At 44.0% G+C, this 144,179-nt stretch overlaps 6 protein-coding genes and 1 long non-coding RNA gene across 23 annotated transcripts in view; all 7 read right to left on the reverse strand.

Moving 5' to 3' along the window:
* Nucleotides 1-622: 622 nt before the first annotated feature.
* LOC106566786 (E3 ubiquitin-protein ligase ARIH2) lies at nucleotides 623-13,030 on the reverse strand. Of its 3 annotated transcripts, XM_045693091.2 has the most exons (17): nucleotides 12,903-13,007; nucleotides 12,408-12,450; nucleotides 8,792-9,289; nucleotides 8,340-8,407; nucleotides 8,144-8,216; nucleotides 7,775-7,916; nucleotides 6,935-7,056; nucleotides 6,489-6,598; nucleotides 5,634-5,751; nucleotides 4,454-4,504; nucleotides 3,998-4,019; nucleotides 3,687-3,838; nucleotides 2,925-3,068; nucleotides 2,626-2,694; nucleotides 2,318-2,362; nucleotides 1,294-1,410; nucleotides 623-1,089 (listed from the first exon to the last, which is right to left on the reverse strand). In XM_045693091.2, exons 3-17 carry the CDS (start codon nucleotides 9,056-9,058, stop codon nucleotides 1,018-1,020), a joined length of 1,572 nt encoding a protein of 523 aa, XP_045549047.1. In that variant the 5' UTR covers nucleotides 9,059-9,289; nucleotides 12,408-12,450; nucleotides 12,903-13,007; the 3' UTR covers nucleotides 623-1,017. The 3 variants fall into 3 exon arrangements, with proteins under 3 accessions (XP_045549047.1, XP_013990650.1, XP_045549048.1); XM_014135175.3 differs by lacking the exon at nucleotides 12,408-12,450 and having other exon boundaries at nucleotides 12,903-13,030; XM_045693092.2 differs by lacking the exons at nucleotides 2,318-2,362; nucleotides 12,408-12,450 and having other exon boundaries at nucleotides 12,903-13,030.
* A 697-nt stretch (nucleotides 13,031-13,727) lies between these two features.
* Nucleotides 13,728-24,291, reverse strand: LOC106566789 (uncharacterized). 12 transcript variants are annotated; one of them, XR_014380021.1, is made up of 9 exons: nucleotides 22,425-24,291; nucleotides 21,513-21,749; nucleotides 17,620-21,372; nucleotides 17,393-17,547; nucleotides 17,052-17,104; nucleotides 16,789-16,887; nucleotides 16,540-16,671; nucleotides 16,292-16,425; nucleotides 13,728-14,556 (listed from the first exon to the last, which is right to left on the reverse strand). It is a non-coding gene; the product is annotated as an uncharacterized LOC106566789 (long non-coding RNA). The 12 variants fall into 12 exon arrangements; XR_014380020.1 differs by having other exon boundaries at nucleotides 16,789-17,547; nucleotides 17,620-20,822; nucleotides 21,015-21,099; XR_014380017.1 differs by having other exon boundaries at nucleotides 16,789-17,104.
* A 31,657-nt stretch (nucleotides 24,292-55,948) lies between these two features.
* On the reverse strand, nucleotides 55,949-63,534 carry LOC106566790 (uncharacterized). Its single transcript, XM_014135179.2, has 6 exons — nucleotides 63,431-63,534; nucleotides 59,249-59,895; nucleotides 58,681-59,035; nucleotides 58,060-58,229; nucleotides 57,342-57,425; nucleotides 55,949-57,192 (listed from the first exon to the last, which is right to left on the reverse strand). Exons 2-6 carry the CDS (start codon nucleotides 59,885-59,887, stop codon nucleotides 57,067-57,069), a joined length of 1,374 nt encoding a protein of 457 aa, XP_013990654.1. The 5' UTR covers nucleotides 59,888-59,895; nucleotides 63,431-63,534; the 3' UTR covers nucleotides 55,949-57,066.
* Nucleotides 63,535-68,342: 4,808 nt separating this feature from the next.
* LOC106566791 (semaphorin-3ab) lies at nucleotides 68,343-99,682 on the reverse strand. Of its 2 annotated transcripts, none has more exons than XM_014135181.3 (17): nucleotides 98,964-99,682; nucleotides 91,127-91,281; nucleotides 89,821-89,883; nucleotides 89,499-89,618; nucleotides 88,457-88,550; nucleotides 88,105-88,224; nucleotides 86,968-87,113; nucleotides 86,737-86,851; nucleotides 79,580-79,652; nucleotides 78,095-78,239; nucleotides 72,312-72,531; nucleotides 72,137-72,225; nucleotides 71,975-72,016; nucleotides 71,287-71,441; nucleotides 70,912-70,973; nucleotides 70,249-70,391; nucleotides 68,343-70,073 (listed from the first exon to the last, which is right to left on the reverse strand). In XM_014135181.3, the coding sequence occupies exons 1-17, from the start codon at nucleotides 99,061-99,063 to the stop codon at nucleotides 69,630-69,632; spliced, it is 2,286 nt and encodes a 761-aa protein (XP_013990656.1). In that variant the 5' UTR covers nucleotides 99,064-99,682; the 3' UTR covers nucleotides 68,343-69,629. The 2 variants fall into 2 exon arrangements, with proteins under 2 accessions (XP_013990656.1, XP_013990655.1); XM_014135180.3 differs by having other exon boundaries at nucleotides 71,287-71,444; nucleotides 98,964-99,680.
* Nucleotides 99,683-113,561: 13,879 nt separating this feature from the next.
* On the reverse strand, nucleotides 113,562-118,152 carry LOC106566794 (rho-related GTP-binding protein RhoA-B). Its single transcript, XM_014135189.3, has 5 exons — nucleotides 118,008-118,152; nucleotides 115,924-116,081; nucleotides 114,886-115,006; nucleotides 114,519-114,649; nucleotides 113,562-114,312 (listed from the first exon to the last, which is right to left on the reverse strand). Exons 2-5 carry the CDS (start codon nucleotides 116,077-116,079, stop codon nucleotides 114,139-114,141), a joined length of 582 nt encoding a protein of 193 aa, XP_013990664.1. The 5' UTR covers nucleotides 116,080-116,081; nucleotides 118,008-118,152; the 3' UTR covers nucleotides 113,562-114,138.
* Nucleotides 118,153-122,575: 4,423 nt separating this feature from the next.
* On the reverse strand, nucleotides 122,576-127,176 carry LOC100196297 (transmembrane protein 115). Its single transcript, NM_001141326.2, has 3 exons — nucleotides 127,148-127,176; nucleotides 126,139-127,079; nucleotides 122,576-122,728 (listed from the first exon to the last, which is right to left on the reverse strand). The coding sequence occupies exons 2-3, from the start codon at nucleotides 126,335-126,337 to the stop codon at nucleotides 122,661-122,663; spliced, it is 267 nt and encodes an 88-aa protein (NP_001134798.1). The 5' UTR covers nucleotides 126,338-127,079; nucleotides 127,148-127,176; the 3' UTR covers nucleotides 122,576-122,660.
* A 372-nt stretch (nucleotides 127,177-127,548) lies between these two features.
* LOC106566793 (helicase ARIP4) overlaps nucleotides 127,549-144,179 on the reverse strand; it is a 114,705-nt gene continuing 98,074 nt past the window's right edge. For all 3 annotated transcript variants that reach the window (XM_014135186.3, XM_014135187.3, XM_045693095.2), the window contains 9 exons: nucleotides 142,941-143,153; nucleotides 142,610-142,728; nucleotides 142,275-142,390; nucleotides 141,901-142,000; nucleotides 139,657-139,862; nucleotides 138,648-138,823; nucleotides 134,726-134,922; nucleotides 134,006-134,385; nucleotides 127,549-133,867 (listed from right to left, as the gene is read on the reverse strand). In XM_014135186.3, the coding sequence (XP_013990661.2) occupies nucleotides 132,933-133,867; nucleotides 134,006-134,385; nucleotides 134,726-134,922; nucleotides 138,648-138,823; nucleotides 139,657-139,862; nucleotides 141,901-142,000; nucleotides 142,275-142,390; nucleotides 142,610-142,728; nucleotides 142,941-143,153 (2,442 nt within the window). In that variant the 3' untranslated portion in view covers nucleotides 127,549-132,932. The remainder of the gene's footprint in view (nucleotides 133,868-134,005; nucleotides 134,386-134,725; nucleotides 134,923-138,647; nucleotides 138,824-139,656; nucleotides 139,863-141,900; nucleotides 142,001-142,274; nucleotides 142,391-142,609; nucleotides 142,729-142,940; nucleotides 143,154-144,179) is intronic.

Here is a 144,179-nt window from a genome sequence, read left to right on the forward strand (position 1 = left end):
GATCCGAGTCAGTAAAAAGAGCCGAACTTCCCATCACCAGCTAGTCAGACCACCTTTTTTCCGTCACGACAAATAAGTCCCTCCAACCAGTCATGCGTCATTTCCGGAACCGGGCCCAACTCCGCCATATGCTTGAAAAATCTTGCAGTTCATCAAGTGTACTCGAGAGGGCGCGGTGAATTATGTCACCTTGTGAGCTCCCCTATTTAAGTTTTATGGACCTCCCACTATAAAGTGGCATGCACACGTAAAAGGACGGAGGGCATTAGACCAGTTATATCTGGCATATGATGCTGCCTATATTTGGACATTGCAGACTGATCAGAATAAGCAGCTCTTGTTAAGCGGCTGTGTCGAAATGAATGCATTGCGGAGGCCTACTGTTTGTGTTGGAAGGTCAGAGGGTGTCAGAACTTAACACATCTGAAGTGTTGAGTATGTGATCTGTAATCTGAGCAAAATGAGTCCTGAAGATCAGATTCTCTAAGAGTAAGGGTTATCAGCAAAAGTTTGCAGTCAACCGCACCACTGCTGGTGAACCTAGCCTGGGTGCCAGTGTGTTTCTGCTCTCTTGCAAACTCTTACAGGCATTGGTGTGATAATTAATACACAAGAAACAAAATCTGTTTTAAAAACTCAGTAACTATTTCTGTATTAATGTACAACCGTTGAAAATTACAGCATTTTTTTTTATTATTTTCTGTTCCTTAAACAATCTAACTATCAACAGCCATTTCCAGAAAAAGGTGAACAATGTGAGAAGAACAATAGGATGGTGGGACCGCGTGGGAGGCAAATTAAGAATTTGTTTTATTTTCTGAAGAGTGTTTGTGTACGCGCGCGAGCATGCGCATGCTTTCTCATTTCATGGTGTAGTGTGTATGAATGTGGTGTTGTTGACAGATCTAAATGGGGGGGGGGGGGGGGGGGGACCGTGCCATTCTGAGACCCTGTAGCAGACAAACAGAGCACTTAATGAGGGAGGGACTGTTGGTGCTTTGCAGTAGGATGGAGACTTCAGGTGTCGTGAAAATCCTTCAGCAGCGTGCGTCTCCTCTGCTCAGCAATGTGCATCTGATTTTCCAGATCCTGAGAGGAACAGAGGGTCATGAATGACTGATGAAGGAGTTCAATTCTTTACACAATGGTCTAATAAACTAATACGCTGCAACATTTTTTGGGTCCTTCCGATTTCCCAAGACCTCTCAACTCCCCTGTGCTCCCAGCCAATGCAAGTCCCAATCTGGAAACCTCTATATCCCCACAAACCTCCCAAACCCCCCTCTTTCTTACCCCTCGGTCATTGGCGCTCAGCTCCCCCTCACTCCCTCTCTCATAGCTGTCTGCTCGCTCCACCTTCCAAGACAGGTTCTCAATCTCTGCCTCAAGCTGGGCCTGCTGGTACTCAAACTGAATAGGATAGAAAAACACTTTCATTTCAGACAGCATGTTTGATATGTCATAAGTAACATCAGCAACTAGTGGCACCCTGCCAGTTCATTTATGGATCTGATCAATTCAATTTCATCTTTGTGGACTGCAACCGTCACAGAATCGTTCACTCAATAACCCCTCTGCAAAGCATAAATTCATGCTGCTAATAAGCTATTATTTTGCTCACTGCTAAATGTCATCCTGTGTGTGCAATACTGAAAATGTGGTTACAAATTTAAGTAGGTGTACAGAGCCGTGGCTGAGTGGTAACTCTCAACACATATGTGACTCCTCGCCAGAGACAAGTTGACCCTCATTTTCTCCCCTCTTTACCTCTGTATCCCCTTGTCATTTATAATCTTTCTAAATAAAAGCTTTAAAAATGTGAGTGGAATTCCCCTCCCCTCTTTTAAAGCAATTGTGTCCATGTAAATAATTAGAATACTTAATACTTTTGAATCCCCAGGTGGCACCTTGTGTGACCATAAGTCTATGCGGCCAGGCACAGTAAAATCATTTGGTTGCAAAGGTTACTGGCCTGGCCTACACAATATAAATACTATTGTGATGAATAAATGTAAATGCCTTGGTTCACTATTGTGATGCATAATGCTGCATTCACGTTCTATCGGAAACTTGGAACCTCCGAGTTTAAATGAATGCAAGTTATTTGCATAGAGTGTCCTATTGGTTGGTTCTGGTACTTAAGTGGGAAACAGTTTGTTTCTACAACGAGCTTCCAAGTCAAATTTATGAGTTTCTTAGTTCCCGACTAGCAACTGAACGCAGCATAATTGCCATGGTAATTTGGAATGGTCAGTAAATGAGTATTATGGGTAATGTAGTCATTCTACAGTTTCCAAATTGGCCTACAATTGCCTACATCATATGCATTGTGACAGCACGATCTCCCACAGCAACGAACATTCTGAAAACACAAAAACCGGGAAAATAAACAAAAATACAAAACACAGCGGAATATAAAATGGCCAGTAGCATTTAACAGGACGACGTGCTTCCCCCCCTTATAAATCAGTGCTAAATTGTAAGGGGAGATCCCCCAACGCAGTTAAGTGGCATACGGTATTATAATATAGATAATTAGCATTTGACTAGATATATTTAATATAGCTTAGTAAGCCTTTGTTAGCTTATACTACTGACACACACAGAACAAGACAGGATTCTCACCAGTTTTTTGCGAGGACCAGACTCCATGTAGTAGGCGTAGGGGTAAGTATACTGCAGTGTGTAGCGACACTGTGGGACAAACAGATAAGAGATAAGCATGACTTGCTATTGGTTTAAGTACAGTGTAGTAGGTCAAATAAGAACACAGATACTCCTTTCACACCATAATGCCAACCTGAACCAAGCTGTGCTGCCTCGATTACATACTAATTTGTAGTGTGAAAAGCCCTATACATTCCCGTGTTAATGTGTGTGTTTTTTCCTTTGTGTGTGACTGAGGCAGGCAGGGGCAGTAGTACCTTGGCCAGCAGCTTGGCAGCGTTCTGCAGGTACTGCCAGTCTATCCAGGTGCCCAGGTTGTTCATCACCCGCTCTTGGATCTTCTCCTGGATCCGCTGGTACGTCTGAGCCTCCAGCTGGAGACTCTTATTGTGGTTCTCCCACTAAAGAGACACAAACACACGGTCACAGTCTGGAGAAACAGTAAGAAAACATGACAGACAAAATGTAATAAAATAAAACACGACAGACATATCTTCAAGAAAGTCACATACTTATAGCATGTTCTGGGTGATTCTGAGATGGATCTCAGTGTTCATTTGACATGGTGTCGTTGCTTGTAACATTCACAGATTTGTTTTTAACATAAGAGGTATTTCACATGTATGGGAGATTGAGTTCCCATGATCTAAAAGTACCTAGAAGTACAAGAGAATGTGACGACTACTTCTGTGTAAGTATGTGTGACTGAGGAACATGCATGTATATACTACCCTTGAAAGTGCACAGTATGTATTAATATAATATTTTATTCGGCTCTGGTTGACATTACAGGTGCTGATGGCGGTGGCGCCAAGTACTAAACAAACCACCTGATTGACACGGTTACTCTGGCAACACACAGTTATTTGATGTAGTTAATGTCATCTATTTACATTAAAACAGCTTGATACTTCAGAAAGGTTAACTTAATTCCACATAATACTCATAGTGTGAGCAGAAGTTTGACTGTCATATGTTCCTGTCAGTGATAGTAGCATGTTTGTGTGTATGCATCTCACCCTCTCAAAGTAGAAGAGGTATTTCTTGAGGGCCTCTCTGGCCTGTGCCTGCTGGCTCTGGTTGACGATGTCTGGGTTCTCCTTGTAGCGACTGCACTCATAGTACTCACTGCCATGGGTCTTCCAGTCCCCCAGACACATCCAGCAGAAGTCTACACACACAGTGATGCTGACATTAGTGAAAAAAACAATATGATATGGATGTCAAAATGGGTTACATATGGCTGCAGTCAGTTGAACTGACAAATGATGATCGGTAGGAAAGCTAATTAGGTGTAAAGCTGTAAGTAGCCGTATAATTGGATACATACCGTGTTTGCACTTGGAGCATTGCTGAAACAGACAGAGGAAACGCAACATCAGTCATATAGCAGCTCTAACATTACAGAGAATATCGTTCAATGACTTTAGAATCAATTAGTATTTCAAAGTGCCTGGTCTGAATAAAGACAGGAGCAAAAGCATTACTGAAATCTTCAGCTTATAGCCCGGCAAGAAAGCAGTAGGCAGTCTCTCTCTTAAGGGGAATTCTAATTGGGCAAATTGTATTTGAATAATTCTGATTTCATAAGATGGAGGTTGTCCTGCAGTTGTCTAGCTAGCTGTCTGATTCATTTAAAGCCTGATTAAATAGAGACAATATAAAGAACATGTATAGTTTGAAATTCCTTTAAAAGTGCCAGAGATTTAGAGAACACTAATACAAATGTCAATGTGCCCATAGTTGGCATAACCTTGAGATAATGCTGGATTCCGTCCTCACTCACCATGTGATTGCAGCCTCCATTCTTCTCAATGCAGATATTGCACTTAGGACACTGAAAAATACATACTATTAAACATTATACATTACTACAAATCTACCATTCCAGTGTTTTACTTGCTATATTGTATTTACTTCATGGCCTATTTACTGCCTTTACCTCCCTTATCTCAGCTCATTTGCTCACATTGTATATAGACTTATTTTTCTACTGTATTATTGACTGTATGTTTGTTTTATTCCATGTGTAACTCTGTTGTTGTATGTTGTCGAACTGCTTTGCTTTATCTTGGCCAGGTCGCAGTTGTAAATGAGAACTTGTTCTCAACTTGCCTACCTGGTTAAATAAAGGTGAAATAAATAAATAATTATGTACAAAAGCAAAGGAAAATATTGGAAAAATCACAATTACCGTAATTTCCGGACTATAAGCCGCTACTTTTTTCCCCACGCTTTGAACCTCGCGGCTTAAACAATGACGCGGCTAATATATGGATTTTTCCTGCTTTGAAATAAAAACATAATAATAAAAAAATAAAACATTCTGTGACGTGCTCAGTTTTTTGGTGGCATGAAGCTTTCATTAGACCAATGAAATTGCCGAACGGGTTAAGGTCAAACAACTTTTTTGTTTACTGTTTAGATTAAATCGAGCGCGCTCAAACTTCCCATCATTCTGATTACGGTAGTCATTTTGTCACCCTCATCATGGCAAAGACACAGAGAAATGCATATGATGCAGCTTTCAAGTTGAAGGCGATTGATCTGGCTGTTGGAAAAGGAAATAGAGCTGCTGCACGGGAGCTTGGTCTGGAGCAATGACTTTCTTGGTAGGCTACTGTTTACTGCTCATTTTTATTTTTGTTACAAGCCGTGTTTCGTTAAAGCCTATTTATTTTTGTTACAAGCCGTGTTTCGTTAAAGCCTATTTATTTTTGTTACAAGCCGTGTTTCGTTAAAGCCTATTTATTTTTGTTACAAGCCGTGTTTCGTTAAAGCCTGTGTAAAGTTCATTTGTTTCAATGTACCGGTAGGCACCTGCGGCTTATAGACATGTGCAGCTTATTTATGTTCAAAATAATATACATTTTTTAAATTCAGTGGGTGCGGCTTATATTCAGGTGCGCTCAATAGTCCGGAAATTACGGTACTTTAATTGTGTGTGTGTGTGTGCGCAGTCTTACATCTTTAGTGTGTGCACTGATGTAGTTGGCAGTCTCTGAATCATCTGCACATTTGGTTAGCCACCTTCGGATGGTTGGGCAGTCTGTTGGGGCGTGGTACATGATCCGGCATTTGAAACTGAGGGCAGGTGTAGAGAGAAACATTAAAAAAGGCATCTGCAGGGATGCATCGGACATGATGCATATTATTTGACACCTTGTGCATTAATCTGTAAGTAAGAGCTGTATGTGCGGGCATCTGTAAGTAAGAGCTGTATGTGCGGGCATCTGTAAGTAAGAGCTGTATGTGCGGGCATCTGTAAGTAAGAGCTGTATGTGCGGGCATCTGTAAGTAAGAGCTGTATGTGCGGGCATCTGTAAGTAAGAGCTGTATGTGCGGGCATCTGTAAGTAAGAGCTGTATGTGCGGGCATCTGTAAGTAAGAGCTGTATGTGCGGGCATCTGTAAGTAAGAGCTGTATGTGCGGGCATCTGTAAGTAAGAGCTGTATGTGCGGGCATCTGTAAGTAAGAGCTGTATGTGCGGGCATCTGTAAGTAAGAGCTGTATGTGCGGGCATCTGTAAGTAAGAGCTGTATGTGCGGGCATCTGTAAGTAAGAGCTGTCATGTGCGGGCATCTGTAAGTAAGAGCTGTATGTGCGGGCATCTGTAAGTAAGAGCTGTATGTGCAGGCATCTGTAAGTAAGAGCTGTATGTGCAGGCATCTAAGTAAGAGCTGTATGTGCGGGCATCTGTAAGTAAGAGCTGTATGTGCAGGCATCTAAGTAAGAGCTGTATGTGCGGGCATCTGTAAGTAAGAGCTGTATGTGCAGGCATCTGTAAGTAAGAGCTGTATGTGCATCAGTGCATGTCTCACCAGAAGACCTCATTGCAGCGGATGCACTGTACTCTGCGGGCCCGTGGCTCCTGCACTTGGATGACGATGGGGCAGTCTGCCCCTGGACACAGCTGCAGCTGGAAGTGGCTCTGAAGGCGGGAGAGAGACTGGGTCTTACCGGCACTGCCTAGAGACTGACTGGGCCTTACCCACTGTTACAGACATGTTCAATAGCTAAAGAGCACTTGATAAACATGCACACACTAGCTGAATGACAGAAATGAAAAGTTTGATTGTAAAAAATAATGATTAAAGCAGTGTATGCGGACAGTGTGGTTGTTCACTGTTTGCTGTCCCAAGAACAAAAGGTGCAGTGAGAGAAAGCCAGACTGGGAGAGACTAACAGAAAGAGGGCAGACAGACAGAGTGGGAAGCACCAACAAGCAGCCAGACAGACCACCAGAGGGACACGCAAAGACTTGTACCTCCACATAGTCCCTGAAGAGGTAGCGTCTATATTTGTCCTTCAGCTCCTCACTGGGCAGCAGCGGGAGCACAAAGTCCTCTGGCATTTGGAGGGAACAATCCTGAGCCATACAGGAGATACCTGCACACACAGACAAACACACACACAGACAAACACACACGTAATTTGAACATTTGAAGATGATGCATACACACAGAGCATAAAAAAATATGATCTGGAGAAACACATGCATAACGTTTTTTTATTTATTACCAAAACATCTATAGGTAAAAATACATCTGAATCTGATTGCACATAAAGGCTATCAAATACGGGTAAATAAATATCCCACCAGGGGTCCTCTTCAAAGCCTATCACATCACTCCCTTCAAAGGAAGAACCAGCTCCTGACTTAACACTGACAGGTCGTATCATCCCTAGCAGTGCAGTTTACCCACTCCCATCCCATCTTTGACGAGTACAGTGCAGTGCAGCTTACCCACTCCCATCCCATCTTTGACGAGTACAGTGCAGTGCTGCTTACCCACTCCCATCCCATCTTTGACGAGTACAGTGCAGTGCAGCTTACCCACTCCCATCCCATCTTTGACGAGTACAGTGCAGTGCAGCTTACCCACTCCCATCCCATCTTTGACGAGTACAGTGCAGTGCTGCTTACCCACTCCCATCCCATCTTTGACGAGTACAGTGCAATGCTGCTTACCCACTCCCATCCCATCTTTGACGAGTACAGTGCAGTGCTGCTTACCCACTCCCATCCCATCTTTGACGAGTACAGTGCAATGCTGCTTACCCACTCCCATCCCATCTTTGACGAGTACAGTGCAATGCTGCTTACCCACTCCCATCCCATCTTTGACGAGTACAGTGCAATGCTGCTCCCAACATGTTTTGCAGAAGGAGTGCTGGCAGGGCAGCGCGAGCAGGGCATCCCTCCGAACCAGCTGCAGACACACCCCACACTGAAGGGACTGAGGGGTCTGGAGACCCACAAAACATTAAAACATACCAATATTACATACCAGTGATTCTCAAATAGTGGCCCAAGTGCCATATCTGGTCAGTGACCTTTTAGTTGGTGTTTAGTTCAGAACACCTATACTACTGGAACATTCAGTCGCCTTGCCTTTCCAGATACCACCTTTAACTTTACCCAAATACATTACAGACACACTCACTAAGACAAAAGAGCACTCTTAGTTCTTACAGGAACTGATCTGCAGGTGCTGCTGGGCTGGACCTGGGCCTCAGACAGCAACTGAGATGAGTTGGACTTGTATCTGAAAGGCAAAATAAAAATGAGGGCATCAGAAATAGAATTAGTACCAGTATACCAGAATATTTGCTATGCATGTGTATGAAAATATAAGTGAGTGAGTATTACAATGCATGTGTGCGTTTACCTGTCCAGTATTTGTGACACTTGCCAGTGAAAATGCACAAGGACCAATTTGGCTACAGCAGGTAAAACCTGTCCAGAGAGGAGGGAGAGAGCAGCATGAGAAGGCAGCGTATCAACACAGCTGTTCCCAGCAGGCTGCACACCCTCATCTTCAACCATTTTCATTTACATACTTCTTCAAACTGATAATTACTGAGACCGAAACGACAAGGAACTCATATACCTAGATATCATGTGACCCTGCCACTGATATGGTCAGATTTTTCAGTTCCCCCATTTAATTTGGGCTGAAGCACACCCGTTCTGATGCGAATTAATCATGCATGGCCACTAACCTAGGGTCAGATATTTTCACACCTCTAATTGTTACGGTTACGATTGAGGGAATGTTAATCTGATCCTAGATCTGTGGTTAATGGTAACAACTACCCCACAGACCAGGCCAACACCAACCTTCAGGATGGCGGCGATACTGTTGACCTCCTTACAGAGCACCTTCTGGATCTCACTGTAGGTGAGGCAGGTGAACTGGTACTCCTCTGGGTCAAACGAGTCGGCCCCCTGCTGCTCCATGTCTCCGGCCACGCCGTCGTAGTAGTCCACTATGTCCCCCTGCTCCTCATCGTCACCCCCGTCGTCATCCTCGTCCTCCTCCTCCGAGTTGATCCCGAAGTCATCCTCATTGCTGTCAGAGGCCTGGCTGTTCATGTCCACAGACATTCCCCGGCAGAGCCTCTCTCTCTCTCTCTCTCTCTCTCTCTCTCTCTCTCTCTGGGACTGACTGACAGCTCTCCGGCCGTCAGCGCCTCCGGGGGAACTACAGCTCCCAGAGAACACGGTTCCACAGACTAGCCCGACACCACTCAGCAGCAACGGAAGAAGCAGAAGAAGTTACACTCCCCGTCTTTCATGAGGAACCGCGAGGTGGATGGTCTGAGAGGACACAAAGAACTGTAGAAAAGGAGGGAGGGAGGGAGGGAGGGAGGGAGGGAGGGAGGGAGGGAGGGAGGGAGGGAGGGAGGGAGGGAGGGAGGGAGGGAGGGAGGGAGGGAGGGAGGGAGGGAGGGAGGGAGGGAGGGATGAAAGGGGAAAAAGGATAATGGGTTAGCTGTTGCAAAAAAACTGATAATGGTTGAGTGTTACTTTAAAGAGATTTATAAGGAAATCCAGTTCTATGATCTAGAAGAACTGGGTCAGGGAGGAGAGATGGCTTGCCAGGCATGGTGTTCATTCATCTAAATATTCTGTACTTAGATCAATGTAACTTGTACTCCAGTCAAGTTCTCTCTCTGCACAAGACAGAGCAGTCTGCTCTAATACCCAGCCACTTGTGTGATTCACTGAGTAGCGATCCGGTAAAGCTTCTCTCCAACCAAAGCTTCAGATTTACTCTTCAGATCTTCCATTACCCCTAGGACTTTCTTTTAGTTGTACTGTACATTAGACAAACGGTAAGTAAACACGTGTGGGATACAAAGCATGAGTAGCAGCTTAATGCAGCAGTTTAAAAGATTAGCTACATGACAATGTTTTACAGTACAGACAAGTTGGTAGGAAAGTAGACAGGAGCAGGTGTGTGACAGAGTCCAGCTAGCCATAATAACCAAAAACAAGATTATTTAGCCAACTAATTAATGACTTACAATCTCAAAAGCACCTTGATGTAGTTGGCGGTGTTGTGATTGTAGGTTTCTCTCAGATATCTGATCCTGTCCTACAGGTTGTGATGCACGTATGCGGCAATAACATGAAGCCATAAGATCACCACAGTGGGCAGCCAGGAGTTCAGCCAGGAGTTGTAATATGTGACTTGCAAAATCGACCTGGCCCCAGGTCAGTTCCAGACGCTTGTTCGCATTCCCTCCATGCTATAAATAGACACTTATGCAGGGTGACATTCGTAACTTTACATACACTTCCTAAACTTCATTTGGCTCTATACTACAGATTTTGGATTTAATATCAAATGTTTTAGATGAGGCGACAGTACAGAATGTCGCCTTTTATTTGAGGGTATTTTCAAACAGATCTTTTACCGTTTAGAAATGAATGCACTTTCATGTAAATAGTCCCCCCCAGATTTTAAGGCGTCATAGGAATTTGAACAAATTCACTACATTTAGTCAAAAGTTTAGTATTTGGTCCCATATCCCTAGCATGCAATGACTAAAAATCATGCTTGTGACTCTTCTACCAACTTGTTGAATGGATTTGCAGTTTGTTCGGTTGCGTTTTGGATTATGTTGTGCCCAATAGAAAAGAATGTTAAATAATGTAGTGTCACTTTGGAGTCCCTTATTGCACATAAAAATATAACTTGTTTCTGAACACTTCTACATTAAGGTGGATGCCTCCATGATCTACCATTCATTTCTATTGGGCACAACATAATGTTAAACAACCTAAACGCATCCAACAAGTGTGTAGTCACAAGCTTGATGTAGTCATTGCGTTCTAGGAATATGGGTCCAAATACCTAACTTTCAACTAAATGGAACTAGGGGAGTGTAGATTATATCAATTACTGATATAATTGAAACATTATTTTGAAATTATGTTAAACGATATGAAAAGGGGTTTGTTCTCTACCCACTTAATTTTTCCATGAAAAATAAATAAAAAAATGAAAGTTAAATCAGGGTCCATATCATTTGGAACAAAATAAAACATAATATCAGAGTCTTTCAAATTAACATTAATAGTAGTTTATTTTAAAATCTTCTAACTCACTCCAATATCTTTTGACATAAGAACAGTCCCAAAATAAATGGTCAAGAGTCTCTGGGTCAGAACAACAAAATACACATGTGTTATCAATAGCTATTTTAAATCTGTGTATTTACGTTTACGTCATTTAGCAGACGGTCTTATAAAGGTCTTTACAGGGTAGATTCTATGAATGAGTTTGAATGATACTTCTTTCACCTTATTAGATATACAATATTTGCCAGACAACAACGAGACTGTCCCAGTTCACTTGTCCTAGGGCTGCATTCCAGTATATTCTAGCAGAAGGAATAAGGGAAAGGGGGATACCTAGTCAGTTGTACAACTGAATGCATACCACAGAAATGTGTCTTCCGCATTTAACCCAACCCCTCTGAATCAGAGAGGTGCGGGGGGCTGCCATACAAGTAACATCTTAGAGTTTTCATACATACATATTATTACATTTATAGTTTAAAATGCCAATTCTTTCTAACTGAATTGAGGCTACAAAATCCTCAACAGTTGCACTTGGAGTACTGTTATATTCTCCTAAAAGAATATAACATTCTCATGAATTCTGGATAATCATATAGTTGTCCATCATTATTCAACAATTGTTTAACCCATATAACGCTGTTGTCAAACCAGTTCTGGAAACACTTATTTTTGTATTTTATGTCTTTATTATTCCAGAAAGTACAGTACCAATCAAAAGTTTGGACACACCTACTCAGTCAAGGGTTTCTTTACTGTTACTATTTTCTACATTGTAAAATAATAGAAGACATTCAAACTCTGAAATAACACATATGGAATCATGTAGTAACCAAAAAAGTGTTATACAAATCTAAATATATTTTATAATTGAGATTCTTCAAAGTAGCCACCCTTTGCCTTGACAGCTTTGCACACTCTTGGCATTCTCTCACCCAGCTGAATGAGATCACCCGACCTCTACCAAATTGAGATGGTTTGGACTGCAGAGTGAAGGAAAAGCAGCCAACAAGTACTCAGCATATGGGGGAACTCCTTGAAGACTGTTGGAAAAGCATTCCAGGTGAAGCTGGTTGAGAGAATGCCAAGAGTGTGCAAAGCTGTCAAGGCAAAGGGTGGCTACTTTGAAGAACCTAAAATATAATGATTTGTTTAACACTTTTTGGGTTACTACATGATTCCACATGTGTAATTTCATAGTTTGAGGTCTTCACTACTATTGTACAATGTAGAAAATAGTAAAAATAAAGAAACTCTGGAATGAGTAAAATGTGTCCAAACTTTTGACTTGTACTGTATATCTATGTGGGGAAAAGTTGGTTCCAAGTTAGAAGTACTTAGTTAGAAAGCTTAATAGGGATCTTACCCACATCACCGTTGCATTTGAGTAAGATCTCTAGACCACCAATCTGTTGGAATATTTAATTAGGGATTATATTCTAAATGCAAGCCTTATTTCTTTAATTGTTCCGTATCCAATTGATTTTAAAGATTATATTAGGTTTTTTCAACTCTCCCTCACTTTGGGTGCTACATATTAACGTTAGATAACAATATAGCAATACACTGGGGGTTAACACAAAATCAGTTTTCCAACTCAATATATTAATAATCCATCAAATACGATATGTTAGACCTAGGCGAGGTAGAAAAACAGCTGTGCCATTGTTCCACCCTGGAATTATCCACAGCTGATAGCTAGCTAGTAAGCTAGCGAGTCGCTGGAACCCCTTCGCAACCGCCTCTCACACTCTAGGCCGGAGATCGGCATATAAACAAGGCCATCTGGGGCTCGTTAACAAACTACTCCGCTTTATCGTTAGCATATACCTTCCCACCAAGTACTGCTGTCTATACTTACCTTGCGGACTGCGTTGGGTCGCCTTGCAATTGAAGCCAAACCTGGCTTTACAAAACAACCAATTCTTAATCAGCACCCCCAGTTAAGCAGAAGACAGGAAGTACACGAATATTCACAATTTACGCCACTTCCGTGTCACCAGTTATGACAACCATTGGACGTTCTGTTTTTCAAGACCGGACCCAAATATAAATAGACTGTCTGACATTAGTTTCTGGTGAATTTAAAAATTAATCTATATTTAAATAATTTCCACATCTTTTAATACCAATACATTTAGCAACAAGTAGGAGCAGTCCATTAAGACATTTTAAGAACTGTCTATGGCCAGACTGCACGAACAAAAGTAATGCAATGTAAAATAGCCTACATGTGGAACACACTATCATATGAGATCAGTCTGGTTTAAAAAACTTCTGTCAGAAATCAACAACACTCTTCCACTATTTTCTCTGGGTGGCTGGGAATATATTCCAAGCTCTGATGTCTTTGTAAAACTGAGTGTGCATTCTTGGCTGTGTGACTCAGTGGCAGTCCTTGGCTCATGATGGGAAGCCCTGACCGCCTGTGTAATCCTTGTCTCTGACTCTCAATCTATGATTGGCTCCAATTATCATTTTAACAAGGATAAAACATACTGTTGCTATAACACAGAACATGATTTCACAAAATAAATGTCTGAGCTCAGATGATAATGAAATTGATCTTGTGGGCAACTTAATAACTTGAGGCAACGCTTCCATTTGGGTCAAACTAATGTGTCCCAAAATATTTGCTTTTCATTTCCATTCTTTTAATACTCCATCAGTTGTAAAATAACAACAATACTGTGTGACATTTTTTATTTTCATAAAATAATCTTTGAAAAATATTTTTGATACAGAAACATTATTTCTACCAATATAGAGTAGAGACAAACAACTGAGCTCCCCCATTTACGTGCCCGTACAAACATACACACACCAGCAGCTTCTTTTTCTCTCTCTAGAAAGATAGAAGTGTAATGAGGGGGGGGTTGAAGGAAATCAGTTTACATTGAGGTTACACCACCTGCAGCAGTACAGGTCTGAGTTTGTGCCAGGCTGCTTTGTAGGCCTTGGTCCACAGGGATTACAATGACCTACATCTCCTGTAAGACATCAGGAACCGAGAACCGAGCATCATGGAACACTAATGTTGTTATGACACCTGTCTGTCTGACCTACTTCTGGGCCCGTATTCATAAAGTGTCTTAAAGTAGGAGTGCTGATTTAGGATCTGGTCCTCCCTGTCCATGTAATCTTATTCATTATGATCTAGAAGGAAAAACAGATTAAAGATCAGCACTGAAACACTTTGTGAATATTGGCTCTGATCCGCTCTGGAAACATGAACACATACTTTCTCAAATGGGACCCTTTTCTCCCGTTTGGGCCCCCTGTGCCACTGTCCTGGGGCCAGGTCTGTGCCAGTGTGGCAGCAGCTGTGTTCTGCCCACCCTCCTCGTCCCCCTCCTCTTCAGACGACAGACCCTGTCCCCATTCTGGCTCTTCAGTTGGTCCAGTCCTCCCCTGGCTGTTGGGCCTTTCTTCCCATAGCACCGCTGGAGTGTCTCCCTGATCAGCAGGGCCTTCACCAGCAGAGTCCAGTTAGACATGGCTCTCTTTTCCTGCTTCTGGAAAACACACACAAGATACATGTGAACAAAATATGAGCAGCACTAACATAACAAACATTGTCTGTACTACATGTTTAAAAAAGGCACCTCTGTCATGACTGTCCTGATCAGGTCAGGTTACAGGAGACCACAATCATACAGAGTATCTCTCAACCCCCAACAGAGGAGGAGAGATCTAGGGGTCTGAAGATGTGGGGGTTTTATGACCCCTTACACCCATGATAGTCTTAGGCCACAGAGAAATTCCTTTGTCCTCACTATGGAGAACTGGCCTCAGAACATTAAACATGCAATAAAGGGACTTTGGAACAATGGTTTCCGTCAGCCACAATGGTGGTCATAACGATAGATGGAATATGAAAATGTATGTAATTTTTGTTTTATTATTAAAGGTTAACAGATTACGTTATTATGAAAACATTGTACCTTTCAGAGTTTTCCCAGTATATGCCTGATGTTTATACATTGTACGTTGTGTGGGAAATATCCAAATCAAAGAGAATGTTTTGGTAAAGATGAGATGTGAAGTTAGTTGTCTAAAATTGGATTTGAGTAAAATCTAGGCCTTGTCCCTTAACTTGGTACGCCCAGAGAATTGCCCTAAAGGCGGTTACGCCCACTTCTGACCCGAGGGTATAAGACAGGAGACTGAAGAATTAACATATCAGACTAAAGTGACCCCAGGCTGCAGCCAAGGTCTGAATGGTCAACGAACCCCAAAACGCAACACAAGGTTGAAGACAAATAAATATTTTTCTACCCAAGCTACGAATGAGTAGCTGTGTCTAAGCGGGTGAATTCAAGTCGAACCACCTAGCCTCCACTCTTCATCGAATCGTGGTATCTACGCTGTTTCATTCCTACGCTGTGAGCTCTGAGCTACAGAGCTGTCTGTCCTCAGACGACACTATCAGAGAAAGGGGGAGAAATCAGACCACTAAGCCAAGAAGGACACTGACATCGTGAGGACAACCAGAGAGTTGCGCCGGAGAAGTGCGTCGTTGAGAAGCCTAAACGACCCCCGCAGAGCTTCCCCTTTGAGACCTCCCACACGTAATTACATCATTATATTCTGACCCATAAGAGCTGCAGTTCGGGGCAAGGCTAGGTTTAAATAAGCATGGCTGACAAATGAACCCAAATGTAAATTTCTCTCGTGTACTTTCTTTGTTTCTCTCTCTTTTAAATCCCCATTTTGGGTAACACGCGCCACAGTGTGTTGGCCCGTTATACTAAGTCCTAATCAATAGCTATACTGTGTATCTGTCATCATAATTTTAGCTTGCTAGTAAATAAATAATCAACTAAGATTGGTGTGGTACGAAGTCATTGGTGGGACCGGGTCCGTGCAGATTCCCGGATTATGCGACGTTGAAATGAGACTAGAGGAAATAGATTAATTAGCGACTGTTGTGAAATCGATATTCTGATATTCTTTGAATTAATTTGGGAAATAGAAACTCAATAAAACTAATTTTCCCATGGTGCCCCAGGTTAATGAGTTAATAATTGCTTGATTCATTTAATCACGCAATTATAAACCGTTAATCATTCGATGAGCAACAGTCGTCACTTTAACTAATACAACGTCACGACACCTCCATAAAGAGGATTAATTGCATAAAATATGCGTTTAATTAAATACAACTGTACAATACAAGTGGCGGTTAAAAAAGGTGAGCTTTGAGCTAATTGTGTTTTCACAAACACATTCAGACACACTATAACTCACCTCTTTCTACTATATCTCTTGGTCCTCCACCCAAGCTGCTCTCAGGATCTCCTCATGCTCCTCCACACACACACACACACACACACACACACACACACACACACACACACACACACACAATGTAGCCATCCGTTCTAGAAAATAAACACACAGAAACATACTATGTAACATCAGCATACATGTCAGAAACAAACAATTCCACAACCATACATATGCACATACAGTCACACAGACAAGGAAAAACATACACAGCATGAAAGTAGCCACCATGGTGGAAGTCAAAGCCAGCGACAGCAGAGGCACAGTCCATGTCCAGCTTCTTAGCCACTCTTGAGGTTTGGCAGTTGAAGATGGGCACAGCCTACTGGCAACGTGCAGGGCTTGAACAGGAACACATTGCCAAAGTCATTACAAGGCACCTGGAGAAAACAAACATACACCTAACTCAATGGTTAATACACTGTAATATACACACAGTTTTATTAGAGTAATCATACCCTTCCATCTACAGCTACTGGTGGCTGGTACTCCGCTGTCTGCCATTTACCAAGCAGAGGCAGGTCATCTTTGTCCTTCTGCTCTGATGTCATCCTGGCCTTCCGAGAGCGATTCGAACAACCTATCACCATCTGTGTGTGTGTGTGTGTGTGTGTGTGTGTGTGTGTGTGTGTGTGTGTGTGTGTATATATGAGTATGAGTGAGTGAGTGAGTGAGTGAGGGTTTTGCTACGGTGTGCCCTAATGAATACGACCCTGCTCACCTTGTAGGGCTTCTCTCCTAGACGGAAGGTGCGTGCCTCCTTCAGCAATGTGTCTTTGGAGTGTAGTGCGTGAATACAGTCCCGGTGGATAACCCAGATGCAAATAAGTACAACTGTATTTCTCATTACTTTTCACAATCCAAAAAAATATACATTTGTTTTGGATACCAAACACAATCTCTATGAACACCACAATAATACATTTACATTACCTCCAAAAAAAGAACAACATTTCCATTAACTCTGCTTTGAAACAACTTTATCATTTTAAACAGCCCTCTATCTAATTCTTTATATTCAAAATCAGTTATGAAAAAATCCCTGTTATGTGTGCCGCTTACCTGGAGTACAGGCTCTCCCCTGGAGTACCCCAGGATTGCTGCTGGGGGGGTTAAAGAGCTTCATATCTCAGTAGTCTCTTCAGGGCGTACAGGGGATGGTTTTTTAACTCTGCTATTGATGTGGGTAACGGCTTGTCCAGCAACTTCCCCTGGAGCTAGAGCAGAGAGAGGAGTGTATATGACAAGCTGTATAAATTAAAGTGTGTAGATGTGCGTCTCATTCTCACCTGTTTCCTCCTGGATGTCTCTCTCAGATTCGTCACTTCCCACCACTCCTCGTCCACCTGGCACTTTTTGGTGAAGGTCATTCAGGTGGGGTCGTACTTGCTGCCCAGATCCTTCATGTGACTGTTTCCGTCCACGGCTACCACGTAGGTCATGGGCTAGGTGGCCTGCTTGGAGAACAGCGGCGGCTGCCCCACCCACACACAATCTTCTCCAGGTAGACCTTCAACCACTCATCTTCACCCTTCCCCACTTTCCTCCTGGCCGGCTTCATCCCCTTCTCCCCCATCTCCCTCCCAATCCTCATCCTCTTCACTTTCTTCTTGCCTCCACTACTTCTTCTCTGTGGTGCTGAACTCTTGCCTCCTATTTCTTGGCCCTGATGGCTTTGGCTCCTCAGATGCCTCGCTGTCCTCCTCATTGGTCAGCTGTAACTCCTCCCCGTCACTGGGTCCCTCCCTTTCACTGCTCTCTTTCTAACTCACCTTCAAGGCTATGCTGCGGCACTTGGGAGTTATTGGGTTTCTGTCCCACTGACAAAGCTGTCTCAGTCTCCCCTGACTCTTTCTTTTTTGGCTTCCCCCCTAAGGTCTCTTGGTCCCTGGGGAGACCTTGGGCTCTGAGGGGATCTCTTTGGGAGGTTTATTCTGCAAGGGACTCTTTCCAGGCAGGCTACCTGAGGCTGCCTTGCTATGAGGAAGAGATTTGGATCAGATAAGGACACACACAGAGCCTGTGAACTATAACAAGGGTATACATACAACCGCAATGAACACAAGCACACTAACAAATAAAAGGGTTGTTCCACAAATTGGGTGCCCTTTGAGTAGTAACTTTTGATTCCACCTAATTTTATCATTAAGAGCACATATTCAACTTCATAAATAAATGTTTTCCCATCTCAAGAGGTTAAATTAAAAAGAATCTATAGTATGTGCCTATTAAGTATCAGTGTGGATGACGGATCACCACCTCAAGCTGAACCTCGGCAAGACGGAGCTGCTCTTCCTCCCGGGGAAGGACTGCCCGTTCCATGATCTCGCCATCACGGTTGACAACTCCCTTGTGTCCTCCTCCCAGAGTGCTAAGAACCTTGGCGTGATCCTGGACAACACCCTGTCGTTCTCCACTAACATCAAGGCGGTGACCCGATCCTGTAGGTTCATGCTCTGCAACATTCGCAGAGTACGACCCTGCCTCACACAGGAAGCGGCGCAGGTCCTAAGCCAGGCACTTGTCATCTCCCGTCTGGATCACTGCAACTCGCTGTTGGCTGGGCTCCCTGCCTGTGCCATTAAACCCCTACAACTCATCCAGAACGCCGCAGCCCGTCTGGTGTTCAACCTTCCCAAGTTCTCTCACGTCACCCCGCTCCTCCGCTCTCTCCACTGGCTTCCAGTTGAAGCTCGCATCCGCTACAAGACCATGGTGATTGCCTACGGAGCTGTGAAGGGAACGGCACCTCCATACCTTCAGGCTCTGATCAGGCCCTACACCCAAACAAGGGCACTGCGTTCATCCACCTCTGAGGAAGCACAGTTCCCGCTCAGCCCAGTCAAAACTGTTCGCTGCTCTGGCACCCCAATGGTGGAACAAGCTCCCTCACGACGCCAGGACAGCGGAGTCAATCACCACCTTCCGGAGACACCCGAAACCCCACCTCTTTAAGGAATACCTAGGATAGGATAAAGTAAGTACCAAATAAATTAACAGGTTGACTATTTAATCTTAAAACAGACATAAATCCCATTGAGACAGGGGGAATGGAAGTTTGTTGTGTGCAACAGGGAGGGGAAATTGAAAGTAAGTTTCACCCAAAAAATTGAATGGTTAAAACATTTAACGAGTAGAACACAGGGAATGGAAGTTTGTTGTGTGCTTTTACACTATGGTATGACTATTAGATGTTTAAAAAATATTTTAAAAGAAATCACTTCACCACATTAAAATGAGAGTTCAGTTCACATAACAGGGTTGACCTTAAAATGAGGGACAGATGTAAATTAATCACTAATCAGTTTAAATAAATATTAATCTTGAGAAATGACTGTCAAAGCAACAAAATAACTATGGCTTTACAATAATGGTAACAATTTAGAGAAATGTTGGGATTAAGTGGGTTAAAATCTTCCTAGATTCACGAGGGTGCACGGAGGGACACATCAAAATGCGGGATTTTGGCACTTTAGCAAGTCTTTATTCATGTAAAAAAATCTGATTTGTTGAATACTCCACGTGGTCTATATTAAAGGGCACTTCATGTAATATAAAAGGCTTTTGAAATCCAATATTGGTGCACAATTTCTACTTAAAAATATCAAAGGGATGCAAAATGCACTCATTTCGAAGAACGACCAAAAAGCCTTCAGTTAGGCTGTACTCTTGGCTGATGGGTAGGCTTCAGTGACAGGGGCGGCAGAGAGAGCAGCAGTCGACAAGAGCTGCAACCTAAGCACCTACAGAAACAGCTGGAGGAAACAGACACAAGCGCAAGGGTCAGAGGTCAAAGTTACATCATGCAGGTAAGACAAAGGAAACAGGCTTCAGTTGAGTCCCATCAAACCAAACCAAGTTGGGCCCGATTTATGTCTAGAGAGAACAAGTCATACCATAAGAGCCCAAGTTGTTAAAAATAATATGGTCCTCCCTCACAAACATACTCCATTCGCAGTGAAAAAAAGAATATGCAACAGACGAACACGCACAAACGTTTCTGCAAGGTGCCTTCAGTGTGCAGGATACATGTCACTCAAGTGTCATTTCCTGGTTCGCTTTAGCAGTGAGGCTGCCCAGCCTCCTCTCCAGCACGGCCTGTGGTCCCAGCCTCTCCTCACAGGGAAGATCTGGGTTCAGCATGAACATTTCCCCAAACCTGGAGAGAAAGATGACATCAAACAGGATAAATTACAAAGAACAACACAGACTTAACAACATAGCCAGGTATGATTAAATGAGTCTGGTTAAGGGTAAACATAGTTCAGGAATAAGCAGAGAAAAAGGTTTCCACACAGTTAAAGTCACACACACACAAATTGAAGGCCCTTCTTGCCAGTTGAGCAGGCCAGAGGGGTAGTTAGTGTCAATGCGTTCCTTGGCCACCATGGTAAAGTGGGTGGGCAGCAGAGACAGGGTGATAGCCAGCAGGTCTGGTTCAATACACAACTGATTCCGGAACATCCCATTGGCTAAAAGACACGAAGTGGACCTATGGGAAAGATGTTACTAATCGGTATCGTAAGAATATAGTGTTCAGATGAGAAAAGAATATGTTAGGGAGGAAAATGGACGACAGTCATTCTGTTATCAGGTGAACGTAGCATGACAATCTGTGAGATAACGTGATGTAAGGACCTCCACATGGCCTTGTGTGTGTGTGTGTGTGTGTGGGTGTGCTCACCTTGGGTGTGTCCTCCACCACATCTTTGTTGAAGCGGTTCATCATGTGTCGCAGGTAGGTCTCAAACTCTGCCTTCCTCTTCTCCCTGGAGTCATGTGGTTTACCACTAGAGTTGTCATGGTGATTGATTGATTCATATTTCCATCTTGGAAAAATGACCAATTATCCTAGTCTCTGATAGTATTATCTAGGGTGGAGCACTTGATTTTCCAAAGGAGTACATACAAATACACAGACTGTATCTTCCACCATCTCTCAACTTTTCTGCTTTTTGCGGATGATGTCTAGGGTCTCTATCTCCACAGGCTATGGGGGCAGGGCTCTACCGGCTCCACCGGACCTAAGGGCTCAGCCAGCTCTGAGGACAGACAACAATATCACACGCCCACACACACACACACACAGGAGCCATCATAGGCCTACATACAGAGAACACTAATCTACATATGATGTAAACAAACATTGTACAAGCAAAACTAGTGTTCATTCCTTTCTCACCTTCCACATTCTTCATCCTCCACACTGTCCTCATCATCCTCTTCTTCTTTTCCCCCAGGCTTTACTGTATACATGTATATCCTAGTTCTTATAAAAGGAGGGATGATATCACTCTCAGGAGTCATGTCAGTAGGCTCCTCTTTCACTGGAGCCTTGTGGAAGTATTTACTGGTGTTGGTTGTCCCCTACTGTAGTTTTGGGCTTGGCCCTTCTCTGAACTTTCTCCGTTTCCATTCTCTGAGGGGGTGGAGAGATGGGTCATTGTAAGATGAGAGTGAGAGAAAGACTTTCACTAGTCCACTGATTTGTTTTTGTGCCACACCATAAAGTAGACAAAACCTTAGTTTCTCAACATAATGGCTGCCTAGCCTAAAATCTCTGTTTAAACCCCTATAAAACATCTGAGGAAGGAGGACAGGTCATGAATATGGCTACTGTTATATGAAAGTTGTGTGGTAAATAACTATTGCAATTTAATTCTGCACAGAATTAACAAAAAATAAATTCAGATCAATTGTAAAACACGTTTCTATATGCAGCCATGTTTACAGACAGATTGTTTATCCACAATGGTGACCATACAAAACTATGCACCTGCATACAATCTGTGGAAACATGTATCTGACAGATGCTGGTCCATTAAAACGCATCAGTGACACATTTGAAGCAGGAGTTATTGAAGTCATGCAGTCAGACTCAGAGAGATGCAATTGCAACATTATAAGACAGCATTTTACATGTAACTGGCTGCCAAACATTTGATATGTCATGTTGTCAGTGTCACGATGTAGCCTAACTTGGCTAAATGGCAAGATACAGAGCAGATTTTTCCATGGATGTTTCCTATCAGTATTTCATCAGTGTTAACTAGCTAGCCGAGTGTTGTAACTAGTTGGCTAAATGTACCAATACCTTGGTCTTTTTGGGCTCTTGGTCCGCCAGCTATGTACTTTGCAACCTGCTTCAGCTTCTTTGTATCGGTCTTCAATGGTGTGTCTGTAGATTCTTTCCGCTTGGCAATGGCAACGGAGGCTGCTGAGGGGAGGACGGCTCATAATAATGGCTGGCTTTTACAGTATTACAGACTCACGAATGACTGCGTTTCCCATGCACATGTGGTTGTGGAATTCGTGCGAGAAACCGTGATTATTTTCACTACTTTTCCGAGCATTTCATAATACAGTGGGCTGATTCGATTATACCGAGCCGCAGCACACCGGTCTATGTCCCGTTACGTGTAACCTTAACCACACTGATAACCCTAAAGCCTAACCCTAACCTTAAACTGCGACCAAAAACCAACCTTTAAAAAAAAAAAAAATTAAATGCATTCATTCTAACAATATAGCCATTTTTACTTTTCAGCTGGCCTATCGAATGGGAAATCGCTCAGTGGTGCCTACAGGACACGAATCATGGCAATAAACGTTAACCTGCACCTGGCTCACGCCCGGGAGGCAGCCAGGTTCCAAAACGAATGCAATCAACTTTTACCCGGTCTAAATTATGTTCTGTATTATGTCATTCTATATTATGTTTTGTGTGGACCTCAGGAAGAGTAGCTGCTGCTTTTGCAACAGCTAATGGGGATCCTAATTAAATACCAAATACCCGGTGCAAAACACGCCTATACGAGTTCCCGGTCCAAATTAATCAAATCCCCTCAATGTGCGGCGAATGTTGTGGGTGGGTTTCAGAAAACGTCATATCCGCATCCACTTCCGTTGTGCCATCAGTACTCCCTAGAGAAAGAAACAGGGATGGCCTGCAGGCAGCAGTGCCCTTCACATCAAAACTCAGATTAGTGGTAAAATAGTTGTAAAATAGTCCATATATTACTTTTGGTTGTGTTCTGATCTGAGTTTCTTTTGGGGAGATACTGTGTGTCTGGGAGACCTACCGATAAGCCTACACATAGAGGCCTTAGGGTACTAGTGGTTAGTAGGCTACAAGTTCCAGACTTGTGTAGGTAGATATATTGTTTGTTAAATTCACTCAGTGCACACGATTGTAATATGTAGTGGTGATTTGACGAACTCTGTGATAAGAACAACTAAGGGTAAAATGCAGTGCACTGTGCATTACTGGGGGTGGCAGTATTGTGCTAACTGGCAGAAAGGTTTTTGCATTTATGGTCTGCACCAGGAAAATCCAAAGGCGAGATAAACTGGTTGACTCCAACGATATGTGTGTGAGGGCACAGGAAGGGGTAAATGTCATCACTCTTGACACTTGTTCTATAAAACAGCTAGATGCACCACCCTCTCACCCCTTCAATATCACTCTATATATCTCACTATGACATGTTTGAGTCTAGTCACAAGACATGTCATCTATTCACTTTACTTGTCAGTGACTGATATTGTTGTGATTGTATATTGGCCAAACCACAATCATCTTTCAAAATCAACATGTGAGATTAGACCATAACAAGGTGCAGAGAGAGATGTATAAACATATAGCTCTGTATTTGACAAGGTGGCACATTACAGACACACACGTACACACACCTCCTCATGGACAAACACACACAATGTTTTCTTGTTGTGGATGTACATCTGGGTGATGATGGAGCCTGAAGCTATTATGTCACTTCAGGGAGCTGTCTGTGAACTGATAAGAGACACATTTCCAGACAGTCTTGATGCAGTAGGAGACAGATCATCATGGGGAGGGGAGAGGAAGTTGAGGGGAGAGGGGGGTGAGCACTGGGGGGATTGTTTCCGTGGTCCTCTTCTGTGGTCCAGCGTGATATGAGCCCAGCGCACTGCATGGCTTCCATCCCTATATGAACCCTCAACGCAGTCAGATAGGAATAAAAAGCCATACAGTGCAGTGGGCACTCTGAGCAGAATATAAACTGCCCATACTCATAACTTACACACAGGCTACAGCTACACAAACACTGTACACACACACAGACAGGAGTGGTGTAGTAACTACACTACTGTAGCAGGTATGGTGCCGCGCTTCACCTAGTGGTAAGGGAAGGTACAGGTGTAGATGAATCCACTTCGGAGCGGGCTGTGAGTTTCCCCCACTCCTTCATTCAACACCTTTTTATATTTTTAAATCAAAAGCCCAAGCATGTATAACCTTTTCCGTTTTCACACCAGGTAAGAGGAAACGGTGTCTTCTCTCACTGCTACCCCGATGCGCAATGCCAGTTCTGTGTCCGTCGCGGTGCGCAAAGAGGCACCTGTTGTCATGTCGTAAGTTGACGCGTTCTCCGAGATGTCTGGCCGTTTGCAGGTGAAAGTAGTAATTGTTTTAACTCTCGTTGTCTATGACTGCCTCTGGTGGCCCCGTTGCCCTCAGCCTCCTTTCTCGAGAGAAAATGCAATGGCATATATTCACCATTGAATCAGATCAAGAATTAAGCTCTCTCAAGGACTATGAAATCAAATAATGCCAAGCATCATCATTATATTTGTCTTTACATAAAACAAGAAACATCGACAGTGGTCCTTGGATCCCAGCCATATGCTTGTTATGAAACAAATGACAAAATATATGTTTTATTCTAGATCAACAAAATCACACATCAGTTCACCTTTTATAGATCAACATGTGATTTGTAAACGCTACATAGGCCTAAGTGGTAGGCTAAATAAAAATGGAAAATTCACCCTGAACAAATTAATAATATCCTACCAGTAGAGATTTCCATAACCATAGCGAGCAGTTGAAAGCAGGTGCAATATAACCTAGTAATAAACGGCACAGGCTACCTACCCTAACCTTAATTAAAAAATAAACTCCTTCAGCCTCTGTAATTTTTAGACTGCAGACGAGTTGAGATACGATAGTGAAGGGAATGTTGGTTCACTGAGCTGCATCATCCATCCCATGACGCCGGGGTTCAAGGTCTCGCCTCCTGAAAAGGACAGCTGCTTTCCCGGCTGCCGTCTGCACCTCGAGAACAGCTACTACCCTTGGACTGGTCACCGGTGAACCACGGCAATAGACCGCCGGCTAGAGTGGCATCGGCAGGTGGATAGGCTATCGCATCTTTTTAACCACCAGTTAGAGGACACCACACAGTCTAGCCTGGCCGTTGCGCGACAGCGCAGGAGAAGTTTGAACACATCTGTGCGTATTTCCATTCACTCGCTCAGACAGAGAGGGAGTGGGGAGGGGAAGAACAAAAGCCCCCCAGCGCCGGGGAGCCAATGAGTGGCGAGCACGGGGAATGAAAGGGGACATCATACCTGAGCACGAGACCTCCTCCATTCGAGGGGCTTTGTGCAGCTCTAGAGACGCGTGTTAATAAAGGGTCATAGAAGCTGAATAGGGTATTTTCACTCCCATTCAAATACCGCCAAAAAGCACTTTCATTCTACATATAATAAAGTAGAGTGAGACAGACGGAGACAGTCAGCTATTGAACGTCAGAGGCTGCAGAGCATATGTGTGTGTGAGTGTGTGTGTGTGTCCATGATGAGGTGTGTGTGTATCTGTAATACCCCGTTTGTTTGTGTGTTTGGATGTGTGGTGGTGCCCTGTTACACTAGCCCTTCCATGAGGACAGACAGGAATTACAAACCAACAAGTCGCCAGCCATTCATTCTGGTTGTCTTAACAACAGAACTGTAGCTCGAGACTGAAGGAGAAAGTGGAAACAAAAGAAACCCAAAATGTCTACAGGGAGAAAAACACTTAGAGGGATGTTGTAGAATTAATTGCCCCCTCCTTTCCTTGAGGCTCCTGCATTCCTATGTCTCCCTGCTCCCCTGTTCCACCAAGCAACACTGCTCCTTGATCTGTGCTCAAGGGGGGGGGGGGGGGGGGGGGGGGGCTTGCTTATTCTCCAGAAGCAAGCTGAAGACAGCAGCCAGACACAGGCTTCTTCATGCATTTGCTCACTATGGCCATTTTGGGCAAATGTCAAATGATGTCACTTACTGCCATCATGTTGTGCCTCTGCATAGTTGAGATCTGATATAAGTGCACATCATGGACATACAGATTATGTAAAAATGCATATCTCCTAAATCGATACAGGGGTCTAGGAGACAGGCATTTCATATGCAATGATTGATAAAACAAGACCAACATGGACATTCAGTTCAGTTGGCATTTTAAACAGCCAGCAATTGTTATTCATGGAAGCTGATCAGACTCACTCATATCAAAAGACTGGATTATAATTCTGCCCTCATAGACATGGAATGAGAATCAAAGCCTCTGGTAGGATGACCATCTATACTGAACAAAAATATAAATGCAACATGTGAAGTGTTGGTCCCATGTTTCAGGAACTGAAATAAAAGATCCCAGACATGTTCCATACACACAAAAGCTTATTTCTCTGAAATGTTGTACACAAATCTGTTTCCATCCCTGTTAGTGAGCATTTCTCCTTTGCCAAGATAATATATCCACCTGACAGGTGTGGCATATCAAGAAGCTCATTAAACAGCATGATCATTACACAGGTGCACCTTGTACTGGGGACAATAAAAGACCACTCTAAAATGTGCATTTTGATCACAAAACACAATGCCACAGAAGTCTCAAGTTTTGAGGGAGCGTGCAATTGGCATGCTGACTGCAGGAATGTCCACCAGAGCTGTTGCTAGATAATTTAATGTTAATATCTGTACCATAAGCCGCCTCCAACATCGTTTTAGAGGATTTGGCAGTATGTCCAATGGCCTCACAACCGCAGACTACATGTAACCACACCATCTTCCAGCTTCTTCACCTACATGATGATCTGAGAACAGCCACCCGGACAGCTGATGAAACTGTGGATTTGCACAACCGAAGAATTTCTGCAATAACTGTCAGAAACCATCTCAGGGAAGCTCATCTGCATGCTCGTCGTCCTCACCAGGGTTTTGACCTGACTGCAGTTCCGCGTCATAACCAACTTCAGTGAGCAAATGTTCACCTTTAATAGCCACTGGCATGGAAGTGTGCTCATCAAGGATGAATTCCAGTTTCAACTATACTGGGCAAACGGCAGCGTGTATGGCGTTATGTGGGCGATGAGTTGTGAACAGTGTAAATTGGTATAGAATCAGCTTGATTCCCTCTTTCGATGATGCTTGGATCTTCTTTTTAGATTTTTTCAGTGATATTGTTAACAAACATGCCCCCATAATGAAAATGAGAATTAAAAACAGGTTCAGCCCCTGGTTCGTCCGTGATCTTGCAGAGTTACTCCATCTTAAGAATTACATTTGGCAAAAGGCTCAGCACATGCATGCTCTCAGGCTCTCATTCAGACAAATGAGAAATAAGTGCACTCAAGCAATCTTGACGGCCAAAGTTAGTTACTTTAAGGAGCAGTTCTCTCTCTGTGGGTCTAACCCCAAGAAATTCTGGATAACAGTTAAAGACCTGGAGAATAAAACCTCCTCCTCACAGCTGCCCATGTCCCTTAAAGTTGATGATGTGGTTGTTACTGACAAGAAGCACATGGCTGAGCCTTTTAATCACCACTTCATTAAGTCAGGATTCCTATTTGACTCAGCCATGCCTCCTTGCCCGTCCAACATTTCCTCATCTCCCACCCATTCTAATGCGACTAGCCCCTATGCTGTTCCCTTTTTTCCCCTGCCCCACTACAAGGTTTCTCCCTGCAGGCGGTCACTGAGTCCGAGGTGCTAAAGGAGCTCCTTAAACTTGACCCACAAAAAACATCTGGGTCAGATGGTTTAGACCCTTTCTTCTTTAAGGATCCTGCCCCTATAATTGCCAAGTTTATCGCTGACCTTTTTAACCTGTCTCTCCTCTCTGGGGAGGTTCCCATGGCTTAGAAGGCAGCCATGGTGCATCCTTTATTTAAAGGGGGAGATTAAGCTGATCCTAACTGTTATAGGCCTATTTCTATTTTCCCCTGTTTATCTAAAATGTTGGAAAAACTCGTCAATAATCAACTGACTGGCTTTCTTGAAGTCTATAGTATTCTCTCTGTATGCAATCTGGTTTCCGCTCAGGTTATGGATGTGTCACTGCAACCTTAAAGGTCCTTAATGATGTCACCATTGCCCTTGATTCTAAGCAATGTTGTAATGCTATTTTTATTGACTTGGCCAAAGCTTTTGATACGGTAGACCATTCCATTCTTGTGGGCCGGCTAAGGAGTATTGGTGTCTCTGAGGGGTCTTTGGCCTGGTTTGCTAACTACCTCTCTCAAAGAGTGCAGTGTATAAAGTCAGAACATCTGCTGTCTCAGCCACTGCCTGTCACCAAGGGTCTACCCCAAGGCTCGATCCTAGGCCCCACGCTCTTCTCAATTTACATAAACATAGCTCAGGCAGTAGCAAGCTCTCTCATCCATTTATATGCAGATGATACAGTCTTATGCTCAGCTGGCCCCTCCCCGGATTTTGTGTTAAACGCACTACAACAAAGCTTTCTTAGTGCCTAACAAGCTTTCTCTGCCCTTAACCTTGTTCTGAACACCTCCAAAACAAAGGCCATGTGGTTTGGTAAGAAGAATGCCCCTCTCCCCACAGGTGTGATTTCTACCTCTGAGGGTTTAGAGCTTGAGGTAGTCACCTCATACAAGTACTTTGGTGATTGGCTAGACGGTACACTGTCCTTCTCTCAGCACATATCAAAGCTGCAGACATTAAGCTAAATCTAGACTTGGTTTCCTCTACCGTAATCGCTCCTCTTTCACCCCAGCCTGCCAAACTAACCCTGATTCAGATGACCATCCTACCCATGCTAGATTACGGAGACGTAATTTATAGATCGGCAGGTAAGGGTGCTCTCAAGCAGCTAGATGTCCTTTACCATTCGGCCATCAGATTTGCCACCAATGCTCCTTATAGGACACATCACTGCACTCTATACTCCTCTGTAAACTGGTCATCTCTGTATACCCGTTGCAAGACCCACTGGTTGATGCTTATTTACAAAACCCTCTTAAGCCTCACTCCCCCCCTATCTGAGATATCTACTGCAGCTCTCATCCTCCACATACAACACCCATTCTGCCAGTCACATTCTGTTAAAGGTCCCCAAAGCACACACATCCCTGGGTCGCTCATCTTTTCAGTTCGCTGCAGCTAGCGACTGGAACGAGCTGAAACAAACACTCAAACTGGACAGTTTTATCTCAATCTCTTCATTCAAAGACTCAATCATGGACACTCTTACTGACAGTTGTGGCTGCTTTGCGTGATGTATTGTTGTCTCTACCTTCCTGACCTTTGTACTGTTGTCTATGTCCAATAATGTTTGTACCCTGTTTTGTGCTGCTACCATGTTGTGCTGCTATCATGTTGTTGTCATGTTGTGTTGCTACCATGCTGTGTTGTCATGTGTTGCTGCAATGCTATGTTGTTGTCTTAGGTCTCTCTTTATGTAGTGTTGTGTAGTCTCTCTTGTCGTGATGTATGTTTTGTCCTATATTTATATTTTATTTATTTATATTTTTAATCCCCGCCCCCGTCCCCACTGGAGGCCTTTTGCCTTCTGGTAGGCCGTCATTGTAAATAAGAATTTGTTCTTAACTGACTTGCCTAGTTAAGTAAAGGTTAAATAAATAGAAACAGAGTGCCCCATGATGGCAGTGGGGTTATGGTATGGGCAGGTATAAGCTATGGACAGCCAACACAATGACGAGATCCTGAGGCCCATTGTCGTGCCATTAATCCGCCATCCGCCATCACCTCGTGTTTCAGTGAATTTCATAAAAATAAAAATAGTGAAACATAAAAAAGTTATCCTTTTTAGATAAAACTATATTAATACAGTTTATTCACGTCAACAAATAATTGATTAAAACACACTGTTTTGCAATGGTCTACAGTAGCCTCAGAAGCACTCTGTAGGATAGCACCATGGTGTAGCCAGAGGACAGCTAGCTTTCATCCTGCTCTGGGTACATTGACTTCAATTAAAAACCTAGGAGGCTCATGGTTCTCACCCCCTTCCATAGACTTACACAGCTTCTCCTTCATGTTTGAATAAATTAATTTGTTCAAAACTGTTCAACTATTGTCTTTCTCTCTCTTTGAGTCAACTACACACCACATTTTATGCACTGCAGTGCTAGCTAGCTGTAGCTTATGCTTTCAGTACTAGATTCATTCTCTGATCCTTTGATTGGGTTGACAAGTTGTCAGTTCATGCTGCAAGAGCTTTGAAAGGTTGGAGGACGTCCTCCGGAAGTTGTCATAATTACCGTGTAAGTCTATGGAAGGGGGTGAGAACCATGAGCCTCCTAGGTTTGTATTGAAGTCAATGTACCCAGAGGAGGACGGAAGCTAGCTGTCCTCCGGCTACACCACGGTGCTACCCTACAGAGCACTGTTGAGGCTACTCTTGACCTTCATTGCAAAACAGTCTGTTTTAATCAATTATTTGTAATGTGAATATATTTAGTATATTTTTATCTAAAAAAGATAACTATTTAAATGTTTCACTATTTTTATTTTTATGAATTGGGGAGGAAGGGGAGGAAGGTCCTCCCCTTCCTCCTCTGAGGAGCCTCCACTGATATATATACAACGAGCAAAATGATCATGCTGTTTTTATGTGGCTGCTATGAAAGTGAACTGTTTGCGTGTGATCAAGAGTGTATTCATTCCACCGATTCTGTTGAAAAACGTTTCTTAAATGGAAGGAAACTGAAAGAAATGGGGATAAACATACCAGAATTTGTCCAATAGAAATTCTTGTTTGCAACTGTTGGACTAATGATCAGCTAGATGCAGGCAAATGTGTGCAAGGCGATATTGCATGTTTCACTGTCTGTCACCTTGATTACTCAAAATTCTTTAGACCTGTGCACCTACGTTGTAAACTTCATAGGCTAGGTTGTAGCAACCTTATGATGGGTACAGGGACAATTTGAGTATCATGTAGTAGCCTCAAGCTATCGATGTTACATTGAGATGGGTGAATGGAATATGAATGACACTCATCCAAAATGCTGTAATAGAAATAAGGCCTTGTCTTCAACGGAACCGACTGCCACTGATTCCCAGTCATGTGAAATCCATAGATTAGGGCCTAATTTATTTATTTCAATTGACTGATTTCCTTATATGAACTGTAACTCAGTAAAATCTTTGAAATTGTGCATATTGCGTTTATATTTTTGTTCAGTGTAGTTTACAGAATGGTTTGTTTGTTAGAGAGAGAAGGAATGTGATGTCCTTTTCTGAAGAGGCTAACAGCCCATTCATCCTGTCCTGGATGCTTCCACCTGCTCCCCCAGTCACACACCTGAGCCCCTCGTTCTCCAGGCCCTACAGACCCACCTCTCCAGGCCCACCTCCCTGTCATGGTCTGGACTCTGGGGCTCTCGGCTCTGGGACTGACTGTGCAACGGGTCCATCTAGGGAAACAATAACAGAAACAGAGTTTAAAAAAACAACATGCGAGTCATCTCGTCTACTGTGCAGAGCTTCTATTAGAAATCCCCTCTCAGCTCTCTGCCTGGCACACGGTCGGGGAGCCACAATGGGTGGTGGATTCCCCCTGGATTTAGAGCACAAAGGCAGGCCGCCACCCACCCCTGTCCCTCTCTTATGCCTCCGACCTAACAGGAGCTTCTGGAACTCCTGATTCAGCCGAGTACCGACTGAATAGCACACACATGCACGCACATACAATATAATACACAGGCATTGGAAGCACACGCATGCACACACATATACACACGCATGTACGTACACACACACAAATGCTTATACAGAGGTACTGGAAACACAGCAAACACTCACGATCAACCCACACTTTGAATAGCAAAAGATCACAGTTTAGCAGAAACACAAGTACTAGTAGAATGGCTCTTCCTGTGAAGAATACTAGAGAAAGCGTTGTGGTATAAATGTGTTGAGCTGCATGGATGAGCAATTCTGCTCCAGATGACTGAGTATGTATGTTCAGTAGGGGGTCCAGAGGAGGACTTTGATCATTACCAAGTGTGACAGAAGACTTCTGACAGAGAACACTATTAGACACACACACACACACACACACACACACACACACACACACACACACACACACACACACACACACACACACACACACACACACACACACACACACACACACACACACACACACACACACACACACACACACACACACACACACACACACAAAAGCTTGCAATCCATCTCTAATTCCACAATCTATTTTAATTTCTCAAGATGTTTTATTGATGTTCGTTCTTCTCTGGGTTTTTGAGAGCTGAATGAAATGATAATCACTTTGAAAGTCCTGTTTGAGACACCGTTTTCATACACAAATCTATTCCAAGCTTTGTTCTATCAAGCAGTGCAGCCTTGCAATCATCAGCTAATCTGTTTAATATCCAACAATAGGTATGAATGGGTATGAGTCCCAAATGGCAGCCTATTCTCTTTATAGTGCATTTCTTGCATATGTAGGGAATAGGGTGCCGTTTGGGATGCAGTCAGGGACTTCCTGTTTCCTGTGGAAGAAAAGGGACACAGGGCCAGAGAGAGAGTCTGTGCTTGGTCACAATCTGCCTCTGCTTTGTCCTGCTGACAGTGGAGACTGAGGAGATATTTATTTATATCCAGGTTACAGTTTATTTTAGGAGTACTTTAGAGACTAGGTTCCCTCTGAGGCTAAGGGCCTCTTTGCACTACACTACTAAACTTTGACAACATAAACTAGGTCCAGGAGAGATACTTGTGTAGTCTAAAGAGACTAGACTCAAATCTCTCTTTAAGGGATGTCTCCCACACCACCTCCGGAGGTAGTGTGGGGGACATCTACACCACATACCCCCCTCTGAGTGATACACTATAAGGACAACTACTCTCCCTGCAAGGATGACCTTACTTACCGTAATACCAGTAGACAGCATTTTTGCTCTGTTAGCCAAATGGAAAATGAAAGGCTTTTAAAATATATTTTTTTAATATCCACACATTTGTGAATCATTGCATTAATCAAGTGTGCATTACTATGTGCAATATGGTTTAGATGAGAAGCTCCTGTATAGTTTGAATTGCTATCCTTATTTTGTTTGTCTATGTACCATGATATTTATGGTATCCTAATATAATAGCTGCACTCACACATGAAACAGGAATGTGGCTTTGACCACACCGTGTCCAAGGCTAGTGTAAACAGTGAAGTCGCCAATCTGATGTTGAAGAAAGCTAGATATCACTAAACATATTTTACTCATGTAAATCCACTTGTAAGGAAAGTCCCTCCTTTTCTCCCCCACCTCCCCAGCCCACCATAGTTTGATCAGTCTTATGGCCAGTGTTACTATAAGACCGGAAAAAGCTGTATTCTCAAGGGGTGTGTGTGTGTGTGTGTGTGTGTGTGTGTGTGTGTGTGTGTGTGTGTGTGTGTGTGTGGTGTGTGTGTGTGTGTGTGTTAGGGGGAGGAAAGGGAGTTAAACAGTGCTTCCTTCTACATTCATGTCAGCACAGTAAGACAGACATCTATTCCGGCTATGAGGTTGTCATGGCTACAGCAGGAAGATGGAATGCAGTAAATATCTTTATTTACATCAACCCTATCCCCAGTCATCATAACTAATCTACATTTCCTTTCTGACACACACACAGTCACACACACACAATCGCACTCATGCGCGCACACACACATTCGCACACATGCGCACACACGCACACGCACGTGTATTGACTTCCATTACAGTACAGTGTAATTAAACCATTTACATACACATTCTCTCTCTCTGTTTTTCTCAGTTGGTCTTGTTATGGTCTTTGAGGAGAAAGGTCAGAACACGCCAGGAAACCGGCAGTCCTGTCAGAGAGGGGGGAGGAGGGATGCGGGGCATTTTATTTTTGTAAAGGCTACAATCATTCTCACACAAAAAGCAAGCGCTGACCTCGAAAACTGAATGAGGAGAATAAAAAATATGAATTTGACTGCGGATCTCTGTCAATGCCAAGGGCCTGTCAGCAGTGGAATGGGACAGCTGAGGTTAGAATGAATAGCACCAGGGTTCATTTCAATGGAGATGAATAGGAAGAAACAACAGGGGACAGTGCCTGATGATAAGACATAGTACATAACAAGGCCTTTCTTTATCTGCGACCACCCAGAGACCTGAAGCCTTGTCTGGCTGTGAGATGAGAAGCTACCCGGGACATGCTCAAGCCTGGGCGTGATTTCATCATCAGATCATATCCCATTTTCTCTAGTGTCCAATAATGTTAAGTTTGTATTATGCGTTGTTACTGTAATATCATATTTTCCCACTGTGAATGGGATCAGTTCACAGCGACCATGCTCAAAGTGTTTAGAAACTACAGATTGAGGAAATTGGAAAAAGTTTTTACTCTTTTCTGCAAGCGTATCCCTGGACCTCACCGACCACAGACTAATAGAGCAAAGGAAAGACAGAGATGGTGTGAGACGAAAGAGAGAGGGAGAGAGTGAACGACAGAGGTAGCTAGTGGAGGAGTGGAGAAGGAAAGTGACAGGAGAAAGAAAGAGACTAAACTGGTCACCTGGAGATGAAGCCCCTTGTTGTGTGTGCTTTAGGGAAGTAATGGTCGCTATGGAGAAGCAGTGGTCGCTATGGTAACCCAGGGAGAGCGGGTCAGCGGCTCCAGGAATGTGTTTGCACACAGAGGGGGGGATGATGAGAGGAGGACCCCGCTGGTACAGTTGAAGAGGGCTGTGAATGTCTGCATCTCTGTGGGGGTGTGGGGACAACTGCCACACCACTGGTGCCATCCCACAACAGGAGGGCAGAGGGGCAGGAGAGGGCAGGGTGAAGCGGGTTGACAGGGTGAACCCTGAAAATGATATTCCACTGTGTGTGTGTGTGTACTCCCCGTTCAGTTCACTCACTGTGCCCTTAATGCTTGACACAAATTGCAGGATGTCAGCATCACCTACCAATGACAGTTAATCTTCTCCTCCCACCAGAAGCACACACACACTGACACACACAGACACACACACACACTGACACACACACACCGACTCGTTCCTGCTTCCCAGACCACAGAACAGACACGCTCACTCAAGCACAAAATGTGAAGTTCAAGCAAGAAAATTCAGTCACATTTCCCAACACATTTCCACCTCATTCAGAGTCAAGCATGATTAAAATCCTGACACGCACACACCCCCAACCTCACACACCTCCAACCTCACACACCCCCAACCTCACACACCCCCAACCTCACACACACACCCAACCTCACACACACCCCCAACCTCACACACACCCCCAACCTCACACACCCCCAACCTCACACACACCCCCAACCTCACACACCCCCAACCTCACACACACCCCCAACCTCACACACCCCCCAACCTCACACACCCCCAACCTCACACACACCCCCAACCTCACACACACCCCCAACCTCACACACACCCCCAACCTCACACACCCCCAACCTCACACACACCCCCAACCTCACACACAAACACAACCTCACACAAACACAACCTCACACACACCCACAACCTCACACACAAACACAGCCTCACACACACCCCCAACCTCACACACAAACACAACCTCACGCCCCCCCAACCTCACACACAAACACAACCTCACAGAAAAACATAACCTCACAACACAAACATAAACACACAAATCTAGTGGTTCGATTAACACAGCATCTCTGATGGAGCTATTCCTCCCTGTATTTGTCATGGATCATCAAATCCAAGTCCACAGACCCTCTAGCCCTAACACATACACAAAACCAGTGACATTCTGTCCCTGTTCCTGTCTCTGAACCCCTTACAATGGCCTTATGAACCTCCAATAGGGCTCCTGACCCACCCACCAAGCCTAAATGACCTGTAGCACTCCACACGGCCCCACAGATCAGCCCATGGACCCGACCTTGATTCCAATTGCCACACGACTCCCTTTACTTTGACCTTTTGACATGGTTCAGTTCAAGGGCTGGTGATGGGACTCTGTGTGATCCACACTTGTCACCCTACCTCAAATGCCCCTAATATTTCAACTATGAATGTTCCTTTTCAATCATGGGAGCGATTCAGAATGTATCCATAAAGCCTTAAATGCTTGTTGTGGTATGCAGGTGGGGAAAAGCATTTAGACACGGACATCAAGTGGTTACTTTGACACATTTTTCAATGAGAGAAACAAAAGCCATTCCTTTCGCAGGGCAGTGATAATCTGTTCATGTCCATGTACCACCTCTGTATCTCGGCTCAGATTGCCACACTTTCAATAACATTGTCAGCTTCAGAGGCTGGCAGTCACACTGTTAGACAGGACCTGGTAACACAGACGTCCGTGCCAGAACTCAAAGACCCAGTCCAGGAACCGAGGCCAAGGAAAGAGGACAGGATAGCGGTTTCTGGACTGGGCCCTTAAAATTATTTTTGTCACACTCGTTTTTGTCACACAACAGGCTACACTCAATCTTGTTTTGAATCAATTGTGTTCCTGTTCGTGATGAACAAAAAACAGCAGGGAATGTTTTAAAAATACAAAACTTATATACGTTACGCACATATGACCTGCTTTAGATTTTAACGAACGGGCTGTACTTGCTTGTTGGAATAAGACACGATTTGTACTACTATTCTTAGAATCATGTACTGTGTATAATAGCTATAGTGCTGTGCCTACTGACTACATGCCGTACTGTATGCCTGTCATGGCTGCTCTCCTTCTAAGATATGTAACCCTTCCTTCCTCCACAGTCCTCCTCTCTGTCTCTGTACCGCCTGCCAGCTCCCCTCTAAGACATTGTTCTGCAGCTTGCAGCACTTAAAGAGCTGAACTGTCTGCTGGTGGAGCAGTGAAAGGGAAAAATGTTATCGCATTAAAATAAAAACCTCCTTTCATTTGTAAATTCCTGGGACATGCTTTTCCCCCACATCCTTGCTCTGACATGGCTGGTGGACCTAGAAACATCCCACCCCCTTACCTCAGCTCCTTCCATGTGTCTCCATTCAAGAGCAGAGGATCCAGGATCCCCCCCACCCCCTTTCTCTACTTCAGCTCCGTCTTGCTCCTCTAATTCCATTTATCCTTTTCTAAATAAGGCAGAGATCAAAGCAGACTGGCCCCTCCCCACATCGTCCTGCTTTCCCTCCATCCAGAGCAGCATTGTCCCGGTCCATGTGTCACTCTCTCTCTATCTCTCTCGCTCTCTCGCTCTCTCTTTGTGGGACCCTTTTCTGGTTTGGTGCCATGTCCAACCGCTTCCATTGTCATCTGGTTCCCTAAAGGACCCAACCGCCCTGGCAGCGCCCCCCCCTCACAACTACCTCCTTCTGGACCGTGAACTCCCTCTCTTCCCCTCCCTACACCACCCTCCACTCCACCCATTCCTGCTTCCATGGGGACGAGCCACCTGAAGAGAGCTGCGGATTAGCGGTCCAGTTCAAAGACTTGAGGATTTTGTCTGGGGGAAGGTCTTTGGGCAGTCAGGGTGGGGGGGATGTTCTGTCTCTGGGCATCAGGGAGCCTGCCTGCAGCTGTGGCCCAAAGCCCAGTTCCTCTGAGGGGCTGTCCGGCCTGCCAACTCCAATCAGCTACAGACCACAGAGGGCCCCCACCAACAGCTAGCAGGTCACAGGTCAAGCAGCCCAACCTAGCCTGACATACCTCGGCTCCACAGTCCTCTCTGCCTCACTGGGCATATAATGCACCTAGCTAGCACGCTCAGTGGGACTGATCAATGCTCAGAGACATTAATCACAGGAGAGTCTTCACAGTGGGCATCGACTTTGACCTAACACTATTTAATGGATTCCTTTCCCTTTCTCCTTTTCACCTCATCACTAGCACTGAAACTTTTTTCACTAATCAGGCTCCTACAGTGGTCACAGAAATTGGGAGGTAGCCACAATATATCCTCAATACCGTAATTTAGTGTGGAAATTAATTATTTGACCCAATTTTGTAATCTCACAGAGCTCCCAGTGTCAATGTTTCAGTATACCAGTGGTTCGGGTCAGGACCATGAAGAGGACTTTATTCACATGTTTATTACTATTATAGGGGGGATTTTCAAACACACAACACTTGTAGGAGCTATATTAGTGTTAAAACCCCGTTTTTGAGATGTTCTTTTCTCCCATTTGGCTTACATTCCTACTGGATGGAGTCATGTAGAACACAGCACAATAGCATAGCCTACACTTGGCAACAATTCTACTCTTAGTCCAGTCTTGCAATGTCAGCCAAACTCTAATGCCTGTGTGGTGGGTCTGTGTGCTGTGCTGTACTGGGCTGTACTTTGTTGATTGAAGCTACTGGCTGGCTGGCTTGCTGGCTGGCTTGCTGGCGGGCGGGCGGGCGGATGGATACACAGGGAGCTCAGTGGTAGCCTGGTCTCAGGAGGTGACCTTCATAGCCACACTTAGACCATCGCCGAGAGGATTTGACCAACAACCGACTAACTTCATAACCTCTGCTCTTTGCTGTTTACTGTGGTTCTCTGCTGAGGGGTATCCTACAAAGCAGGTTTGAGGAGTTAGCGAGGTAACTTTGGTCAACTCTAAGTTCAACTCGGGATAACGGTCATACGGAAGTGGCTCACCTTTTAGCTAGGTGCAATTCTATGGCGTCGAATCCTTCAGAACTAACCTACGGCACTCCAGAGGACATATGACTAAAACAATTATTCCCTCATTATGTCGAGATCACAACTTATTTATCTCATGATCACCACATAACAAAAGTTGTTTTGTCGAGATCACAAGATAAACTCTATGAATAGGAGTGAACCTACTCATGATAGATGGACAGTATGGTTGAGGTGGCAGGGCACGGTGGACCAGCGCATACGTTTTTATTCACTGCTACACTAAGTGGCCTTGTGGTTAGTGTCCACCCTTGTGGTTAGAGTTTCCGGGCTGAGAATGGAACGTTGTGAGTTTGATCCCTCGACGAGTCATACCAAAAACTGTAAAAATGGGACCTGAAGCGCCTCTGCTTGGCACTCAGCACTGAGGAGATACAGTAGATTGGGGGTAAGGCCCTGTGAAAGACTAGCGTCCTGCCCAGGGGGTGCACTTGTACATCAAGCTGTTGTGACAAAGTAAAATGTAGAGTTTCCATCAACCTCGCTTGCACTGCGCACAATTTAAATATCAAAGAACACCGCAGTTTGTGGGCAGAGTAGTGGGTGAAACCATTTACTTCAGAAAAAGGTGTGATATTATTAAGGCTCAGGAGAAGACCCAGATGCAGACAGTTTTGAAGTAGCAAAAGTTTATTACAGGAACAGGGGGGCAGGCAAACGACAGGTCAAGGGCAGGCAGAGGTCAGTAATCCAGGGTGGTGTGACAAGGTACTGAACGGCAGGCAGGCTCAGGGTCAGGGCAGCAGAATGGTCAAAAACCGGGAAAGCTAGAAAGATGGGTGACACCTGGAGGGGGGTGGAGACAAGCACAGACAGGTGAAACAGATCAGGATGTGGCAGATATAAATAAAGTTTCCTTTCATTATGTGTTGTCGAATTCATAAAAATATTTGCTGCCATTCTACTAAGGTTGTCAATACGAGAGGTCTTCAGACTTACCATTTTTTTAATTATTTTCCTTGAAAGAACAACTAGTGGGTTTTGAGTTCTTCTCCCCTATTTGGAAAGTTGGTCTGCCTGCTCCTCAGTCTGAGAGAGATATTATGAGAGCAGGTTTGAGTCTCTTTCCTCTGTACATAAAAAAACTGTTTAAAACTGTATAACACAATAGTGTCTTTGGAATGTGGCTATGTATATACTTATGTTGCCGTTAATGTATTTAAAGCCTATTTTGGCAAGTTAACCAAGTTTTTGCTGGCTTAGCTAGCCATGTTAATGACGAGCTAACTAGCACCATCAGTCAGTGCACTGTAATGTCACTCTAGCTATTGCTAGCAGGTGATTTATCAAAATATTAAGTGAATGTTTATTTTCTTACTACCTTAAAAGGTTTATATAAAAAGGACATGTGTTATTAGTTTTGTTGCGTTCTAAAATATATCTTGTGTCTTACCTAACCAGTGAACGTGTGGCTGTGACCGTCCTCTCAATGTCTGTCATCACTGTTTGATATCTTCTACTGCAGGAATGCTTTACTTTATTTTTGTTATTTTCTAAACACAACGCATCTATACTATATGATCACTTTGTGCATTGAGTCCGAGAGAGATATTCTGAGAGCAGTGAACGTGTGGCTGTGACTGTCCTGTCAATGCCTGTCATTATCGTTTGATATCTTTAACTGCAGATAAAAACCAAGACAACCTGGAGTGTGGGCGTCCGTGTGCCTTTCTTCTGGGTGGCTATATGAAGTTGGTTACAGTGCCCCACGCTACAGAAGCAGGAGATAGGGTCCTGCCCTATGAGCCGTTCCGGCTCGCACAAGCCAAGGCTACTTACTTACTTACACTATGGGATGGTACATTTCATGCCAACATCATGCTTTCATTTGTGTTTGAAGCTCATTATCCGTTTATAAATTAGAATGTTAGTAAGCTAAATGCCCCTTACCTTGAGCTAAGAGCTTGAGCTAAGGGCTTTTAAACCCTGAATGATGCCTGACAGGCAGCACTGTCTCCCAGGCTGTGTGCCACCCCCAAGACCACAGCCAATCACATGCAAGCAACAATGCACCTAACTTGGCTAGTCTTTTGAGCCAGTGAGCTAGTTAGGTAGTTTTGTTAGTTAGATAGCTATCTAGCTAGCTTTTTATCTATGTTAGCTTTCATAACTGATATGTGTATAATTGTAGTATAATTGTAAGGGACACTTCATATTTTATAGATAATATTTACATTTACAGAGTGGGTGAGCTCTATTTCTGAAAGGCGGAACAATTTCAATAGCAACCTCAGAAGCTGATAAATCCGGACGCTGCTTTGTAAGCCGTTTTATATGTAAGGCTCCTTGCAGTCAGCCTACAAGGCAGAATCCTGACTTATCAGCCCAATCGCTTGCAAATGAACTCAATGCCACAAATAATTAATTTAAGGTTTTATTTACTAGACTTAATAAGTTGGAAAACAAGGTTGTTAAAGACATGTTATAAAACAGGGTACAATGGGGTACAACACAGATATTGAGGTGAGAGTCTCCACAGTATAACTGGTTTCCGTACCCAACTCAGGCAAATACAACAGAACATTCACAAGACTTTTGAAAATGACATGATCTTACTCACTGAAAGAGAAAATGTGAGAGGACTTCGTCAATTTAGGCATTCACAACCGTGAAACTCTAGAGCGCACCAACCAGGAATAGACATGAACTAGGCTACCCATTTGCCTCTGATGTGGAGAGTGCCAAGACAGTATTGATCATGGGTTTGTAAATTAAACTTTCCGTCTTACAATACTCTTATAACTTCCACCACTTTACACACACACTGCCACTTTCAGAGGAGATGAAGAATGTAACAGGGTAATAGTACTTGTACGTCAGTGTTGCCTGCCCAGTTGGATTCCGATTAGGATGGGACGGAGCAGGGATCGATGGTTGTCCAAGTCTCTCTCGACAGCAGTGCTGAGGCCAGAAGGCCTAAATAATTCACAGCCCAAGCAGCGATACCCACTTCTCTCTCTGTCAGTACTCAGTCCAGGAAAGTAAAGTCTATTGGAGTTGTTTCCGTGCAGCTAATTCTTTCTCTGATCACAGCCGGGATGGATGGGGAACTTAGTTACTTTGTTTTCCGCAGGGACACCTCTGGGATGATTGCTTTGGTCTGAATAGAATACGTTTTCGTCAATAGGTGTTTGGCTTCAAAGGAGGTATGTATCAATCTGTTCACCTGGTGTAGCAAGTCCTGTAATTTATACAGATACTCACAGAGGGCGGGCCGATTAGGCCAGACAGCGTGTCACAGGGATCACCCAGTTGATTCTGAGAATCCAGCACATTCCTGTCCATTCACACAAACCTGGAATTTCCTCATAAGTGTCTACAACATGTCTTATTGTAAAAAAACAGTTCAACAGTCCTTAGGATGAAATACGCGGCCTGTAGGTTCCAAACATGCCTTGGGTGAAATGTCCACATTCCATGTTACAGCAAATACACGTTATACCCCTTTTAATGACATCAGAAGAGAAATTTCACAGTATGCTTCAAGTTATCGCAACATGTCATGAGTCCTTCAGTTTGATATATTGTTCAGAAAACGTGTTTAAATGTCCTTGCGCTATTGATGGCACTTTCCTTTGTTACAAAGGAATATCATAGACCGACCCCCCCCCCTGGAATTCACATCCCTGGCACCTGAAAGACTAGCTGAAAATCCCCCATAACATGTGAGTCGTAAAAGATGGTTGGCTGATTGGCCGAGAGTGTCTGTCTTTTGGCATGTGATAGTGCTTGAGGAGGGCAAAAGTGTAAATCTTGGCCTGGAATGTGGTACATAGGGAATATTTGTTCTCCACCACAGAGAAAATCTCAACAAAACTTTTGTTATGTCGTGATCATATGAGATAAATAAATTATGATCTCGACATAACGAGGGAATACTTTTTTTATTCCTTGCTGGACTTCCGTACTTATCTGCTCCAGGGCAGACTAACCAAGGGGCAAGGGTTCTGATCTAGAAGCACGGTTTCGACTGCTCCTACAGTTCTGCTTGGGTACTGCAGTTTAACTGACAGACAACAATTTCCATAGATGGCCACATAGAGAAGTCAGATATGAAAATTCCTAATAAGATACTTTAGTCATCACTTTTGTGCACAAAACATAAATTTCTTTTTTCATCACTCAGAGCCAATGTCTGACATGTTTTTGGATGAGGTGATGACGTTGTCGCTGCTCGCGCTGTTCCCTGTGCTAACTACAGGGTAATTACCCTGATTGAAATGACTAAGCGGCGAGTTGAGGACCAATCTCTCTTGCAAAGATTGCATCATCACCCCTTCATTTGAGGAAGACGATTGATTAAACAATTATAATGTTACATTTTTGTTTATGTCACATTTTTGTTTTGATTTCGGCACAAATAAAAATGTGGCATTGTCTCGCCCAGGAATTGATGTTTCAGCGTTGTCGCAATGAAGAGTTCGGCATTCAATTAGGGTTTCCACTAGTTACCAAAGCCACAAAGTCAAAATTGACTGTAGGCTTATTGTAAAATTTCATGAAAAACAAATTTTAACATTAATTTAAGGTTATGGTTAGGCAAAAAGTTAGTGTGGTTAAGGTTAGAGTTAGATTTAAAATAACATTTTAAGAAGAGCGATTGCAGAAATAGGAACTTTGTGGCGCTGGTAACTAGTGACTACCTTCGACTAGGGATGTGTGAAATGGTTAGCTTTAGAAAACCCTGAGAAGATCTAGCTTGCTTCATAGAATACCCCTCTGGTTTTATGTTTGAATACATTTTTCAGAGACAATATTTTCCATCTGCTATGTTTTACAGATGGTCATACTATCAACAAACTATCTGTTGATAAGCAACTGCTTGCTAAGTCTCTCATTGTTGCCGCTTGCTATAGACCTCCCTCTGCCCCCAGCTGTGCCCTCGATACCATATGTGAATTGATTGCCCCCCATCTATCTTCTGAGCTTGTGCTACTAGGTGACCTAAACTGGGACATGCTTAACATCCCGGCCATCCTACAATCTAAGCTTGATGCCCTCAATCTCACACAAATTATCAATGAACCTACCAGTTACAACCCCAAATCCGTAAACACGGGCACCCTCATAGATGTCATCCTAACTAACTCGCCCTCCAAATACACCTCTGCTGTTTTCAATCAAGATCTCAGCGATCACTGCCTCATTGCCTGCATCCGTAATGGGTCTGCGACCAAACGACCACCCCTCATCACTGTCAAACGCTCCCTAAAACACTTCTGCGAGCAGGCCTTTCTAATCGACCTGGCCGGGGTATCCTGGAATGACATTGACCTCATCCCGTCAGTAGATGATGCCTGGCTATTCTTTAAAAGTGTCTTCCTCACCATCTTAAATAAGCAAGCCCCACTCCAAAAATGTAGAACTAGGAATAGATATAGTCGTTGGTTCACTCCAGACCTGTCTGCCCTTGACCGGCACAAAAACATCCTGTGGCGTTCTGCATTAGCATCGAATAGCCCCCGTGATATGCAACTTTTCAGGGAAGTTAGGAACAAATATACACAGGCAGTTAGAAAAGCTAAGGCTAGCTTTTTCAAGCAGAAATTTGCATCCTGTAGTACTAACTCAAAAAAGTTCTGGGACACTGTAAAGTCCATGGAGAATAAGAGCACCTCCTCCCAGCTGCCCACTGCTCTGAGGCTAGGAAACACTGTTACCACCGATAAATCCACTATAATTGAACATTTCAATAAGCATTTCTCTACTGCTGGCCATGCTTTCTACCTGGCTACCCCTACCCCGGTCAACTGCCCAGCACCCTCCACAGCAACCTGCCAAAGCCCCCACCATTTCTCCTTCACCCAAATCTAGATAGCTGATGTTCTGAAAGAGCTGCAAAATCTGGACCCATACAAATCAGCCAGGCTAGACAATCTGGACCCTCTCTTTCTAAAATGATCTGCCAAAATTGTTGCAACCCCTATTACTAGCCTGTTCAACCTCTCTTTCGTATCGTCTGAGATTCCCAAAGATTGGAAAGCTGCCACGGTCATTCCCCTCTTCAAAGGGGGTGACACTCTAGACCCAAACTGATACAGACCTAGATCTATCCTACCCTGTCTTTTTAAGGTCTTCGAAAGCCAAGTTAACAAACAGATTACCGACAATTTCGAATCCCACTGTACCTTCTCCGCTATGCAATCTGGTTTCAGAGCTGGTCATGGGTGCACCTCAGCCACGCTCAAGGTCCTAAACCACATCATAACCTCCATCGATAAGAGACATTACTGTGCAGCCGTATTCATCAACCTGGCCAAGGCTTTCGACTCTGTCAATCACCACATTCTTATTGGCAGACTCGACAGCCTTGGTTTCTCAATTGATTGCCTCGCCTGGTTTACCAACTACTTCTCTGATAGAGTTCAGTGTGTCAAATCGGAGGGCCTGTTGTCCGGACCTCTGGCAGTCTCTATGGGTGTGCCACAGGGTTAAATTCTCGGGCCGACTCTCTTCTCTGTAAACATCAATGATGTCGCTCTTGCTGCTGGTGATTCTCTGATCCAACGTCTATGGAGACGACACCATTCTGTATACTTCTGGCCCTTCTTTGGACACTGTGTTAACAAACCTCCAGATGAGCTTCAATGACATACAACTCTCCTTCCGTGGCCTCCAACTGCTCTTAAATGCAAGTAAAACTAAATGCATGCTCTTCAACCGATCACTGCCCGCACCTGCCCGCCTGTCCAGCATCACTACTCTGGACGGTTCTGACTTAGAATAGGTGGACAACTACAAATACCTAGGTGTCTGGCTAGACTGTAAACTCTCCTTCCAGACCCACATTAAGCATCTCCAATCCAAATTTAAATCTAGAATCGGCTTCCTATTTTGCAACAAAAGCATCCTTCACTCATGCTGCCAAACATACCCTCGTAAAACTAACCATCCTACAGATCCTCAACTTCGGCGATGTCATCTATAAAATAGCCTCCAACACTCTACTCAACAAATTGGATGCAGTCTATCACAGTGCCATCCGTTTTGTCACCAAAGCCCCATATATCACCCACCACTGCGACCTGTACGCTCTTGTTGGCTGGCCATCGCTTCATACTCGTCGCCAAACCCACTGGCTCCAGGTCATCTACAAGTCTCTGCTAGGTAAAGCCTCGCCTTATCTCAGCTCACTGGTAACCATAGCAGCACCCACCCATAGCACCCGCTCCAGCAGGTATATCTCACTGGTCACCCCCTAAGCCAATTCCTCCTTTGGCCTCCTTTCCTTCCAGTTCTCTGCTGCCAATGACTGGAACGAACTGCAAAAATCTCTGAAGCTGGAGACCCATATCTCCCTCACTAGCTTTAAGCACCAGCTGTCAGAGCAGCTTACAGATCACTGCACCTGTAAACAGCCCATCCAACTACCTCATCCCCATACTGTATTTATTTATTTATCTTGCTCCTTTGCACCCCAGTATCTCTACTTGTACATTCATCTTCTGCACATCTACCATTCCAGTGTTTAATTGCTATATAGTAATTACTTCGCCACCATGGCCTATTTATTGCCTTAACTTACCTCATTTGCACTCACTGAATATATATTTTTCTTTTTTCTACTGTATTATTGAGTGTATGTTTGTTTATTCCATGTGTAACTCTGTGTTGTTGTATGTGTCGAACTGCTGTGCTTTATCTTGGCCAGGTCGCAGTTGCAAATGAGAACTTGTTCTCAACTAGCCTACCTGGTTAAATAAAGGTGAAATAAATCAAATAAATTAAAATAAGGTTAGGGTTAGGTTTAGAGATAAGGGTAAGGGTTAAGTTTAGGGTTAGGATAAGGTTAAAGCTAGGGTTAGGGTTAGTATATAGTTAGCTAAAATGTTACTGATAGTCTGTAGATAGTTTGTAGAGCATGTACAGATGGACAGTTGACCAGGGCAGCTCTAGCAGGACAGACATTTGATGAACTTACTTGTTGGAAAGGTGGCATCCTATGACAGTGCCTCTTTGAAAGTCACTGAGTTCTTCAGCAAGGCCATTCTACTGCCAATGTTTGTCTATGGAAATTGCAAGGCTGTGTGCCCGATTTATACTCCTGTCAGCAACAGGTGTGGCTGAAATAGCCGAATCCACTAATTTGATGGGGTGTCCACATACTTTTGTATATATAGTGTATATATAGTAGTCTCAATATGAGCAAAACACACACTACATGAGAGGAGCACAGTTTCAGCCGCAGGGCCGGAAGCGTCTGTATTGACATGAGGTGCTTTACTTGAGGGATACAACTGCAGCAAGCTTCTGGAGTTAAAGTAAAAACAACACCGTAACCAACCAATCAACCAACGGACCTGACCTACCCCAATCACCAACCCAAGGTTGCTGAAGCTGAAAGTGTGAACAGAATATATTCTACAAAATATATATCCTATGAAACAGTGTAAAAGGGGACCTACTCTCATCTTATCTAAACCCAACCACCACCTTAAACAACTTTAGAAGCAATGCATCCAACTGTGAGCCATCCTGAAGGCGTGCCACCACCACCTGACCTAAAAACCTGCTGCCACCAGCCAGCTGACCTGCGACCTGCCAGTACCCTAGTCAACCACCAGTGCTTTGCACACAGATCACTCAACACCACACCCACCTGTTGTGTAGGTCACCCAAACCACCTGATCTGTTTCCATGGTGATGGGCACCAGAGTGCAGGATTCATCTCAGATCCCTCATAATCTCAGGTCTTTCAACCGGCCAGGAAAATCTTATCCGCCAATCCGCACATGGGTGAATGGACACACGCAAACACACACACACACACAGACACGCTTGCGCTTCAGACAATCAGGTCTCGGCCTTTTCATTTCAGTACTGAGAAAAGCAATCGTAGACATAAATATACAATGATCTCTACAATTGTAGCATGGAAAACAGGCACATTTACCACCACTATTGCTTTGTGATTCTCAAACCAACCTATATTACTTTTAGTACATATTTGTAATCACCATAAGGATTCTATGCTGATGTTCAGGCCCAAATAGACATATGAAACTGTAGAAAATATTGAAAGATTGAAAACAAAATACAGAGCTGCTGACTAAGGAACATGAATACTGGGGAAAAGCATAGAGAAAGTAAGAAACATGAGGGACATGAAAAAGACAAAAGTACAGACATACAGTTGAAGTCGGAAGTTTACATACACCTTAGCCAAAAACATTTAAACTCAGTTTTTCACAATTCCTGACATTTAATCCTAGGAAAAATTCCCTGTCTTAGGTCAGTTAGTATCACCACTTTATTTTAAGAGTGTGAAATGTCAGAATAATAGTAGAGAGAACAATTCTTTTCAGCTTAAATTTTTTTCATCCAATTCCCAGTGGGTCAGAAGTTTATATACACTCAATTAGTATTTGGTAGCATTGCCTTTCAATTGTTTAACTTGGGTCAAACGTTTCGGGGAGCCTTCCACAAGCTTCCCACAATAAGTTGGGTGAATTTTGGCCCATTCCTCCTGACAGAGCTGGTGTAACTGAGTCAGGTTTGTAGGCCTCCTTGCTCGCACACGCTTTTTCAGTTCTGCCCACAAATATTCCATGGGATTGAGATCAGGGCTTTGTGATGGCCACTCCAATAGCTTGACTTTGTTGTCCTTAAGCCATTTTGCCAGAACTTTGGAAGTATGCTTGGGGTCATTGTCCTTTTGGAAAACCCATTTGCGACCAAGCTTTAACTTCCTGACTGATGTCTTGAGATGTTGCTTCAATATATCCACATAATTTTCCTTTCCTCATGATGCCATCTATTTTCTGAAGTGCACCAGTCCCTCCTACAGCAAAGCACCCCCACAACATGATGCTGCCACCCCCGTTCTTCACGGTTGGGATGGTGTTCTTCGGCTTGCAAGCCTCCCCCTTTTTCCTCCAAACATAACGATGTTCATTATGGCCAAACAGTTCTATTTTTGTTTCATCAGACCGGAGGACATTTCTCCAAAAAGTATGATCTTTGTCCCCATGTGCAGTTGCAAACCGTAGTCTGGGATTGATTTGCACTTTTCGCACCAAAGTACGTTCATCTCTAGGAGACAGAATGCGTCTCCTTCCTGAGTGGTATGATGGCTGCGTGGTCCCATGGTGTTTATACTTGCGTACTATTGTTTGTACAGATGAATGTGGTACCTTCAGGCGTTTGGAAATTGCTCCCAAGGATGAACCCGACTTGTGGAGGTCTACAATTATTTTTGGTTTTGATTTTCCCATGATGTCAAGCAAAGAGGCACAGTTTGAAGGTAAGCCTTGAAATACATCTACAGGTACACCTCCAATTGACTCAAATGATGTCAAATAGCCTATCAGAAGCTTCTAAAGCCATTACATAATTTTCTGGAATTTTCCAAGCTGTTTAAAGGCACAGTCAATTTAGTGTATGTAAACTTCTGACCCACTGGAATTGTGATACAGTGAATTATTTGTGAAATAATCTGTCTGTAAACAATTGTTGGAAAAATTATTTGTGTCATGCACAAAGTAGATGTCCTAACCGACTTGCCAAAACTATAGTTTGTTAACAAGAAATTTGTGGAGTGGTTGAAAAACTAGTTTTAATGACTCCAACCTAAGTGTATGTAAACTTCCGACTTCAACTGTATGTATGACACACTTCTGTCTTTTAGTTTTTCAGACAAATTCTAGGAAGGATGAGACATTGCCTCATTCAGTAAATTTGTCTTTTTCAATGATGGCAACATTTTCCAGTCCTCTTCCACATTAAAGTTCCACAGAAAGAGCAGGATACGTTTTTTTAAGAAATCAAAATAAAGATTCTGTTGCCAAGTTTAGAGGGCGATTCTTAAGTTTCGAGGGCGATTCTTAAGTTTAGTGGGGGGATTTCTTAGGGTCTAAGTATGACACTGTAGTATTTTTGTACTTTTTCCAGACAGGGAGTGACTTGGATAAGAGTATACTGTATGAGTGTATGATTAAATGTGTCAAAAAGACTAAAAAGTACAATATTTTCTTTAGGAATGTAGTGAAATAAAAGTTGTCAAAATGTAAATAGTAAAGTACAGATACCCACAAAAACATTTACATTTACGTCATTTAGCAGACACTCTTATCCAGAGCGACATAGAAATTGGTGCATTCACCTAATGATATCCAGTGGAACATCCACTTTACAATTGTACATCGAATAGTACATCGAAAATTAACTAAACAACTGGGGAAGCGAGAGAGCAGGGCCTCCCTCACTAACCATTCACTGAAACACTCAAATATAACTTTTCCAACTTCCACTTTAGAAATTATAATTGATGTAAACTACAGTGGTTCAATGTTTCCAGGAATAGGCTCCAATTTAGTTTATTCAGCTGGATAACTTGGTACAATATTCTTCCGTGAACCCCACCCAGTGCACCGTATCCTATGACGCCGTAGCTAACTAGCATGCTAGCTTCCAATAACACACGGTTAGCACGAATACTTGGTTACAACAAACTACCAATGGATCATTCGTGTTCGTGTCTAGTTCCTTTCATAACGCAGAAGTAATTAAACGTTGGCTAGCTAACACAAAGTCAGTCCTGCTAGCTACGCTAAAACGACTTAAGTAATACTTTAAAATATTTTTACTTAAGTACTTTACCCCACTGTTTTTAGAAATATATTAAATTGGGGGGGACCCCTACTTCCCGCAGCTACGAGGCTACCTGCCACCCAACAACAGCACAAAGGGTTCTTGTCCATGATATCAGTTGACTGATTTCTTAGACCGAGGTAGTTAATCCTTTAGGTTTGACATTGAATCCTATATGTTCACATGCTTGGTGGTGTACCCTCCCCTTCACTCCTGATCAGTAAAACAAACAAAGGCAGATTACTGTTAAAAGATTAGAGCTTTACCCAAAATAGGATAGATTCTTAAAAATGTCCGGTATTAGGGATTTACTGTCTTTCACAGGGCTATAACGGTAGTGATCAAAAATCATAGTGTAGTATAACAAAAAGCCTATTGGTTTTTGTAGTTGTCTTTGGCATGGCTCCCTCTGCTGCACTACTGAGTAATTACTGAGCAGTACTCCTGAGCATCATCTCTGGCCAATGTGGGCGGCACTAATGAATCCAATTAACTCTTGGTAATTAACTCTTGGTAATTAACTCTTGGTAATTGCCTTTCTGAGGCATCCTTTTCCTCTAGTCTACGTTTCCTCTGCTGGTGCTGCCGCTGACACACACACCTCATCAATCATCTTTTCCTTTGTTTCAGGCCTGTACTCTTGGAGGCCAAAATAAGATTGCATAAGAATCCCGCCAGTCAATGAGAATGGTTTAAATACTGTCTGGTGGCGACATGGGGATGACTAGGAGCTCTATTCAATCCATATCGCGAAAGTTCAGCATTACAGCATGATTGAAATGTAAAGGCAATGTTCCCGCGTTAGAGGAGACTGCATTCACAGTAAAATATGCGCATGTCGGCTCTTTACCCTAACGCTTCAGTGATACAGATTGAATAGAGGCCTAGGAGTGATTGGGGCAGCCTGGCAAAGTCATTTGTTTGTTGACGTCAGGTTTTTGTGATTAAATTGTTATTGTTGACTATGATTCAATGACAGTACATGTCATTTGTTAACATTACATACTGTAGCAATGTGTTGCCTCCACATGTTGACAGCTGAGGTCAGGGTCTTTCTGTGTTGTGTTCCCAAGGCGAGGCCTTCCAACACCTCAAACCGGAAGGACACCTCCAGAATAAACAGGAGGACCTGGCGGCCGCGCTACCCTCTCCGGGGTACCAGGGAATGGGGTACTGTGTTGGGGCCAGTGTTCCCAGCGGTGGGGAAGGAACCGTGAGAAACAGGGCATCTACCTGGAGGGCTCTGTTGAGGACATTCTTCCCTAACTGGACCACAGAGGAGGTGGAGAAGTGGTCTCAGGTAAGATCCTCATCACGACAGTGCCAGTTTATAGTAATAGGATAAATAGACATTATAGATGCTATTCACTATGTCACAGTTGTCTCATAATGATGATGTCATCCCGTCCCCCAGGTGGACTTTGAGACGGCGGCCCAGTCCATCCTTATGGAGACACTGTGGGAGATAAGGAGGCTCCGCCCCAAGGCTCTGTGGGGCGTGTCCTAGTACCCCAACTGCTACAACTCTGTCCCCCTCAGTCAATGTCAAATTACACGGGCCGCTGTCCCGCTGCTGAAATGGCATTGAACGACTTTCTGCTATGGCTATGGAAACGCTGCTCAGCCCTCTACCTTGCCCTCACGCTAGAGAAGCTGCAGGGCGGGATCTCAGGGGCCAGACTGTACACATCTAATCAGATCCGGAGGGGCACTGAGAGTGACAGGCTTGGGTGAGACCGCCTACGACTTTCCTGTGTTCCTATTAGTCAGTAGTGTCTATATGTCAACTAACACTTTTCTGTATGAGGTGAGAGATAGTGCTGGGTGGAAGTGGATGTTACCATATTTTTGTCTGGTGGGTCTGTAACTAATGTATAACTGTGTGATGTTCCCTCAGGTGGACTTGGTCAACGATATTGGTTAGAGTGCTGCCATGGGGGTAGCAGGGGTTATCCTCTGAGAGAACGATCCAGGTGTCTTCTCTTCAAGGACCAGTGGCGATTTTAGCATGTAAATCTTGGTGGGGAAAAAAAAAATGTGGGATGCATGCCAGCAAAGCAACAACACAACACTGAACAATACATTAATAGCACTATAACGGTGACAAACAGTGCCCACAAACTGTTAGGGCCTACATAAAGATGTCCCAACAGCAGTCCCAACACCTTACCACTGCTACACCTGGCTATCAGTGGAGCCTTGTCTGTCAGTGAAACAATTCATTCAGACTTATTTACTGCCTTTTAGAAAAACATAGCTGATATGGCTGACTTGCTTAAAAAAATGTGGTTTCTACTAACAATTGAGATGTACAAACTATGGCATAAGGGAATGACAAGCGGATTAGAGGCAATCTGTAATTTCGATTAAGACATCAATGAGTGAGCTAGGAAGGATGTCATCAATATAACTATTTGTTCAGCACTTTGAAATGTACAGCGACAGAATTCAGAACATGGGCCGTTATTACAGTGTTCTCCCTGTACACCAAGTCAGAACCGTAGGATAAATAATGGGGGCATATAAGCAGACATTTCTCGAACAGTTTATAGGCTACATGTGCACACCAAGTCAGAACAGTAGGCGAAGTTGAGAGATGAAAATAGACCAAATTATTAGGGTGAGGCACACGGGCTACTAACAGCTTACTACACAACATACACTTAGTATTACTTTCTTAGCTACAGTATACATATCTCCCTGGCATATTACATCATTTATGCAGCAGCATACAAGACATTTTTGGACTCACCTTGTTGTGCTGTGCTCACTTGAACAGGAAGGTGGCACGGCAGTCCTTCGTGGGCAAATTTTGTCATCAAACTTTGTCATCGAAGTCTGACATTCTCTGGATTTATGGTGCTTTCAAGACAACTGGGAACTTAAAAAAAAAAAGGTTGAATCTTGATGACGTCAGTGATCTTCAGGTCGTAGCTCTAGAAAGAGGCCCGAGTACCTGGATTTACAATTCCGAGTTGGATGAAAGTTCAAAACATATTTTCCCAGTCGTAGCTCGTTTTTCCTGAGTTCCCAGTTGTCTTGAACTCACTAAAGTCAGATTTTGAAGTTCCGACTTACCAGTTATTTTGAGCGCGGCACAAATCATGCTTAATTGACAGCATGGCCAATGTTGAATTTTTATCATTTTAAACTAGGAAAGGAGCCCCTTAATCTTAGACTTGGGACCACACATCAACTCCACTGAATAGCAGGCTAGTGATTGCTTTGCAAGCTTGCTTTTAGCCACTGATTCCTTCCAAACCACTCATGGTTGAATTTGCGATTTCCAACTTGTTGTGTAATGTTCATGTCCAATGGCCGATGAGCATCGAGATGTTTTATCTATAATTTCTCTTCATATGACAAGGATTAAAAATTATTTGCCAGTAGATTGTTGACTTGCTTCATGATGATAACTGCTAGCCAAGATTTTGAAAGTATGATGTTGACATGATCAGTCCAACCATAGCTACTGTACATATAATGTGATTTGACGTAATTTTATCTGTGGCCAATGACCTTGAGCCTTCCTGGATGGGCACTTCCAATGTAACTCTATGGCAGCACCCAAGGGGCTTGAATTTTCAAGCTCTACCCTTAGACTTGGTGGTGATGTAGTGTCCCCATGAGTGACAGAACACTGAGTCAATCATGACGCAACGCTCCATATTTTCTGCTGGCTTGCCCCACCACCAAAGAAAGCACTGAGCTAAGATGAAACACCTGCATTTTAGAGCTGCCTCATTCAAGAAAACAAAAAAGAGACCATGTTTGTATGCAGCTTTATAAACTCAATGATATATTTAAAATGTTTTACATGGTTTGCAAACTGATATGTGACACGTATTAATGCCAAAATAACGTGCAAAACAGGCATTGCTAAAAAGGTGGGGCTCTGCCCCACCTGCCCTGAATGACGGGTCACCATTGACAAGGACTCAGATCTCTTAAATCTTCCATACATTGTCAGTCATACTAATGTAACTGTGTCTGAGGTCTGAAAATGACATTTCCCCTCTGTCTGTGTCTCCCCCCAGACAGCCTGCTCAGAGCTAGCCACATTCATGCTTGAGGTTCTGGGCCCATACGCCGTCAACGTGACCAGAGCCGCCCGCCTGTGCGGCGTTTCCCTATGCCAGGGGCGTGGCCACTGCTTGTGCCGCAAATCCAAGAGCTCTGCCTCCCTGCACCTGCCGCCCTCCAACTTCCTGATGACACAGAGGAAGGTAGAGATGGTGCAGGTCACAGACCAGCTGGATCCTGGCAACCTGGAGAAGGGACTTACAGTGCCAGTGGTATAAGTCCCTGGAGGGGCCAGTCACTGAGGAGGTCCTCAAGGACAGGGCTGAGGTCAGGGCACAGTGCCCTTCCAGCCAGACTGAATCCCCCCTTATTGAGTGAGCTGAACCAGGGAACCAGCCCCACCCTCGCTCTCTTGAACCACAGTGGACCGTCACTCACTGCACCTCTCCTACCTCTACTGCTGGTATTAACCACAACTTTAAGCCTTAGCCTGAACACAGACTTATGCCTGAACTCCTGACTAACCTGCTGGACTATCAGGTCAGGCTAAAGACTGTCGCACTAGTATATAAAAAAGTGGCATGGTACAAAATAGATCTATTTCTAAAAATGAAATCTGAAAAATATACTTTTATTTTGGAAAGTGGATAATTTTTTGGGGTCTGTATTGTCTAAACAAACATATACACTTTTTATTCAAAGGATGCGGTTAACATTGCCATCCTTTCTTGTCTCGTCGACAGTTGTGTGTGTTCACTTCATAACAGGCCAGTACTGGATGTTTCTGGGGCGGTAGGTAGCCAAGCGGTTAAGAGCATTTGGCCAGTAACTGAAACGTCGCTAGTTCGAGTCCCCAAGCAGACTAGATGAAAAGTCTGTCACTGTGCCCTTGAGCAAGGCACTTAACCCTAATTGCTCTGGATAAGAGTGTCTGCTAAATGACAAAAATGTACTCATATTTGTTAATCTGCACACTTTTCTTCTCTCTACTCCTTACATGAGAATGGGTTTGTTGTAATATGGTTCCCAAGTTTGTTTCCTCAAACACAATGCAAACACACATTCTACAACATGTTTCTGCAGTCATATCAACTGAGATGACTTCACCATTCAATATTACCTTTGTGTTCTTACTGGTCATGCTATTGTGATTACAATAAATCATGCCTTTTTCTGTGGAAATGTACTAATATTTTATATAAAATGTATTGGATGCACTCTAGATGTCCTGTATCTATGCACTCATGTCATCACAACCAAACAAGGAACAAAAACAGACAGCTACTCTTTGCAGCTCATGTAAATTTGTTATTTTTCTTAAAATATACACTTAGGACAAAGGGTAGATAAATCATTTTTTTGTTACAGAAATATATATGTACAAAGGTGCTTCTGATTGTACAGAGATTATTAAGAGCAGTTAGAGGAGGCCATCCCTCTCTCCCCAGCCAAACATGCGTCCCCCCCAAAGTCTATATTCCTACAGCCTTTTATATCCAGTGTGCGGGTGCTGCCTTATCTAGGTGGGGCTTCAGCAGGTCTGACGACATCTGGTAGAATACAGGTCCTGTAAGGGCATGTTACATGTAACAGCTGTCCAGAACCTCTCACCATGGCAACACAATTTAAGCCAAATAGATATGTTAGAAATTGAGACAAGCCTACCTACCAGCCAACCTGTGACGTGACAAAAGATTCCAGTCTCCTAAAGCACAACATACCATCCAGGGAACACAGAGGAGAGCTTTACAGGGAATGGCTTTTGGTTGGTAACAGCCTGTTACTAACAGTTATACAACATGGAGGGACAGCCCTTTCTACAATATAATATGTACCCCCACACCTTCACCTGTCTCATGTTACTATTAAAACCTGCCACAGGCAGTTTCAGGAACCTGCCTAAGAAGTGACTGACATCTAAATCTTATCACAACCCTTCCTAAAGCTCATGCTCCAAACAAATCAAACCTTATTCGGCACATGCTTCATAAACAACCGGCCCTTCCTGACAATACAGAGAAAGAAAACTGGGATATAATAGAAAAGTAAAACACTAAATAATTAAAGTAATAGATACCACAGTGAGTAATGATAACTTGAGGGAGAGAGTGCCACCGTGTGGGCAGCAGCAGTTAGTGCAATCTAAACCAAGTGGGTCGGACGGGAATACATTAAGAAAAGCATCAAGTGTTCCGTTTCCTTCAAGTTCTGTCAGGTGGAGGGCTCCTAGCCGAGCGAGGATCTCAGGAGTGGGGAGGGGTGAGGAGAGGGGGGTAGTGTAGATCATCCATGAAGCTAGCATGATTAGTAGCAGTGATTCCAGGGAGGAAGGGGGTCATTAGGTTAGCAAAGTGTCTGCAGTGGACGGGGGTCTCTGGGGGAGAGGGGTCTCCAGGGTGGAGGGGCTACTTGCAGACAGCTTCCAGGGCATCCAGGGTGCGCTTGATGTCCCGGATCTGGGCAGCCAGGGTGTGGATAGGCTGCATGGAACGATCAAGCTCCTCACAACGCGCCATCAGCGTGTACATTCCCTATGAACACACACACACACACACACACACACACGATTGAATACATGGAGGAAGTGAACACACATCATATACTTATGACACAACAAGCATCCATGATTGCCATTGATCATAATTTACCTCATGTCTAGCCAAGCTCTCTCTTCTCTCACCTTTATGCTCATGTCAACAGACTCCCCCAGGCTGTCCACTGAGTCTCTGTAGGTCTGGATGTATCCCACACTCAGCGCTGTCATCTGGACACACACAGATAAAGACATACACTGAGTGTACAAACATTAGGAACACCTTCCTAATATTGAGTTGGACCACCTTTTAACCTCAGAACAGACTCAATTCGTCAGGGCATGGACTCTACAAGGTGTCGAAAGCGTTCTACTGGGATGCTGGCCCATGTTGACTCCAATGCTTCCCACAGTTATCAGTTGACGATTCTAGATACACACTGGAAACTGTTGAGTTTAAAAACCCAGCAGTGTTGCACTTCTTAACACATTCAAACCGGTGCACCTGGCACCTAATACCAAAGGCACTTAAATTGTTTGTGTTTCCCATTCACCCTCTGAATGGCACACATACACAATCCATGTCTCAAGGCTTAAAACTCCTTCTTTAACCTGTCTCCTCCCCTTCATCTACACTGACTGAAGTGGATTTAACAGGTGACATAAATAAGGGATCATAGCTTTTACCTGGATTCACCGGTCTTATGGAAAGCAGGTGTTCTTAATGTTTTGTACACTCAGTTTATATAACATAGCAGACCATTAATATCAGCATACAATAAGCAATGTATAGCAGAGCAGGACTAATAGGATAGTCGAACGCAGATCAAAATGGTACGTGTGTGAACAAACTGAGCTCACGTACATTCTGGATGGTTCCGTTGAGGCTGCGCATCATCAGCTCCACACTGTGGGCAACATCCTGAGTGTGTCTCTGTAGGTCCACCAGGACAGCAGGGTCGATGGGAGGGATGTCTGCCGGCTGCCGCAACGACGACCCCCGACCCCTGCTACTGATGGAACCCGAGCAGTCCGCTGGACACAGAGAGACAGAAACACACACAGGAAATTACTACCTTATCTCGACAGTCTACAAAGCAAACCAAATCAGCCTCCCTCATCCAAGCAGTGCTATGACACTCATCCGTCCTCCCACCCTTCCTGAGGGTGCTAATCTAATCACAAGAGGAAAGGGGAAGAATTTATTTGATTTGGAACTCGGCCTTCAACTGCAGCTTCTAACACATCACTGAAATCATTACAGAAAACGCAGTTTGTGAATCAGCATTTCACTGATCACCAGGGTCGTATTCAGGTAAACTGTAGCAAAACGTTTTGCAACAGAAAAAGAAAACGAGTGTATCTTACTGGACAAGTTCAGGTGGTCTCTCCCCGTTTTAGTCAGTTTTCTTCTGTTTGGTGGCTAATGAATACAACCCAGGTGAATAACCATCCGATCCCTGCAGTCCTCCGGTGCTATACTCACAGTCACAGTCACAGTCCAGGCTGGGCTTGGAGCTCATCTTGATCTTCTGCTCCAGGTTGCGGCAGATGAAGTGGGTCAGGTCCCCGTCGTGACTGACTGTTCCCTCCAGCTCCAGGGCAGAGGAGATGGTGGCCCTGCGGCCCTCTGGTTGCCCCCCCCGACCCCCGCACGCCTGGCTGATCTCATCCAGACTCTTGCTGTCCTGCATGCCCCGAACGATGCGCTCCCGCTCGGGGACGTTCCGCACGTGCACCTGGGCCATGACGTGGGGCGGACAGGGGCAGCTGTCTGACGAATGCCTCTCGGCTGGGGCAGAGCTTGGGCTGGGAGCTGCTGCTGAGGGCTCCTCTGTAAGCTGAGAGGAAGAGGCAGTCTTACATACCGGTACCAGACGTATGAACAATACACATGTATATCCTTACTATTGCAGGTGGTCAAAAAATCAGTACAAAAAGAAAACATTTCCGCATTACAATGATTAAAGTACTATATTCTATTCTTGAGCTGTTGGCTCTGGCACTTCAACGATTATGTACAGGGGCAGTAGCGGTCAATATGGCAGACTCACCTGAGCTGAGACTTCAGCCCGGGTGTTTCCTGAATGCTGCTCCTCGCTCTCCACCTCCTGCTTCTCCTCCTCCTCCTCTGTTTCTACAGAACAGCAGTTACGAGGCTCTGTGTGTTCTGTCTCTGACTGAAGTGTGTCTGCACTGGGAGTGTCCCTCTGTGGGGCTGTGTCTTTGGATCGAATGACTGTTGCAGTGGAGGTGTGCTGTGAGTCTCTAGACAGAATATCATTTAGGGGCTCATCTGTTTGGAGGAGTCCAGTGAGGGACATGTCTTGAGGGGCCACGTGTGGGTTTGTGTCTGTCACGCATGTGGCAGTGGGGCGGGAGGGCTGTGCTAGGAGCGTGTCTTTGTGTTGTTTGTCCGAATGGGACATGTAGTTGTGAGGAGTGTCTATGGGGTCTTCTTGTACATGGCATACTCTCTCTCCATCCACACAGTTCTCAGTCTCTCCAGGGGTCCCGTCGAGGGATCCATGCCCAGGACTTGGCACCCTGCCCCCAAACTTCAGGAGCTGCGAGGGGGTGGTAGGGGCGTAGGTGTGCGGGCCATTCTCACTGCAGGATCCAGGGGAGTCTGGTGTATCCACCCCATTGGTTGCTTCCGGCACATATGTGCCAATCACAGGGAAGAGGCTCATCCCTACACCTGTTGCATACAATATGTCAGATAACAACAGACACGCTCTCCTCCTCCCTATGCATGCATACTTACAACTATAAACAACTGGGTTGGATTCAACAAATCATTGCACATCAACTTGCCCACGTAGGGCTCTAGCTTCTCTTTGTTATTGGGGCTTGCTTGCTTTCAAGGGAGGGTGGGAGAAAGACTTTAACATATTACACAAAATGCTTTCTATTCAGCTCTTGTTAACAGCCAAACGTCCAAACAAACTGGCTTAGTTGCATCGAAGCAACTTCTAGTACAGCTAGCCAGCATACATTGGAAAACCCACCAAACTAAACTGTCAAAAATACTACTTTGCAGCTCAACGCAATCCAGCAAACACAAGAAAACTAAAATATAACAAAGGTTGAGTGACTACAATACAAAATAAGAATATCTTTGGCCAACAACAGCTAACGTTAGCAACCTGTGTTTGTATGAGGTAAGTTAGCTAACTAGCTGGCTGTCAGTTTGCCAGAAGACACCAACCCTACCGTTACACTTGTTTACACTGAGCTGCACTGGGGTCGGAACGCAATCATGGTTACATTAAGACAGCGTTGAGCCGGTATGAGATATGGGTCGGAAAGCGTATCTCAATTGAGGGATTCCACTGTACCTTTATCCATACTGCTCCATCGAGAAGATCAAAGGCTACTGCTAGTTTTCCCCACAGCAGTCATTACGGAATGGCACGTTGCGTTGAACAACAAACTCCATATTAATGCCCATGATTTTGGAATGAGATGTTTGACAAGCAGGTATTCACCTACTTTTGGTCATGTAGTGTAGCTCAGAAATTGAACCTGACGAGAGTGAGGATGAATTACCTGCAGTTGCAGGTGTGGTGAAGACCTGAGTCAGAGCCTTGCCAGGATGGTCATTAAAAGGATAATTTTGGCCCAGTGGGAGTTACTTTTTTAGAGAAAGTGGATCCCTGCCTTCTGGCTGACTCATATGTAGTACCAGGCTGGCTAGAAAAAAAGTTGGGTACATTTAAAATTGGTGAAGGTAGCTAAAAATGGTCTTGTGATGTTCTTCTGTCTTTCTTCTGTCCAGGGACAAGACTTGTGACTTGCTTTGCTCTCTGGGGGCAGTGTGCCGTTGAAAGGAGTGATCACTGGGGTGGCATTCGTTGTTGAGGTGGAACAACTGAACTTGAAGATTCCGACCCGGTGGCGAGCGTGGTGAAACTGAGAAGCAACAGTCTGTCGTTTTGAAGCAGTCTTTACCCGACAAAGTCACGTTAGGATATGTCAGTTATCCCATGACAGCTTTTGTGCCGAACCCACTATGGTGTTTTAGATGTCAAGCTTATGGTCATATTGCAGCAATGTGTAGGAGGGAGATTCCAAGATGTGAGAAGTGTGCAGGAGCACATGGGACAAAGGAATGTGTACTATCAGTGGAAAAACTGTGTGTGTCAATTGTGGGGGTGCCCATGTTGCTTGGAATCAGAAGTGCCCAGTGCAAGAGAGACAGGTTGAGGTTGCCAGGGTCAGTGTCGAACAGAAGGTGCAGTATGCTGGGGTAGTGAAAACAGTAGAGGATTATGGGTCAAGGGTGAGCAGTAGAGCTAGGCCAATACAGAGTGATATGCATTTGTTCTTCAGTAAGGTTGGCTTCTTAGCGTTCATTGCCATGGTTATCAACTGTACCGCAGAAATAGAACATCATCTACAGAAAATAGATGTTGTGGTGGCAGCTGCAGAGAAGTACTTGGGTGTTTGAGTTTTACTGCAGAAGAGTTAAGGTGTGCTGAACAAAAGAGTCCCGTCCTTCCATGCCATTGGCCTGGTGTAGGACCAAAGTAGTTGAATGGGGTGTGCATTTTTACTTGTATGAAATAGTGGTATATAGGTGTAGGGTTAGTTGGTGGTGAATTTTTTTATTTTTGTATCACAAAATGTAACGTGATCGACCACACACTACCGCACAGTAGGTGGCGGCATGCACAAAGAAATGAACGAAGGTCATGATACCATGTAGCTAGCATGAGGATGAAAAGGGAAGTTTTCCAGGAAAACTAGCAGTATTTCAATCTTCTCAATGTATCGGTGTGGATAAAGGTAACATTTGGATAAAGTGGCATATCCGATCCCTGCATTGAGGTACATTTTTCAACCCATATCTCGCGCCAGCTCCATGGCGTCATAAACAAATCAAGTGTTATTGGTCACGTACACACATTTTATCACAGCTCTAACAGTGCAGTAATACCGAACAATACACAAAAATCCCCCAAAATAAATAAATATTAAAAAGAGCAATGTCAGAGTCCGGAATATAAATATATATGTTGGTGTGTAAAGGCCAGGGATGGGAAACTTTGATGCGGTGTGGAGGCCACACACACACAAAAAAAAAAAATCACAACTCATGAGGGGCCGCAGTGTTTTAATTACGTGCAATTCTACTCATTTTGCCATGGGGCGGTGACAAACGCTTGCAGTTTTTAATATGATATCTGAGTGAGACTGACTTACAAAATCAATGAGGGCCCCCCCGGGCTCTAATTCGACCTACAAGTTTAGATAGCTGGCTGCTAGACTAACTTACCAATAGAAAGATTTAGCTGACACAGGCTAATTGATGACCATCAGTGGCTGATATAACAAGAGAAAAACTGTTGATACGCAACCAAATTTCAAAATGGCACCTTGTGTATTCTACCTCGCAACAGTAAGTTGAGACCACAACTGAGTTTGCCCCAAGAAGGAACTTGATCTGCGGGCAGCCAATTGGACAGTATATGAATAGAAAATGTGTGTACAGTAGTGGTTATATAGGATGAGCCTTGACCAGAATGCAATATATACACACACATATGAAGTGGGTAAAACAGTATGTAAACATTAAAGTGACCAGTGTTCAATGACTATGTACATAGGGCAGCAGTTTCTAAGGTGCAAGGTTGAGTACTGGGTGGTAGCCCGCTAGTAACAGTGGCTAAGTTCAGGGCAGGATAATGTAACCATGATTGTATTCTAAGCTTTGTGTAAACAAGCTTAATGGTAGAGTAGTATCTTCTGGTAAAATGTAACCATGTTTGTGTTCCAACCCCAGTGCAGCTCAGTGTAAACAAGCGTTACGGTAGGGCCGGTATCTTCAGGCAAGCTGTCAGTGTGATTAGCTAACGTTACCGCTAGTTAGTTAACGTTTAATCAGCTCGCAACAGGAGGCTGTAAAACAACGAGCAATACGAACTCAGACTAATGATGTAAAAATCATAAAGAATGGTCACAACATCCAACAAGCAAGTTGACATATTGCTTTCATCAGCCATAAACTAGCAGTTTACTCATCAGTCAGATGACGTTAGCTAACTAGCTAGCTGTCGATGCTAGCAGCCAGGCCTCGGAATGTTATCTTGTTTTCAGTTCCCTTGTTACTCCGTGTCTGTCAAGAGTAACCATCACCCGGAAATGTGTGGGAATACTTATTTCTACGACTAACTTTAAGGAAAATCAAATATCTGCACGTTTTTAGCATAATCAAATAAATAAACACTTACCAGTGTAATGCTTTCCAAGAGATCTAGTCAACCATGAAATTGAGTCGAGTCCGCTCTGTATATTTTTCCCTACAACCTGCAGTAGAGAACGCAATAGTTCCGCATAATAATAGAAAAACTAGTAGGCCTAGCTCATCACAGTACATGTCTGACATGATGATTAAATGCAGTAGTAAGTATGTGATGTTTCATGAATACAATAAAACCCATAATAATTGTAACTGAATAATTTCAGAATGAAGTTGTATTAAATGGAATTTAATCAAACACTGTGATACTGATCTGTGTATCACAGGAGGCTTCTAAGGGGAGAACTGCTTACAATAATGTCCCGAATGGCATCAAACACATAGAAACCAAGTGTTTGATGTATTTGATACCATTCCACTGATTCCACTCCAGCCATTACCGTGAGCCCGTTCTGCCCAATTAAGGTGCCACCAACCTCCTGTGGTGTACTTATGAGCTTTGCCTCCAGTGCCTTCATCTTTACCTGAGTTCTCCATGCACTTATCTCTCTTCCCCACAGAGGGAGACAGAGACCATTGCCCATCACTTCTGATGTCACTGAGCTCCAGTATTTGCCACATGGCCATGAATGTGTAAGCTGTGCCGAGAGAGCCCCACCCATGCGCCTCTCTGCCACAATCTTGTGATGTTCAAGATGGCAGAGGCAGAGCAGATACAGGACACAGACTATCCCTGGGGATATATGTCTTCACAGTTATAACCCTAACTCATAGTGCTCAAGGACTCTGAGGTAATTCTTCACACAAAAAAGTATTTGTTTTTTATAGTGTCACAATACATTCGCTTGTGCTCAAATAGTGAGCCAACAGCCAACATTGTCAATTGTACGTTTATCTGTTTATTTGTTTTATAGGACACCGGTATCTAGGGAAACACACACAATATACAAACCATATGTTTAAATGCTATCTCACCACCATTTAGATGAAGCCTCAGTTGGACATGAGGAGACCTAAAGACCCTGAGCCATGTAGTGTCCTGTGCGGGAGCAGCTTACAGACCGCAAACATGACAGAGAGCAGGTTCAACCACATCTGAACCACAACACAATGCACTGAAAATGTTTTCATGTGTGGCTTCCTTTATTCAGTTCAGACCTAATGGGATATCTTGTTTGTCAGACCCACTTTGCTATTTTATTATTTATATACTCATGTTATACACTGAGTGTACAAAACATTAGGAACGTTCTATGACAGACTAACCAGGTGAAAGTTATGATCCCTTACTGATGTCACCGATAAATACATTTCAATCAGTGTAGATGAAGGGGAGGAGACATGTTAAAGAAGGATTTTTAAGTCTTGAGACAAATGAGACATGGATTGTTTATGTGTGCTGTTCAGAGGGTGAATGGACAAGACTAAATATTTAAGTGCCTTTGAATGGGGTATGGTAGTAAGTGCCAGGCGCACCGGTTTGAGTGTTACACCCTGATCAGTTTCACCTGTCCTCGTTTTTGTCTCCACCCCAGTGTATTTATCCCTGTGTTTCCTGTCTCTCTGTGCCAGTTTGTCTTGTATGTTTCATTTACATTTACATTTAAGTCATTTAGCAGACGCTCTTATCCAGAGCGACTTACAAATTGGTGGATTCACCTTATGATATCCAGTGGAACAGCCACTTTACAATAGTGCATCTAAATCTTTTAAGGGGGGGGGGGGTTAGAAGGATTACTTTATCCTATCCTAGGTATTCCTTAAAGAGGTGGGGTTTCAGGTGTCTCCGGAAGGTGGTGATTGACTCCGCTGTCCTGGCGTCGTGAGGGAGCTTGTTCCCTCACAGAGCAGCGAACAGTTTTGACTGGGCTGAGCGGGAACTGTGCTTCCTCAGAGGTAGGGAGGCGAGCAGGCCAGAGGTGGATGAACGCAGTGCCCTTGTTTGGGTGTAGGGCCTGATCAGAGCCTGAAGGTACGGAGGTGCCGTTCCCCTCACAGCTCCGTAGGCAAGCACCATGGTCTTGTAGCGGATGCGAGCTTCAACAGGAAGCCAGTGGAGAGAGCGAGCCTGTCTGCCACTCTGTACCTCCTGGACTCTGATCTGGTTTTGACCTTTTTGCCTGTCCACGACCATTCTCTTGCCTACCCCTTTGGATTAATAAACATTGTAAGACTCCAACCATCTGCCTCCTGTGTCTGCTGTGTGTCTGCTGTGACTACTGTGTAGTTGTGAAGACATCAAACTATGAAATAACACACACGGAATCATGTACAGTAGTAACCAAAAAAGTGTTAAACAACTCAAAATACATTTTATATTTGAGATTCTTCAAGGTAGCCACCCTTTGCCTTGATGACAGCTTTGCACACTCTTGGCATTCTCTCAACCAGCTTCACAAGGTAGTCACCTGGAATGCATTTCAATTAACAGGTGTGCCTTGATTTTTGGTTCCAACCATGGTGTTTTTGTGAGACGCAGAGTAAGTGAACGGATGATTTCCACATGTGTGGTTCCCACCGTGAAGCATGGAGTAGGAGGTGTGATGGTGTGGTGCTACTTTGCTGGTAAAACTGTCAGTGATTTATTTAGAATTCAAGGCACACTTAACCAGCATGGCTACCACATCATTCTGCAGCGATATGCCCTCACATCAGGTTTGCGCTTAGCAGGACTATTTGTTTTTCAACAGGACAATGACCCAACACACCTCCAGGCTGTTTAAGGGCTATTTGACCAAGAAGGAGAGTGATGGAGTGCTGCATCCGATGACCTGGCCTCTACAATCACCCAACCTCAACCCAATTGAGATGGTTTGGGATGAGTTGGACCGCAGAGTGAAGGAAAAGCAGCGAACAAGTGATCAGCATATGTGGGAACTCCTTCAAGACTGTTGGGAAAGCATTCCAGGTGAAACTGTTTGAGAGAATGCCAAGCGTGTGCAAAGCTGTCATCAAGGCAAAGAGTGGCTACTTTGAATAATCTCAAATATAAAATATATTTTGATTTGTTGAACACTTTTTTGGTTACTACATGATTCCATATGTGTTATTTCATAGTTTTATTCTACAATATAGGAAATAGTAAAAATAAAGAAAAATCCTTGAATGAGTAGGTGTGTCCAAACTTTTGACTGGTACTGTAAGTATTCAGACCCTTTACTCAGTACTTTGTTTACCTAGTATTTATGCTGCAGTAGTTTATGTGTTGGGGGGCTAGGGTCAGTCTGTCACATCTGGAGTATTTATTTTGTCCTGTGTGAATTGAAATATGCTCTCTCTAATTCTCTCTTTCTCTTTCTTTCTTTCTCTCTCTCGGAGGACCTGAGCCCTAGGACCATGCCGCAGGACTACCTGGCTTGATGACTCCTTGCTGTCCCCAGTTCACCTGGCCGTGCTGCTGCTCCAGTTCCAACTGTTCTGCCTGCAGCTATGGAACCCTGACCTGTTCACCGGACGTGCTACCTGTCCCAGACCTGTTGTCCCAGACCTGCTGGAACCCTGACCTATTCACCGGACTTGCTACCTGTCCCAGACCTGCTGTTTTCAACTCTCTAGAGACAGCAGGAGCGATAGAGATACTCTCAAAGATCGGCTATGAAAAAGCCAACTGACACTTACTCTTGTGTTACTGACTTGTTGCACCCTCGACAACTACTATGATTATTATTATTTGACAATGCTGGTCATTTATGAACATTTGAACATCTAGGCCATGTGCTGTTATAATCTCCACCCGGCACAGCCAGAAGAGGACTGGCCACTCCTCATAGCCTGGTTCCTCTCTAGGTTTCTTCCTAGGTTTTGGCCTTTCTAGGGAGTTTTTCCTAGCCACCGTGCTTCTACACCTGCATTGCTTGCTGTTTGGGGTTTTAGGCTGGGTTTCTGTACAGCACTTTGAGATATCAGCTGATGTAAGAAGGGCTATATAAATACATTTGATTTGATTTGTTGAAGCACCTTTGGCAGCGATTTCAGCCTTGAGTCTTCTTGGGTATGACGCTACAAGTTTGGCACACTTGTATTTGGGGGGATTCTCCCATGCTTCTCTGAAGATCCTCAACCTCTGTCAGGTTGGATGGGGAGCGTTGCTGCACAACTATTTTCAGGTCTCTCCAGAGATGTTCGATCCGGTTCAAGTCCAGGCTCTGGCTGGCCCACTCAAGGACATTCAGAGACTTGTCCCAAAGCCACTCCTGCGTTGTCTTGGCTGTGTGCTTAGGGTCATGCTTAGTGGGCTTCCGTCTGGCCACTCTACCATAAAGGCCTGATTGGTGGAGTGCTCCAGAGATGGTTGTCCTTCTGGAAGGTTCTCCCATCTCCACAGAGGAACTCTGGAGCTCTGTCAGAATGACCATCGGGTTCTTGGTCACCTCCTTCTAGGAAGAGTCTTGGTGGTTCCAAACTTCTTCCATTTAAGAATGATGGAGGCCACTGTGTTCTTGGGGACCTTCAATGCTGCAGACATTTTTTGGTACTCTTCCCCAGATCTGTGCCTTGACACAATCCTGACTCGGAGCTCTATGGACAATCCTTTGACCTCATGGCTTGGTTTTTGCTCTAAGATGCACTGTCACCTGTGGGACCTTATCTAGACAGGTGTGTGCCTTTCTAAATCATGTCCAATCAATTGAATTTACCACAGGTGGACTCCAATCAAGTTGTAGAAACATCTCAAGGATGATCAATGGAAACAGGATGCACCTGAGCTCAATTTCGACTCTCATAGCAAAGGGTCTGATTACTTATGTAAATAAGGTATTTCTGTTTTTTATTATTAATAAATTAGCAAAGAAATCTAAAAACCTGTTTTTGCTTTGTCATTATGGGGTATTGTGTGTAGAGTGATGACCGTAAAAAGTTGATTATCCATTTTTGAGTAACGCTGTATCATAACAAAATGTGGAAAAAGTGTCTGAATACTTTCCGAATGCACTGTATGTGTGCGTGTATGTCTCCTATTGTTTATTGACAGGTTTCCTGTAGCACAAAAAGGAAAAGTATGAAAACATACTGGCAGAATTTAGTATTTACATTGGGTGTCTCCTTAACTTGGGAGAGATCAATTGAAAACATTTGATTTAATTTTAAAGTCAATTTAGAAAATCACATGAAATAAATATTGGCACAGAGATATAAATATACGCTACACAATTAAATACATGAGCGCATAATGAATCAGGGAAGGATCTGAACAAGGTCTTTGAGGAAAGCATCAACATTACATGTTTCATTATAAAATACTTTCCATCATACTTTATGGTAGTGAATAAAGCACACACACACACACACACACACACACACACACACACACACACACACACACACACACACACACACACACACACACACACACACACACACACACACACACACACACACACACACACACACACACACACACACACACACACACGAGGACCTTGCTCAGTAAAGAAGTCTGACAACATTTAAAAACGTCTCTGTCTCTCTCTGCTTTTATGCAGCTGCTCCAGAACATAAAACTAAAGTTTATTTTTCTACAGCATTAAAAATGCTTTAGCTTTGCTGCATTTCATTTTGGCAGTCTTGCTAGTTTGACTCAGATTTCCCCCTTTTAATTCCTCTGATGCACTAATGTCAAACACACCCAGCATCAATGATGCCAGTTATGTGGAGTCAAGCTTGAGTTGAAAGCCTAATGAAGACCACAGAGCATTTACTAAATAAAACTGACCTATACAACTACTGAAACAAACCTTTTTATTCAAAACAGAAATAAATACGACACAAAGTTAAATAAGATTTTTTTTTACATTAAACATCGAAGACAAATCACAAATGTTGTGCCTCAGAGACACATTAAGTCTCTCTCTCGTGCTTGAGTCCTTTTGACTCCCTCTCTAGGAGGACAGATCCCAGCTAGCTTCACCTTCAGGGCATTTTTTTTCTCTGACCCAGTCAGTTCCTCAGACAAGTTCCCATACTGTGTCTTATGAGACACCACATTCTTCCAGGTCCTCTTCATGCCTTAATATATTCCTCACCGGTCTCTTGGACATGCTGTGCATCCTTCATACAACACGCTACGCAACCACATTCACATTTCTGAGTCCAGCCCACACTGAACCTCCTATGTCCCCAATCTACATGAATATGTGTTTTTGTAAATGTGTGTGTGTGTGTCTTTGAGAGAGTGAGACAGTGTTTGAGGGTGTAAGTCAGAAGAAAGCATGTCGTCGGCAGTAGAGCATCTAAGCACTTCGTGGAGACCTCTGCTGGGGTTTGCTCCTGCTCTTCCTCCCGCCTCCTCCTCCACCTCCATCTCGGCCTCCATGTTTGTACCTCTCGCCCCTGGGGCCGTCCCCTGTCTTGCGGTTGGTGTCCTTGGTCTGATCCTGGTCGCGGTTGCGGTTCCGGCGTTGTCGGAAGCCCAGCCTCTGACAGTGCTTCTCCAGGCTGCTGGGATGGATGAAGGCCTGGTACCAGGGCTGGGAGGCATCTGGGCTGGGGTTGGGGTTGTTAGGGGACCAGGAAAGGGCACGGGAGGGGCTCCACACACTCAGACGGATGGTGACGGCAGTCCAACGGAAGCCATGCTCCTCCAGTTGACAGTGGTACACGCCAGAGTGACCCGTCTCGGCCTGACGGATCAGAACACCTCTCTCAATCACCACCAGCTGCTCTCCTGACTGCAACTGCAATACAGAGAGGAGTGTGAGTGTGTAGGCCAGCGTGTGTGTTTTTATTTGTGTTTTTGTCTGTGTGTGTGTGTGTGTGTGTGTGTGTGTGTGTGTGTGTGTGTGTGTGTGTGTGTGTGTGTGTGTGTGTGTGTGTGTGTGTGCGTGTAACTGCCTGTGTGTCAGTATGTACCTGATGCAGCTCAGCGCTGTTCTCTCCTGCCTGTATGTACCAGGTGACGGCTGCATGTCTGGATTTGGGAATGCACTCCAGATAGGTGCTGTTACCCTCAGCAACCATCATCATCCTCTGCTCTGCTTTCACCTGCAGACCAGCTGAACAGAGACAGAGAAAAATGTCACAAGGTCTGCTCTATATAGAAACCCAAGCTAGTATACATTACCAGTCAAAAGTTTGAACACCTACTCATTCAAGGGTTTTTCTTTATTTTTACTATTTTCTACATTGTAGAACAATAGTGAAGACATCAAAACTATGAAATAAAACATATGGAATCATGAAGTAACCAAAAAAAGTGTTAAACAAATCAATGTATATTTTATATTTGAGAATCTTCAAAGTAGCCACCCTTTGCCTTTGTGACAGGCATTCTCTCAACCAGCTTCAATACCTAGGATAGGATAAAGTAATCCTTCTACCCCCCCCCCCCCCCCCCCCCTTAAAAGATATAGATGCACGATTGTAAAGTGGTTGTTCCACTGGATATCATAAGGTGAATGCACCAATTTGTAAGTCGCTCTGGATAAGAGCGTCTGCTAAATGACTTAAATGTAAATGTAATGTAAATGATACTGTATGTCTGTGGGGGTGTGGCTTGTGACAGTCTCTGCTCACCTCCCTGTCTGACACATTGTGTCAGAGGGTCCTCCTCATCACCAACCTGACGAGCGTTCCTCCTTCGGTGAGAGGAAACCAAAAAATACATAATGTTAGATAAGAGTATGCACTAAATGTGAGCATTTATGAGTAGGGCAGGCCTATAGCTACATAGACATGTATTGGATGAGTGGGTACTGGGTATATGAGAGTGAGCTGGCATGTCATAGACTTAAACTTACAGCTTTATTTCCCTCTCTATTTTAACAGCATGTTTATTCATGTTTAGTTTCTCCTGTAGTTCTATACTGTAACTGTGTGAAGTGCTAGCTAGATATACAGTGTAAGTGTTGGATTATAAGTCTGGGTTGAGTGTGAGCTGAGCGTGTCCACCTGCGTGCAATGGGCATGAAGGGGCTGCAGGCGTGTCCGTCCCAGGTGCAGTAGGGATCTCTGGCCAGGCAGCATTCAGTGCAGGCCTGGCCGTACAGCTCACACTGGAACAGAGCCAACTGGGCCACACCCTCCGCAGAACCCACAAACAGCCACTGCTGTAGTCCCCCACACACACACACACACACACACACACACACACACACACACACACACACACACACACACACACACACACACACACACACACACACACACACACACACACACACACACACAAGAAAACAGAGAAGAAAAACACATCATTATAAAATGGCTTAGAGAGCAGATGCCACAACCCTCAGTTATTTCAGGAATTATGCCTTCGCTGATTCACACTTTCCAAATTCACACACGACTGAGACTGACTGCTACAGAGCATGTTTACGTGTGTTGATGTAGATTCACCATCTCAATGTGCGCCAGCCCACTGGACACAAACTGGTTAAATCAAAGTTGTTTCCATGTCATTTCAATGAAATTACTTTGAACTAACATGGAATAGACGTTGGATTGACATCTGTGCCCAGTGGGATTCCTCATCGCTCTGTAGTTACCATAGCAACCAGTGATTAAGCTCTTCTTGGAGATATAAGATGGGGAGCTTTGTGTGTGTTTTGGGGGGAGGGTATATGTGCATCATTCTTACCTTTTTCTTGGAAAGTGTCATGGTAGTCACAGGTGACTTGTGCTGTGGTGGGAGAGGGGAAAAGGTGTTAGGGTAAACCAGAGAACAGAAGAAACTACAGATATGTCAAAAAATTATCTAAAACTACAGATTTGTCAAAGTAAGGATACAACGAACTTGTACCTGGAAGACCTGCAGCTGCTCCAGGGTGACCTCCTGTGTGACACCGTGTTCTTTAGGGAGGGGGATAGACTTCAGCACCTGGCCTGAGTCTGCAACACAGAGGGCACTCCTGCTTGTACTGTCCTCAAACACACACTCACGCGCACGCACACATACACAAAACCTATCCCCACACCTGTGCCGATGAACAGGACGTCATACTGTCCGTCCACTGCCTCTACCCGGTCCACGAGCAGTCGGCTGAATTTGTAGTGCACTCCCACCCTGACGAACAGAGGGCGCCCTCCCTGCGGAAGCACTGCTTCCTGCAGCAGAGGGTGGGTACGGCTGAAGAAGATGACGTCATCAGGGTACTGCCGGGTGGAGCTGTAGCTGCCGTATGTACTGCTGGGACACTGAAGCGAGAGGAGAGAGGTACAGAGAGCTGCATTGGCATCAAGCATTCAATGACATGGAAAGAGTTGGGCAAAACATGGTTAAAGTTGGGATCAAGTTAAGGTTGAGAAGAGTTGTAAAAAGTTGTGCCTTTGGACTAGAATTGTTGTTGAGCTTGAGTTGGGTCAAAGATAGTGCTTGTATTCCTTAATTTTGACTGGTAGAGAGCCTCTTCTTCGGCTACATTCAGTATACAGTGGCAAGAAAAAGTATGTGAACCCTTTGGAAATGCCTGCATTTCTGAATAAATTGGTCATAAAAGTTGATCTGAACTTCATCTAGGTTACAACAAATAGACAAACACAGTCTGCTTAAACTAATAACACACAAACAATTATACGTTTTCATATCTTTATTGAACACACTGTGTGTCACAGGCGTCGAAAGGATTAGACCAAGGCGCATCGTGTATAGTGCTCATCTTTAGATTTTAATGAATGCACTTCAAACAACAAAATAACAAACGCTCAACAGTTCCGTCAGGTGCAACAACTAAACGGAAAGTAACCACCCACCAAACCCAAAGGAAAACACGCTGCCTAAGTATGGTTTCCAATCAGAGACAACGAAAGACACCTGCCTCTGATTGGAAACCATACTTGGCCAAACATGGAAAACGAAACATAGAAATAGAAAATTAGAACAAATTCCCCTAGAACCAAAATAAAAACCCACAAAACAACCCCCCTGCCACGCCCTGACCATACTACTATGGCAAATGACCCTTTTCACTGGTCAGGACGTGACAGTACCCCCCCCCCCCCCCCCCCCCCCCCGAAGGTGCAAACCCTGACTGCACCCCAAACAAAAACCCACAAAAACAACCCCAAACCTAAAGGGAGGGAAGGGAGGGTGGCCACCGTCTAGGCCCCTTCCGCCAATCCTCCAGCTACGGAGGTGGCTCCGGCTCCGGGCGTAGCCCCCGTTCTGCACTGCCGACCACCGCTGGAGGATCCGGGCTGTGGACCGTCGCTGAAGACTCTGGGCTGCGGACCGTCGCTGAAGACTCTGGGCTGCGGACCGTCGCTGAAGACTCTGGGCTGTGGACCATTACCGCTGAAGGCCCTGGGCTGCAGACTGCCGCTGAAGGCTCTGGAGGCTCCGGGTTGCAGACCGCCGCTGGAGGCTCCGGGCTGAGGAGCGTCGCTGGAGGCTCCGGGCTGAGGAGCATCGCTGGAGGCTCCGGGCTGAGGAGCGTCACTAGAGGCCTCCTGCGTGGAGCTGGAACCGGTCTCCCCGGACTGGGGAGACTTACAGGAGACTGGGTGCGCAGAGCAGGCACGGGGCACACTGGGCCGTGGAGGCACACCAGAGGTCTGGAGCTCAGGGCTGGCACAGCCCGTCTTGGCTGGATGGTCACTGTAGCCCGGCACGGGCGGAACGCTGGCACAGGGCGAACTGGGCTGTGCTGGGGAATGAGGGCTGCCATGCGTAGAGCAGGCGCAGGATAAACTGGGCCGAGGAGACGCACTGGAGACCAGATGCGTTGAGCCGGTGCACTTCTTCCTGGCTGCCGGCCAACTCTCGCATGGCAACGCTGCAGAGCCCGTACTGGACTGTGCGTGCGGATGGGCGAGATAGTGCGCATCACACCGCAATGCATTTCTCGCCCATCTGCACACCCGCTCCGCAGTGCCCTTTCTGCCAGTACCACTCTCCGGAATCTCGCGTCGAACTCCGCGCTTGACTCCTTAACTGGCTCCGGTTTGCTCCACAGCTCTCTCCTATACGCCCAAGAAGTTAGTGAAGTGACCTAGCCAAACTACCCGTATGACCCCCCCCACAATTTTTGGGGGGGCTGCCTCTCAGCCTCCTCTTGCTGTCCCAGCCATTCCTCCCAGTATCGCCAGTCTGCCTTCGCTGCCTCTATCTCCTATTTCGGACGGCGATACTCCCCCGACCTTGTCCAGGGTCCTGCCCCATCTAGAATCTCCTCCCAGGTCCACTCCTCTGAGCCATAGTGCTCGGTCCCGCTCTTCCTCCCACGCTGCTTGGTCTTCTTGTGGTGGGTGGTTCTGTCACAGGCGTCGAAAGGATTACACCAAGGCGCATCGTGTATAGTGCTCATCTTTAGATTTTAATGAATGCACTTCAAACAACAAAATAACAAACGCTCAACAGTTCCGTCAGGTGCAACAACTAAACGGAAAGTAACCACCCACCAAACCCAAAGGAAAACAGGCTGCCTAAGTATGGCTTCCAATCAGAGACAACGAAAGACACCTGCCTCTGATTGGAAACCATACTCGGCCAAACATGGAAAACGAAACATAGAAATAGAAAACTAGAACAAATTCCCCTAGAACCCCCCCCCCCCCCCAAAAGAAAACACAAAACAACCCCCCTGCCATGCCCTGACCATACTACTATGGCAAATGACCCTTTTCATTGGTCAGGACGTGACACCGTGTAAACATTTACAGTGCAGGGTGGAAAAAGTGAAACCTTGGATTCAATAACTGGTTAACCCTCCTTTAGCAGCAATAACCTCAACCAAACGTTTTCTGTAGTTGCAGATCAGACCTGCACAATGATCAGGAGGAATTTTGGACCATTCCTCTTTACAAAACTGTTTCAGTTCAGCAATATTCTTGGAATCTGGTGTGAACTGCTCTCTTGAGGTCATGCCACAGCATCTCAATCGGGTTGAGGTCAGAACTCTGACTGGGCCATTGCAGAAGGCGTATTTTCTTCTGTTGAAGCCATTCTGTTGTTGATTTACTTCTGTGTTTTGGGTCGTTGTCCTGTAGCATCACCAAATTTCTGTTGAGCTTCAATTGGCGGACAGAGCCTAATATTCTCCTGAAAAATGTCTTGATAAACTTGGGAATTCATTTTTCTGTCGATGATAGCAAGCTGTCAAGGCCCTGAGGCAGCAAAGGAGCCCCAAACCATGATGCTCCCTCCACCATACTTTACACTTTTTGATGTTGGTGTGCTGTGTCTTTTTTCCTCCACACATGGTGTTGTGTGTTCCTTCCAACAACTCAACTGTAGTTTCATCTGTCCACAGAATATTTTGCCAGTATCACTGTGGAACATCCAAACTTCAGACTTGCAGCAATGTTTTGTTTTGGACAGCAGTGGCTTCTTCCGTGGTGTCCTCCCATGAACACCATTCTTGTTTAGTGTTTTACGTGTCGTAGACTCGTCAACAGAGATGTTAGCGTGTTTCAGAGATTTCTGTAAGTCTTTAGCTAACACACTAGGATTCTTCTTAACCTCATTGTGCATTCTGCCTTGTGCTCTTGCAGTCATCTTTTTAAGATGGCCACTCTTAGGGAAAGTAGCAACAGTGCTAAACTTTCTCAATTTATAGACAATTTGTCTTATTGTGGATTGATGAACATCAAGGTTTTTAGAGATACTTTTGTAACCCTTTCCAGCTTTATGCAAGTCAACAATTCTTAATCTTAGGTCCTCTGAGATCTCCTTTGTGCGAGGCATGGTTCACATCAGGCAATGCTTCTTGTGAATAGCAAACTCAAATTTTGTGAGTGTTTTTTATAGAAGGCAGCTCTAACCAACATCTCCAATCTCGTCTCATTGATTGGACTCCAGGTTAGCTGACTCCTGACTCCAATTAGCTTTCGGAGAAGTCATTAGCCTAGGGGTTCACATACTTTTTCCAACCTACACTGTGAAAGTTTAAATTATGTATTCAATATAGACAAGAAAAATACAATAATTTGTGTGTTATAAGCACAGTATGTTCGTCTATTGTTGTGACTTGTCAATTTCGATCAAAATTGATGACCAATTTATGCAGAAATCCAGGTAATTCCAAAGGGTTCACATACAGTTGAAGTCGAAAGTTTACATACACTTAGATTGGAGTCATTAAAACTCGTTTTTCAACCACTCCACACATTTCTTGTATGTACTATAGTTTTGGCAAGTCGGTTAGGAAATCTACTTTGTGCATGACACAAGTAATTTTTCCAACAATTGTTTACAGACAGATTATTTCACTTATAATTCACTGTATCACAATTCCAGTTGTTCAGAAGTTTACAAACACTAAGTTGACTGTGCCTTTAAACAGCTTGGAAAATTCCAGAAAATGATGTCATGGCTTTATAAGCTTCTGATAGGCTAATTGACATAATTTGAGTCAATTGGAGGTGTACCTGTGGATGTATTTCAAGGCCTACCTTCAAACTCAGTGCCTCTTTGCTTGACATCATGGGGAAATCAAAAGAAATCAGCCAAGACCTCAGAAAACAAACTGTAGACCTCCACAAATCTGGTTCATCCTTGGGAGCAATTTCCAAATGCCTGAAGGTACCACGTTCATCTGTACAAACAATAGTATGCAAGTATAAACACCATGGGACCACGCAGCCTTCATACCGCTCAGGAAGGAGACGCGTTCTGTCTCCTAGAGATGAACGTACTTTGGTAAGAAAAGTGCAAATGAATCCCAGAACAACAGCAAAGGACCTTGTGAAGATGCTGGAGGAAACAGGTACAAAAGTATCTATAGCCACAGTAAAACGAGTCCAATATCGACATAACCTGAAAGGCCGCTCAGCAAGGAAGAAGCCACTGCTCCAAAACCGCCATAAAAGAGCCAGACTACGGTTTGCAACTGCACATGGGGACAAAGATCGTACTTTTTGGAGAAATATCCTCTGGTCTGATGAAACAAAATAGAACTGTTTGGCCATAATGACCATCATTATGTTTGGAGGAAAAAGGGGGAGGCCTGCAAGCCGAAGAACACCATGCCAACCGTGAAGCACGGGGGTGGCAGCATCATGTTATGGGGGTGCTTTGCTGCAGGAAGGACTGGTGCACTTCACAAAATAGATGGCATCATGAGGAAAGAAAATTATGTGGATTTATTGAAGCAACATCTCAAGACATCAGTCAGGAAGTTAATGCTTGGTCGCAAATGGGTCTTCCAAAAGGACAATGACCCCAAGCATACTTCCAAAGTTGTGGCAAAATAGCTTAAGGACAACAAAGTCAAGCTATTGGAGTGGCCATCACAAAGCCCTGACCTCAATCCCATAGAAAATTTGTGGGCAGAACTGAAAAAGTGTGTGCAAGCAAGGAGGCCTACAAACCTGACTCAGTTACACCAGCTCTGTCAGGAGGAATGGGACAAAATTTACCCAACTTATTGTGGGAAGCTTGTGGAAGGCTACCCGAAAGGTTTGACACAAGTTAAACAATTTAAAGAAAATGCTACCAAATACTAATTGAGTGTATGTAAACTTCTGACCCACTGGGAATGTGATGAAAGAAATAAAACCTGAAATAAATCATTCTCTCTACTATTATTCTAACATTTCACATTCTTAAAATAAAATGGTGATCCTAACTGACCTAAGACAGGGAATTTTTACTTGGATTAAATGTCAGGAATTGTGAAAAACTGAGTTTAAATGTATTTGGCTAAGGTGTATGTAAACTTCTGACTTCAACTGTACTTTTTCTTGCCACTGTAACTTAACGAATCAGAATATGGTGAGTAATGATGGACAGGGAATGACAGCTCATTAGTAGAGAACTTACTGTGCCAGGTCTTGGAAAGGGGACCTTTCCTGTGAACTCGGCCCACTTGTACTGTGGTCCCTCCTTGTGGTAGAAGTTTCCCTTGAAGGCCCTTACCACGTCCTGCATGCGGTACACACACACCGCCGAACCATTCAGAACGTCACTGTGGGGAAGAGAGGAGATAGTGTGTCAGTCAATATTACCTTTCAATCAACTGTCAACTGTTTTTGAAAGAAAAGCAATTTTTTTGTCCATTAAAATAACATCAAATTCATCATAAATACAGTGTAGACATTGTTAATGTTGTAAATGACTACTGTAGCTGGAAACAGCAGATTTTTAATGGAATATCTACATAGGCGTACAGAGGCCCATTATCAGCAACCATCACTCCTGTGTTCCAATTGCACGTTGTGTTAGCTAATCCAAGTTTATCATTTAAAAGAGAAATTGCCAAGAAACTGAAGATCGCAAGATCACGCAAACTGGCCCTAATCAGAATAGAAAGAGAAGTGGGGGGCCCCGGTGCATAACTGAGCAAGAGGACAAGTACATTAGAGTGTCTAGTTTGAGAAACAGACGCCTCACAAGTCCGCAACTGGCAGCTTCATTAAATAGTACCCGCAAAACACCAGTCTCAACGTCAACAGTGAGGAGGTGACTCCAGGATGCTGGCCTTGTCCTCTTGCTCAATTGTGCACCAGGGCCTCCCACTGCTCTTTCTATTCTGTTTAGAGCCAGTTTGCACTGTTCTGTGAAGGGAGTAGTACAAAGTGTTGTACAAGATCTTCAGTTTCTTGGCAATTTCTCGCATGGAATAGCCTTCATTTCTCAGAACAAGAATAGACTGACGAGTTTCAGAAGAAAGTTATTTCTTTCTAGCCATTTTGAACCTGTAATCGAACCCACAAATGCTGATGCTCCAGATACTAGACTAGTCTAAAGAAGGACAGTTTTATTGCTTCTTTAATCAACAACACTTTTCAGCTGTGCTAACATAATTGCAAAAGGGTTTTCTAATGAGCCTTTTAAAATTATAAACTTGGATTAGCTAACACAACGTGCCATTGGAACACAGGAGTGGTGGTTGCTGATAATGGGCCTCTGTACGCCTATGTAGATATTCCATTAAAAAATCAGCCGTTTCCAGCTACAATAGTCATTTACAACATTGACAATGTCTACACTGTATTTCTGATCAATTCGTTGTTATTTTAATGGACAAAAAAAATGTTTTTCATTCAAAAACAAGGACATTTCTATGTGGCCCAACTGAAACTTAAGCCATTTCTCTCTTGCTTTGTCTCTCTTTTTGTCTTTCTCTCTCTCTCTCTCTCTCTCTCTCTCACTCTCACTCTCCCTCTCTCTCTCTCTCTCTCTCTCTCTCTCTCTCTCTCTCTCTCTCTCTCTCTCACACACACACACACACACACACACACACACACACACACACACACACACACACACACACACACACACACACACACGAACAGGCTGAATCACCTGGATGTGGTAAAGAGTCCGTAGATCAGGGGGTTCTTCTTGTCCTTCCCATCATGGAGGATAAAGATGTCCTCTGGAAGGAGAAGAGAAGGGATACATGTTGCATTAGGTAAGAGACTTGGGTCAAACTGATTATAAATATGTGACATGACAGGGTTGAGTTTGTGGTACGGTTGTGAGTATTCTCTCTGTGTGTGTTCTCAATACGCGAGCGATGAGAGAAGCGGAGTGCTGGACAGATCAGATGGTCATCCACCTCAAGAAGTCCACCAAAAAATTATCAAACTGTGCTCGACTCCAGGAAACAGAGGCACATAACAACCTACATCGCTCTCTAGCAGAAAAACTAGAGAACATTGAGACTTTCCTGAATGACGAGGGTTCGATTGACGACAAATGGTCCTCCTTAAGTACATCACTCCATCGGCTACAGCAGCAAGAAACATCAGAACTGGTTCGACGAAACTCCACGTTCATATCCACCCTCCACAGCATAGACAAGGTACATATCCACCCTCCACAGCATAGACAAGGTACATATCCACCCTCCACAGTATAGACAAGGTACATATCCACCCTCCACAGCATAGACAAGGTACATATCCACCCTCCACAGCATAGACAAGGTACATATCCACCCTCCACAGCATAGACAAGGTACATATCCACCCTCCACAGCATAGACAAGGTACATATCCACCCTCCACAGTATAGACAAGGTACATATCCACCCTCCACAGCATAGACAAGGTACATATCCACCCTCCACAGCATAGACAAGGTACATATCCACCCTCTACAGCATAGACAAGGTACATATCCACCCTCCACAGCATAGACAAGGTACATATCCACCCTCCACAGCATAGACAAGGTACATATCCACCCTCCACAGTATAGACAAGGCTACATATCCACCCTCCACAGCATAGACAAGGTACATATCCACCCTCCACAGCATAGACAAGGTACATATCCACCCTCCACAGCATAGACAAGGTACATATCCACCCTCCACAGCATAGACAAGGTACATATCCACCCTCCACAGCATAGACAAGGTACATATCCACCCTCCACAGCAAAGACAAGGTACATAAAGCCACACTTAACAACCCCACTTCTGAAGCCCTCAAAAGCAATTGCAAGTGCAGTGGAGGGAGGCACAGAGTGCTCTACGACATCTACAAAATGACTGGTGGATCTCCAAAGCACAAGAAATACAAGCTTGTGTGGACAGATATGACATGCACAACTTTTATGATGCCCTGAAGACCACCCACGGCCCAAGAAGTTGCTTTCTCCGTACCCTCAGAAGTGCAGATGGGTTTACACTCATAAACTAAAATAATCCAGAGGTGGGGTGCGCATTTTGAAAGTGACCAGGCAGAATCGTGTTCCGCACTCAGAGATCCTACAGAGAACCAACTGCAGGAGCACTGACGAGTCCATCACACACCACTAGCTTAGATGGCTCGGCCATGCTATCCGGATGCCAGAGGATCGCCTGCCACAGAAGATGCTGCACGGACAGCTACAACTGGGCAGTTGCTCTTCAGGTGGGCAGAAAAGGCGGCTAAAGAACCAACTGAAGATATCGCTAAAGAAGTGTGGGATAAATCCTGCCTCCCTCCAGACCGTTCCACCTGGCGTGGCCTCTGCCATCAAGGAGTGCAGTTGACCGAGGAAAAAGGGACAGAACGTAGCCTGGCGAAGAGACCGGCCTCAACGGCAGATAATGTGCATCCCGCATCGGATTATACAGTTGGCAGCAAACCCACAAGCAGTAGTGGAAGTCATCATCGGATACGAAATGTGTGCGTATGTATGTGTGAGCATGCGAGCGAGCAAGTGTGTGTGTGTGTGTGTGTGTGTGTGTGTGTGTGTGTGTGTGTGTGTGTGTGTGTGTGTGTGTGTGTGTGTGTGTGTGTGTGTGTGTGTGTGTGTGTGTGTGTGTGTGTGTGTGTGTGTGTGTGTGTGTGTGTACAAGTGTGTTCCTATTTGTGTGCGTGTGACTAATGCTGTTTGGTATGGTGGTACGGCTGAGTGGGCCAACCTAACGAATCCCAGGCAGTAATGTGCCATTTCAGTGTGAGAGCTGAAGACGAGCTGATCCTCCATGACCAATCCTCTCCTGCCATGCAGCTAGGCCTCTCTGTCTCTCTGTCTCCTATGGCCCCACACTGTCCTCCATCCCTCCCATCCCCATGACACAGATCAACCACTGACCAAATATATGACACATGAACATGTACACAAACAAGACATTGATATGGACTTTTCAGGGAAGTTAGGAACAAATATACACAGGCAGTTAGGAAAGCTAAGACTAGCTTTTTCAAGCAGAAATTTGCATCCTGTAGCACAAACTCAAAAAAGTTCTGGGACACAGTAAAGTCCATGGAGAATAAGAGCACCTCCTCCCAGCTGCCCACTGCACTGAGGTTAGGAAACACTGTCACCACCGATAAATCCACTATAATTGAGAATTGAATTAAGCATTTTTCTACGGCTGGCCATGCTTTCCACCTGGCTACCCCTACCCCGGTCAACAGCCCTGCGCTCCCCACAGCAACTCGCCCAAACCTCCACCATTTCTCCTTCACACAAATCCAGATAGCTGATGTTCTTAAAGAACTGCACCCCTGTACCCCTACAAATCAGCTGGGCTAGACAATCTGGACCCTCTCTTTTTAAAAGTATCTGCAGAAATTGTTGCAACCCCCATTACTAGCCTGTTCAACCTCTCTTTCGTATCATCTGAGATTCCCAAAGATTGGAAAGCTGCCGCGATCATCCCCCTCTTCAAAGGGGGAGACACTCTAGACCCAAATTGCTACAGACCTATATCTATCCTACCCTGCCTTTCTAAGGTCTTCGAAAGCCAAGTCAACAAACAGATTACCGACCATTTCGAATCCCACCGTACCTTCTCCGCTATGCAATCTGGTTTCAGAGCTGGTCATGAGTGCACCTCAGCCACGCTCAAGGTCCTAAACGATATCATAACCGCCCTCTATAAGAGACATTACTGTGCAGCCATATTCATTGACCTGGCCAAGGCTTTCGACTCTGTCAATCACCACATTCTTATTAGCAGGCTCAACATCCTTGGTTTCTCAAATGATTGCCTCGCCTGGTTCACCAACTACTTCTCTGATAGAGCTCAGTGTGTCAAATCGGAGGGCCTGTTGTCTGGACCTCTTGCAGTCTCTATGGGTGTGCCACAGGGTTCAATTCTCGGGCTGACTCTCTTCACTGTATACATCAATGATGTCGCTCTCGCTGCTGGTGATTCTCTGATCCAACGTCTATGGAGACGACACCATTCTGTATGCTTCTGGCCCTTCTTTGGACACTGTGTTAACAAACCTCCAGACGAGCTTCAATGCCATACAACTCTCCTTCCGTGGCCTCCAACTGCTCTTAAATGCAAGCAAAACTAAATGCATGCTCTTCAACCGATCACTGCCCGCACCTGCCCGCCTGTCCAGCATCACTACTCTGGACGGTTCTGACTTAGAATATGTGGACAACTACAAATACCTAGGTGTCTGGCTAGACTGTAAACTCTCCTTCCAGACTCACATTAAGCATCTCCAATCCAAATTGAAATCTAGAATCGGCTTCCTATTTTGCAACAAAGCATCCTTCACTCATGCTGCCAAACATACCCTTGTAAAACTGACCATTCTACAGATCCTCAACTTCGGCGATGTCATCTATAAAATAGCCTCCAACACTCTACTCAACAAATTGGACAGTGCCATCTGTTTTGTCACCAAAGCCCCATATACTACCCACCACTGCGACCTGTACGCTCTTGTTGGCTGGCCATCGCTTCATACTCGTCGCCAAACCCACTGGCTCCAGGTCATCTACAAGTCTCTGCTAGGTAAAGACCCGCCTTATCTCAGCTCACTGGTAACCACAGATGCACCCACCCATAGCACCCGCTCCAGCAGGTATATCTCACTGGTCATCCCCAAAGCCAATTCCTCCTTTGGCCGCCTTTCCTTCCAGTTCTCTGCTGCCAATGACTGGAACGAACTGCAAAAATCTCTGAAGCTGGAGACCCATATCTCCCTCACTAGCTTTAAGCACCAGCTGTCAGAGCAGCTTACAGATCACTGCACCTGTACATAGCCCATCTGTAAACAGCCCATCTATCTACCTACCTCATCCCCATACGGTACTTATTTATTTATCTTGCTCCTTTGCACCCCAGTATCTCTACTTGCACATTCATCTTCTGCACATCTACCATTCCAGTGTCTAATTGCTATATTGTAATTACTTCGCCACCATGGCCTATTTATTGCCTTAACTTACCTCATTTGCACTCACTGTATATAGACTTTTTATTTTCTTTTTTCTACTGTATTATTGACTGTTTGTTTTGTTTATTCCATGTGTAACTCTGTGTTGTTGTATGTGTCGAACTGCTATGCTTTATCTTGGCCAGGTCGCAGTTGCAAATGAGAACTTGTTCTCAACTAGCCTACCTGGTTAAATAAAGGTGAAATAAATAAAAATAAAAAATAAAATGTACGCACACGTAGTCTGTGTATACACAGTTACATGAACCAGTTGTACACACAGACATACTGGATGCGACACACAAACACATGCACACACGTACACAGGAATGCATGCACGCACAAACACACAAACAGACAAACACACACACGCTAGCATACAGACAGTATGTATGGTGGGCTTGTAGTTGTGGTGTGGTACACAATGAAGCGTATAACTATTCTCACATTCCTCTCGTTCCTGCTGCTTCAGGTGGCCTCGATGAGATCAGTCTGGTGGGAATCTAATCTTACCTCCCACACACACACCACTGCACACACACACACACCACTGCACGCACACGCCGCCGCATAGCCCAGGGCATAACACCAGCAGAGGAGTTTGGGTACACCATGCTGTGGAGGCACTGCTGGCTGTCTCTCTCTCTCTCTCTCTCTGTCTGAACAATCATCTCTCTCAAATCCCCATTTTGGGAGTCTCTTTCCTCTATATTTCTTTGTCTTTCACTTTCTCCTCACTCTCTCTCTCTCTCTCGCTCTCTCGCTCTCTCTGTGTCTCTACTTTTCTTTCCAGAGGGCTCTACCTGTGTCAGTTCCTCTAATCAAAGGGATCTCTTCTCCTGGAGGGAGATACCCTTGTCTAGCCCGCACCCCTCAGGCTCCAGCCCCTATCCTTCCCAGCCTTATCCCAAAAAACGACCGCTTCTCCTCAACTCCTCACCCCTCCTCTTCACTCCCCCTTCTCACTCCTCTTCCCTCATCAGAGTTGGGCTATCTAGGGACTAGGATGTGGGTTCTGTCTTGCATACCCCCTGGCCACACTCACACACATAGGAACTTCCTCTAAATCCCTGAAATGTATAAACCCAAAACAAACTACTCAAGACCTTTTAGTCCTCTGCTTCAGGACCGAAGTGTTCAAACCTCAAACCTCAACTGGTTCAAACCCCTGGTATGACAGTCCTGAATAACAACACAATAACAACATAGCAGTGAATTCTGTTGATATTATTCTGAACAATTACACCTTTTAAATGTTTACATGTTTCTCCCACTGGGCACACATTGGTTGAATCAACATTGTTTCCGCGTCGTTTCAATGAAATTATGTTGAACCAACGTGGAATAGACGTTGAATTGATGTCTGTGCCCAGTGGGCTATATTTAAATCCATAAAAATTCCACTAAACTGTGATACTCTAAGACTTTCGCTAACCATGTCTCTCATAAGCTTTCAATCCAAGACTACTGTTGGAACCACTTTATTCTGACTGTAGGATTAGAAACTAATGTATTCAGTAAACGTTGATGGTTGAGTACTCAACACTGTAAACGATCCCTTTCACCTGTACAAACAGAGATGACCTGCCAGGATAGTGGCTCTTGTCAAAGCTGACACAAGTTTAGCTCAAATGTTCCTGTTGAAGTTCCGGCATAGATAACAACCTGACTCAGACTGTGTCCACTCCTCCACCATGAGGGACCCGGGGACACACCAGGCGCTCATGGGATTCGTAGTGTTTCTGGCCGACGGAGCATGGCGTAAACTAAACACCGGCGGCATTCTTGGGCTGATGATCTTTGATGATCTTTTCAGCTGCAATGTGTCCCGGGGCAGGTTGTTGTGTGGGGATGTTTATGTTCATCCTCCTACTCACTGTCCTGGCTGAGATGTGTTGGGTTGGACACGAAGGAGTGTGTGTCATAGTGTGTGTGTGTGTGTGTGTGTGTGTGTGTGTGTGTGTGTGTGTGTGTGTGTGTGTGTGTGTGTGTGTGTGTGTGTGTGTGTGTGTGTGTGTGTGTGTATGTGTGTGTGTGTGTGTGTGTGTGTGTGTGTGTGTGTGTGTGTGTGTGTGTGTGTGTGTGTGTGTGTGTGTGTGTGTGTGTGTGTGTTTGACTTAGTTTAACCCCAAAGAGAAGGAAGGGGGGGAAGTAGAGCTCAGGTTGTTTATTCTACAGTCTGGTTGTCTTTACAAAGGTAGATGTGATAAGGGACCGGTCCTGTCTCTCTGTCTCGCTCTCAGCGAGGCCAGCTACTGATCACATCACTTACTGATACACCATGGCCTATATAACCAGCCATGACAGAGTGTACACATAAACATAGCCACACACACACACACACACACACACACACACACACACACACACACTAATCACCCCATAACACACATGAAAAACAGAAGATGAAACAGCAGAAGGACAGTACCAGACTCTTAAATCCTCTCTAACAGAGACTAAGAGACTTCAGAGCAGTTGCCTGGGCGACCAGGGCTGAAGTACTACAGAGGCAGAGCAGGGTAAATGGACAAGGCTGTTGGTCACCGTGGTAACAGAGTGGACTACCACAAGCCGGGGTGGAGTGGAGTTATGCTGGCTGCATGATCAAACACTGGGCCTTCTGTTGGCCAAGCATAGAATCTTCACTTCCATAGCTGTTTCAGTGCCAGTACAGTCTGTACAACATTCACTCCCTCCCCCACTGCGGTCTTATTGAGATTGAATACTAATGAAGACATATGGTATGTCTGTTGTACTTTAGGATGATTGTCTGTATGTTTGACATGTGTGTGATCACTGGTAAGTAAGAGTGAGGTAAAGTTGATAGTTGATACTCACGTAGTTGGTCAAAGTGAGTCTGTATCCCGTCGGATCCAGGGATGGAGCAGACTATGCGTGCCTTCTGGAAGGTGCTCCACTTGTTCACCAGGCTCCTCTGGCCCCCGATGTCATTCTGTACAGATTACAACAGATGTCACCATCCACATAGACAGCAACTATGATAGAACAAATATAAACACACACACACGTCAGTACCAGCAGACACACACCGGCACGTAGAGATCTTACCTTGCAGACACGTGCCACTCGGGAGTACAGCACCTTCCCAGCAGCCCCCTCTGCCTCCTGAGCCCGCTCAGTGAAGAACACGTACACCTTGTCATCCTCTGGGTTATCAGTCTCCGCCATCGAGGCCACCTTCACAAACTGGGCATCTGACAGAGAGAGAGAGGAAGAGAGAGAGATGGAGAGAGAGAGAGAGAGCGAGAGAGAGGGGGGAGAGAAAGTTTGCAATTTAGACAGAATGAAAGAGGGAGAGAGAGAGACAAAAAAACAGAGCAAACTAGAATGCTATTTGGCCCTAAACAGAGAGTTCACAGTGGCAGAATACCTGACCATTGTGACTGACCCAAACTTAAGGAAAGCTTTGACTATGTACAGACTCAGTGAGCATAGCCTTGGTATTGAGAAAGGCCGCTGTAGGCAGACCTCGCTCTCAAGAGAAGACAGGCTATATACACACTGCCCACAAAATGAGGTGGAAACTGAGCTGCACTTCCTAACCTCCTGCCAAATGTATGACCATATTAAATAAACATATTTCCCTCAGATTACACAGATCCACAAAGAATTCGAAAAAACAAACCCAGTTTGATAAACTCCCATATCTACTGGGTGAAATACCAAAGTGTGCCATCACAGCAGCAAGATTTGTGACCTGTTGCCACAAGAAAAGGGCAACCAGTGAAGAACACATATTTATGTTTCTTTATTTTCCCTTTTGTACTTTCACTATTTGCACATCGTTACAACACTGTATATAAACATAATATGACATTTGAAATGTCTTTATTCTTTTGGAACTTCTGTGAGTGTAATGTTTACTGTTCATTTTTATTGTTTATTTCACTTTTGTTTATTATCTACTTCACTTGCTTTGGCAATGTTAACATATGTTTACCATGCCAATAAAGCCCTTACATTGAATTGAATTGACAGAAAGAGATGGAGAGTTTACAAATGAGAGAGAAAGATCGAAAGGGAGATGAAAGAGAAAGGAAACAAATGACAGAGAATGAAAGGAAAATGTTGTGATGAGTAAGAGGGAAAGAGAGAATGAAGAGAAATGATTTAGTTGTTATTGTTTGATCAAGCCTATAGAGAGGTTCCTACAGAATCCTAGATCGCTGAGACCAAGTTCCTTACCCTGAAGCCAGGTGGAGTCGTACTGCTCGGTGCGGATCACAGGACGACTGCCCAGGTTGCGGAAGAAGGCCGAGTCTCGACTCATGAAGTCGGAAGAGATCCCAGCGTACAGCTCGCCATCTGTACACGAATACAGACAAACACATTATCCACCATACTATATAGGCCTACCCTATGGAACAGCACATATAAACACACATTATCATCAACATCCACCTATAAGGACAGCAAACAGGTCCTTTTATTAGTGTGTACTTACTCACACACAAGACATTTTCACTTACTCACACACAAGACATTTTCACTTACTCACACACAAGACATTTTCTCACACATACTGTCGTGGTCTTACCAATAATGGCTGTGGCCGTTTTCTGGTGTGGATCGTATGGACACTTTCCCTTCCCACATTCAGTCTCTCCAAATGACAGAGTTTGTCGCTCCGACTGCCAAATAAACATACTTGAATAAACACATTATACACAATGTGTACACGCACGCACAAACGCACACACACACAATCACACTGCCACATAACTAATGTACAGTACACCTCTGAAACTTTCCCAGACTTGTATAGATTAATGAGGTAGTAATGGCTGTAAATATTTGGGTGAACATTTTGTAAAATGCAGTGTGAGGGAGGCAGCGCCACCGGCCGCTCACAGCACAGCCTCCCCTCGTGTCCCTGCTCAGGAGTCTGAGCCCCTTTAATGGGTTTAGTACCTTCTCTCAGAAACACAGACACCTTTAATGGGTTTAGTACCTTCTCTCAGAAACACAGACACCTTTAATGGGTTTAGTACCTTCTCTCAGAAACACAGACACCTTTAATGGGTTTAGTACCTTCTCTCAGAAACACAGACACCTTTAATGGGTTTAGTACCTTCTCTCAGAAACACAGACACCTTTAATGGGTTTAGGACCTTCTCTCAGAAACACAGACACCAGCACACTGGGGACCAGAGTAGGGTGGAAAAATAGTGTGTGAAAGAAGAAAGTGAGAAAGAGGGAGGGAGCGAGGTTGGGAGGGAGGAAGTTTAGCTAAGAATTGTTAAGACACGTGGTAAACACACAGAGACAGATAGGACAGGCTGGTATCAGGGTATAGGGGTACACAGTACAGTACACATAGGTATACCTACAGATAGCGTAGCTATAGGGGTAGACAGCTAGACCTATAGTCAGATAAAACACACGGATATAGGATTTATTGCTATAGGACAGATGTAGAGGGACAAGGGACAGAGAGGGAAAGCTTGAGATAGGCATCAGTAGAGTGTGTTTCTCAAACTACTCCGGGTGCGTGTGTGCGTGTGTGCGTGTGTGTGTGCGCGCGCGCATGTCTGTGTGACGCTCGCGTGTCTGTGTGACGCTCGTGTGTGTGATTTTACCTTGAGGAAGGCATTGGTGGGGATGAAGGCACAGCGAGGGTTGAAGGCTCCGGTCCCACACACATACAGGTGGGTCTGGTTGTAGGGCTGCAGCACCCGCAGGAAGTTAGCACACTCTAACTGTAGGGGAGACTAGAAGTTAACACAGTGTGTGTGTGTGTGTGTGTGTGTGTGTGTGTGTGTGTGTGTGTGTGTGTGTGTGTGTGTGTGTGTGTGTGTGTGTGTGTGTGTGTGTGTGTGTGTGTGTGTGTGTGTGTGTGTGTGTGTGTGTGTGTGTGTGTGTGTGTGGGTGTGTGTGTGTGTGTGTACCATAACCACTCACCTCCCGGTCCTTTCCAGCCATCAAACACTCTTGGACCCGGTCTGGACTTGCTGGCCAGTAGAGCTGAAAGAGGAAGTGCCAGTATAGTTGTCATGCCACCATGATTATCCGGTATGATGCCACCATAGATGACTAACCTCCATAGCATGTTCACTGAGTTAGTCATTTAGGGGCCGTATCAGAGATCATGTGATAAGATAAAGATGTTTTCATTATCAGTGAATACCAGAGGGAGGAGTAGAATCAGAGACCACCATGTTTCTCACTGTGAAAAACAACCTTATATAAATCAACCATCTGTGACAAATAACATTTCTTGGATGGGAGTTTTATACATTGGCAGCTGAAAATATATTCTATGCTCCGTCACATGGACAAAGATATGGAAATCCATAGAAACTACACTAATCCCTGTGCAACATGCAATTCAATTAGTAATATACCGAAAAGGAACTGGGGGTTTGAATGTGGTAGGGAGAAACAATCTAATTAAAGGAGGATATGATTGGTAGTGGACATGGATAAATAGAATGTTGGAGAGAGTGATCACACACACACAGCTCTTCTGTCAGTGTGAGTGATGTGGGCTGGTGGTGAGGGACTCAGGCAATAGGAATGCCTCAGGGGTTGGTTGATCAGAGGATAGCATTATTAGAGGGCTCATGGCTCCAGTCAAGCTCCTGCCAGGCAGAAATGGGAACAGGGGTGAATGAAACTCTCACTTATACACTACGTGCTACTCTATGAGAGCCTTCCTGTATAAATGTGTGTGTGGACAGAGTGTGTGTGTGTGGATCTGTGGGTATTAGAATGAGTGTTGGTGTGAAAGAGAGCGGTTGAGAGACAGGGGGCTTGATGGAAAGAGGAAGGGACGCTGGACAGCTGGAGATGGCTTCACCGTCCATATTCTCATTACCATCAAATTGGGCTTAATTATCCCTTACATTCCATTAGCCATACACACTGGACAACACACCGTGACTGTGACAGTCATCCACCCCTTCTTTCTCTCACAAGGTTTTCTGAGTTACAGTTTTCCTTAGTTTTCCTTACTGGGGAGTGTAGCTGTACTGTATGAATGAATGTGTTAATGGGATTGTATCGAATCTATTACCCCTTTCACACTATCATGCAGACCAGAGCCAAACTGTGGTTTGGATAATCGCTTTTCACATCGTCTTTTTCAAATAAGTTCCAACAACTATGGTGGATGTGTCACTAGGCCAGCTCAGTGCAGCTTGGTTAGGGTAGGCTCGGTTGGGCTCTGTAGTGTGAAAGAAGACTATAGAGAGCCAGGCAGTCTGACCATGTGTGGGTTCTGTGTGATGTCGTCCAGGCTTGTGGACAGCAGGTTGTCCTTCATGGCCACGTAGAGCCGGCGGCCATCTTCGTCTGGCAGCAGAGAGTGCATGTCCCCCGCCGCCAGGGGCAGGGACAGGAGACGGCCATTCTGGACCAGCTCTGAAAGAGAGAGAGAGAAAAATCCAGAGATTAATACAACAACCAGAAGCACAGTACTGAGGATGTCCTAATATGGACACTGTACAGCAGAGAGACATGAGGATACAGTCACAATATGGTACAAAATCAAATATTACAGTTATACTGCATCTGTAATCTCATGACGAATACAACTTGACAGTATGGTCAAACAATTTATTGACAGCTTACAATATACAGATAGAAAGGCAGAGAGATCAAAAACACATAGTCACACACCAGCTATAATATCTCAGATGGTACACCAAAGACCAGCTAATGAGTAGTACTAGGCTGCATCCATCAATCATATGAGTTGTAGTACTCTGTGGCATGGACTCTGCATAAGTCCAACTCCATTCCACAAACAGACATAATATGACACATCACAAACCCTGTCCCACAGTATCTATCACACATTCATCTATTCATTTCTCAAGCACTCTTATCGGGCAAAGTCAAAGTCCGTCAGAGAAAAGTAACTAGTACATCTCCAGACAGATAAGACGATAGTGGGTGATACAACAGGGATACAATGACAGCTACGATAGAGGCTGTACAAGATAGATCCGATAGCTAAGAGTAGCGATTAGCAGAGAATGACAATCGTCACTTCTATCAGTCTACTCTTATTGTGAAACCACACTTCTCCCACACAAACGGATCTACACTAACATACAGCAGATGTCTACAAGCTTTGAGATCACATAGGAAGGAATTTTGAGGATGGATTCGTTTACATTCGTCTAACTGTCCTAACACAGAAGTATCTGTTTCCCTTTAGGAAAGCTTAGCTCAAGCTTAGCTCGCATATGTGTTTGATAGAAGATAGAAGGGGGGGGGGGGTTGGAGAAGATGGAGACTTAATGACAGACCGTGTCTGGTGGTAAAACTGGAACAGTGCGATTAGACTGATGCCATTGTGATGAAACTGACAGACTGAGAAATGAGCCATGACGAGCGTGGAAGAAACGACACAGCGAAGAGAAGAGGATAAATCGATGGGGAGAAGGCATGAAAGAGAAGAAATAATCAAATGGAGAGTTAATTTGGAGCAGACTGTCTGTTATTGAGGGAAAATACAAAAATAAAATAAAGTGCCATTTGGAGTTCATTGAATCAGTTAAATGTTTTGGGCGAAAGAGGTAGCAAAGATTTATTTTAAAGATATCGGGAGGACTGAGAGTAAGATTGACAAACTGCACACACACACTCTTGGTTGTTGGCAAACTTGGTGAGTGACACGTCCCAAATATCACCATCAAATTCCTTGATAAGAGTATAACCATCTTATTTGCCTGTTTGTGGCCCACCTGTTAGCTTGTACGATTCTTGCCATTCTCCATCAACGAGCTGTTGCCTACCACAGGACTGCCGCTGACTGGCTGGGTTTTCTAACAGTAACTGAATGCCTCCATGCCTGTCTGCCTGCTTTATACAGCAAGCCACGACTGTGACTCACTGCCTGTAGGAGCAAACCATTTTCGTGAATGGTGTGGTGTACCTAATAAACTGATCATTGAGTGTATACTGTACACTGAGTGTACAAAGCATTAAGAACTCCTTCCAGACTCAATTCGTCAAGGCATGGACTCTACAAGGTATCAAAAGCGTTCCACAGGGATGTTGGCCTATGTTGACTCCTGTGCTTCCCACAGTTGTGTCGAGTTGGCTGGATGTCCTTTGGGTGGTGGACCATTCTTGATACACACTGGAAACTGTTGAGCATGAAAAACCCAGCAGCGTTGCAGTTCTTGACACAAACCGGTTCGCCTGACACCAACTACCATACCCTGTTCAAAGGCACTTCAATCTTTTGTCTTGCCCATTCACCCTCTGAATGGCACACACTCACACACAAATCCATGTCTTAACTGTCTCAAGGCTTAAACATCTGCTCTCCTTCATCTACACTGATTGAAGTGGATTTAACAACTGACGTCAATAAGGGATCATAGCTTTCACCTGGATACACCTGGTCAGTCTATGTCATGGAAAGAGCAGGTGTCCTTAATGTTTTGTACACTCAGTCTATGTACATACTGCATACTTACACACACACACACTGGACTATAGAAGCAATGGCCAGAGCATTCTGAGTATACATTCTGAGTATATGATGAATGCTTCTTATTTAGGGTGACAGAAAACACATTCCTGCCTCTCCCAAGCACAAATCCCCCTTATAGAAACTGACATGTAGTCTCCACACCAACACACATCCCACATACACTCACACACACACATACACGCACACCACACACACAGATACACACAGACACACAGACACGCACATTCTTACTGCCACTCTCCTGATTCACTCCCAACACACCAGATGCACCCACCCACCCCATTGGGCCAATCCTTCCTCTGGGGCATTTGCCTTGACAGCGATGACCGTGTTGACCCAGTGGGGGTTCCAGACCTGCCCTCACCAGCCGGACCTGACTAGACCTGGACCTGCCCTCACCAGCCGGACCTGACTAGACCCGGACCTGACTAGACCCGGACCTGACTAGACCCGGACCTGACTAGACCCGGACCTGCCTAGACCTGGATCTAACTAGACCCGGACCTGCCTAGACCTGTATCTAACTAGACCCGGACCTGACTAGACCCGGACCTGACTAGACCCGGACCTGACTAGACCCGGACCAGACTAGACCCGGACCGGACTCCCAAGAGAGTCAGCCAAGTTGCTCTTCTGATGAAGAAATATGCCTTTATATGTTGGCTAGGCCTTCTATCAGTCAATACTTTCACCTCATTAGCATCAAATAAATATGCTATAAGCTACGCAGAGCCGTGGTTGGTTCCATTCGGGTCTGTCAGCCGCTCTGGTCCCAGGTCGGGTCTCGGGTATTCAGGTTCGATCCGTGAAGACCTCTACTGCAGAGTGCAGACGTCCTCAGACAAGCTGAAAGAGACAGCAAGGTGCTTAAGACCTTGACCCTTGACCACCAGTCAGTTGATTCTTGACCCTGTCAATCTAAATCAAAGAAAACATTTGACAAATTTTCACCGCCCATTCGCCCCATCCTCTCCGCCCCCATGCCATCATGCTACAATCCTCACACTTCCCCTGGTATCTGTGGCATTTCTGGGGCGAGTCTCTGTATACCCTTCACCCTCTCTTCCTCTTGTTCTGTGTGGATGTGGATGCCGTGAGTTAGCTTGGCACCAGGAGGACGGGAGTGACCATATGCTTTTAGCCACCAAACAAACCCAAGCCAGTTGACATTAGAGAACCTCAGTCATGGGAGCCACTGGTGGGCGTATGTGTGATTAGGACAAATGTATGGCGTGTGACACAGCTAAGAACATTCCTGCATCAGGAGACACAGGCAGCACACAACGAGCGCACACACACACAGGCAAGCGCAATTACAGACACACACACACAGACAAATGTGAAAACACACTGTGGTGGGAGTCCTTTTTAGGACAGCTGGCTCTTTTCCTCAGACTGGTACTGAGGAATAGTTCTACATTTACTGGGGTGGGCTGGTCCAATATAGGTGAGGGTTGACAAACATTATTTTGCTTTGGGGAGGGTTGTGTGTTTTTTATTGTGCACAGGGAAGGATAGTGTGTTTTTCCCTTGATTTACATTCTCCATTTAGCTGAATTTACTATATAATGTATTCCATATAGACAAATTTCCTCATCTACTTGCATGCGCTTCCTCTATCAAGGTGTTTTGGTACTTCCCTTATGTACTACACTTTACCAGTCAAATGTCTATCCTGTCATCTATTCATAGGGACAATAGTGATAGGTGGATCGTTTGTCCATATCTGCAATAGGCTAACTAGTAATCATACCACACATAAAATCATACGAATCTGCACCAATTTTCAATATAAATCCACAAGATAGAGGAATAGCTGATAGGCCGGATTCAAAACTTAGAACTGTCCTATTTAAATTATTATATACAATTCTTGCAACCAATAGAATGTTATATATATGGGGGATACAATCTTCCCAGCTCTGCAGATTTTGCTGTGAAGAGACAGAATCATTAGATCATTTGTTTTGGTACTGTCCATATGTAGCTTGTTTTTGGTTGCAGGTTCAGGAATGGCTGAAGAGTGCTGGGTGATTTGAAAGGTCATAGTCAATCAATCAATAACATATGTGGGAACTCCTTCAAGACTGTTGGAAAAGCATTCCTCATGAAGCTGGATGAAAGAATGGCAAGAGTGTGCAAAGCTGTCGTCAAGGCAAAGAGTGGCTACTTTGAAGAATCTAAAATCTAAAATATATTTTGATTTGTTTAACACTTTTTTGGTTACTACATGATTCCATATGTGTTATTTCATAGTTATATTCTACAATGTAGGAAATAGTAAAAATAAAGAAAAACCCTTGAATGAGTAGGTGTGTCCAAACATTTGACTGGTACTGTAAGTATTCAGACCCTTTACTCAGTACTCAGTCTTCTTGGGTATGACGCTACAAGTTTGGCACACCTGTATTTGGGGGGGATTCTATTTCATAGTTTTGATGTCTTCACTATTATTCTACAATGTAGAAAATAGTAAAAATAAAGAAAAACCCTTGAATGAGTAGGTGTGTCCAATCTTTGGACTGGTACTGTATATATTTACAAAATGACATTGATGGAAGCTACATTGTATCTGCAATATGATATAGCTGATCCAGTGGCAGTCTGTGCCATTTAAGATGAAGGAGGACTATTCTTTTTTTAAATGAGCATGGCCTTAATTCTATTACAGCATATTGGATGACTGTCATTCATATTCCATTCATCCAGTTCAATGTAACATCGATAGGTTTAGGCTACTACATGATACTCTAATGTTCCCTATACCCATCATGAGGTTGCTACAACCTAGCCTATGAATGAAAGATTACAACGTAGGTGCACACAGGTCGAAAAGGTTGAGGTGACAGTGACACATTCAATACCACCTTACACACTTTTGCCTGCATCTAGATGATCTAGCGTGTAATAATTAGCCCAACAGTTGTTATTTGAGAGTTTCATTCCATTTAGATCAGTTGTGGATCTACTCTCAACAGATTCTAGAATGGCACAGTAGCAGGCCAGTCTGGCTCTATTTTTACTTCTGATACTGAAGTGCTTTCTGTTGCCGATCATCATTCTCCAAAGTCGTCCACATAGATGACATGCTTTACTTGATTGTGGTGTTGGAAAAGCAAACCATGATTACAAGCGCTCAAAGTAATCGGTATAGAGTTATGCATTGCTTATTGGTTGTGTGTGGTGCATTGGCACAGAGACCTGGAAAATTCCTGGCATATATTTTATATAATTATAAACACATCAAAATGTTGAAAATCAGATTTCCCCTAGCTGATCGTTGTCTGCAGCTGGCTCTGATCGTAGTGTAATGACACAGGCAGGGAGAGTGAGCTCATCCGTTGTGGTCTGTGAACCCTCAACCTTCTGCACTGTGCCACAAAACCATGCTGAAGTGTTAAAGTCAATATCTACGTTTATAAACACAGGGTTACTACAATTATTGGTATTTATGGTATTTCTTTTTATGACCCCCCCCCCCCCCCCCCCCCACACACCCCCACCCCCACCCCTGTGCGTAAGTGAGAAAGTGTGGGTGTGGGTGTGAGTGTCTGTCTGTCTGTGTGTGTTTGTGTGTCTGAGTTATGCTGTCTGTGTCTCTACATGGGGAGCCCCTTAGCTGAGTTGTCTGGCTCACAGTTCCCAGGAGGAAGACTTGGTTTGGTGCGCCACTAGAGAGATGAGGAAACCGGGGCACATTTCCTGCGGAAATGGGGTTATCACTTCACCAATTACTGTGCAATTAGAAAGGCAGGACTGGAGATGTCTGGGAAATGGACAAACACACACTCCCTGACATCTGGATTCTTTCACAACTCAACCAGGCACAAGTGGACACCTTGCCCTTTCACCTTTCTGAATACATAGATATACATCATAATCAGATTGCCTGAGTCCTTGTCTGAGTATTACCGCACACCTTTAGTTCAAGGCTGCAAAACCACTGTCTGCCGTTGTCATGGGTGCTACCAAGGAAGAGGGGTACTAATTCTCCCCTCAGGTGAAAGGAGAATGTGTCATCATCTAGAGGATGAAATGACTCCCAGTCTATGTCAGTATGTTGTGTGTGAATCAATCTAAATTATAATGAACTTTCAAACATGGCCACCTCTCCAATCACTGTACCAGGTAATAATACATCATCACGGGTCACAAGAGGACCAGGTGAACTGTAAAGGAAACCAGACAAGGCAAGCATCATCAAACCCCAACTCTATTATAACCCGCTTGTGTGCGGTTTTCACATGGCTTAACCGCTGGGATTGCTTCATTAGCCTTTTGTATGTGCCGTTATACATTTCACATAATCCGCAGCAGTAAAATGTCCCTTTTGTGTGTGGGGGGCACAAACCCAATCTCCAGCTGTCATTTATCATTTGGGAAATCAGGCCCAGAGTCTACAAGCGACTGGGATAATTGAGTCATTAAGGCTAGGAGGGTTGGAGAGAGAGGGACCAGGCAGCCAGGCTGATGGGGTAATCAGCCATGGTGGGGTAAAAACCAGCTCCATCACATGTGGCCTTCCAGGATCTGATCTGGAATCAGGCGCCCCTGACCCGTGAAGAGCAGAGGAAAAGGCAGTCAGGCTATCAGACGTACATCGGAGGTAGGGAGGGAAATGACCAGCACATGGTGCTCCCTCTGAGAGTCACTGTCTGTGTGTCGGTGTCTGCATTGGATTGAAACACGCACGCATGTACGCCCAGACAAAGACGCACACATGCACACATGCACACACCCACACATTTCTGACACGCTCCTGACCCAGCAATTCCTCTCTCACACACACTCTTTCTCCCTCTAACGCACAGGACCACAGTACCACCTTGAAACACCTTGTATTAAGCACAATTCACATCTGGTAGTACACATCATCAAAAGCAGCCAGATGAAGCACTGAAATACAGCAGAACAAAAATGCAGAAAATAAAACCACTCTCTGTGTTGATCCACTTTAGCGCTGACTAAACTAAATTAATGAGAAAATTCCCACCTGAGAGTATTTTGAAATACTAGCTTTCCTCCCTGCATAATTTCCCTTTGTACTTTCTAGGCCATGTCCTTTTCAGCCTTGAATCTGATTCTTATTTGTACTTCACATAGTCTGTGTGATGTCTGGGTGTGTTTAAATGGTGTGAGTACAGTCCACTACGATTAGACTATCACTCCCAACTGGGGTTTATTGTTGTTGCATTATCAGATATGACTAGATGGAGCAGCTCCAATATCACTCAGTACTCACTGAGCACAGACCAAAAATCTGTTAGAAGACAGATGAATATACAATCATAAACATTCTTTAAAGCAAAGATTAGCACCCTCAACGCCACACACATCATCTTTACACAAAATCGCACTTTGTCAATCATACACACACATCTTCACACAAAACTGCCATACTCTTCCAAACATAGCTGATCCTTTATTATGTAATGGTATGAGGGAAGCAGTTATAGGGACATAGAAGGAACTAGATGATACAATTCTAATAGACAACACAGTAAGTGGAGAGCTATACAAAAATACAGCATGTGAGGCACACTAACACAGAGACAGCAGGGTGTGAATGGGAGAGAGAGGGGTTCTGTCTTACCTGAGTGGGTGAACTGCAGGCGAGGCTGGGAGGCTCTCCATGCCCCCGTCAGACTGTTCCCCAGGTGGGCTAGGAGGACCAGGGTCACAAACCGCCACATGGTCTCTCACTCACACACACTCAAAGTCCTGAGCACAACACACACTTCACGAGGAAGGCAACTGCAGGATACACAATCACGCGTATATGTGTGTGGGCTCGGAAAGATACCTAGATAAATCTAGTCCAACAAAACACACTACTCCCACTTGGCTTCAGCTAAACAGCTACAGATCAGATGTGTCTCCTCTCATCTCTTCTCTTCGTGTGACTTGTCTCATGCATCTCTCACTCTGTTGTATCTTTTCTGTTATGTCTGGGTTTCTCCCCTTGTTGAGTTTTGATTCCTCTCCCACTGTACTCTTCTCATCTCCTCTGATCTCCCCCTCTCTCTCTTTCAGTGAGTCCTCGTCTCCTCCGTATAGGCAAAGAGGAGGCGGGGGAAGAGTTCCCAAATTACATACACAAACACACACACTCCTTCTCTCTTTTTCACTGCTGCAGGAAAACCTATTTTAAATAGGAATAAGACAACTGCTATGTGGTGTGCCTTTCATCTTATTTCTCTCTCTCTCACTCTCACTCTCTCTCTCACTCTCACTATACCCCCTCTTGCTTTCTTGTCACTTTCACTCCGTTGCATCAAACAGTCCTTTTGTTGACCTTGTGAACATTTTTATTTGATGTATAGCATTTACTTTTTACTTTTAAGTATGATAAAACTACTTTTTCCACCACTTTACTTAAGTACATTTAAAACCAGATACTTTTAGACTTTTACTCAAGTAGTATTTTGCTGGGTGACTTCACTTGAGTAATATTCTATTAAGCTATATTTACTTTTACTGAGGTATGACAACTGAGTACTTTTCCCACCACTGAGTAGTAGTAGTAGAAGCATTAGTATTATTATTATTAGTAGTAGTAGTAGTAGTTGTATCAATCAATCAATCAATCAATCAATCAAATGTATTTATAAAGCCCTTTTTACATCAGCAGATGTCACAATGTGCTATACAGAAACCCAGCCTAAAACTCCAAACAGCAAGCAATGCAGATGTAGAAGCAGATGGAGAAGTAGTAGTAGTAGTAGTAGTAGTAGTAGCAGTAGTAGTAGTAATACAGTAGTACAGTAGTTGTAGTAGTACAGCTGTACTGTAGTAGTAGTAGTTAGTTGTAGCATCGTGATTGTTGATAAAGCATGTACAACTCTGAATTACAGAAACAGAGTGAGATCAGGACAGAAGCCCTGAACCAGGAGAGACTGAGAAGGAGGGAGACAGTTGTGATGACCGAGGGAGAGACCTACCTGGCCATGAAACAGCAGGATGATAGATTGAGGGAGTTGGACAGACTCAGACAGCTGGAGACTCTTACCAACCTGGACAAGACCAGACTTGTATTTATTGGCTATAATTGTTTAGATATGTCCCTATCTATAATTTATGATGTGTTTTAACGTATGCACAGAGCTGCACACAAAAATTCCCCATAGGGATAATAAAGTAATTGACTTATCTAATCTAATCTTAGGGAGTAGAAGATGAAAGAGGAGGAGAGAATAGTTGGAGAGGAAAGGTGACAGAGGTGCAAGAAAACCTTGGAAGAGATGTATTTGGAGAAGGCGCAGAATGTGAACAAGAAGAAGGAGCCTGCTGTGCCAGTGCGCGTGCCTAGGCTCATTGTCTACAAGCCGAGGCCCCAGGTCGAGCTCACACCTGACTGTTGGCTCCAGACCCAGAATGACCCAACTCTCGAATCCAGCCAAGATCCCGAGCCCAATGTGAGGTACTGGACATTGAGTTTGATGAGCGAAAATGTGTAGATGTAGATGTGGTCTAGAGGGGACGGATCATTCCCCTTGAAGAGATCCAAGAGGCCAAGCAGTGGCTCCTCCAGGAGGCTAAGGACGCTGAACACCAGACCAAGGCTGAGGCCTATAAAAACCTAACGCAGGAACTACATTGACCAGATGAAGAGGAACCCAAAGCCCTTTCTAGTGAGAGAGGAGGAGAAAGAAGTTGAGTCCAGAGGCAGTAAGTGCTCCAGCCTCATTGCTGAGACTGAGGAGATGGAGGCATGTGCCAACGAGGAGGAGGGGGAGGACCTCAAAGAGGAGGAAGGAAGTGAAAAGCCCAAGGAGAACATCAAGCGAAGGAAGGTGATTCGCTGGGAGAACGATAGGGTTAAACGATCGCTACCAGAAGAGTATTAAGATAACCTATCACAACGAGGAGCACATAGATGACAGAATGATGTATGACATCACACGAGTGGAGCAGAATCAAAGGAACCGGGCAAAGCTGCTGAAGGCTGAACAGAAGAGGCAGAAGCTGGAGGACCGCTGGACAGAGTGGGAGGAGAGGGAACGGAAGAAAGAGGCCAAGAAGTTTAAAAAGAGAGAGAAGGAAGATTCCAATTCTAGAGGCAACATCACAACATTGAAAATGGCCAGGGTAAATATTCAGCTGAACTGAAAGGACATGGGAAAGAGTAAAATGGGGAAAGACGGTTTTAATTTTTTTAATCATGGTCAAAGTTTTCTGTGGGATGTACATCACTTGTAATGTTAAGTGTGACCCAAAGATTACAAGTTATATTTTGCTTTAACTAGGCTAATTCTCCTTTACCCTTTCCTGACCTCCTGTTGTCCTTGTATATTTCAGCTTTTGGTGTGCCAGGAGACGCTTTTAGGAATTCAACCCCAGACCACTTCCGTGCTCAAATGATGGGTCTCGACTACTCAATGTCCTTTTGATAATCATAGGGCCTTGGCGCCCCCATGTGGCTCAGACCACTCAGTGGCCAACACCATTTGAGCCAAAGTGCATCTACATTCATTTACCGAAGTGCGTCGCTGCAAGACTGGAAAATAATAAAACCGTTGCAGCTCGTCATGTCCCAAAAACGACCCCTATCCAAAGCACTGCTATATAAAGAATTGGTTAAACTACATTGTTTTGGGACTGGGTACAGGATTTGCATTATCTTGGTTTCATTGCATGAGATTGAATAGGCCTACAATAGTTATGTTACAATAAGGGATCACACAATCAACTGTCTGTGTATCACTCACCTGTGGAGGCAATTTCGAGAGCGTTCAAAATCATTTATACAACTATCCAATGGCCGTCCGACCATAATAACCTGCTAATTGATAATAACCTGCTAATTGGGCCTACTGATCGCCACGATAATTATGTACTGTGTTCAATTTAATTTTTAAGCATTTTCGCATATAGGATTCATTATCAACATGTAGGTCTCTTGTCACCTGCGCCGTTGGACGAAGGACAGGTCGGGGTCGGACAAGAAAGTAGCACTCCAAAGCCACCCCCCCCTCCCCCCCCCCTTTGGAATGGGGTATGGGTGACACTTGTTATCAGACTTTTAGGCAGCAGATGTTATAAGGCTAGGCCTAATACAATCTAGGAATGCGAGATGGAACATGCAGAAAGGAGGGACGATAGGACCATAGAAAGATGCTCGAGTGCGCGCTCTTCGGCAGCTGTGTGTGTGTGTGTGTGTGTGTGTGTGTGTGTGTGTGTGTGTGTGGGAGAGAGAGAGAGAGAGAGAGAGAGAGAGAGAGAGAGAGAGAGAGATTGTCTAGGATGCTTAATGGGATGTTTTATTTGATCAATTCGAATAAGTGATGGAAGAACAGGCATGGAGGCCTTTTGGGGGCCTCTCATGGCAAATAGTGTCCCCCTGCCAAAAGTGTCCCCTGAAGCGAGATTTGGTTTAGTGGCCTCCCCTCTTGATGGAGGAGAAAATGTTTTACTTTTTAAAGTTAATATCCTGCAATTTTGCTACAGGGTGGAGAAACATTTTTTCCATTTTAAAGCTAATTTCCTGAAATTATAAGCATTTTGACATGACTTATGCCATGTTAATGATATCTGAGTGAGAGTGACTAACAAAATCAATGGGGCACCCTGGAGATCAGGGCCCCTTGGCACTTGCCCTGCGTGCTTGCTCAGTTTTCGGCCATGATTACTACAAGTTTAGATAGCTGGCTAGACTAATTTACCAATCTAAAAATTGTAAACTGACATGGCTAATTGAATGACTGTCAGTGGCTGACATAATAACAGCAAAATTGCTGATACACAACCAAATTTCAAACTTTCTACTATTCTACTATTCTAACTCTCGACAGTAAATTGAGCCCCACAAACTAAGTTCTTCAAAATCAAATCAAATCAAATTGTATTTGACACATGGGCCAAAAACAAGTGTAGACCTTACAGTGAAATGTTTATTTACAAGCCCTTAACCAACAATGCAGTTTTAAGAAAAATAAGTGTTAAGTTAAAAATTGATAAGTAAAAAAATATATACAAATAATGAATTAAAGAGCAGCAGTAAAATAACAATAGCGAGGCTATATACAATGGGTACCGGTACAGAGTCACTGTGCAGGGGCACTGGTTAGTCGAGGTAATATGTACATGTATGTAGAGTTAAAGTGACTATGCATAGATAATAAACAGAGAGTAGCAGCAGCGTAAAAGGGGGGGGGGGGGGGGGGGGGGGGGGGGGTCAATGCAAATAGTCTGGGTAGCCCTTTGATTAGCTGTTCAGGAGTCTTATGGTTTGGGGGTCGAAGCTGTTAAGAAGCCTTTTGGACCTAGACTTGGCGCTCCGGTACCGCTTGCCGTGCGGTAGCAGAGAGAACAGTCTATGACTAGGGTGGCTGGAGTCTTTGACCATTTTTAGGGCCTTCCTTTGACACCGCCTGGTATAGAGGTCCTGGATGGCAGGAAGCTTGGCCCCAGTGATGTACTGGGCCATATGCACTACCCTCTGTAGTGACTTGTGGTCGGAGGCCGAGCAGTTGCCATACCAGGCAGTGATGCAATCAGTCAGGATGCTCTCGATGGTGACAGTACTGCATGGAATTACTATTAATGTCTAATCTATTTTCATAGTTATATAATATTCAATATGGTTTATATATTAGAGAGTACTAGGCAAAAATAGGTCTAGTTGTTCGGATGCTTTTATTTTGTCGTTTTTTTTGGGGGGGGGGGGGGCTGAGTGAGTCATCTGTGGATTGACATAGGTCACTTCAGTCCGCAGTGGGAATGGACCACCTTCTTGACTTTCCAGAAGCAACAAAATGTCAGAAACATAGTTCAGACAGAGAACCTGACCATGGGCTTGGTGTTTTTCATCTGTGGGAGTCCAAGAATATTGGGCGCTGGTGAATCAGGGCAATTCGTGTCGTTTCGGGAAGGAACTAAAACGCAGAAACTAAAATTAGTCTGAGTCTTCCCAGCCAGTCACTCACTGCAGATACTCGTTGTTACCCGCCTCCAAACGCCCACTCTCCCTCATTGGGCGGCTCAGGGAGAGATGAGCTCATATTGGTTCATTATAGTTTCATTCGTCAACGCTAAAAATAGCCTGGTATATAAACCCGTCGTTTGACTGCACAGTGGGTGGAGGCTGAGAGAGAACTGTCCGAGAATGAAAAGGCGACGGAGGCGCAGGTTTTTCCAGCTCTAGCCCCACGTCACCGCTCCGGTAAAGCCTTGCGCAAGAAAGAGCGAAGCTGTGCAATACATCGGCCTTTAACGAGATGGGTGTTTGGGTGTGACCGGCTAAAGGGGTGGGGGCTCGGTGACGGGGTTTCTTCATTTTTAGCAACTGTGTCAGATTTGTCTGCCGCAATGGTTGTCTGTTGTATATTTTCAGAACTTTTCAGTTGCATCCTTGAAAGCATATTGATATTGAAGCTCGAAGCAGACTTGTCATAACAGTAGGCTAACCAGGTTTCCGTCCAACCTTTTTATGCGAGTAAAGTGGCCTACATGTCGGATAAATAAAATGTCATGACAGGCCTGATGGAAGCAGCATTTTTCAGTGAATTTTCCAAATATCGACAAAATAAAATAGGCTACACAAAGTGGGATCTTTTTTATGTCGATACAATGAATTATGCGAACAATTGCGGTGGACACGCTTTTATGTGCAACTATTGATATAATAACCATGATCATATTGAAGTAAACTTGTAGTCACGCGATGACATGTTCTGGTCCTCACACTATGACTCGGAAATTATGCAGTTTATTAGGCTACAGATAAAATACATGATGATGAACTTCACAGGGTGGTTGGTGAAAGTGTGATGAATTTGAGGTCCCTTTCCAATAAATATGGAGGTATTATTCTGGTGACATGATGATCAGTGCTTGGCTGACATTTGACAAATTAAAATAATCTCGCTCTTTTGTCCATAGTCATCTCATAATGTAGGCTATACCCGCACTGTATCTGCGAGCTGTTGGCTAGAGGCCACGTACCAATACCCGTGTGGGCAGGCCAGTTGAGGGGCCAGTTACATTAGACGTTATTGTTGTCATATCGTTTTCTTCACTGCATTGCAGGCATTAACAGGCAAAAGACCATGTTCATAATCATCATCGTTGCCACTGTCTAATAACGGATAAAGAACGATAGCAAAAATGAGTTATGTAAAAATTAAATTAGTTTGGTATACAATATTTGTAAGGCATCAACCAAGCTTTTTTTCCCCAGACAATGTTGGTTCCATGAATGGAAAATGTGTCTTATGTATTTGTTACAACAAGATTTCTCAAGTAAACCCACGCCTTCCAAACTGAGTTGTGGATAAGCTCAGTGATCATCACCAAAGCTGAGTTTTCATTAGTGTAGTAAGACCACTGGGAATGGCTTTGATCACAGAAATAAACTCTCTGAAAAGTATTGGAAACTCATTCAATGTTATAAATTGTTCATATAAAGTCACTATTCCTCTCATGCCAGCTGGGGTAGAACAATGACTTATTTCTTACAGTTATGTTTGAATAATTCCACAAAAGAGCTTAATGTGGGGAAAAATTGTGCAGGAAACATATTTTCCAGGACATTAAAGCTTGTTGGTGAAACCTAGCCAATTTAACAGGTAATCTTTCAGGGATATAATTACATTTCAGTAAAAATTGAAGACCTCTCAACTTATTAAACACATTGTTTGGAATGCCCCACCTGCCCTGAATGACAGTGGCGACTGGGAATGACATATGGAATGTTGACAAGACGGGAATAACCACAGTACGAACGTGGCAATGCAACTCAATCCCCCCAACAATTGTTTTCCCATGCAAAAGATATACCATGTCCACTTTGTATGGGATTGACCAATTGGATGTGTTGGAAGTGGAAATGAATCCGGCTGGATGCAGGAGGATGACTTGCCAATTTTCATAAAACACTTCGCCAACCATACCAAGGTCAGCCTGGAAAGGAAGGTGGTCCTTATCCTTGACAACCACACTCACACCTGTCAATCAGGGCCATTAATTTCTGTAGGCGCTCTGGTATAGTCTTGCTTTCTTTCCCCCCACACTCACACAAGCTCCAGCTCCTGGAAAGGAGTGTGTACAGACCATTGAAGAGAATGGTGAACTCTGCTAGTGATGCCTGGATGAGGATAAAGCCCGGAAAGACCTTGATCATATATGACGTTCCAGGCGTTGTCAAAACAGCACTTCCAGGTGCCACAACACCCATCAATGTACAGGCTGGGTTCAGCTGCACTGGCTTTTGGCCATACAACCCTGATATATTTCAGGAATGTGACTTTGCACCCTCACTTGTCACTGATCGCCCTGCTCCAGCTGACACACTGGCCTTGCCAGCTTCCTCCCAGGTCAGCTCTTGAGCCACCACTCAGGCCACTGTGCCCACTGCCTTCCAGGCCACTTCTCCAACAGCCTTCCAGGCCACCTCTCCAGCTGCCTTCCAGGCCACTTCTCCAACAGCCTTCCAGGCCACCTCTCCAGCTGCCTTCCAGGCCACTTCTCCAACAGCCTTCCAGGCCACTTCTCCAACAGCCTTCCAGGCCACCTCTCCAGCCACTTCACAGGACACCTCCCCCGTATCAGGCTGTGCTGGGAAACACCTGATTACCGTTCTAATTACAACCCAGTTGATGTACGCCCCTTCCCAAAACCAGGGCGCAGGAAAATTACAACAAAAGGTAGGAAGATACATCCACCAAGCTCACTGGAAGAAGAGCATACAAAGTAAAGCACTCAGAAGACAGAAATACAACTCCCTGCCTAAAAAAACTGGAAAGAAGCCAAGACAAACCACACTGAACAACAACAAAAACCTGTCCTGCCTAAGAAAAAAGCCAAAACAAAGCATATTGAAGCAGAAGACCCTCCAACGAGGAAAACTTCTCCATTGTATGCATGGAGCACTTTAACAATTCCAAGTCCAAGGAGGTCGGTGCAGTACTGGGAATGTACCCCATGACAGCCATACCACTGTCACAACTGTAACTCTGATTAAGCAAAATGTCCAACATTCAGTCACACACACACACACACACACACACACACACACACACACACACACACACACACACACACACACACACACACACACATACACACATCACACACACACACACACACACACACACACACACACATACACACACACACATACACACACACACACACACACACACACACAGACACTCTGGTGTTTAGTTTAGCCTAGTTGTTGTTTGGTTGAGATAGACCATTTAGTGTAGGGTAAAATAAAAAACACTTTATTATTTGTATTTATTATTATTTCTGCCAAACAAAATGTTAAACATGGCAATGTTGCTCTCATGGTCTCAATAAAGGCGTTCAATAATTAGTTAAATGTCATGATTTATGCACTTTTCATTATGTTACATTCTGTTCATCCCAAGCACTGTTATAACTAACCCAGACCATGGGGTAAATTGTAACACTTCACTCCTCGTATTTACGACAACAGCATGTATTTGCAGTTTGATTTACATGTACAGTTGAAGTCGGAAGTTTACATACACCTTAGCCAAATCCATTTAAACTCAGTTTTTAACAATTCCTGACATTTAATCCAAGTAAAAATTCCCTGTTTTAGGTCAATTAGGATCACCATTTTACTTTAAGAATGTGAAATGTCAGAATAATAGTAGAGAGAATGATTCATTTCAGCTTTTATTTCTTTTATCATATTCCCAGTGGGTCAGAAGCTTACATACACTCAATTAGTATTTGGTAGCATTGCCTTTAAATTGTTTAACTTGGGTCAAATGTTTCGGGACACCTTCCACAAGCTTCCCACAATAAGTTGGGTGAATTTTGGCCCATTCCTCCTGACAGTGCTGGGGTAACTGAGTCAGGTTTGTAGGCCTCCTTGCTCGCACACCCTTTTTCAGTTCTGACCACAAATTTTCTATGGGATTGAGGTCAGGGCTTTGTGATGGCCACTCCAATACCTTGACTTTGTTGTCCTTAAGCCATTTTGCCACCACATTGGAAGTATGCTTGTGGTCATTGTCCATTTGGAAGACCCATTAGCAACCAAGCTTTAACTTCCTGACTGATGTCTTGAGATGTTGCTTCAATATATCCACATAATTTTCCTCCCTCATGATGCCATCTATTTTGTGAAGTGCACCAGTCCCTCCTGCAGCAAAGCACCCCCACAACATGATTCTGCCACCCCCGTGCTTCACGGTTGAGATGGTGTTCTTCGGCTTGCAAGCCTCCCCCATTTTCCTCCAAACATAACAATAGTCATTATGGCCAAAGAATTCTATTTTTGTTTCATCAGACCAGAAGACATTGCTCCAAAAAGTACAGTCTTTGTCCCCATGTGCAGTTGCAAACCGTAGTCTAGCTTTTTTTATGGCGGTTTTGGAGCAGTGGCTTCTTCCTTGCTGAGCGGCCTTTCAGGTTATGTCGATATAGGACTCGTTTTACCGTGGATATAGATACTTCTGTACCTGTTTGCTCCAACATCTTCACAAGGTCCTTTGCTGTTGTTCTGGGATTGATTTGCACTTTCACACAAAGGACGTTCATCTCTAGGAGACAGAACGCTTCTCCTTCCTGAGTGGTATAACGGCTGCGTGGTCCCATGGTGTTTATACTTGCGTACTATTGTTTGTACAGATCAACGTGGTACTTTCAGGCATTTGGAAATTGCTCCCAAGGATTAACCAGGCTTGTGGAGGTCTACAATTTTTCTTCTGAGGTCTTGGCTGATTTCTTTTGATTTTCCAATGATGTCAAGCAAAGACGCACTGTGTTTGAAGGTAGGCCTTGAAATTCATCCACAGGTACACCTCCAATTGACTCAAATGATGTCAATTAGCTTATCAGAAGCTTCTAAAGCCATGAAATCATTTTCTGGAATTTTCCAAGCTGTTTAAAGGCACAGTCAACTTAGTCTATGTAAACTTCTGACCCACTGGAATTGTGATACAGTGAATTATAAGTGAAATAATCAGTCTGTAAACAATTGTTGGAAAAATTACTTGTGTCATGCACAAAGTAGATGTCCTAACCGACTTGCCAAAACTATAGTTTGTTAACAAGAAATGTGTGGAGTGGTTGAAAAACGAGTTTTAATGACTCCAACCTAAGTGTATGTAAACTTCCGACTTCAACTGTATAATAACCACACCAATTTGTAAAGGACAGGTGTAGGTTGTTTGTATCAAGTGTTGAACACACTGCCATAAATGATCTCTGAGAAACTGAGGAAAAGCTGAAAAGTGTTAAAAAGAAAAAGGTTAGTTAGCATGCCTTGGTGGTATGATATTTGTGCATCTGTAACTTTCTCTCTCATCATTAATTATGATTCATTCAGGATTATCCGTAATCATTGTAGCATCCACATTAATGTAGAATTGTTTAGAAACGTATGCTATTCTTATTTACAGTAAAAGTGACTCCATAATGACACAATACATTATGTACCATTCATTTCTAACTAAAACAAACAGAACATGCATCCAAGAAATGTGTAGAGTCACAAGCATGATGTTGTCATTGTGTTCTATGATTATGGAACCAAATACAGTGCATTGGGAAAGTATTCAGACGCATTGACTTTTTTCCACATTTGTTACGTTGCTTTTTCCCTCATCAATCTAAACACAATACCCCATAACGACAAAGCAAAACAGGTTTTTAGAAATGTTTACAATTTTGTTTTTACATAAGTATTCAGACCCTTTACTCAGTACTTTGTTGAAGCACCTTTGGCAGTGATTACAGTCTCGAGTCTTCTTCACATCAAATGTTATTGGCCACATACACATGGTTAGCAGATGTTAATTTGAGTGTAGCGAAATACGTGTGCTTCTAGTTCCAACAGTGCAGCAATATCTAACATGTAATCTAACAATTCCCCAACAACTACCTAATACACACAAATGTAAAGGGATGGAATAAGAATATGTACATATAAATATATGGATGAGCGATGGCCAAGCGGCATAGGCAAGATGCAATAGATGGTATAAGACACACTATATACGTATGAGATGAGTAATGTAAGATGTGTAAACATTATTGAAGTGGCATTATTTAAAGTGACTAGTGACCCATTTATTAAAGTGGCTAATGATTTGAGTCTGTATGTAGGCAGCAGCCTCTCTGTTAGTGATGGCTGTTTAACAGTCGGATGGCCTTGAGATAGAAGCTGTTTTTCAGTCTCTCGGTCCCAGCTTTGATGTACCAGGACTTCTCCCATTCTTCTCTGGAGATCCTCTCAAGCTCTTTCAGGTTGGATGGGGAGCATCTCTGCACAGCTATTTTCAGGTTTCTCCAGAGATATTTGATCTGGTTCAAGTCTGGGCTCTGGCTGGGCCACTCAAGGACATTTGAGACTTGTCCCGAAGCCACTCCTGTGTTGTCTTGGCTGTGTGCTTAGGGTCGTTGTCCTGTTGGAAGGTGAACCTTCGCCCCAGTCCGAGGTCCTGAGTGCTCTGGAGCAGGTTTTCATCAAGGATCTCTCTGTACTTTGCTCTGTTCATCTTTCCCTCGATCCTGACTAGTCTCCCAGTCCCTGATGCTGAAAAACATCCCCACAGCATGCTTCACCGTAGGGATGGTGCCAGGTTTCCTCCAGACGTGACGCTTGACATTCAGGCCAGAGTTCAATCTTGGTTTCATCAGACCAGAGAATCTTGTTTGTCATGGTCTGATAGTCCTTTAGGTGCCTTTTGGCAAACTCCAAGCAGGCTGTCATGTGCCTTTCAGTAAGGAGTGGCTTCCGTCTGGTCACTCTACCATAAAGGCCTGATTGGTGGAGTGCTGCAGAGATGGTTGTCCTTCTGGAAGGTTCTCCCATCTCCACAGAGGAACTCTGGAGCTCTGTCAGAGTGACCATCAGGTTCTTGGTCACCTCCCTGACCAAAGCCCTTTTCCCCCGACGTGTTCTTGGGGACCTTCAATGCTGCAGACATTTTTTTGTATCCTTCCCCAGATCTGTGCCTCGACACAATCCTTTCTCTGAGCTCTACGGACAATTCCTTTGACCTCATAGCTTGGTTTTTGCTCTGACATGCACTGTCAACTGTGGGACTTTATTTAGACAGGTGTGTGTCTTTCCAAATCATGTACAATCAATTGAATTTACAACAGGTGGACTCCAATCAAGTTGTAGAAACATCTCAAGGATGATCAATGGAAACAGGATGCACCTGAGCTCCATTTCAAGTCTCATAGCAAAGGGTCTGAATAGTTACGTAAATAAGGTACTTCTGTTTTTTATTATTAATACATTTGCGAAAATTTCAAAAAAACTGTTTTTGCTTTGTCATTATGGGGTATTGTTTGTGGATTGATGAGGAAATGTTTTTATTTAATCCATTTTAGATTAAGGCTGTAACATAACAAAATGTGGAAAAGGGGAAGGGGTCTGAATACTTTGCGAATGTACGGTACTGAACTTTTTACTACTTTAATAAACATATAACTGAATTTGTCCCCTAAAAGGGGGGGGGGGGGGGGGGGGGGGGTCTATGTACAAAAAGTGCTGTAATTTCTAAACTGTTCACCTGATACGGTTGAAAATACCCTCAAATTAAAGCTGAAAATCTGGACTTTAACATAGACATTGTATCAATTTAAATCCAAAGTGCTGGAGTACCAAAACAACAAAAACATTTTAACTGTCCCAATAGTTTTGTAGCTCACTGTATCTGTAAAGCATTTTGTAATAAATGCTGATCTAAAAAGGTCTTTGTAAAATAAATTTGATTAATTAATTGTCAGGTGACACTTTCCTTCAGCACTTGTAGGTGGTTCTCAACCTTTAAAGTAACTGTCCAGTGTGTCCAGATTTCTATGAAGTATGATCTTTAATTATTTACAATGAGTGAAACAGTTTTCCTTCCAAAAAAACGGTAATTAAGTATGTTAAAAAGCAGCTTTTCTGTGTTGGAATGGTGTGGGCATAAAATATTCAATAGAGTAGACCACTGACTGGCCAGCCAATATGACACCATGTTCTATGAGGAAACAGCATTTTTTAAACGGCCTGTTTGGGATACAAATGTTGTTCTCCAATTTATGCTTTGGCCACAAATTTGAGTATAGGACGAGGCAACAAAATTATTTGGGTATGAGTTAACAGAATATGAACTGGACAGTTACCTTAAAGGTAAAAAATAGATTTTCCTATTTTATATTTCCACACCGAGGTTGGAACAACACCGTGAAATTGCGAAAAAATTATGTCCTTTTATTGTAAAAGCTGTTTGACAAGACCGGCTGAAATTTCAGCCTGTTTTAGTGGGAAGGGTCGTGCTCGAGAGCATTGAAACCGTGATGTATCATTGGTAAATTGTGACCGACTGATAATATTGAGTAGTTATTTAGGATGCAAGGTGATTTGTAGATCAGTCTGTCTGGACACTCCTTTAAAGACGGCTGCAATGTCGATTGCACCCTTTGGGCTTGTTCGAGTGGTAGCCGAAAGCAACCGACTGTAGACCAAAGTTGAGGAGTGAAGTCGGGGGAGGTGCACTCTGAAACAGCCGAGAGTCAGACACCAATGTGGTTTTCCAAAAGCACGGCTCAGTGCAACATAGCAGTGTTGCCATTGTTTATAAAAGTTTTTCTTTATGTCAAAATAAACATGTCTCCAATCCCCATATTGGTTAGAGAACGAGCCTCATATCACATTCATTTGAACATATCCACTGTATACATGAATTGCAGCCAAGTTCCTGTTTCAGTCACATCATTGGTCACGTTCAGGTGTCAAACAAAAACACCCTAATGATTGGTTGACAATAGAGCCTCCCACAATGCAGGTGTTGGCTGCAGGAGGAAGTTGAAGAGCAACTACATGTGCAGTCAAAACTTAATTACCTTTGATCACATGATTTTTGTTAAGTTCAGTCAACATGTAGACTCAAGCCGGACAATTTTTATCCCCATAATGCAACACTTTGAAAGGCGGTGACCAATGATGATCACTGACTTGACAAAATGATCCACTCAAACACACCCATTGACTTGTAGTCTTCCATGGTGACATCAGCAGGCAAAAAATGTGGTAGGCCAATAAGGGTTCCAAAACTCTATGCCAATAACAGCTCATTGCCCCCTCCCCACTCACACCGACATTCCAATCATACATAGATAAAAAACAGATGCACTGGACCATAACATCTCTCAAAAACATCCTTGCACAACAAAGCAAATTGTAGCCCTTCAATTCCCACAACAAAAAAGTAAATGTGTTACAGAAAGTAATTTATTACACAATGTAACCAAGGCTAGTTTACAAATACAGTTCCAGTCATGTATGTGTATACATATGAATATACCCACGTCTTATATTTACAGATTTGCATAAACATGTTTTCCTGTTTATTCATTTCAACACTTACTTTACGGTTTCACATCCAAAAACTAAAATGATTTGTACATAAGAGATTTAAAGGAGTTCAGCCCTGTGTGTTCCAAACAAAGAAACGGCAGCCAGCCCAGAGTCCAGGCAGACAGAGCACTTGACTGGCAGTCCAGAGGCCAGCCCTTCTCACGACCGCCCCAACAACAGCATTTGGCAGGTGAAATTTAAATACTGATAAATGTTTACCATGACTTAAAAATAAGACGAGTAAAAACCAAACATCAACAAAAAAATGATACGTTCTGCGATCATCTCCCAAAGCAAGGACACGAGCTCCAACGGTCGGTCGGCAAGTGCGAGGGGGGTCGGTGAGATGTAAACAGGTGCTTATCCAACCCCCTTTGTCCATCCACACACTTGCCAGAGCCCCTGGTACAGGGACTGAGTCCTGTCATGCAGTCTACAGAAGGAGACATTTATTGCTCTTCTTTCCTCGCCGGGCCTGTAGTGCCGCCCTGGTGGCCATCTCAAACACCTCCCGCACGCCATCCTTCGTCTTGGCTGAGCACTCCATATAACCAAACGCTCCAATCCGGTTGGCCATGTCACGGGCCTCCTCTGGCTTCACTGGCTCCTACAGAGAGTTAAGAGACACTGTCAGGACATCCAAAAAGCCCTGACCATATCATGCGGAAAGAGTGACAGATACAGTTGGTGTAGTTTAGGGTGAGTTTTCCCGAAAGCTTTGTAGCCAACGTGGCCTTTTCTCTCATCGCAGTTTGTTTATAATCCCACGAGTTTGTACAGGGAGGAAAATATTTGCCTGTCCTTTCGACGTACCTGTTTCATCTTGGCCAGCTCCCGGCGTGTGTGTTCATCGTTGCGCAGGTCCTTCTTATTGCCTACGAGGATGATGGGAACGTTGGGACAGAAGTGTTTGACCTCTGGAGTCCACTTCTCTGGAATGTTCTCTGTACGGAATCAAAGGGTCAAGGGTCAGACAAGCACCCACCAACACTCAGTACATTTGGGAAGATATGGGGTAGTGTGTAGTGTACCGGAGGGAGGAGGTGTAGAAGAGCTATTGCTGTCCTATGCGTATTGGATGTGTGAGTGAGTACTTCACTAGTCAGAATGGGCTGAACAACCCACCTATAAAAGGAAACCTTGTGCGGATGACAGTAAGAGAGTGAGTGTGTAAGCTCACCCAAGCTGTCTGGGCTGTCAATGGAGAAGCACATGAGGATGACGTCAGTGTCGGGGTAGGAGAGGGGGCGAAGCCTGTCGTAGTCCTCTTGGCCAGCTGTATCCCACAGAGCCAGCTCCACCTAGTACAGAGTAGACAACAACTAATGTTAACCCTCATACAGATATGCTTGAAGTGGCAAGTGTATGTCAGCTGTTCTAGTGACTGGGTTTATCCGCAAACCTCTGGCAACAGAAATAAACCATAGACAACCATGTAAACACATTGATTCAGTAAAATGTACATTGTACAGTTAATGACATCTGCCTACCACAGACTTTCATGAACACACAGGAAATGTTTAGAAAATCAGGATAATTGGATATTACTTTTAGGTGTAGGCCAACTTCAATGAGGAATGAAAAGAGGACAATGTCAGAAAAACAAACTCCCAGCAAATCAGGAAAAATCACATCTCTGATAAGAGTCACTCTTTGAAAATGGATAACTGGACATTTCTTGAAGACATTCATCGGTGTGACACACTAAAGGGTTATAGAAAGCTACTTGCCCTTCTCGGTTGTGAGTTAAATGGGGAAAGCAAATTAGAGCAAGACACTTCTACAAGTATGACATGAAGTAAGTGGAATTCATTCAGCCAATCAAATCTAGATGTCCCAGATTTCTAGTCGAGCCAAATTGAGGCCAGGACACCTGGGTTTATAGCTCACACGGGCCGCTATATAATGAAGTGCCATAGGGTCTTACAATACAACTTTAGAATACATATTCCTTACATCATTCAGAAGCATATGTTGCACCTAATATGTTTCTATACCTGGTTAACTGAATTATATATATATATATATATATTTATAGATAAATATAGCCCAATCTCAACGAGCCGATACCATGATAGGCAAGACCAGCACTATTAAACACAGTGAAGCAACCTTGAAAACCAGCTAGCAATTAAGGCTATGTAATTCACCTAACCTTGTTAACACCCTCAACTGAGAAATAAAAAAAAAATGTTGTTGTTGAGTCTGTATTCATTACCTGTTTGCTGTCCACCTCAATATCTGCCACATAGTTCTCAAAGACAGTGGGTACGTAGACCTCAGGGAACTGGTCTTTACTGAAGACGATCAACAGACAGGTCTTCCCACAAGCACCATCTCCCACGATCACCAGCTTCTTACGAATCGCTGCCATGCCTGAGAAGAGAGAAGTAAAGTGCATGAAGAAACACAAGCAAAACAACAGCCTTATATTAAACAGGTTTTTATAACTGCTGTGGTCTCAAATTAGATCAGTGTAGTGGATTGATGACTGGACACTTAACACCATTGTGGAGATTCGCAAAGCTAAGTCACACTTGTATCCTTGAATGATTTCTCCCAGTGGGGCTTATTGGGGAAACACACTTGCCTTCAACACCAGAGGTTAAAGGGATAATTTACTTTGAACTTTAACCAGATGGTTAAAGTCTGTATGTGTCCTATCCATCCATGTCTTAGAAGACAACAACCAATGTTAACCAGGCTCTATCAAAACAGGCATGATCCAGAACAAACTGCAGGTATGGTATATGTTCGACACACAACGCCGGTAATCTCCACTAATAACGGTTGAGTAAGTTTCCTCAGGTAAATGTGTGTGCAAGGAAATTGACAGCAAAGAGGGAAAGAGAATCAGCCCATCCATTGAGTGATCGTATTGCTGCTCACGTTAAACTAGTTGCTGAATGTTAGGATCACAAGTCAGGACCAACAATGAATGGTGCATTCAAGATGGAAAACAATCCCCATGTATTTTTAGACTGAGGGACATGTGTGACCAACCGCACCAACTCTGATGTACAGTGCCCAACTCTTATGTTTAGACTACTTCCAGAATAGGTCTTGACAACATTTAGCTAGTATTGCCATGTATAACCATGATACATTTGACTGGTTATTTGACTACCAGCGCTCTGATCCTGTGGACATCATGTGATTGTAGAAGTGAAGTATGTGTCAAAGCTGTATCCTAGTAATCATTGATGTGATATCCCCATTAGTCAAACGCCACATAAGATGGGTTCTCTGAAGCAGTCACATACAGGACATTAGACACTCATGCACGGCAAGCATCTTTTAGTTTCTTGGCTGACATTACATTAATTACTACTATAATACTGCTTAGGATAGACAGGCATTAAAGCTACTGTAAGTAACTACGTGCATTTTTGCCCATAGGGTGGGTCATTCAAATGTTTAGGTAAGATGGCGTCAAAGCATCAACAGATGGCTGTTGTCCGCAGTATAAGGGCGGCCCCAATCCCAACAAACTCACTTCGCTAGCTCTCTACCAGAAAAACAGTGTCGGGTCCCCCTGAAGTTAAATTAAAATGGTCAACCCTAGAACGCAACTTGTCTAGCTAGTTAACCAACGTTACCTAAAATAAAGAGACTGATACTTGTAATCTATGGCCGGGCCGAGCTAAGCCACCCAATCAGATTCAAACTAAGTTTGTTTTGTTATAATTAAGTTAGGTAGCGAGAAAAGTACTGTATAACCTTTATTTACAGGATTGCACGTTAAAGTAAAAAACAAACAAAAAAACAGTAACTTCACTACTAGGACGCTAGGGTAACGTTAGCTACTTGACAAAACACAGTTAGCTAACGTAGCAAGCTAGCCAACTGGTCAGAATTATGGGGGCGCGTTGATGGTGGCTAACCGATAACGCTAGTTGTTGGCTAACTTGCTCAAGATAACAGCAACAAACTAACACGCCGGTTTGTTCCAAATACTGACTTGTTTCTGCAGACGTTAACTACCTAAGAAAGTTACCTGGTGGGGATACGGTAGCTAGCTAGCTTAGCTAGTTACATGGACGTGTTCTGGCAATTTCTTTTGAAGGATAAAAACAATGGATCTCCTTTTCCAACGGTTACTGCTGCTAACTAGCCAGTAGCTTGAGTCAGTGCGGACGCGGTATAACGTTACCACTATTGAGGCGTCCTCTCGGGCTCGTTTAGAAATGCGAGACCGACGACGATAATGTACGGCCGAACCACTTTCTAACATTTTATCCTACCTTTACACTCCACCAATGTTGTCATATTTCGATACAAGTTTTTCAAAAGTAGTTGTACCTGTTGTTTAGATGGCTTGCAGTCGTTTTCCCAGAGCTCTCTTGCTTCGCTGATAACCCTCGTTTCGATACAATGTTGAATTACTTTGCGTGTGCACGCTAGGGGGAGGGGTGGCGGGGACGAGCGTGAGCCACGCCTGCGCGTGCACGTCAGTCGGTTTCGACGAGCATCCAAACCGTTTTGATGTTGTTTTTCAATAATAGTTGCATTCAAAAACTTTTTCCAAACAAAATAAATGTTAGAAAGGACCCAAGGAGTGGAAAGGTTATGCTTCCTTCCTTCGCATTGGGTCATTCTACGAAAATGGTGGCTTTGCTGTCCCAGCCATAACCACCAGGAACAGTGGTGGTTATAACAGTTAAAAGTGTCAGATAATGACAAAGTATATTGTTAATAAAACATATGTAAGACAGTTAAATTGCAAACCATGTTTTGTATATATTTTAGAGTCAATGTTTAGTGACATATTTTGATTTAAAAAAAGTGTTTTTTCTCCCACTTTAAATGTCATATGCAAAAGAAAGTATAAGTTTTATGTTGTGGCCTACATTAAAAAATATATATTAAATATCAACTCATTATTCAAAATAATTTGTGAATAGCTGTCCCTCAATTCCATGTCACTGGTATTACCACTGAGGCTGAGGGGTGTTACCCTTTATAAAAAGCACCACTTTGAAAAGATTCAACAATTTGGCAACTTTTTCCTGGGTCAAAGGTTAATTGGAGCCAGGGCTGTTTTGAAAAGCACTCTGTTTGGCAAGTTCTTCCTGGGTCAAAGGTTCATTGGAGCCAGGGCTGTTTTGAAAAGCACTTTAGCAATTTGATGTGAGGCCTTAAGATGTGTCACTAGTGTTACACAGTTTATAGTAAGGGAAAGGACATTGTATTAAAATAATTGATCAAATCACATGATTAAGTGATTTATTTTGAATTTAAGAAGTGTGGTTTGAGCGACTGTGGCCTCCATTTTAGCTATGCCATCTTGTCTACAGATTTGTTACTGGTGTTATTGTTCCTAGTTTTAAGTGTTACTGGTCTCTGGCATTACACAACTTTACACACAACTGTGTAAATTACTAATCACATTAAAAAATATATATAATTTAAAATATTAACCTTTGTCATTCATTATATATGCAAATGTAAGTCCAATTACATTCTGGAAAGCCTGAATCGTCATCTAAAATATAGGTAACACCCGTTTAAAAAAGTCTGCATAAGCATTTTTTAAATGCAATATAAAATACAGTACACTCATGCTGATTTACGTTAATTGTTATCTGTGTCTTGGTAAAAACATTTTTTAAAGTAGGCTGATAATTGTTTGAATTTAACTACCCTTATATAGCCTTGGTTTCTCAAACGATTGCGTCGCCTGGTTCACCAACTACTTCTCTGACAGAGTTCAGTGTGTCAAATCGGAGGGCCTACTGTCTGGACCTCTGGCAGTCTCTATGGGGGTACCACAGGGTTCAATTCTTGGGCCAACTCTTTTCTCTGTATACATAAATGATGTCGCTCTTGCTGCTGGTGAATCTCTGATCCACCTCTACGCAGACGACACCATTCTGTACACTTCTGGCCCTTCTTTGGACACTGTGTTAACAACCCTCCAGACGAGCTTCAATGCCATTCAACTCTCCTTCCGTGGTCTCCAACTGCTCCTAAACACAAGTAAAACTAAATGCATGCTCTTCAACTGATCGCTGCCTGCACCTGCCCGCCTGTCCAGCATCACTTCTCTGGACGGTTCTAACTTAGAATTTGTGGACAACTACAAATACCTATGTGTCTGGTTAGACTGTAAACTCTCCTTCCAGACTCACATCAATCATCTCCAATCCAAAGTGAAATCTCGAATTGGCTTCCTATTTCGCAACAAAGCATCCTTCACTCATGCTGCCAAACATACCCTCGTAAAACTGACCATCCTACCAATCCTCGACTTCGGCGATGTCATTTACAAAATAGCTTCCAATACCCTACTCAACAAGCTGGATGCAGTCTATCACAGTGCCATCCGTTTTGTCACCAAAGCCCCATATACTACCCACCACTGCGACCTGTACGCTCTCGTTGGCTGGCCTTCGCTTCATAATCGTCGCCAAACACATTGGCTCCAGGTCATCTACAAGACCCTGCTAGGTAAAGTCCCCCCTTATCTCCGCTCACTGGTCACCATAGTAGCACCCACCTGTAGCACGCGCTCCAGCAGGTATATCTCTCTGGTCACCCCTAAAGCCAACTCCTCCTTTGGTCGTCTCTCCTTCCAGTTCTCTGCTGCCAATGACTGGAACGAACTACAAAAATCTCTGAAACTGTAAACACTTATCTCCCTCACTAGCTTTAAGCACCAGCTGTCAGAGCAGCTCACAGATCACTGCACCTGTACATAGCCCATCTATAATTTAGCCCAAACTACTACCTCTTCCCCTGCTGTATTTATTTATTTTATTTATTTTTGCTCCTTTGCACCATATTATTTATATTTTATCTCTGAACTTTCTTCAAACTACAAATCTACCATTCCAGTGTTTTTCTTGCTATACTTTATTTACTTTGCCACCATGGCATTTTTTTGCCTTTACCTCCCTTATCTCACATCATTTGCTCACATTGTATATAGTCTTATTTTTTATTATTATTATTTTTTTTATATATATTTTTTTCCTACTGCATCATTGATTGTATGTTGTTTTACTCCATGTGTAACTCTGTGTTTTTGTATGTTGTCGAACTGCTTTGCTTTATCTTGGCCAGGTCGCAATTGTAAATGAGAACTTGTTCTCAACTTGCCTACCTGGTTAAATAAAGGTGAAATAAAAAAAAAAATAATCACAAATATAAATCAAGCTAGATAAATTATTAATATTTCTATTAGGCATTCCAATCTAAGTCACAGTCACCTAAATAAGGCAACGTGGAGTACCCGTGGGAAAAGGTTGTCAGTTCAAAGCCCAAAATGACATACAATGAAACAGCTGTAGAGTATCACATACTGTGCTAACTGCTCCATCTAGTGGCAGCCTACAGAAATATCAGCTGACATGTGCTCTACTAGTACTACCTACCCAGTTTTGCAAAAAGACAATTTATTGTTACATGTCATACAATCATATTTTATTTCATATAGAGATAAACAAATAGATCAGAAACTAAAGAGGAATCTGCAATGGCCACAGTAGAAAGAAACACACCAATAGTGGAAATCCGGGAAAACTGTCCTGTGCACGGACAATGTGAAAACCAAGCCTTGACGTCACCACCAACAAATTAAACAGAACTGCATCAGTATTGCCATCATTCACCACACCTAAACATTTCCACTCAATCCCCACAAACAGGTACTGCCACTAGCATTAACAAACCTCGTAAATACACTATGTGTGTTAGATTAAGAGTGCAGTTCTTATCTTAACCAACATTGAAAGAGGGAGACAGATTAATAAGGGGAAGAAAGAGAAACCAGAAAGGCTGCATTAAGGCAGCGTTTAGACAGGCATCCAAATTCTGATATTTTTCCACTAATTGGTATTTTGACCAATCACATCAGATCTTTTGACATCAGAGCTTTTTCAGAGCTGACCTGATTGGTCCAAAGACCAATTAGTGAAAAATAAGTTTAGAATTGGGCTGCCTGTCTAAAGCTGCGTTTTGACCAACCAGATCAGCTCTGAAAAATATCTGTGATTAGTTAAAAGACCAATTAGTTAAAAAAATAAAAAAGTGAATAGGGCTGCCTGTGGGAACGTAGCCAAAGAAACAAGAGATTGACAAAATGTTCCTTAGGGAGAAGAAGGCCTGTCAAGAGTGCATCAGTGACTATTGCTGCCATTGTCAAAAGCTGCTGAACTTTATCAGGGTAAACAAGTGAGAAATGACAGGAGGCCACCATGTGAACAATCTAGTGCTCTCCCTCTCCCAGTTACACACTCATTCACCTAAATCCAAACACACACAAAACTTTCTGTCCAGAACAAAATATTCTGACAGAACTCAAATCAACAGTATGAACAAAGAGGAAGACACACCCACATCCCCTTTATTCTATTATGGCTATGGTTCCCCGTCTAGTAATCCAACTCTGACTCAGAGTAGTTGATATTCTGAAAATCACCTCAAGAATTCAGAGCAAAAGTAAACCCCTCAAAACAGGTACAGGAAACGCATCATCATCCACAGAGCAACTTGTCAAATTATCAGGTTTCCCACAAATTTAGGAAACATTTGAAAACAGAAGATCTAACAGTGGTAAAACAGCTGTGGGGTAAACCGAGACTCATTTCAGTCTTTCAGTGATGGAGACAAGAGAAAAGACGTAGATGACCTTGAAAATTAAACACCCATCAGGACAAAAGGATGACCTAGAAAACCGCTGAGAATCTCTGTCCGTCTGCTGAAAGCTTACTCTGGGACAATAGTAACACACAGCAACAGATGGGGAGTTTGCCAAGAGTCTCTGCTCCAGTCTAAGTGTCTCAGTCACAAAATCTGGGAGCCAGACAAGCAGCAGGTGTGGAGCAGCTGTCTTTTGGGGCAAAAGAGCTTTACGAAACACTTTGTGCACCCATTCAATACTTTATTCAGGAGAGACGTGAAGTGGTAGGTAGGGAGAGTCCAACCAATATGTTTATACATTGCATTAACGTTTCAATGGACATATGCGGGTGGGCCCGGGGGAGCGATGGGTCCGTGTTGGTATCTGTGTACAACTTCGGGGAGTCAGACTGTAAAACTGATAGGCCTGACAATGTTGACAATGTGTCATAAACTGCTAGGGCTATTGTGTGCGTGTGTAGTCACTGTAGTGTATGCTAGTCAAAACTAAGCACGACTGAGTGTGTATCAGTGTGTCTGTTATGAGCGGGAGGGGGCGTCTTCAAAGCTGATGATGCTGGACTCCTGTCCTGTGGTGTTCTGGGAGCCGCTAGACCCCCCTGCTGGCGACGTTCTCTCCTGTCCCAAGAGCAGGGGAGTGTCGGTCCGAACTTCATCCTCATTGTCGTCCTCTTCGTCGTCCATGCTTGGCCAGGTCGACTGGTCCTCCACCTTCTTCAATCGCTCGTTTAGGGCCTTCAGCGCCAACTGCCTGTAAGACGATCAGAATTTTATTTAACTAGGCAAGTTAGTTAAGAACAAATTCTTATTTACAATGATGGCCTACCAAAAGGCAAAAGACCTCATGCGGGGACGGGGGCTGGAATTTCAAGTAAAATCAATAATAATAACATAAATATAAGACAAAACACACATCTAGACAAGAGACACAACACAACACTACATAAAGAGAGACCTAAAGACAACAACATAGCAAGGCAGCAACACAACATGGTAGCAGCACAAAACATGGTACAAACATTATTGGGCATATGGAGAATAAGAGCACCTCCTCCCAGCTGCCCACTGCTCTGAGGCTAGAAAACACTGTTACCACCGATAAATCCACTATAATTGAGAATTTCAATAAGCATTTCTCTACGGCTGGCCATGCTTTCCACCTGGCTACCCCTACCCCAGTCAACTGCCCGGCACCCTCCACAGCAACCTGCCAAAGCCCCCACCATTTCTCCTTCACCCAAATCCAGATAGCTGATGTTCTTAAAGAGCTGCAAATCTGGACCCCTACAAATCAGCCGGGCTAGACAATCTGGACCCTCTCTTTCTAAAATTATCTGCCGAAATTGTTGCAACCCCTATTACTAGCCTGTTCAACCTGTCTTTCGTATCGTCTGAGATTCCCAAAGATTGGAAAGCAGCCGCGGTCATCCCCCTCTTCAAAGGGGGAGACACTCTAGACCCAAACTGCTACAGACCTAGATCTATCCTACCCTGTCTTTCTAAGGTCTTCGAAAGCCAAGTCAACAAACAGATTACCGACCATTTCAAATCCCACCGTACCTTCTCCGCTATGCAATCTGGTTTCCGAGCTGGTCATGGGTGCACCTCAGCCACGCTCAAGGTCCTAAACGACATTATAACCGCCATCGATAAGAGATGGCAGCCATATTCATCGACCTGTCCAAGGCTTTCGACTCTGTCAATCATCACATTCTTATTGGCAGACTCGACAGCCTTGGTTTCTCAAATGATTGCCTCGCCTGGTTTACCAACTACGTCTCTGATAGAGTTCAGTGTGTCAAATCGGAGATCCTGTTGTCCGGACCTCTGGCAGTCTCTATGGGGGTGCCACAGGGTTCAATTCTCGGGCCGACCCTCTTCTCTGTATACATCAATGATGTTGCTCTTGCTGCTGATGATTCTCTGATCCACCTCTACGCAGACGACACCATTCTGTATACTTCTGGCCCCTCTTTGGACACTGTGTTAACTAACCTCCAGACGAGCATCAATGCCACACAACTCTACTTCCGTGGCCTCCAACTGCTCTTAAATGCAAGTAAAACTAAATGCATGTTATTCAACCGATCACTGCCCGCACCTGCTCGCCCGTCCAGCATCACTACTCTGGACGGCTCTGACTTAGAATACGTGGACAACTACAAATACCTAGGTGTCTGGTTAGACTGTAAACTCTCCTTCCAAACTCACATTAAGCATCTTCAATTCAAAATTAAATCTAGAATCGGCTTCCTATATCGCAACAAAGCATCCTTCACTCATGCTGCCAAACATACCCTCGTAAAACTGACCATCCTACCGATCCTCGACTTCAGTGATGTCATCTATAAAATAGCCTCAAACACTCTACTCAACAAATTGGATGCAGTCTACTTGCATATTCATCTTCTGCACATCTACCATTCCAGTGTTTAATTGCTATATTGTAATTACTTCCCCACCATGGCCTATTTATTGCCTTAACTCCCTTATCTTAACTCATTTGCACTCTCTGTATATAGACTTTTTGTTTTCTTTTGTTCTACTGTATTATTGACTATGTTTTGTTTATTCCATGTGCAACTCTGTGTTGTTGTATGTGTCGAATTGCTATGCATTATCTTGGCCAGGTCGCAGTTGCAAATGAGAAGTTGTTCTCAACTAGCCTACCTGGTTAAATAAAGGTGAAATAAAAAATAAATAAAAACAGACAACAGCACAAAGGGCAAGAAGGTAGAGACAAGAATACATCATTCAAAGCAGCCACAACTGTCAGTAAGAGTGTCCATGATTGAGTCTTTGAATGAAGAGATTGAGAGAATGAGTGAGTTATAAAATAAACAGCGTCTGCCCATTCCCAAGCAAGGGCAAGGCTGAGCAAATGTTTAGTTACTATACAATAATGTAATGCAATATATTGTAACTAAATATCTTGGGAGTCCCTTTCAAAACAGCCACTGATCCTCTCCAGGTGATGATACAGTACGTAGGCTTAACTACCGTCTATGTAAACAAGGACATCAGTGTGACAGCTTGCAAGTGTGTCAACCAGAAAATGAAGCATGAGGTAAACAAATCTTGGTAAATGAATGCCTGTGTGTTTGTGTTTATTTGGGCCTCTAGAGCACTCACCTCCTCCTCTCTGCGTCCTGGGGGTCCGTCCCTGGCAGACTGATGGTGATGGAGGAAGGTGCCCCCACGTCGTAGCGCTTTACCATCTTCCTACAAACCTTGATCTTCACCAGGGCTGCGTGCACCAGGCCAGCCAGCAGTCCCACCACCGGCTGTACCACTTCAGGGAAGAAGGAGGCAAAGGCAAAATGGTCTGACATGTCGCCACGGCCCCGGCTGTGCCTCTGGTAGAAGCGCAGGTAGACCCAGCCTGCCAGGGCGCCAAAGCTGTAGGCCGCCAGTGGGGCGGCACTCTCCAGCAGGCCTGAGAGGCAGAGCAGGGAAAAGCAGAGGAGGACCAGCGCCGGGGCAGCTTTGAGCCTCACCTGGGGAACCCGCAGCACTGTCGTATCCCCCATTGTCTGCTTAAGGGCCACCAACACCCCCCCGAGGAAGGCTGGTGTCCCGTGGACGCGCACCGCAAATAGGTAGTCCAGGTCGAAGGTGACGACATACGTGAGCAAGTAGGAGAGGCCAGACAGGAGGCCTGCAGAGATGTTGACCACAGTGAAAAAGATGAGCAGCTCCAAGGCGCCCCACAGAGGCTCCAACAGCCGGCCACAGGCCATAACAGTACCCACGTTGGCTGCCACTCCCCACACATGCTGCTCCACCACGGCATGGGTCACCAGGGTCCAGATCCAGAAGTTAGGGGGGAAGAGGTAGCCAGGTGTCACGCCCAGGGCATATGGAGTGTCAACTGCCCATGAGAGCAGGTACAGAAGGAGCACTATGGCACTTATGGACTTCACCACAACGCTCGTATTGGCTAATGCGCCAAAGAAGTGCTGTCGTGCAACTGGCAGATAGCGATTCATTGTGTGGTCTGTTAGTCTTGAGCAAGGGCCGATGAGTAAGATTGTCTGACCCGCAGCTGCTCACGTGCTGGCCTTTTATTTTAAAATTAGCAGTGCCAAGAATAACAAACTAAATCAGCAGAACCAGACAACATCCACTCTCTACAGTGAAGATTCATCCGGGAAATAATCTGATTTATCAATGCTAATTAATGGTTTAAATGAACCTTTTATGGTCTCACTGTTCAAAACACTTGATGGAGCAACTTTCCTACCTTGCTATGGACTTTGCTGAAGTTACCTTGTTTCTGATTAGATAAGAATAGTTGAGCTAACGTTAACGTAGCTAACGTTAGATAACTTACTAGCAACCTGCCAATTACTCTCAATTGACATTGAACGGTGCCATACTCGAAGTTTACATACAATTTAACTTCCCAATTAGTAAATAGCTACTTGACTTTAGAAATCATACCAAAAATTCCCAGATCTTCAACCAGCCAACGCTAGCTAGCTAATAAACGTCATCAGCTTGCTGGCTAGCAAGCACTGTGTGGAATAAGTAGTTAGCTAGGCTAACTAGCTAAGGAAGAAGTCAGACTGTTACGATGTTTTAAATCCACCATTAGAGTTCATGAACGGATCAATCTCCATTTGATAAATGGGTTTGAGTTGTATAACTACAAAAACGAAAACTACAAAAATAAACAGTACCAGCTCATTTTTTTCTCGCCTCGTCACACAGACTAAATTAGTCCACCAGCTAGCTAACGTTAAATGATTTCCTGCGTTAGCTAGCTAGCAACAGGCCGTCAAAACAATGTTGTCCAGGCGAACAATTAGAGATTCACGCGAAATTAATTAAGTCACTACGGTTTCAGAATGTCAGAAGTATCTTGGGTTACTTCAACGTTATTCCGATATAAAGCAACAGATTTATTCGGGAATATTTGTTGTCTTGTGAGGCACTCCCAGCATTTCACACTGAGCAACAACGCTTGCGCTGCCAGTGCCACCGTCACCAACACACACGAAGCGTCAAGTCACGCCAGTTTGGTGCACTAGTTGATCATGGGAAACATTGTTTTTTTGTTGTTGCTAGATCCTTGAGTTCCATGTGGTAGGGCAGCCTATGGGTCATGGAGAACTTTTAAAAATGTATTCAAACTGACATGTATTCAAAATGTTCTCTCTCCTCAAGCATCGATTCAAGAGACATAAAAATACTTGGATAACCACATACACATTCATTTTATTCAGTAATTAATTTCCATAATAAAAAAGATAATCACAGAAGAATTCACATTTCTCAATACTTAAAAAAAGACAAAACCATGACATCAGAATGCTACAAGAATCAAACATCACAGAAGGAGCACTGACAAAATCTGATCTGAAATCAACAGTGACGTAAAATACTTTAAAGTACTACTCAATTAGTTTTTTGGCGTATCTGTACTTTACTATTTATATTTTTGACTACTTTTACTTCACTACATTCCTAAAGAATGTATTGTACTTTTTATTCCATACATTTTCCCTGACAACCAAAAGTACTTATTTAATTTTGAACTCTTAGCAGTACAGGAAAACGGTGAAATTCACACACTTATCAAGAGAACACGCCGTCATCCCTACTGCCTCTGGTCTGGCGGACTCACTAAACACAAATGCATCATTTGTAAATAATGTGTGCCCCTGGCTATCTCAACAATTTTTTTTTTTTTATATATATATAATTTTTTTGTAATACTTTTACTTTTAATACTTAAGTATATTTTAGCAATTACATTTACTTTTAATACTTAAGTAGATTTAAAAACAAATACCTTCAGACTTTTACTCAAGTAGTATTTTACTGGGTGACTAACTTTTACTTGAGTAACTTTCTATTAAGGAATCTATACTTTTACTCAAGTATAACCATTGGGTACTTTTTCCACCACTGGAAATCAGTACGGGGGGAACAAAAAATGTATGAAATGTATGCATTCACTACTGTAAGTCGCTCTGGATAAGAGCGTCTGCTAAATGACTAAAATGTAAATGTAAACTAAGATAACGTTAATAGCTCACTGGCAGAAAATGCAAAGTGGGTATATGTTGGCTACCACAGAAGCCCAAGTGAGTGACCTTTGACTAGCTAAGAACAATGGTGCGTATGCAAGTAAGCATTTTGTTGGACGAAGTATACTATGCGTGTCCCGTACATACGACTAATAAAACTTGAAACAAACTGGAAACTGTCCTCTGTGAAGACATCCATACAAATATACACACCCTTAAACAACACAATCATGTGAAAAATAAACACAATTAAAATGACCTTGTCCACTTACGGTGCTGAAAACACGAGACTAAAAGACCATTCTATCAAGACCCAGATGAGACATGCAAGGATCTGGGATGCCTCAGTGGAATTGTGCTTATGGAGAACAAGAGTGCTAGCCACACGCTGGAACACAACTGTACTGCTCTGATGTGTGTTTCAAATGTCATTGTCATCATTTTTGCATATTGATCAAATTCTCTCAGAATAACAGTTCTGCTTCTACAGAATCAAAGACAAACCACTGGTACAGTGAGGTTAAATCATGAGTGTGCGATGATGGCGAGGGGGAGAATTTGACTGAACCAAATACATGTGAATGCTTGACTTATGTAAAGGCCAAGGGCAGGCAACTCAAATGCTGAAAGCCTTCAATAAACATTTAAACATGAATATCCAAGCTATGTAAGAAGACCCAAACTCAGCCAAAGAAGGGCAGCGTAACATAGATATTCCCAGATCTCTGCCTGCATCTACCATTCCCAAGGCATTAAAACATTACAGTATAGATCAGAGGACATCACAGAGCTACAACACCAAAGAGCGGTAAACAAGTCAAGTGGCATCCAGTCCACTATGGCCAAGTTTCATGGAATAAGCAGACATCATGGAATTCCTTTTACATGTTAAGATACTGTATGTTGGGTCCATTTCAATTCTTATTTATTTTTCAAATAAGTATTATCATAATGAGAAGATAAAAGCACTTGTTTCTAAATACAATTTAACAGACTCTGCTTGCATAGCTAATGATGAAATCTAAGGCAACTGTCCAGTGAAAATCTCACTTTTAAAAGTTAATATTCTGTTAACTTAAACAGCGGCCAAAAAAAACACACCTAAAACACCACCTCAAGCTTGTATCTCAAACAAACATTTCCTCACAGAGGATGAGCTGGCCAATCAGCAATCTACTTGCCCACACCATGTGACCGGTATACGCCCACACCATTCCAACATAGAAAAGCTGATTTTAACATACTTAATTTTTTTTGGAAGGATAATTTAAGTAATATGGTAGTTAATTATAAGTCATTTCTATGCAATATGAATTAACTATATAGGTCATACATGGGGGTGGCAGGTAGCCTAGTGGTTAGAGCGTTGGACTAGTAACTGAAAGGTTGCAAAATCGAATCCCCGAGCTGACAAAGTAAAAATCTGTCGTTCTGCCCCTGAACAAGGCAGTTAACCCACTGTTCCTAGGCCGACATTGAAAATAAGAATTTGTTCTTAACTGACTTGCCTAGTTAAATAAAGGTTAAACAAAAATATGTAATAGAAATCTGGAAACACTGGACAGTTCCTTTAAGATATGATTGGTAAAGTCTATGTACATCATTTCAGTTTCGTAGTCAAAACATGCAATCATCGGCTTGCAGACAGCTCATGTCACCAAAGCTAATATAAACACTAAAAGCATGCAATAGACAACTATGAATTCATTCTAAATACAGAACAGTAAACCAGTCTCTGTGTAACGATATCAGTTTTGTTTGAACCTGTTTGTTGCTATGGATTGTCGTCTAGGACAGGAGATTGATTTGAGCTATACTCAATTTTGCCCTCTTCATCTGATTTTAGGTAATGTCATCTGATGGACATGTCTCTAGACTATATGCTCAGTTTCAGACAGTGTCTATTCCCCCCCAACCTTGAAAAGGACATCCGTTTAGTGAAAAAGTTACTTATGTTTAACTAGTGCTTGAGAATCTGTGTCATTAATTAGAGTAACTGTTATCAAAGTACATGAAATTGAAATGCCATTCAAAACATGATTTTATTTTATTTAGAAACTACATTTTATTTATATAAAAAGACATTGTTACATGTCCATTCACTAACTAGGTACAGGCTCTTCCAGCCATTCTCCTCAAGACAGCAGCTTGACTTTAATAAATGGAATTAAGAGAGTCAGTTGGTCGCCGACTGAATTGATTTATAAATAAATACTTAAATTCATGTAGAAATCTATGGGAAAAAAAACAGTTGGTTCAACAACCGAAGACGAATGAATACTGAGGGAACTACCTTTCATTTGCAATTAGGATAGATAGATTCACATGAACATCTGGATGATATGAGCATAAATAAAAACAAAACAAAAGCACTGGATTACATTTTCTATCGGCTAATGAGTGGTTCGACCACCTTGCCTGGTTGGTCCTGAAATTCACACAGTTATGGGTCAGACGTCTATTAATATCGCATTTCTCAAGTCACGTAACAAGAATCGACGTGTTCTAGCAAATGAACATAAAAATTTCCCTTACAAAAACAGAACAAAAAAAGGAATGAATACATATGCACTGTCATATATAAAAGTGGTATATAAAAAAATTAAATAACAGGTCAATTAATACCTTAAGTATGGTATAAAAAGATGAACAAGTCTGATGATGTAAGGGTCTCATAATAAACACAATAACTGGAGTTTAAAGCTCTTGCTGAAGAAACTCAAGGCTAGGGACTTGGTGGAGGTGGTGGGCTGGGCTTCCCTCTTCCCAAAGTGTTGGGTAGTTGCCGCGTTCACATACTAGTCGAAAAGTCAGACATTTCCCGACTTGCTAATTGCTTGTAGTTATACACATGCCGCGTTCAACCAGTTAGAAAGTTGGACATTTTTGAGCTTCCTAGTTCCGACTAGCACGTGAACGCGGCATGAGACAGTAGGCGGCCTACGCATTTAATGAGGGGGGCAATAACACAGTCAGCAGTAACAGAAATGAAAAGTTCTGTTGTTTATTAAACAGAACCAGGTCACAGACCTGACTCCCCCCCTCTCTAAATCAATGTACCGGTACTTTGAATACTTAACCTTTGTTACACAGTGAAGTGTTAAGCCAGCATCATCTTTACAATGAGCTCACTAAGTCTATAATGACAAACTGTGACCAAATTAGGGAAAGAAACCCTCTTCTATAGGCCAATAGCAGTTGACGGTGACATTTGGTCACGCCAGAGAATGATCCTCTCTGGAGAGTGCTTTAAGTTGTACTTTTTTTGGCACAGCTATTTTTGACTTCTCTCAAATGATTTTGGTTTGACAATGATCTCTTGAACCCTGTTTATTTTTCCTTTGAAATCACATATGCCAAAGATGAGAAAAAGGAACTGAAAACGAGTGTTCATGCTATCCACAAGGCAGAGCGAGTCAGTATGACAGAAGTTCTCTACTCTAGAACCCTTGGGTACACGATGCAGAAACAGATAGAGAAGTAGACAGGTGACCCACCTGACCACCAGAGGGTTCATGGGTTATATTTGCATCACTTAGCAAAGCTACAGTAAGACTATGGGTGAGATCCAGGTCCTAGGACTGCCCGTCTCGCTGTTTCTCTACTCCCACTAGGTAACATTCAGAGAGACAGAGGCAAGGCATTTTCAATTCAGTTCCCTTCGGACAGTTGGAGCTTAGCAAGATCACAGTTTTCACATCGTCGCCTGTAGACGATGTGTACATTTGAAAAATGTAGATGACATATCACAAATCGAAATCAGATCTTCCCAAGTGTGATGCCTGTCCCCAAGGTCTGCGTTAAAGTCGTAAATAAGCGTACATTCTTTGAGTTGAAGGTTTTTGACTTCGTTTTTCACCCAACAAAGAGCCTAACTGATTCTTTGAATTGAGTCTCAAGTAGACCATTTTCAGAAAAACGAAACGCAGTAAATTCAAGGGCAAATCAAATCGATTTTGAAAACAGTTGTGACATGTTTAGAGTACGACTACTATATAAAATAATATTCAGTAGCATATAATGACAATCAAGAACAATATCATGTAACTGATATTTTGCGCCATACAATAATTACTACCAACTACGTATATAAAATTGACATATTAACTCTAGTCTATTGTCAGTTAGTTATTAACCTAGTCTGTCATCAACTGTTGGGAACATTTTTTTTAATAGAAGACAAAGAAGTGATTTGCAGGTCCAAACCCAGCAGTCGCTTGCTTCAATGATTTGCAAAAGCCAGTACAGGACAACATTTTGGAAGCCCCAAGTTCATTTTTCTTAATCATATAAGTTCAGATTTGTCTTTTAAAATTTTTTTTAAATAAGATATTCAGCATAAGGATTTGGTGCTTTGTCCAGTCTGTTATATTCCAACACAGATTTCCGTTTTCTGAAAGGTGTGCATGTTGCATTTGGGATGGGGAATAGGTCTAGTGGAGGAGGTGGGCTTGGTTGTCCCTTCCCTTTCTCTTCAGCACTCCTAGCCCCAGCAACTCCACTAGTTGTCCCCTACAACCCACATGCCTCTTTCCTACGATGGAGGCTCTCATTGTCCCATCACCTCAATGACATCATCATCATCTTCATCGTAGTTGTTGCTGTCTGAGCTGCTTCCACCGGCGTTCTCTGCCGAGCCGTGGGCATCAGAGCGACCCAGCCCTGCCCCCATCAGGCCGGAGGAGGAGGGGAAGGGCGAGAAGAAGCTGGAGCCAGCGGGGCCTGGGGTGGCGGCCGGTAGCTCCCCGGGGAGAAGCAAGTTAGGATACATGCACAGGGACTGGCCGTAGGACATGGGGAAACCTGGGGGCAGCATGCCAGCCATACCAGCACCCAGCATGAAGGGAGCTAGGGAGGCCGAATCAGGGGCAGCCGAGGAGGTGATGGTGGAAGAGGATCTAGGTAGGGTGCCGCCCCCCAAGCCGAAGGGGTCGGGAGTCATGGGGAACATGAGACAGTGGTCACCCTGCTGGCTGTGGGACTGGAAGTAGGGCAAGCCGGCCCCCATGAATATGGGGTGCCCCATGGAGCCCAGTATGGCTGGGTTGAGGCCCATGGGTGGGAGGTCATAGCCCGCCGCAAAGGGAAACGCCTGGGGGGGCAACTGGGCCGAGGTGCGCTTGCTGGGGGCCGGATGCTTTTTGTTGGCTCGTTCGATGTTGGACGGGGTGGAGGCCTTGCGCTTGGTGCCCATCAGGTCCAGGGCAGCAATGGCATCTGTGCTGGGCTTGGCCGGGGTGGAGGCATCGCTCCAGGGCTTGGCATGGATAGTCATGCTGCTGCCATTGTTGCTCTCTGCCGGTGCCTTCTCCTGTGGAACCACTGCACCTGCAGACGAAGCCTTGGAGCCCTGCTGATGCTGGGCCTTGGTTTTGGTTGCAGCCTCGTACCTCTGGAGTTCACTCAGGATTTCGGGGCTGTCGGGGGAGAGCAGGCGAGTCACACAGCCGTTGGCGGAGGCCTCCTCCGATACCTTCTGGGTGTCTGAGGTAGGGAAGGTAAGATAGACGGGTCAGATACTTCTCTAGACTAAACAAAACCATCAGCACTGGATAAAAACAGATCCATATGGACCAAATGACTAGAAACTATACTGACTAAAGGTTGAGTTGGGATTGCTACCTTTGGGTGCAGCAGCTGAGTTCTCTTCCCGTGCCTTGGACTTGCTTGCAGTGCGGATGGCAAATATCCTCCCATCACAAGTCCTGATGTAGGTCCCTTTCGTTCCTCTGATGACGTGGATGCTCTCTCCTGCACTGATCCTGGCCTTAACATCAGTTGAACTGTTGGTTTCAGGTATCACGATATCTGTGGTGGTGACGATCTTCTGGACGAATACGCCCGCCTTTTGCAGGTAGTTGACGGGAAAGCCCGAGCTGGAGTCGGAGTCTGCTGTGGGGGCAGAGCTGTGAGACGCCTGGCGAGGCATCATGGGAATTGGAGTCGACTTAACTGGGCGGACACTGGCCACTGGCTTCTCATCTTGTCGGGGGGGTGGGCGCCTGAAGGGGGGTAAGGGAGAGGAAAGATGACAGGGTGGGGTATTGGCAGTCCAAATTGAGAGCGGAGAGTTAAAGATTTTATCAACAGTTTAAACTTTGGAATTCAAAACTTGGTATCTCTCTCTAGTTCTTCCTGGAACCATGCCAGGAGTGCTACCTTCTCCTGGACCTGTTGTTCTAGGTTTCTTCCTTTTAGGGAGTTTTCCTAGACACTTTGCTTCTGCATTGTTTGCTAATCTGGGTATCTGTAAAAAGGGCTTTACAAAATACATTTGATTGACTGTATGCAACAGTAGTATTGTTACTGAGAAAACATGTACTTCTCTGGGGACCATCTCACCAGTTGCGCTGGCTGAAGGCAGGGATATTTGTGAGGCTCTGGTCGCTGGCGGGGTAATAGTGGGCATAAGAGGGGCGCGTGTAGGGCACCGACGCACGCTTCTCATCCTCGTAGCTCTTCTTCGCGGCCTTCTTCTCGGCTATGGTAAGTTTCATCTCCCGTCGCTCAATCAGGAGAGACTCGTGGTGAAAGGGTTGCTGGAGAGACAGACATGGAGAGTAGATTAAGTGTAATTGCTCTCTAAGTATAATATGCTGTCAAGTAGGTTATAATTCTGGATAGAACTGTTAATAAAGTAGAATTTTAATGAGAGTGAGTTCAATGTGGAAACGATGGGTTGAGACAGTGTCTGTCCATGATTCAGCGAGGTAGGTGTATGTATCATGTGGTATCAACTTATGAGTAAACACTATAGATGTGTGTATATAGATATGTATATCTAGTTTGGCTCTAACCTTGGTGACCAGGTTTGGGTAGAGTGTATAATACAGTATGGTGTGCATATAGATACAGTTGAAGTCGGAAGTTTACATACACTTAGGTTGGAGTCATTAAAACTCGTTTTTCTGCCAAACTATAGTTTTGGCAAGTCGGTTAGGACATCTACTTTGTGCATGACACAAGTAATTTTTCCAACAATTGTTTACAGACAGATTATTTCACTTATAATTCACTGTATCACAATTCCAGTGGGTCAGAACTTTACATACACTAAGTTGACTGTGCCTTTAAACAGCTTGGAAAATTCCAGAAAATGATGTCATGGCTTTAGATGATTCTGATAGGCTAATTGACATCATTTGAGTCAATTGGAGGTGTACCTGTGCATATACACTGCTCAAAAAAATAAAGGGAACACTTAAACAACACAATGTAACTCCATGTCAATCACACTTCTGTGAAATCAAACTGTCCACTTAGGAAGCAACACTGATTGACAATAAATTTCACATGCTGTTGTGCAAATGGAATAGACAACAGGTGGAAATTATAGGCAATTAGCAAGACACCCCCAATAAAGGAGTGGTGACCACAGACCACTTCTCAGTTCCTATGCTTCCTGGCTGATGTATTGGTCACTTTTGAATGCTGGCGATGCTTTCACTCTAGTGGTAGCATGAGACGGAGTCTACAACCCACACAAGTAGCTCAGGTAGTGCAGCTCATCCAGGATGGCACATCAATGCAAGCTGTGGCAAGAAGGTTTGCTGTGTCTGTCAGCGTAGTGTCCAGAGCATGGAGGCGCTACCAGGAGACAGGCCAGTACATCAGGAGACGTAGAGGAGGCTGTAGGAGGGCAACAACCCAGCAGCAGGACCGCTACCTCCGCCTTTGTGCAAGGAGGAGCAGGAGGAGCACTGCCAGAGCCCTGCAAAATGACCTCCAGCAGGCCACAAATGTGCATGTGTCTGCTCAAACGGTCAGAAACAGACTCCATGAGGGTGGTATGAGGGCCCGACGTCCACAGGTGGGGGTTGTGCTTACAGCCCAACACCGTGCAGGACGTTTGGCATTTGCCAGAAAACACCAAGATTGGAAAATTCGCCACTGGCGCCCTGTGCTCTTCACAGATGAAAGCAGGTTCACACTGAGCACGTGACAGACGTGACAGAGTCTGGAGACGCCGTGGAGAACGTTCTGTTGCCTGCAACATCCTCCAGCATGACCGGTTTGGCGGTGGGTCAGTCATGGTGTGGGGTGGCATTTCTTTGGGGGGCCGGACAGCCCTCCATGTGCTCGCCAGAGGTAGCCTGACTGCCATTAGGTACCGAGATGAGATCCTCAGACCCCTTGTGAGACCATATGCTGGTGCGGTTGGCCCTGGGTTCCTCCTAATGCAAGACAATGCTAGACCTCATGTGGCTGGAGTGTGTCAGCAGTTCCTGCAAGAGGAAGGCATTGATGCTATGGACTGGTCCGCCCGTTCCCCAGACCTGAATCCAATTGAGCACATCTGGGACATCATGTCTCGCTCCATCCACCAACGCCACGTTGCACCACAGACTGTCCAGGAGTTGGTGGCTGCTTTAGTCCAGGTCTGGGAGGAGATCCCTCAGGAGACTATCCGCCACCTCATCAGGAGCATGCCCAGGCGTTGTAGGGAGGTCATACAGGCACGTGGAGGCCACACACACTACTGAGCCTCATTTTGACTTGTTTTAAGGACATTACATCAAAGTTGGATCAGCCTGTAGTGTGGTTTTCCACTTCAATTTTGACTCCAAATCCAGACCTCCATGGGTTGATAAATTGGATTTCCATTGATTATTTTTGTGTGATTTTGTTGTCAGCACATTCAACTATGTAAAGAAAAAAGTATTTAATAAGATTATATATTTCCTTCAGATCTAGGATGTGTTGTTTAAGTGTTCCCTTTATTTTTTTGAGCAGTATATTTCAAGGCCTACCTTCAAACTCAGTGCCTCTTTGCTTGACATCATGGGAAAATCAAAAGAAATCAGCCAAGACCTCAGAAAATAAATTGTAGACCTCCACAAGTCCGGTTCATCCTTGGGAGCAATTTCCAAACGCCTGAAGGTACCACCTTCATCTGTACAAACAATAGTACGCAAGTATAAACACCATGGGACCACGCAGCCCTCATACCGCTCAGGAAGGAGAAGCGTTCTGTCTCCTAGAGATGAACGTACTTTGGTGAGAAAAGTGCAAATCAATCCCAGAACAACATCAAAGGACCTTGTGATGATACTGGAGGAAACAGGTATAAAAGTATCTATGTCCACAGTAAAACGAGTCCTATATCGACATAAACTTAAAGGCCACTCAGCAAGGAAGAAGCCACTGCTCCAAAACCGCCATAAAAATGCAGACTACGGTTTGCAACTGCACATGGGGACAAAGATCGTTCTCTTTGAAGTAATGTCCTCTGGTCTGATGAAACAAAAATAGAACTGTTTGGCCATAATGCCCATCGTTATGTATGGAGGAAAAAGGGGGAGGCTTGCATGCCGAAGAACACCATCCCAACCTTGATGCATGGGGGTGGCAGCATCATGTTGTGGGGGTGCTTTGCTGCAGGAGGGACTGGTGCACTTCACAAAATAGATGGCATCATTAGCAAGGAAAATGATGTGGATATATTGAAGCAACATCTCAAGACATCAGTCAGGAAGTTAAAGCTTGGTCGCAAATGGGTTTTCCAAATGGACAATGACCCCATACTTCCAAAGTTGTGGCAAAATGGCTTAAGGACAACAAAGTCAAGGTATTGGAGTGGCCATCACAAAGCCCTGACCTCAATCCTATAGAAAATTTGTGGGCGGAACTGAAAAAGCTGGGAGGCAAGGAGGCCTACAAACTTGACCCAGTTACACCAGCTCTGTCAGGAGGAATGGGTCAAAATTCACCCAACTTATTGTGGGAAGCTTGTGGAAGGCTCCCCGAAACGTTTGACCCAAGCTAAACAATTTAAAGGCAATGCTACCAAATACTAATTGAGTGTATGTAAACTTTTGACCCACTGGGAATGTGATGAAAGAAATAAAAGCTGAAATAAATCACTCTCTACTATTATTCTGACATTTCACATTCTTAAAATAAAGAGGTGATCCTAACTGACCGAAGACAGGGAATTTTTACTAGGATTAAATGTCAGGAATTGTGAAAAACTGAGTTTAAATGTATTTGGCTAAGGTGTATGTAAACTTCTGACTTCAACTGTATATACCTTGGTGACGAGGTGAGGGTAGAGCTGTCAGGCCTGTGATGTAGTGTGTGTTTATAGATGTGTGTATAGGTATATTACCTTGGTGACGAGGTGAGGGTAGAGCTGGCAGGCCTGTGATGTAGTGTGTGTTTATAGATGTGTGTATAGGTGTATTACCTTGGTGACAAGGTGAGGGTAGAGCTGGCAGGCCTGTGATGTAGTGTGTGTTTATAGATGTGTGTATAGGTGTATTACCTTGGTGACAAGGTGAGGGTAGAGCTGGCAGGCCTGTCTGATGCCTGTCTCTATCTCCTGGTCGGGGTTTAGTTGCACCTGTGACACGTCAGGCTCCTTTTCCACGAAGTGCAGCAGAGACTCCACCTCCCTCCGCGTGAACGACAGCACCGGGTTCAGGTCATCCACCACTCGGTCTTCAGAAAGGAGGGATGGATGGAGTCAAGAAAGGGGGTAACACTGTATGTCTAGGGCAGGGGTGGGCAACTCCAGTCCTCGAGGGCCTGATTGGTGTCACAGTTTTGCCCCAGCCCCAGCTAACACACCTGACTCCAATAACCACCTAATCATGATCTTCAGTTTAGAACGCAATTTGATTAAATCAGCTGTGTTTCATAGGGATGGAGAAAACGTGTGACACCAATCAGGCCCTCGAGGACTGGAGTGTCCCACCTCAGGTCTAGGCCATCAACAGCTGCATGAAAAGGTCTCTGCGTGTGACATGAAATGTGGCATAGAGCATACCCTGGCCATGTCTATTTTATTTTTACATTTATTTAAAAAAAAATACAATTCTAAGAGTGTGGGCCTTCCCTTTTTGTGTATACAGTATAGCTGACCGACGTGTTACATTTTTACATTTTAGTCATTTAGCAGACGTTCTTAAGACGCTCTTAATCAAACCCACAACCCTGGTGTTGCAAGTGCCATACTCTACCAACTGAGCCTAACAATGGCAAACCATGTCAAAGTGCACTTGGAGTGCACTTAGCCTGAGAGGAGTCTGACAGATCACAGGACTGCTGCACTTCGCAGCACACACGCTGTTTTGCATGCTAGTGAAGTGGACTGGGCTGGCTGAAGTGCCCTAAACAGGGTAGGCTTGTGGTAAGAGTAGATTCAAAATAGTGAAAGCAGATGACCATGTAATAGTAGGCCTAGTAGACATGGCTGGAGGAAGCAGAGTAGTAGTCTGTATGAAGTCAGGATCCATTCTATTCTGTGTTTGTTTGGTTCGCTGGTTACTCACCGGACATGCCCTGCTTGGAGATCTGTCGGTCGTAGATCTTCTTCTCCAGGGTGAAGTCACAGACCAGGCGGTAGATGTGGCAGGGTTTCTTCTGGCCGTAGCGGTACACCCGACATACGGCCTGGGCGTCGTGACAGGGGTTCCAGGAGGCATCGAACACCACCACACGGTTAGCCCCAATCAGGTTCACCCCCAGACAGCCAGCCCTGAGGATGGGGAGAAGCACACCTCACTGACCTGATGTGTGTGTGTGTGTCATATATAGAAATATATACATATATAATATATATAGAGGACTTTGTGCGTGTGTGTGTGTGTATATATCCCCCCCCCCCCCCCCCCCCACACACACACACACACACACACACACACACACACACACACACACACACACACACACACACACACACACACACACACACACACACACACACACACACACACACACACGAAGTCGGAAGTTTACATATACCTTAGCCAAATACATTTAAACTCAGTTTTTAACAATTGCTGACATTTAATCCAAGTATAAATTCCATGTTTTAGGTCAGTTAGGATCACAATTTTACTTTAAGAATGTGAAATGTCAGAATAATAGTAGAGAGAATAATTTATTTCAGCTTTTATTTATTTCATCACATTCCCAGTGGGTCAGAAGTTTACATACACTCAATTAGTATTTGGTAGCATTGCCTTAAAATTGTTTAACTTGGGTCAAACCTTTCGGGTAGCCTTCCACAAGCTTCCCACAATAAGTTGGGTGAATTTTGGCCCATTCCTCCTGACAGAGCTGGTGTAACCGAGTCAGGTTTCTAGGCCTCCTTGCTCGCACACCCTTTTTCAGTTCTGCCCACAAATTTTATATAGGATTGAGGTCAGTGCTTTATGACGGCCACCTCAATACCTTGACTTTGTTGTCCTTAAGCCATTTTGCCACAACATTGGAAGTATGCTCATTGTCCATTTGGAAGACCCCTTTGCGACCAAGCTTTAACTTCCTGACTGATGTCTTGAGATGTTGCTTCAATATATCCACATAATTTTCCTTCCTCATGACGCCATGATGTCATTGTGGCCGAACAGTTCTATTTTTGTTTCATCAGACCAGAGGACATTTCTCCAAAAAGTATGATCTTTGTCCCCATGTGCAGTTGCAAACCATAGTCTGGCTTTTTTATGGGAGTTTTGGAGCAGTGGCTTCTTCCTTGCTGAGCGGCCTTTCAGGTTATGTCAATATAGGACTTGTTTTCTGTGGATATAGATACTTTTGTACCTGTTTCCTCCAGCATCTTCACAGGGTCCTTTGATGTTGTTCTGGGATTGATTTGCACTTTTTGCACCAAAGTACGTTCAACTCGAGGAGACAGAACGTGTCTCCTTCCTGAGTGGTATGACGGCTGCGTGGTCCCATGGTGTTTATACTAACATTTACATTTTTACATTTAAGTCATTTAGCAGACGCTCTTATCCAGAGCGACTTACAAATTGGTGCATTCACCTTATAATATCCAGTGGAACAACCACTTTACAATAGTGCATCTAAATCTTTTAAGGGGGGGGTTAGAAGGATTACTTTATCCTATCCCAGGTATTCCTTGAAGAGGTGGGGTTTCAGGTGTCTTAGTACTTGCGTACTATTGTTTGTACAGATGAACGTGGTACCTTCAGGTGTTTGGAAATTGCTCCCAAGGATGAGCCAGACTTGTGGAGGTCTACAATTTATTTTCTGAGGTCTTGGCTGATTTCTTTAGATTTTTCCATGATGTCAAGCAAAGAGGCACTGAGTTTGAAGGTAGGCCTTGAAATACATCCACAGGTACACCTCCAATTGACTCAAATTATGTCAATTAGCCTATCAGAAGCATCTAAAGCCATGACATCATTTTCTGGAATTTTCCAAGCTGTTAAAAGGCACAGTCAACTTAGTGTATGTAAACTTCTGACCCACCGGAATTGTGATACAGTGAATTATAAGTGAAACAATCTGTCTGTAAACAATTGTTGGAAAAATTCCTCGTGTCATGCACAAAGTAGATGTCCTAACAGACTTGCCAAAACTATAGTTTGTTAACAAGAAATTTGTGGGGTGGTTGAAAAACGATTTTAATGACTCCAACCTAAGTGTTTGTAAACTTCCGACTTCAACTGATTAACTAGTGTGGTTTCTAGTGTGACTATACATAAGTATGATTACAAACAAATGATAATTATTTCTACCAGTGTGTTCCTGTGAAGGTCTTTTACCTGGTGGACAGCAGAAAGATCAAGGCGGAGGTGTTGGACGGGTCGTTGAACTGGTTGATGAGCCTCTCTCTCTCTGAAGCAGATGTGCTCCCATCCAGTCCTAAGGAGACAAACCATAAAAAGGAAGCCAATCCCTTTCTCGAACACACAACAACAACCAGTTTTTACCCAAGGGCTTCATACACAGAATGATGGCGAGATATCAGTATCCCCAGCAGGTGGCAATAGTCAATGTAAGTCAACGGGAAAAGTGGCACCATGGGATTGGGGAGGCTGAATACATTTGTATAGCTTCAGTAAAAGACACCACTGGACAAATGGAGTCACAGAGACGTGGTGACAACGGTGGTTGTCATGGGAACAGGGACACTTACTGTAGTAGTTGTGGTTGCGGACCCAGTTTTGGTTGTAGCCCTCTCTGGCGCTGCCCGCCAGTATGGGCCTCTTGGCCAGGAACTCCTCGATGACTGACAGGGTGGACAAACTCTGACTGCACCAGAAACAGTGGAGGGAGGGATACGGTGAGGAGGGGTGCTTGGAAATTACAGTGAAACTAATTTAACCATTTGAGAAGTTTGTCTGTCTGTGCTTCGGCCTTAGTCTTTGTGGAATATGTTGCATTGCAACAGTTGTTTTAAAGGAACTGAAAGGAAAACTTGAAAAACTTAAGATCAAAAGAGTAAAACAACTGTGATGTTTCTGTGCCTACCTGAACACCAGGATCTTGTCTCCCTTCCTCACACTCTCGTCGATCAGGTGGAACAGCAGGACCATCTTAGCAGAGTTCTCTAAGAGCCCGGGTTTATAGTCAGACATGATCTCCTTCGCCTGAGAGAGAGAGATGAGGTAACAGAACAGTTGTGTAATTGTAGTGCACAGTTTAGGGTAATAACCTGTTTTTACTGAAACCTACGACAGTATCCGTTCTGAATGGCCCTCAAGTTGTTTTCCAACCATCATAAATCCATGATGACTCAACCCCCTGCCACTTAAACTGAATGGAAAAACAAAAAACATGGTAGTGAAGTGTGGCTGCGTACCCATTCGTAGGTGATGACCTGGTTGGCCTTCTCCTGCAGAGCGTTGAGACTCAGCCCTCCGATGCTGTTGGGGTCCTCCGGGGTCTTGCCCTTCTCGTAGGGGGCTGGGCAGCGGGCGTGGCCGTTGGTGATGTCATCCAGGTCCAGGTCCTGCTCATTGGCCAGATTCTCCTTCTGCAGCGCCTCGTACAGCACGTCTGGGTGGTTCCAGATCTGGTAGAGGAAGACATTATTCCAACATTAGGATGACGTCTGAATGAAATGTGGACATGTAGTACACAGCATGTGACATACAGCACATTGGGAAAGTATTCAGACCGCTTGACTTTTTCCACATTGTTACGTTACAGCCTTATTCGAAAATGGATGAAACAGTCCCCCCCCCCTCATCACTCTAGTGTGTAGTGTGTAGATTGATGAGGGGGAAAAATGATTTAATCTTTTTTTTTTTACGTAACAAAATGTGGTCTGAATACTTTCCCAATGCACTGTACATCACATGCTGTGTACATGTCTACATTTCATTCAGACGTCAGCCTAATATTGTTATAATACCACATTATTAAAATCTGAACTATTACATTTACATAAGTATTCAGACCCTTTACTCAGTACTTTGTTGAAGCACCTTTTGCAGCGATTACAGCCTCGAGTCTTATTGGGTATGCCGCTACAAGCTTGGCACACCTGTATTTCGGGAGTTTCTCCCATTTTTCTCTGCAGATCCTCTCAAGCTCTGTCAGGTTGGATGGGGAGCGTTGCTGCACAGCTATTTTCAGGTCTCTCCAGAGATGTTCGATCGGGATCATGCCCAGGCTCTGACTGGGCCACTCAAGGACATTCAGAGACTTGTCCTGAAGCCACTCCTGCTTGTCTTGGCTGTGTGCTTAGGGTCATTGTCATTCGCCCCAGTCTGAGGTCCTGAGCGCTCTGGAGCAGGTTTTCATCAAGGCTGTTTTACTGAGGAGTGGCTTCTGTCTGGCCACTCTACCATCAATTCCTGATTGGTGCAGTGCTGCAGAGATAGTTGTCCTTCTGGAAGGTTCTCCCATGTCCACAAAGAAACTCTGGAGCTCTGTCAGAGTGACCATTGGGTTCTTGGTCACCTCTCTGACCAAGGCCCTTCTCCCCTGATTGCTCAGTTTGGCCGGGCGGCCAGCTCTAGGAAGAGTCTTGGTGGTTCCAAACTTCTTCCATTTAAGAATGATGGAGGCCACTGTGTTCTTGGGGACCTTCAAT

Source organism: Salmo salar, chromosome 13, assembly GCF_965601325.2.
Source record: "Salmo salar chromosome 13, fSalSal1, whole genome shotgun sequence".
Classification (NCBI taxonomy): domain Eukaryota; kingdom Metazoa; phylum Chordata; class Actinopteri; order Salmoniformes; family Salmonidae; genus Salmo; species Salmo salar.

Coding starts and splice junctions, on each gene's coding strand:
- LOC106566786 (XM_014135175.3), bottom strand. CDS start 9,058: ATGTCTGTGGACATGAACAGCCAGGCCTCTGACAGCAATGAGGATGAC. Junction 4,020..4,453: donor ATGGAGGCTGCAATCACATG/GTGAGTGAGGAC, acceptor TGTCTGTTTCAG/CAATGCTCCAAGTGCAAACA. Junction 3,069..3,686: donor ACCTCTTCTACTTTGAGAGG/GTGAGATGCATA, acceptor GTGTCTCTTTAG/TGGGAGAACCACAATAAGAG.
- LOC106566790 (XM_014135179.2), bottom strand. CDS start 59,887: ATGAGCCTCTTCCCTGTGATTGGCACATATGTGCCGGAAGCAACCAAT. Junction 57,426..58,059: donor TCAACGGAACCATCCAGAAT/GTACGTGAGCTC, acceptor GTGTGTGTCCAG/ATGACAGCGCTGAGTGTGGG. Junction 57,193..57,341: donor CTGTTGACATGAGCATAAAG/GTGAGAGAAGAG, acceptor GTGTGTTCATAG/GGAATGTACACGCTGATGGC.
- LOC106566791 (XM_014135180.3), bottom strand. CDS start 99,063: ATGTGGCGGTTTGTGACCCTGGTCCTCCTAGCCCACCTGGGGAACAGT. Junction 88,551..89,498: donor CCACCAATGCCTTCCTCAAG/GTAAAATCACAC, acceptor TTTATTTGGCAG/TCGGAGCGACAAACTCTGTC. Junction 72,017..72,136: donor AGCAGCTGCAGGTCTTCCAG/GTACAAGTTCGT, acceptor CTCCCACCACAG/CACAAGTCACCTGTGACTAC.
- LOC106566794 (XM_014135189.3), bottom strand. CDS start 116,079: ATGGCAGCGATTCGTAAGAAGCTGGTGATCGTGGGAGATGGTGCTTGT. Junction 115,007..115,923: donor TTGAGGTGGACAGCAAACAG/GTAATGAATACA, acceptor ACTCTGTACTAG/GTGGAGCTGGCTCTGTGGGA. Junction 114,650..114,885: donor TGACAGCCCAGACAGCTTGG/GTGAGCTTACAC, acceptor GATTCCGTACAG/AGAACATTCCAGAGAAGTGG.
- LOC100196297 (NM_001141326.2), bottom strand. CDS start 126,337: ATGAATCGCTATCTGCCAGTTGCACGACAGCACTTCTTTGGCGCATTA. Junction 122,729..126,138: donor CTGGACCCTGGTGACCCATG/CCGTGGTGGAGC, acceptor CAGTCTGACTCC/CCGAAGTTGTACACAGATAC.